Source organism: Peromyscus leucopus, chromosome 3, assembly GCF_004664715.2.
Source record: "Peromyscus leucopus breed LL Stock chromosome 3, UCI_PerLeu_2.1, whole genome shotgun sequence".
Classification (NCBI taxonomy): domain Eukaryota; kingdom Metazoa; phylum Chordata; class Mammalia; order Rodentia; family Cricetidae; genus Peromyscus; species Peromyscus leucopus.
Window position 1 is genome coordinate 10328877 of NC_051065.1, and position 132482 is coordinate 10461358.

Consider the following 132482-nt stretch of genomic DNA (forward strand, 5'->3'; position numbering starts at 1 on the left):
ACCTCAGATTCTTTCCCCACCTTCCTAACTCTGCGTGGAAATCCCACCTACCCTCTCCTGCCTAGCTCTTGGCCATTCAGCTCCTTATTAAACCAACAGAAGGTATCTTAGGAGGGCGAGGTAAAACAGTGACACCTCATTACACAGCACACACAAAGATTATCCCAACATCCTTCCCCAACACCTCTCCCATTGCCCAGTACTGGCTTCACCCTCTCCATCTCCATTGGGTCCAGTTTCTTTGCCAGCTAGTCTTGGAAGTGGGGCCCTGGCATGTGGTAGACCTACCAGGGGTCAGATCATTGAAGAAAATGGACTTTTCTTCTCCCAGAAGCTGTCAAATACCAATAGTTCCTCAGCTAGTGGTGGAATGTCCCTCCTTACTGTCCTGTGCTGGGGTTTTATTTAGCTGGAGCTTATGTTGTAATTAAACCCTTTTTGATTGCAAATACAGAAACCCAGGTAAGCTAGTTTGATAACTTAAAATCAAGATGGCATTGAATTATCAGGAGACAGGCTTCTTACGAAACTCAACGGCTACATGTATCTGGGAGTAGGTGCAGGCACTGTATGACCTCAGGAATCAAAAGCACCTCTCTTCTCAGGGGACATATGGACTCTCATCTCGCTGCTTTTCCTACATCAGCTTTGGGTCTTTTTCTTCTAACACTGTCTTCTGTACATCCCAGCATCTAAACAGGCAGCCTCAGCTCTCAGATTGATATCTTCTCAGTTTAAGCAGAAGACCCAGAACGGGGTTCCAAACCAGGCAATAGAAAGACTCTTGTTATCCTGACTTGGGGGACTTTGGACGTCTGATCCAATCAGCTTGGGCTGATGCCAGGGTAGAGGCCTCCGCTGGACACACAAACTGAAGCCCCAAAGAAAGATCTCACAAAAAGGAAGGGTGGGGAATTTCCCAAATACCTCCAAAGACAAACCGATCGAAGGGGAGGTTGATTTAAGTCGTCCTTGCTGAATTAGACGTGATCTAGGATCAGGGCCAAATCAGGCAGTGATGGCACTGGAGAGTTGGAAAGACTTGCCGATGATGCTTAGGAGGACAAGAAATCCGTGAGGACTCCTCACGTCTAAGGACTGTGCTGTGTTGCCAGTGTGGAGATCTAACACCTTCCTTCTGTGTGAAACAGAAGCGGACAAGGAAGCACGCTTGAGGAGGGCATTGTGTTACCCTTCTCAAGATAGGTACCAAATTTGCAAAGCCAGTGGAATCTAGTTCTAGGAACCCAAAAAAAAGGTGTGGGGCTAATACAGATGATGCATACACAGGCCTACATGAACAAAAAATACATCCATATGGGGCTGGAGCAATGGAACAGTGACTGAGAGAACTTGCTGTTCTTCAGAGGACCCAACTTTGGTTCCAACACCTGCTCACAACTACTCCACCCACATGTACATATAATAATGTACATATTAAACACACTGTAAATATACAAAAGAATTCTTGGAAAGTTGTCTGAATTAAACGAGGTGAGATTTCAAGATAATGATGACTACATCTTTCTCCTCAATTATTAGCATGGACTCTGTAAGCCTCTAGAGAGAAGTTAATCATTGCTTAACACTTGTCACAAGAATGCTTCTGTGAGCCTGGTGTGGCTATTATGACTCATTAGCAGCTTGGATAACACTACAGGCTGTCCTGTAGGAGAAATACTTCAATAGAAAACAGGTACCAATATATCTCAGAACAAACCATCATGTGGAATGCTTTTTAAACTGCCCAAACACTGGAGCTTGCCTCGCGAGTGATGGATGGACCACATCGTAGATTTAGCACAACTAGGAAACTATATGGTACTCAGGAATTCGGGAAACACTTAATCATAGGAACAAAGGGAACATGGAATTGTATATCCAATATTCTCACAAACATGAAAAAAAATACCATGCACAGAGAAGGGTCATGAAAGAACCATAGAAAATGTCAGCAGTGATTTGTCTTTGGTGAGTCAACGGCCATTCTTTCTTCCTTTAAAAACATATTCCATGACATATATGATATATTCCTTAATGGAAAAACCTTATCTCAATAATATATGTTCTGAAGAATCTGAGGAAGACAGGCCAGCAGCAGTGTAATTTTTAGTCTATTCGAAAACATATATTAGCAAAACCAGTGCAAAAAATAGATCAACTACTTAGCAAAAGTCCAGGGGCAATCTATAGTAAAAGCAGGTAAGAAATGATTTCATAAACAGCAAAACTCAAGAGATGAGGCCAAAGCATCCGGAGTCATGGGACGCAGATAAGCAGTTCTGTGGTGGGGGAGGGGAGGAAATAATAGAGCAGTGGCCGGTGGACAGGGTAACTGGAATGTTCTCTGGTCTGTTACTATGAAGAATTTCAGGCCATTTTTTTTCCAGGCAGCTGAAATTTCAAGGGGTTGAAGGCATCTTGCCCTTGTACTATCTCAAAAGTAATGGCTAGGGCTCAGGTCTGACTGACTGACTGACTGACTGACTGACTGACTCTCTGTCACTCCTTAATAAAAATCCGTAATAGGAAACTACTTCCTGAGTGGTCAACAGTGAGCACCAGACAAGAGACAATGAAGAAAATATTACCAGATTGGTAGGCACTAATTGCATGTGGCTATTTAAATTCTATTTAAAGAGTGTTTATAAATTTACATTTACCCTCTTAGTAACACTAGCCATATTTCATGTGCTCAGCTAGCAGGAACCCCCCCTCCCAACACAGCTGTATTTCTCAACACTTCATAAAAACTAAGACTAGGGTTCTGTGAAGTCAGCAAAAATTTTCTAAACCTTGTCTGATTGCAAACAAAAAAAATGAGTAATGTGTGAAAATGAGCTTCAGTAAATTCTGAAGGCAAAATCCAAAGAAATTCATCCAAAGAAAACAGATCAGAAAAGTATTCCTACAGATGAGGAATGCACAACAAAACAATGAGCTGTTATTTTAATTTAAAATGGTTTTTACATTTACTTAGCTTGTGGGGATGGAGTGGGCATGAGTGCATAGGTAAGTGTAAGTGTGGACCAAAGTCATAGGACTACTTGTTGGAGTCAGTGCTCTCCTTCTATCTCAGAGGTGCCTCAGATTGAGCTCTGGTCTTAGGACTTGGCAGTGAGTGTCTTTTCCTGATGAGCCATTTTCCCAGCCAGTAATCCATTACTGTAAACAAGACCAAAGAAATGGAAAGCTTGATATATATAAAGAATTATTGAATTGTAACTATAAAACCTCAGGCATTATGTGACAGAATATTATTTTAACTAGGCAAAGATTTGTTACATTTGTTTATGCTGCAGAATATTGCTTTAACTGTGTAAAGGTGTATTACATTTGTTTCTGCTGCCTTTGCTAATGATGTAAACACATGTTACATTTGTTTATGCTGCATTTATTTAATTATGTAAAGATGTGTGAATGGTTCACCTTACCTGCCTAAGGCACCTGATTGGTCTAATAAAAAGTTGAACTGCCAATAGCTACACAGGAGACTGATGGGTGGGGCTGGTGGGAAGAGAGAATAAGTAGGAGGAGAAATCTAGACTTGAGATAAAAAGGAGGAGAAAACAAGGGAGAAAGAGAGCTGCCATCCAGCCAGGGAGAGTCAGCAAAAGTAAGATATACAAAAGGAAAGAAAGGTAAAAAGCCCCAAGGCAAAATATAGATAAAGAGAAATAGGTTAAGTTATAAGAGCTAGCAAAAAATGAGCATGAGGTAACTCTGAGCATTCATAATGAGTAAGAAATCTCTGTGTCTTGATTTGGGAGCTGGGTGGCCACCCCAAAAGAAAAAGCTAGGTACAGCATAAAAAAGTAAAGATAAATAATATTATGTAAATGGAGAATATTGTGAAAAGTTTACAAGAATAAAAAATTATATTCTATTTTCCTGCTTCTCCCTTCCAAGAGGCTGGAGTTACTGGAGTTACAGAACTGTACTACCACACCCAGGCCAAAAAAAGTGTATATACAAATGAATTTGTATAAGGCTGGAGTATTCTAGAGAATGTAACAGATACTGAAAAAAAGATGATGAGATAAAAATGAATGGTGTTGGACATGATCAGAATTGCAGGAGAAGAAAACCAAACCAAAAGAACAAATACCCCAAACATAAATCAAGAAAACTTCACTAAATAATAAAAATAAGATTATTTAAAACTAGATGCTGTTGGACTAGTACAATAAATAACCAAAAGTATTAACTCAGAAAAACCAGCACAAAGAAACATCCAAGGGGGATGTATCTTTGAACAGTGGGTAAAATAAATTATTTGAATGTCTGGATAGTTTGGGAAAAAAAAAGCATTTGAGTTATAGTAGAATGGAAACTATCATCAGTCTATTCTACAGCAACCCCCAACGCCAGAAGAAAAATAAGATATTCAAGTAAAATACTGTGAAGTCAGCATGGTTATGAACTTTGGAGCATAAAGGACACAGACCTGGGTGGTGGCTCAGCAGGTGGAGGTGTGTGCCACATAAGCCTAGTGACCTGAGTTCAATCCCCAGAACCCAGGTAAAGGTGAAAGGAGATCAACTCTACAAAGCTGTACACACACACACACACACACACACACACACACACACACACACACACACACACACACACACCAGGGGCAAGAGAGAAAAAAGATAATAAAACCTTTACTATCATTTAAAACTTGGGAAAATTTTTACAAGCATTGCAGGGCAATCTGTACAGAATGAACTTCTAACAATCAAGTTCTTGGGGAGCTTCTGACAGAAAGAGAAAAACCTAAAACACTGATTTCCGAGACAAGCTGACAGGAAGTGAAGAGTACGCTAATCCCTTATGTCCTGACAATATAGATGGCCAACACAACAAGTGGGAATACAGTACATAGAATTTTAACTGAGTTTTTAGTATCATGTTGTTGATAGCATAGATCAGTTCTTATATGTGCAATATAAAATAAAACGTAGATATGGAGTCATGCAATTTTATCATTTACTGCAATATCATTAGGAAGCATTTCATTGACTTTTTTTTTTTTTTAAAGAAAATGGGAACCTGCAGGTGATGTTGGTGCATACCTTTAATTCCAGGATTCAGGAGCCAGAAGCAGAGGCAGGTGGATCTATGTGAGTCGGAGGCCAGCCTGGTCTAAAAGTGAGTTCCAAGACAGCCAGGGCTTCACAGAGAAACCCTGTCTTGAAAAAGCAAACAAACAAAAACAAAAGAAAGAAAGAGAGAGAGAGAGAGAGAGAGAAAAAATAAAAGAAAAAATAGGATTCTACATGCTTCAATCCACAGACCTAGGGAGGCTAAGTAACAAGGAAAGCCCAAGAGCAGGCTTATGGATCTCTCTGAGAAGGAGAAACAGAATAGATTTCTCTGGTGGACTGTGGGAGAGTACTGGAAGAGATGACTGGAATTGAGGGGCATTTTGCGGGTGTTGTAGAAACCAAGTGTAATGGAAACTCCCTGGAATCTATGAGAGTGATCTCATTGAAGACTCGTAGTAACAGGGGATATGAAGCCTGAACCAGCCATCTCCTATAACCAGGCCAAACTTCCAGTGAAGGGGACACCGAGTCAGCCACAAAATCTTCAACCTACAATTTGTCCTGCCTGCAGGTGTGCTGGGATAATGGTGGCACAGAATTTGTGGGAGTGGCCAACCAATGACTGGTCCAACTTGAGGCCCACCCCAGGAGAGAGAGCCTGCACCTGACACTGCCTGGATGGCCAGAAACCAGAGGCTGGACAGCCCAGCGACCTAGGATAGAACCAAACATGACTGGTTTAAAAAAAAAAAAAAGTCAATGAAATGGGTTCCTTATGATATTTTGCTACACTCAAAGATCAGAACCCAGCATGATTGTCATCAGAGAGGTTTCATCCAGCAACTGATTGGAGCAGATGCAGAGGTCCGAAGGCAAACATTAGGTGCAGCTTGGGGAATCCTACAGAGAAGGGCAAGGAAGGATTGTAGGCACCACAGTGGTCAAAGATACCATAAGGAAACACAGAATCAACTAACCAGGTTTCATGGGGGCTCAGAGAAACTGAACCTACAATTGGGAAATCTGCATGGGTCTAATCTGGGTCCTCTGCATATATGTTGTGGTTGTGTAGCTTGCTCCTCTGGTGGGACTCTTCACAGTGGGAGCAGGGCCTATCTCTGACTCTTTTGCTTGATTTTGGGACACTTTTCCTCCAACTGGGTTGCCTTGTCCAGCAGGATACGCCTAGTCTTATTATAATTTGATATAGGGTGTTTGGTTGATATCCCTGGGAGGCCCTGCCATTTTCTGAAGGGAAGTGGGGAGAGTAGATCTGGGGAAGAGGGGAGGGACTGGGAGGAGGCAAAGGAGGGAAACCGCAGTTGTGATATTATATATGATAGAAGAATACATGAAAAAGAAAAAGAAAGAAACGGGATTCTATGTATGGATTTAAAAGGAAAAGGCAAATCAACATCCTAAGACTAAAATAGTTTAGCTTTTTACTATTATTAACTAACTTATCTGATGTATAATAGTTGTATTCCCACAAAAGTCTTACAAACAATAACCTACTAGTAATAAATATCCCTAGTGCACATATTATGAATTTGAGATAAAATGTTTCAGTAAATGAAACCTAGAAATTCTTGGAAAAGTGACTGGCCCCAGCAGAAAGCATCCAGGATAAGCTGATGATATTTCATAGAAGAGAGACTGTAAAAACTTTCTGGGGTCATTTCAAAAGAAGTCAGAAGTGAGAGGCTGGAGAGATGGCTCAGCAGTTAAGAATGCTTGTTCAACAATCATAAGGAGCAGAGTTCAGATCATAGCCCTCAGCTAATAAGTCCAGGGTCGCCATAACTGCTTACATAGCTCCAGGTCTGAGAAGAGTGGAGACAGGAGGATTCCAGGGGCCTGTGGCTTCTAGCCAAACTGAAAATGGGAGCCCAGGAGCCCAGGAACCCTGTGTGTGAAACCCTGCTTCAAAGAAGTAGGCAGAGGGATAGGGGATAACACAAGACACTCTCTTACAGCTTTTGTATGCGGACATAGTGCACCTATGTACATGTGAAAGTATATTCATGCAAACATACACACAGAATATAAATACACTAAAAGTAAAGCCAGAAGCCAGCTAGTAGTGTCTTCTACAGGCCAAAAAGGATCAGTTTGACCTTTAATAATCATTATGATTTTAATAATAATAATAATAATTATTATTATTAATTATAGCAGATTGAAATTCATCAAATATTTTTCAATCCATAATATATATAGATTATATATTATATTATAATATAAATATATATATTAATAATATATAAAATATATATATCTTGATGCACCACCTTTAGAGAATGCTAGGGAACCCAATAATCATTTAAAGAAACAAGTAAAGGCCATTAATTCAGTACTTATCCAGCCTTTCTGAAATTTTCAATAATCTATAAAACTAAAGATTAAAAAGTGTGTCAGGAGATTCTGAACTAATACTGAAGGGATAGAATATCATCATCCCATAACATACAGTGAGTAAGATGCATCATCATTGACTGCTACTATCACAAAAGAGATAAACATGTTATGTGCCTAACACCTTCCCTAAGGGCTCCCAGAAGGATACCATCTAAATCTGTTCTAGTCTTCTTTTCCAGCTTCTACTTAGTAGTAAATAACTTGGATACAAAAATATATTGTCCTGAATAATGAATGTCAAACCAGCAAAATCTTGACTGGGGGAAATACTGACAAACAGATGAAACAGAGCTTCAATGGAAATATTACAAGGGGAAAAAGAGATGGAGGGAGAACCTATAGATTAAAAGACGTAAGACAGGGTTGCATGGAGGCCGGCTTGGTCACTATGGAGGAGATAGGCATTTTGGTGGCGAAGGTTCAGGATGAGATCCCAGCACTGTCTGTGTCTTGGCCCCAGACTGGCCTGTCCTTACTGGGGCCTGAACCCGAGGACTTGGAGGACCTGTACAGCCGCTACAAGAAGCTGCAGCAGGAGCTGGAGTTCCTGGAGGTCCAGGAGGAGTATATCAAAGATGAGCAGAAGAATCTGAAGAAAGAATTCCTCCACGCCCAGGAGGAAGTGAAGCGAATCCAGAGCATCCCATTGGTCATTGGTCAGTTTCTGGAGGCTGTGAATCAGAACACAGTCATCGTGGGCTCTACCACAGGCACCAACTATTATGTGCACATCCTCAGTACCATTGATCGGGAACTGCTCAAGCCCAATGTCTCAGTGGCCCTGCACAAACACAGCAACGCGCTGATGTATGTGCTGCTTCCTGAAGCCGACAGCAGCATCATGATGCTCACCTTAGACCAGAAGCCAGATGTGATGTATGCAGATATCGGAGGCATTGACATCCAGAAACAGGAGGCACGGGAGGCCGTGGAGCTCCCACTCACACACTTGGAGCTCTACAAGCAGATAGGCATCCGTCCTCCCTGGGGTGTCCTCATGTATGGCCCACCTGGCTGCGGAAAGACAATGTTGGCAAAGGCTGTGGCACATCATATGACAGCGGCATTTATCCGTGTGGTGGGCTCAGAGTTTGTATAGAAGTACTTGGGTGAGGGCCCCCGAATGGTCCGGGACATGTTCCGCCTGGTCAAGGAGAATGCACCTGCCATCATCTTCATAGATGAAATTGATGCCATTGCCACCAAGAGATTTGATGCTCAGACAGGAGCTGACAGGGAGGTTCAGAGAATCCTGCTGGAGCTGCTAAATCAAATGGATGGATTTGACCAAAACGTCAGCGTGAAGGTAAACATGGCCACAAACAGAGCAGACACCTTGGATCCAGCTCTACTTTGGCCAGGACACCTGGATCGCAAAATTGAATTCCCACTTCCTGACCGTCGCCAGAAGAGATTGATTTTCTCCACCATCACCAGCAAGATGAACCTCTCTGAGGAGGTAGACCTGAAAGACTATGTGGCCCAGCCAGATAAGATTTCAGGAGCCGATATCAACTCCATCTGTCAGGAGACTGGAATGTTGGTTGTCCATGAGAACTGCTATATTGTCCTGGCCAAGGGCTTCAAGAAAGCATACAAGACCGCGATCAAGATAGATGAGCAGGAACATGAGTTTTACAAGTGACCCCCTCCCCACACTTCCCCAGAAGCTAGTTTTCCCTTTACTCAGGATTGGTTTAGTTAATAAATGGATGTGATTGGATCTATTTAAAAAAAAAAAGTTAGGGTTTCTATTGCTGTGAGGCAACACCATGACCAAAGCAACTTTTTTTTTTTTTTTTTTTTTAATTGGTTTTTCGAGACAGGGTTTCTCTGTGTAGTTTTGTGCCTTTCCTGAAACTCACTTTGGAGACCAGGCTGGCCTTGATCTCACAGAGATCCGCCTGCCTCTGCCTCCCAAGTGCTGGGATTAAAGGCGTGCACCACCACTGCCCAGCCCAAAGCAACTTTTATAAAGGAAAAATATTTAATTGGGGTGGCTTACATTTTCAGAGGTTCAGCCCATTATCATCAAGGTGGACATGGTAGCATGTAGGCAGACATGGTATTGGTTACATCTTGATATGCAGGCAATAGGAAGTGGTCTGACTCATTGGGCATGGCTTGAGCATATATGAGACCTCAAGCTCACCTCCACAGTGACACACTTCCTCCAACAGAACCACACCTACTCCAACAAGACCACAACTCCTAATAGTGCCACTCTCTTTGGGGGCCATTTTCCTTCAAGCCACCACATTCCACTCCCAATCCCACAAAGGCTTATCATAATGCAAAAAGTACCTTCAGTCTGACTACAAAAGTATCCATAGTCTATAACAGTCTCAAACTTATTTAAAAGTCTAAATAAAGTTCAAAGTCTCTGAGATTCATATAATCTTGTTAACTGGAATCTCCTGTAAAATCAAAACCAAAAAAACAGATCACATTCTTCCAACACATAATGGCATATGATATATATTACCATTCCAAAACATAGGAAAGGAAGCATTGTGAGGAAATACTGAAACAAAACAAGACCAAAAACCAGCTGGGCAAACTCCAAAATGTATCTCCATGTCTGATGTCAAAATTCTCTTCAGATCTCCAACTCTTTTTAGCTCTGTTGACCGAAACACATTTTTTTTTTTCTCTTGGATTGGTTCCACTGCCTATTGACAAGTCTCCTTGGCAAGAATCCCATGCCTCTGGCATCTCCAACATCTTAGGGTCTCCAAGCAATTCAGGCTTCAACTTCACGACTTCACACAATGGCCTCTGTAGGCCCCATTCAGCAACACCCCTGACACATGCCTGGCCTCGGCAGCTTTCCTTAGTCATAGAGGAAGATTCCATAATGCCTTTCTTCTATATTTGACTTTAAAGCCAGAACCATGTGGCTGAAGCTGCCAAGTTCTGCTGCTTACTGGGGCTGGAACATGGCTACTTTGTTCAATTACATCTTCACCAGTCATCTGTCCTTTACTGCCTAAGCTTGGCTGTCCTGGAACTGGACCTGTAGACCAGGCTGGCCTCAAACTCAGAGATCAGCCTGCCTCTGCCTTCTAAATTCTTGGATTAAAGGAATGTACCACCAAGCTCTATTTTTCTTTAATTCCTTTCACAAATTGGAAATTTAGCTGGGTGGGATTTTACCATGAGGTCACCACTCCCTTTATTCCATTTCTCAATCTGTTTATCTCCTTGAATACAGGACTTAGCTCCATTCCACTTCCCAGTGCTCCTTTTCTCCTCAAATATTTTTCTGTGCTCAGCTTGCTCCTTTTCATTATATGTCTTCACCACAAAACAGTCTATACTAGGCCGTTTTGAGATTTCCTCTGCCAAGGGAATTAATTCAAACTCTTCACTTTAGCTTCAGGCAAACTTTTCTCACAAGGTAAAAAAAAAAAAGCAGCCACATTCTTCACCAAAATATCAGAAGAATGATTTCTAGGCAACATACTAAAATTCTTCTCCTTTGAAACCTCTTGAGCTAGCTCCCAATCAGTTCAAATCATTATCAGTACCATTGTCTTTCATGCTCCCACTAGTATGGCTCATTAAGTTTAAAGCATTCCACTACTTTCCTAACCCAAAGTACCAAAGTCCAATTCATCAAAGCCATGGCCAAGCCTATCACAGCAATAATCTAGTCCCTGGTATCAACTTCTGTCCTAGTTAGGGTTTCTGTTGCTGTGAAGAGACACTATGACCACAGCAACTCTTACTAAAGAAAAACATTTAATTGAGGTGGCTTACATTTTCAGAGTTTCAGTCCATTATTATCATGGTGGAACATGGCAGTGTGCAGGTAAATATGGTGCTGGCTACATCTTGATAAGCAGGCAACAGGAAGTAAACAGTCTCACTGGGTATGGCTTGAGCATATATGAGCCTGCAAATCTCGCCTCCACAGTGACACACTTCCTCCAACAAGACCACACTTCCTAATAGTGCCTCTCCCTTTGGGGGTCATTTTCTTTCAAACAACTACATAGCATTTCACTTGTTTGTGATGGACAACACTAAGAATAGGTCATACTGCATAGGAATATTCATCTGAGCTGTGAAACTAAAAGAAAACGCGTGTTAACCATTACCACAAAAATGAGGGTGACAATTTTTTATGGAGGCAAGAGTTGGAAATGAATGGGGTGGAATACAATAATAGGATTCCTTTGGTACCTGCCAAACTCCTCAGAATGAGAGGTCCAGAGTGGTTAGTGGGAAACTGAAGCAGATAATAACTAGGCCAATTATGTCTATTCCCTGATGTATACTTTATTCCATGAATACACTTCCAAGATTTCTCTCCTCTACCTTTTCAAAATGTATCAGTCTTATGATTAAATAAAACTCCTCCACCCTGCTCCAAATCCAAGCTATCTGGATGACAAAAATTCATTTGATTCATGTTTGACTCAATTCTTTTCTATGTAATGTCATATATCTTTAATCCTAGCACTTGGGAGGCAGAGACATGGAGCCATATTGGTCAACACAGACTGTTCCAAGACAGCCCAGTTACACAGAGAAACACTATTGCTAAAAACCAAAACCAAAACCAAAATAAACAACAAAAGCAAACTAACAAACAAAAAACAAAACTAACCAAACAAAAACATTACATTCATTTTTATTGTATGTGTGATTTGGGGGAAGGGGTATTGGTGTGTGCGCCACTTTGTGCTTGTGGGAGGTCAAAGGTCAATTTACAGGAGTCTTCTCTCTCTGAGGTTGAACTTAGGTCACCAGGTTTGGTGGCAAGCCGCTTTACCCAGTGAACCATCTCTCTGTCCCCTAATAATTGGCTAAATGGTTAAATATTATAACCAATACTCAATTTAGAATGGATTGTGATGGTTTATATTAGGAAAGCCAGAATAAATGACTACAAATTGGGTAGCTTAAAACAACAGAAATGCATTTTCTCCCAGTTCTGGAAACTGGAAACACAAACATCAAAGGGTTAAAAGAACCATGCTTTCTCTGAAGATTCCAGGAAGGAATTATCCCTTAGTGTTCCTGGGTTTGGGTATCTGTTGGCAATCCCTGCTATTCTCTGGCATCCCTCCAATTTGTCCCTCCCCCATTACATGGTCATCTTCTTTGTGTATGCTTATGGTCAAATCTCTTTCCTCTCTTTATAAAGTCACGAGTCATTGTCCTCAGGGCCCACCCACATCTCTATGACTTCATCCTAACTAAGTATATCTGAGAAAACTACTTCCAGATAAGGTCACATTCTGAAGTTCTGGGTTGTTATGAACTTTGGAGGTTACTGTTTTACCTACTGCAAGTGAGCTAGCTGCTGTTGGGTAGAACAATAAGGAGGCCAGACAAAAGAAAGCTCAATATAAAAAACCAGAAATGGTAGGTTCTGTTTTACATTGTCCTACAGCAAAATAACTACCCTGGAAGAATGGGAACAGCAGAACTAGCTTAAGCTTAGTGGAACTGATTCCTTGATCTTCTGTTCTAGATACAATGACTTTTTACTCAGAAGTTTTGTGGGGGCTGATGGGTTTGTTTGTCCTTATGTGTTGTCCTCTATGATAATCTTCCACAGAGGAATCATTTGAGATTTTCTTCATGGAAAGCAGTTCATTTGGAGGATAAAATATTTGGGATGCTATAGGGAAATGATCTATTTTCTTCTTTGTCTGGACTTAAAACCTACAATAACTATCTGTCATTTTCTATTTCAGGGAAAACTTTAATCAGTATGCTTGGAAACACTTGACATTTATTGTAGAAGACTATCCTGTGTATAGTGGAATGTGTAACATCTCAGAAGTCAACTTACCAGACCCCAGTAACATCATACCCTAGTTATGACAACTAAAATTGTCTTCAGATACTGCCAAATGCCTTCTGGGAAGCAAAATCTTTTCCAGTTGCAAATCTTTGTTGTACAGGATACCATAAACTTCTGTCTGTTTTCGAATTATCAGTTGCCTTCAAACAGTAGGTTAAAACAACCAAAAACCATCTGTCTTGTTCACAAATCTCCAGTGAAAAGGGAAAGGGAAGGATGCCTTGTCTGTTCACGCACTGGCTGATGGATGGCTCTACTGAGATGCTGTACTAGGGCACTGCTTGGCTGGCATGTGATGCAGGAGTCACAGTGGCTCTTTCTTCTGTGAGGTTCCTAAGGGTTGCTGGGCTCTTTTCACAGCATGGTGACTGGGTTTCAAAAGAAAACATCCCAAGTAAGTCAAGTGGAATTCATGATACACTAGTGGTCTGCCCCCCCCCCATATTGCCTCATCTATCCTGTTTATTGTTTGAGATAATCATAATGATCTGACCGTGTTCAAGGGGAGAAGACAAAGTCTCCCACCTCAGTTTGATGAATGTCGAAGAGAAAAGAGTGTGAGGAATGGGAGAAATGTGACCTTTTGCCTCCTCAAGTGTAAACACAGATGCTCACATTCTTTCTGAATGTCAAATACAGTAACATTTCTGTCCTATGTTCCATAAGTTTCCGCATCCCAAATTCTAATATGTAACATCTAAGTCAAGCCTATGTGTAGATAATCCTCAGGTGTGGTTAATTAGCTGAGGCCCTCAGAATATGATTCTTGACTGGAAAGGCTCTGTATTAAAAGGGAAAGTCATCCACCCTTTACACACACACACACACACACACACACACACACACACACACACACACACACACACACTCCAGTGAGACAGTTCTAGAATCTGCTTGCAAAAGTGGGTCCAGCAGTCACTGCCCTGTTGCAGTTCTGAAATCCAGCAAACGATGTGCTGCTTTCTTAACTAGCACCTTTTCCTGCTCCTTGGATAGTGTCAACCTCCTGGCCTGTTTTTTTTTTTATTAAAAAAAAATGTTTCTTCATACAATATATTCTGATCATGGTTTCTCCTCCTTCAACTTCCCTCAGGTCCTCCCCATTCCCCCCACCCTCCCAACTCCAGGTCTTTTCTCTCTCTCCTTAAAAAAACAAACAGGCAAAAAATGAAGTAGAATAAAATAATAAATAAACAGGAGAAAAAGAAAAAAGGATAAGTAAACCACAAGCACACACACACACATATGCACACCAAACAAAACCCGTACAAACACAAAATCAGAAACCATAATATATAAGCAAAAGACCAGTAAAAAAATCCCAGATAAAGGAATATGAGACAAAAAATCTACAAAAATATCACTGAGTTCATTTTGTGTTGACCATCTACTACTGGGTATGGGCCCCCCCTTGAGTATAGTTAATATGCCCATTGAGATTCCATTGGAGAAAACTAATTCCTTTGCAAGCAGTTGTCCGTTGGAGATATCTTCTTGGTTTGGGATGGGAAGTCTTGTCTACCTCCCCCTCTCAGCATTGGGACCAGTCTGGCTTTAACCTGGGCAGGTCTCTTGTGTGCTGCCACGGTTTCTGTGAGGCCATGGGTGCATCAGTCCTGTTGTATTTGGAAAGAACAGTCCCCTTGGTGGCATCCATCCCTCTGGCTCTTGCAATCTTTCTGCCTCCTCTTCTGCATAGTTCTTGCTTCTGCTCTCTGAATCATTCTTTTTCTATCAAAAGTACTCCATTTTTCATTCCCTTAACTCCTGACTTCAGAGGTCAGGGGTTCAAAGTCCTCTTCGTTTCATATTGACTTAGCCCCTTTCATCCTTTGCTGGTATAATTACTTCAGAAACCTTGGGGGTCTCTTGTGTATTTGTGTATAGATAATTCTACTGGGTCCAAATCACACCTGCAAGTCTCTCTCAAATTATCTTTTTCTAGCTTCTGTTTCCAGTGTGACACTTTCACAGATTAGCACATTTAATATGCTTGGAAATCCTTGTTCTTTCAGATCATCTATGAAGCACACTCTTAGGGTTCTTGGAATGCCTTCTCTCTCAGTTACATTGTGTTAATACTGGGTTAGATATTGCTTGATTCTTACTGAAGGCATTTAGCTAACATCTTGGATTGATTTCATTCTGAAGTCATTTTTTAATTCCTAACTTAAAAGGCATTTGCCATATGGAAATTCTGAGTATAAGAAACAGAAAATTCAAAACTCCAAACACCAAACAACCCAACATGTACATTAAAGATGTAGTGGAGTACATCTTTAATCCCAGCACTCCGGAGGCAGAGGCAGGTGGATCTCTGTGTGTTTAAGGCCAACCTGAGAGTGAGTTCCAGAACAACCAGGGCTACACAGAGAAACCTTGTCTTGAAAAACAAAACAGAAACAAAAAAAAAAAAGAAAGAAAAAGAAACAGAAAGTATTCTATTTTAAGCAGTTCATTCTTTAATTTTTCTCTCTTTTCACATTTTATCTCAGGTGGTGAGAATCAGCCAGTTAACACACTGTGTGTAATAGTCAAATTCTGGGCTTTTTTTAAAATCATGTGTATCACTGTGGACAACAATCACTGCACACTGATTGTGGCTGTCTAACATTTCTTTCCTTTCCCAGCTCCTTGTGATGTTTCCGAGACTCTAAGCTCCCACTGACAGTCTCCTTGAGATTTTACCTGCAGACATCTCTTTCTTAAACTTGTTGAGACTTCCATATAGAATTCTCAAGGCCCTTTGGGACTCTTCTCAGTCCTGCCCATTGCCACTCTGTTTATTGGGCAGCACCTTATTTCTAGTACCTCAAATGTAGTTGACCTTTTAAAGCAGTGGTTCTCAACCTTCCTAATGCTGCGACACTTTAGAACAGTTCTTCATGTTGTGGTGACCCCCAACTACAAAAGTATTTCATTGATACTTCATAAATATATTTCTGCTACTGTTATGAATCATAATATAAATATCTGATATGCAGGATATCTGATATGTGATCCCCCAAAGGAGTCATGACCCACAGGTTGAGAAACACTGCTCTAATGCTTATGCCAAATCACCCTAAAGCCAGTGGCATAAAACAGCCACATGAGAAAGCTTAAAAATTATGTGGGCCAGGAATTAGGACAGAGCATAGTAGAAAGTAATGTTTCCTGATACATGGAGCTTCAGCCGTAAGTCTTAAAGGCTGGGAATGTCTCAGGCATCTGGCTGGGTCCCCAAATCAACTAGTGGTGGCTTTACATATCTGCTTGATATTGGCTGTTGATCAGGACCATTGACAAGAATCTCTGTAAATGTTCTTTTTTCATGAACCAATTTTTGAACCTACTCACAGTATGGTATCTGGGTTATAAGAGTACATATTCTAGAGAGCAAGGTGGAAGTTTTTGTCATTTTTATGAACTAGATTTGTGTGCTGTATGGATATTTAGACCCTGTAATATCCCAAATCAAAGATAACTTTTTGACTGCTTCTAGAAGACAACCTGTAAACCCTCAGAATACCCTCCCTGACAAGAGCCTATGCCATACCACATAATATATACTAACAATGAGAAAACAGGGTATCAGTTTGACATCTTGAGTGATGAAGGGCTGAATGAGTTTGGTGATATAGGTATGATTATATGAATGAAAATCTTGGCCAGCAAAGCTCAAGTGAGCTTCCTGGTTAGCAGTGTATTGTCAGAATAGTGACATACCATAGCTGAGAGAACTGAATGCTGTGTACATAGCTTTACCAGGACAGATAGATGGTGGGCTGCTTATGCCTGGTCTCTCTCTGATCCCAACATGGACCTTTGCTAATTTTAATCTATGTCCTTCACGATAAAAGCCATAACATGACTGTAAAACCATTTCTGAATGTTGTTGGTCCAGCTACTGAATTATTTTTTGGATCTCACAGACTTCTTGGGAACCTCAGACAAAAGAAAAATCTGCTTTTGTTCTAGGGTTTTAGAAGAATGACTTGAAGCCTAGTTGAGAAAGTCCATTCCCTCACTGGTTGGGCAAGAATTATCGGGAGGTGCATTCACAAATCTAGTTGGTGATGGTTATTGTGTGTTCTTTCTACCTGAGATGGTTTAAACATTAGGATACCATGGTAACTGGGTTCTAAGCTATGCCTAGAAAGCAAGGTGAAAGTGCAGAGCATCTTTTGAACTGGCTTCATCACACTCCACTTAGAATCAAAGAGACCACAGACCACACTGTGCAGTAGGTGAAGCATCAATATCAAAACGCAAAAATGCATGACAGGAGATATTTTGATAACTATTTTATTCTATGTGTGTGAAGTAGAATTTTTGTATTACTAGACTCAATCTCATAAGAGTAAGCTTGTGTCTTTATCCATCTTCATTTTAAGTACTTTGAAAACTGAAGTCACTGTCACAGACTGAGGTAATGAAGACTTCACCATGTCCCTTGGCTGACTCATTCCTTTTTTTTTTTTTTTAATTGAGGACTTTTTGAAAAGGAACTAGGCAGAATTTGATGACTCATACACCTCCGATTCTTGAAGAGCCACATACTACATTAGTACAGGACAGTATTCAGCCTTTATAATTTAACAGGATGCATGACTTTCAACCCTCCATTAACTTGAATTTCTGGCCATAGGTGGAAAGGGCTTCTTCTAATGAAACTGTTTATCACCTGAATGGCTTTTCTTTTTAACGAGTATGCTTGTAATCATAGCTCTTCTTGATCTTGTAACCTGTGGATGGCTGTAAGAAGTCACCAGTACATTCTACACCCTGGCACTAGGTATAGAGTGCTCCAGAGTCACAGCTTTGGTACACAGCCTGTGTCCTAAAGGAAGACCAGAGTGAGATTTAACTCAGTCTTTCAACGGGTTATTATCTCCTGGAAGTGGCCTGCCCCGTCCACATGTTAAGGTCTCTACTTTGCAAAACTCTGATTTCTGATGTCTCATTGCCTGTGTCTGGGGCACAATTTGAACTGACTTAAGCCAGCTGAGTGAGGTTTGACCAACTGCATGTACCAATGAAAGCAGCCGCAGACACCAGAGGAGACTTGAGCAACAATACAACTCACAGATTTGTTTTCCTGTCCCTACCACCTATTTGCTTCAACCTTGAGCTCTTCTCCTAGAACAGAGGCCCCGAGTCACAGGAGAAAGGGTTACTGACAGTTCTAGGCCACCTCTTCCCTAAGCAGACAGAAGCTCTGTCCCACATTCAAGTCTGAAACATCTTGGTAATGACCTGAGATCCACCAGTTTCTCAGCAAGCGGAGAGGCCACTGGTACTGTGAGTTACTCCTGTCCTTTATAACCTTAAGGCAAATGGTAGCTCAAAATCCTCATTTTCTACTCTAAGAACAAAATCCTTTCGTTTGTTTTGGTTGAGAAGACTCCACACTACTGCACCAAAAATATGCTAAGGTTTATTTGTAATATGAACCTAGAGCAAGAAATAATTCTTTTTAAATTGCTGGGTTAGATTAGAAGCAATGTTTTAAAAAAGCAAAAAGGAATAATGTCTATTTCTCTTAAAAGTTAACATTAAATATTAATAATAATAATAAATATTAATAACAATGGTCTTCTTAGTAAACAATGTGAAAAATAGAATTATAAAATAAAACTATGAGACATACTTTGGGGATTACTGAGGCAATTGGCTAGGAATTCCTGTGTGTCCTGGAAGTACTCATTATTTTTAAAACAAATATTTTCTTGTGGGCAAGTGGGGTGAGTGCTTAGTAATATTTGTGGAATTATTGTCTACAACCCCGTGCTCCCTGGGTAGAATAATATCTATTATAAATAAGTAATGAGGGGTTTTGAAAGTTTTATTCAGTAATCAAAGTGGCTATGGAAATATGAATAAACAAAACATGCAAATTTAAACAAATGTCACCAAGTCTTACATTATCTTAACTATTGTAGAAATTTATTTTCTGAATAATGTAATTGTAGTTCTTCCTGTATGAAAACAGTAAGTACAGTGAAATAGCATACAGAAATAAAATCTGGCTTGAATGTACATACATGATGGATGATGTTGCTTCAAGACTCAAAACTGATGAATATTTCAGTTCTATATTAATTGTAACACAAACCCTTGCCTTAAGTGTCTATGGCACTTATAGAAAAATAGTAATTTTACTTTGCAACAGAAAATTCTTCTATCTATGAAATTATCATATAATAAATTTTCTTACTTTAAAAAGATGTCATTTTAAACACTGCCTTTCCTGAGAGCACAGTATGTTATTGTTAATAGAAAATACTTTCAAGATTGCCTCTTAACTATATATAAATTTGAGTCTCTGGAAAGCTTCAAAGTGAACAAAAGTTGCTAATTTATTTATCATAAGTTTCATTAGTTCTAAAAGGGGACAGCTCCAGCCTATTGGTGACTATTTTACTGTAACTCTTAATATAATAGTTGGGCAAGAAAGGAAATCAATTATAGTTCAGAAGGAGATGTGGATTCCATCCACTTAAAACTCAGACTTTTAATCCCTGAAACCTTTCTGGAAATGCACTTTGAAAGGCATAACATTTGCCTCTACCATACAAGAATGTAAAAACTTGTATGGCCCTGTCATTTGAATATCTGAATTTGTCAATATAATAATGTGAAAGATATGCCAAATAAGGCCAATATGTTCTTTTGGGATCACTGAAAAGTAAATTGCATGACAAATTTCTCATCATATTGCATGTTTTGATTTATTACAGAAGTTGTATCAAAGTAACAAAGTAACAGTAACAAAGAGCAAACTAGGACACACATATACTGTAGGGCACCCAAATAGTTCTATCTATAAAATGATGCAATTTGATCCTTTCTTTATTCCATACACCAATATAAACTCATCAATTTAAATGAAATCCTTTAAGTACTAGATTAAGCAAAAATTAAAAAAACATTTCTTTTTAAAATTAGATCTGAAAAGTTCTAAATTTCTTTGAAAAATGCAGGAGCTATTTTCAAGTTAACAAAATTGATTACATTTTAAAAAACTTATGCAAAACTACCATTAGCAATGTCAAAAGACAAGCAAATCAGAAAGGAGGTAATTCTTCAGAACTAAGCAGCTAGAAATTAATCTTTAAAGGTATCATTAATCCAAGAGAAAAATGGTGCAAAGACATGGAAAGCTAGTTTGTAATAAGGCCATGACTTCTTTTACAACAAAAGAATTACATATTAAACTATAGTGATTTTCACATTTCTCAACTATGAGGTTAGTAACACTCAGTTTAGTGACACTCAGGAGAAAGAGCCACTCATTTATCCATCATCAGAGTACGAGATAGCAGATTCTTGATGAACACCAATTTGTGACTATGGAAATTACAAGTAGATTTCCCTTTTGATTCAGTGATCCTATACAAAGATTTTATCCTACAGAAATCCATACCCATATAAATAATGGCATCTATCATCCTTGCAATCTTCTATTCATTACCGGGATCCACCCCCAGCAGTGGATGGGTCCTGCAGAGGGTACAAGGAGTCAGTGCAGGAAGGAAGTGAGCCAGGCCTTGGTGGTTGGGAGAACCTTGCAGCCTGACTGACTAGCAAACAGAGTGTTTATTTATACAGAATTTAGTAAGCAGGGATACATCCATAACGTTCTAAAACACAGATCATATCATTTTTGGTTTTGGACTTCCCTTTGCTCATCTTTTAGTCATTGTTAATAAACTATGACAGAACAGAGTTATCATTTCCAACCATTTTCCAAGTTTTGACATCATTGATAAACAGAGTTTTCATTCTTATTCATTAACCCCAGAACCCAATTTTGGAGAATCTAGAGGCATATGACAGCCTGTTTTCAGGCTGATAGCTTTTGTTGCTTCAAGGACACTAGACCAAAACAAAATCTTGAACCACCCTGGCATTTTGCCATGTCCCAAGAAATGTATTATTAACTCTTAGTGGTCAGAGTGGCCAGGAAAAATCCTCAGGCCAAAGCTGCGGCAGTTATTATTCAAATTCTGGCATAATACAATCGATGTTCACATTTATATCTTTATAGAATTTGTCTATATGTCTAATCCTGGCATTCTGTTGTTCCTTGGTCATATGAATTATAGTGGCTCTGCATGAGCTAACTTCTAAGAGAGGGAGGTCCTAACATCTTGTACTTTTATCATCTTTCCACTCCATACTTTGTTCATCATTATGTCTCTGTGTAGGGCAGAATTGTATGCCTTGTAATTGTCTGAGTTTAAGTGGGAAGAGTCTTGCAATCTGAACTGTGGCCAACTCCTCTAGTCCACTGAATCTTGTTGACCTTTTTGAGTTTACATTGTTTTGAAGATCTTGTTCCCATGTAAGTACAAGGACAGATGTTTCAAGAATGCCTCATAGCCTCATGAAGAGACCTCTGGCTTATTTATGTGTCACAACCTCCAAGGCATAAGAGAGACCTTCAAGTAGATAAGGATATCTCCCTAAAAGCAAGGGAAATAGTATGTTCAGGAAGCTTAGAAGCAATATTTCTGAGAGAAGGTGTAAATGATTCATAAGGAATTTTCCATCAATCTAATATCCCCACATTGTATAATATTAAAAGTGTCCCAAGTATGCAACAGGTGGAGATGAAAATCAAAGGTGGCTTGGTGGCCATCACGTGGCTCAGTTTTGCTGAATCTTTATCAAGCAGCTATGCTGGCTTTATGATTTCTGCCATTTCATTCAGATATGGCTATGCCAATTCATAATAGGGAACAGCCAATTGTCTCTTAGTAAAGGACTTGTCATAGATTTGATTTATATCATAGGATATTATGCAGTTATAAAAAGAAAAAGGGCCTGGGAAATGGCTCAGTTGATCTCTACTGCTCCTGGAAAAGCAGATAGGTGTGATGGCCTACCTGCAGTCCTAACACTTGGGAGGTGAAAACAGGAGATCCCTGGAACAAGCTGACTAGCAAAACTATCTGAAACAGCTAGCTTTGTGTTTAGCAAGAGATCTTTCCTCAACATACAAGGCAGAGAGCAATTGAGGAGGATACTCAATGTCAACCTTGGACAGCCACAAGCATGTGCACAAATGAGCATGTGAACTTTCACATACATGTGCACTTACATGCATGTAAATATACATACATATGAGCACTCCACACATGCAAAAAGTAGGAAAATGCTAAGTATAAGGAATTGGGTAGGATGAAATCAGACAATATTATTTATTTATTTATTTATTTATTTATTTATTTATTTATTTATTTTTGGTTTTTTCGAGACAGGGTTTCTCTGTGTAGCTTTGTTCCTTTCCTAGAACTCACTTGGTAGCCCAGGCTGGCCTCGAACTCACAGAGATCCGCCTGGCTCTGCCTCCCAAGTGCTGGGATTAAAGGCGTGCGCCACCACAGCCCGGCTGTATTATTTATTTTTTGAAGGAGAAAAATAACATAGATAATATGTGAAAGTACATTCTGTGAGAAGACTGAAGGATATTCCTGGATGATCAGTTGGATAGATAAGGTAGTCATGTGTAATAGACAAACAGATTAATAAAGTTTGATTATAGAGGGAATTGGAGTTTATCTGAAAAGTCAATAAATGTATCTTAGGGTTTCTGTTACTTTGAGGAGACACCATGACTGTTGCAACTCTTATTAGAGAAAACATTTAATTGGGGCTGGCTTACAGTTTCAGATTTTTAGTCTGTTGTAGAATATTTGTTTAACTAGGCAAAGATATGTTACATTGTTTATGTTGCATTTGTTAGACTATGTAAAGATGTGTTGCATTTGGGTTAACTAAATAAAATTAACCTGGGCTCAGAGAGGCAGGATTAGCAAGTAGTTACCAGGAAGCAGCAGGATGGAGGTTAATATTTTTTTTTAGTTGGGGCAGTAAAGAAGGCAGTGGCTTCCCAGGGATGCCAGCAAGAGAGAAATTTAGTTAGTTGCTATTCTAACTCTCTGAGCTCGCAGGTTTTTGCTCTAGCCTAAGAACCTTGAGTTTTATTAGAAAGATAAAGATTTAGTTAAAGCTATCTTTAGTGGCAGCAACAGAACCATTGTCTGGGAGAACAGAATTTCCCCCAGGCTACAGCCTGAGAAGCCAGTCTGAGAAGCCCAGCTGATGGTAGTTTAAAGCACTGTGATGAAGGTAAAACATCATTTTGGCATTATGACCACACTGACTGAGTGTTCACATCAGCTGGCCTGGGCCTCTGCGCTAGAGCATTCACAGCAGGTGGCTGCCACTTTCTGGGACTCTGAAAATCAGGATTGTGTTTGGAAAGTGGGGGAGGGGTTTGACTTTGCTGCTACAATATGGACAAACAGAAAAGTCAGCAGATTTGGTGAGATACCTGGGAAATCCTTTAAGAGAGATCTTTCCAGTGTTAAGAATGGAGAACATTTCAATGCAGGGTGCTAATAGTGCTACTGTGGATAGTTTGATGGAAAATGTAAATGAGGGGATAAATGACCTAGCTGGGATTGACATAATGTTGATTGTAATTACTATCAGTTTGGTAATTAATATTTTCTCCCTTTTTTTTTTTTTTTGAGACAGGGTTTCCCTGTGTAGTTTTAGTGCCTGTCCTGGATCTTCCTCTGTAGACCAGGCTGGCCTTGAACTCACAGAGATCTACCTGGCTCTGCCTCCTGAGTTCTGGGATTAAAGGTGTGTGCCACCACCGCCTGGCCTAATATTTTCTCCTTAAAAGAGTTGTTTGATAACTGTACCAAATAAGATAATTTGATTGATAAGATACAAGCTTTAGAGAGACTTACTAGTGATAATATACCAGCCTTAGAGAAACCTACTAATGAAAATGAGAAAAATATTTACACACAGACAGAGGAATTTAGAGTAGAACACACTGCATTATGAAACTGAAGAGGAACAGCCTGAAGTTATTAGAACACCAACCTTAATATATCTAGTTACCCTACAAGAATCACCACAAGATGATAGGAACCCCCAAAGTTATGCAGAAGTTAATTGGAATCCTGTAGAAATGTTAGATTTGAGAAGATCTGAGGATGCAGTCATTTCATATGGTATGCATTCCCCATTTGTAAAACAAATGTTAAATTCATGGGCGATTAGAAACAGAATTATTCCACAAGACTTGAAGGATTTAGTTACAGTAATATTGGAAGCTGGTCCTCAGGTACAATGGAGAACATGGTAGAGATAGGAAGCTAGGACCATGGAACAATGAGTTAGGACTAGAGCTCATGAGATTTCCCAAGACCAAATTCTCAATGAGGGTCACTATGCTGATTTGCAAAGACAGGCTATATTTGAAGATCATAATCTGGTGCTATGCCATGTAGCAGCTTTGAATGCTTGGGGCAGCATTGAAGAATCAGGAAAAAGGACTGAGCCATTTACTAAAATTATACAAGGCCCAAAAGAAGCCTTCACTGATTTTTTTTTTACAAAGATTGACATCAGCTGTAAATAGAATGATATCAAATCCAAATTTTAGACAAAAATTAATTGAATATTTGGCTTTTGAAATGCTAGTTCAGAATGCAAAAGAGTGATTAGAATTTTAAAGGTGGCATCAGCACACATAGATGAATGAATCCAAAATACAGTTGATATTGGATCCCATATTTCTAATGATACTTGGAAAAGAGCACTGCTTTCACAAAATATCAAAAATCAAAATGTTGGATGTTTTAATTGTGGTAAACAAGGTCATCTGAAAAGGGATTGTAGGCAAGATGATCTTAGAAACAATATTTATTCTAGAAATAATCTAAAACAGAAGGCCTGGAAAAGGCCGGCATTGGACTAATTAATTCAGATCAACATGGGACAGGCAAGGTAACTTTGCCATTTGGAAACACCATGAAAGTCCCCCTGCAGGATCCAATATCAAATTTGGTTCAATAATTCCCTTCCAGTATTGGAGAAACCCCTCCACAGAGCAATTAAAAGATTTAATGCTTGTTGTTAAAACCCACACTGCTCTGGGTACCAGAAAAGCATCAGTAGATAAAACAAGATTTTCAGGAGAAACAATAAGGCTAGTATTTTGGCAAACTTCTATAAATGATCAAAGACCAAAGCTAAAAGTATGAATAAATGGCACACAAATTGAGGGTTTAGTAGACACAGGTGTAGATGTAACAATAATTTCACAAAAATTTTGGCATTCAGGTTGGCCACTTCAGTAGGTATATGTTCAGCTTCTAAATATTGGAACTTTATCTCAGGTGAAACATAGTGCAGAATGGGTCAAGTGTACAGGCCAGAAGGACAGATAGGAAAATTAAAATCATGTGTGGCTAGCACAGCAATGAATTTATGGAGATGTGATTTGTTGCAGCAATGGGAAACACAGATTAATATTCCTGTAATCTTAGAAACAAACTGTAAAATAGGGAATGCTTCTGAGATAAACATTAAAAGGCATTATCATATATGGTCACAAACTGTTCAGGTTGTATATAAGAAGGGCACAACAGCTGTTGGTCTTTGAAAGATACCAAGAGCCATACCTTTAAAATGGTTAACTGACAAACCTATGTGGGTGAAACAATGGCCTTTGACAACAGAAAAATTTCAGGTACTAAAACAGCTGGTACAGGAGCAATTAAATACTCAACATATTGAAGAATCAACCAGTACTTGGAATTATCCTATATTTGTTATTAAAAAGAAATCTGGAAAATTGGAGAATGTTAACAGATTTAAGAGCCATAAATAAGGTGATTCAGCCAATGCGACCTTTACCTGGAGCTCCCTTGCATCTTAAGGGATGGTCTGTTACAGTGATTGATTAGGAAAAATTTGCCTTCACAGTGCCTACTTATTGTAATACCCAGCTTGTTAAAAGAGGACGTTGGAAAATTCTTCCAAAAGGAATGTTAAACAACCCTACCTTATGAAAATATTTTGTACAACAGCCATTAGAACTAATTCATAGACAGTTTCCTCAATCTATAATTTACCATTGTATGAATTATATTCTTTGACTAATTCAGACATAGATATGTTAGTTAGAAAAAAGTGTTTGATGAAGTAAAGAGAATTTTGCATTGTTGGGGATTACAAATTGCTCCTGAAAAAACACAATGAGGAGATTCTATTTATTATTTAGGATATAAAATAGGTTTACAGAAAATTCAACCACAGAAATTACAAATCAGGGGAAATCAATTATGAACTCTTAATGATTTTCAAAAATTGCTGGGAGATATAACTGACTACAGCCCACAAGTAGATTAACAACTCAAGAACTAAGTAATTCATTTCAAACCTTACAAAGTGATAAGGACTTAAATAGTCCAAGAAAATTATCAACTGCAGCTGAGAGAGAATTAGCTCTGGTAGAAAATAAATTATAGGATGCATATGTGGATCACTTGGATTCCAAGCTTGATTGTATTTTTGTTATTTTTGCCTTCTCATTCTCCCACAGGAAATCTTATGAAGAGAGATGATAATATCTTAGAATGGATATTTTGTTTTATCACACAGAGTAAAAAAATAAAGACCTATGTGTAAAAGTTTTCTGAAATCATTCTGAAAGGAAAATTGGGACTTGGTCAATTAACAGGAATAAATCCAGCAGAAATTGTGGTACATTTTGCTAATGCTTAAATTGCCTCATTATAGGCAGAAAATAAAATGGCAAAGAGCTTGTATTAATTTTTGGGAGAGATTAGTACCAAATATCCAAAAAGCAAGAGACTTCTGTAAGAAAGAATAGAATTTCCCCTCATACAATAAAAGTTACCCCAATCTCTAGAGATCATACAATCTATACTGAAGCAAATAAATCAGGAAAGAAAGGTTATAAGTCAGGAAAAATAAGTGGCTCAAAGCCCTTATGATTTAGTTCAGAAATCAGAATTATATGCTATTCTCATGGTATTATTAGATTCTTCAGAACCTCTTAATATTGTTACTGATTCTCAATATGCAGAAAGAGTTGTTTCACATATTGAAACTGCTGAACTTATTCCAGATGATTCAGAATTAACTTTGTATTTATACAGCTACAACAAATAATCAAAAATAGAAATCATCCCTTGTTTGTGACACATATCAGATCATATATGGATCTGGCAGGCCCTCTGGTACAAGGTAATAATTAAACTGATCAGCTATTTGTAGGAAATGTGGTAGAAGCCTCAGAATTTCATAAGAAACACCATGTTAACATCAAAGGTTTAAAGAAAGATTTTTTGATCATTTGGTATCAAGCCAAGGAAATTATAAAGTAATGTTGTACTTTATTTTTGAATAACCAAGCTTCATTACCTGCAAGAAATAACTGGAAAAGCACTCAAAGAAGTAAAATTTGAAAAATAGATGTGTTTCATTTCGAAGAGTTTAGAAAATTAAAATATATGCACCATATCATAAATACATATTCAGGATTTCAATGGGCCACTGCTTTAAGTTCTAAAAAGGCTGATTATGTAATTACACACTTATTAGAAGTCATGGTCATTGTGGGGATACCCGTACAAAGTAAGACTGATAGTGCTCCATTATGTGTCTCTACTCAAATGAAACAGTTTTTCACATATTACAACATAAAGCATATTGCAGGCATTCCACACAATCCTACGAGACAAGCAGTTATAGAAAGATCTAATTGAACTCTAAAAGCTTTGCCTAACAAACAGAAATGTTTAATTTAAAAAAAACCCAGAGATAGATTACAAAGTGCTTTATTGACTTAAATTTTTTTTAATGGTAATGAAAAAGGAACAACAGCTGTGGAAAGTCATTGTGTAATAGAAAAGACTGCTGAATTAAATCAGCCTATATATTTTAAAAATGTATTGACCTAGCCGGGCGGTGGTGGCACACGCCTTTAATCCCAGCACTCGGGAGGCAGAGCCAGGTGGATCTCTGTGAGTTCGAGGCCAGCCTGGGCTACCAAGTGAGCTCCAGGAAAGGCGCAAAGCTACGCAGAGAAACCCTGTCTCGAAAATCCAAAAAAAAAAAAAATGTATTGACCTTAGAATGGAAACCAGGATATGTGTTACTTTGGGGAAGAGGTTTTGCTTTTGTTTCCACAGGCAAAGAAAAGCTATGGATACCATGAAGATTAATAAAGATTAGATTCAAATAGAGTCTTACTGATGAGGAGATGCAATACTTCATCAAACAGCTTGGTCATTCAATCTAAACTAACTTATTAGACTAACAAATGCCTTTCATTTGATAAGGTTGAAATAAAATAATTTTCATTAGTAAAGATAATACTTTTTTTCTGTTGCCACGGAGTATTTTATCTCAACAAAAATATAATCTGATGGAAAAAAGAATTACCCAAAGTTAGGGTTGGGTCAGGAGAAAGAAAACATCCAATTAAGGAATCTGAAGACCACTAGACAAATGAGACATCTGAAGAAGGACCTGAGAAAAATGACACCCCCCCCCAAAAAAAAGGAGTACAATTGGCCTAATGGTATAGCACATTTCCAACAGGATAAAATTTCATAAATCGTCCCAAATAGTTGTTACTGTTGCTCTTTACAAATATATAAGGCAAATGATCTATTTGTGGTCCCAGTTCAATTAAAAATCAAAGCTGGCTTTGGAGTTGGAGCATTGTGCTCTCTTTCTCTAAACCCAAGCATGCTTGTTAAAGGAAAATTCAAAATCTCTGTCTCATGTCAGAAGAACCACCCTGATAATGGACAGAAGAAAATAAAAATTAAGGCACTATACTATTGTCACTAATGTATAAATATTATTTCTAAAATTATAAGATTAATACATATATATTTAAGCTTTCCACCATGATATTAATGGTCATATAGAATATTAACTAATTCTAGAAATAGGTTTCATCTAAACTCTTGTACATGATTTTGGACTTGAGTCTGAATCACGTAACTAGGAATTAAGTTTGTGAACCCTGTATATACTTAATAGACTATGGTCCTTTAACATCTCTGAGATCTATAGCATATGACATTTAAAGTGTTTAAATTTTCTCCAATGAACTGTGGCCATTTCTAACAGTGACCTTCAAAGTCTCCAAAAAGATGAAGGGGCCCCACAACAATTACACCTGTATTGTGGTAATGCCATTAAGTGGACAAACACCACCCAAAGATCAGCTTTGAACTACAAACTGCTCAGGACAATTTCAGGCAGTTAACTGAGATTGTCCAGCCTCACAGACTATCCAGTTAAGACGTCATATAAGCTCTACATTCTTCCATTACCCAGAGACTAAGGAAAAAACAACTAGTTCTCCCAGGATTTGACCATTATCTCAATTTTCTCAGGGTCTCCTAAATATACTGTCACCCCCAGACAACAGGAAGTAATTTTACGAATATGACACCCACATTCTTAAGAGGTGGGGTGGGTGGTTTTTTTGGTTGTTTGTTGGGTTATGAATGTTTATCGTCATTTAGGGGGGTTGGTTGCAAATTGTTACTGTTTATGGAAAAGGAGGAAACTAAGCAAGAGATGTTAGATTCAAACATCTTCTGAGGAAAAAAGGGGGGTATATAGAAAGGATAGAGAAAAAAGTAGATTAATCTCAAAAATTTTCATTGGTGTGGATATTTGTAATTGATGTAAATTTAAGTTTATTTTGTGATAACTGTATATATATTTATACTCTTGTTTAAGGGATTCTTGTATTTTGATGCAAATTTAAGGTGCATTTTGTTACAATATACTGTGTATGTTTCTATTCTTTTTTAAGGTATTGTACCTATGCAGTTCTTAAAAATGTAAGACAATGTTCTAGCCCTTGAAAGCTATTATTACAAACCATTTAGGATAATTAAGAAATGCAGGTTAATAGTCATCTATAACAGCCAAATTTGTAGTTATGTTAGGTATGTTTTCAAGATCATACAGAGATATATTTTAGAGATAGGCAGTCTTCAAACACTTCAAAGACCTACACAATAAGATTTTTAAAATGTTTTGTTAACATAGGACTTTTCATGACAGTGAGATATGTCTTCTCCTGGCAGTACCAATCTACTTCAAAAAAAGCCTTGGGCATCAAAGAGCCTCCATATGCAGTTGGCTTTCATTGTGGCAAAGCTAGACATTTGGGCAGAAAACTGCTAAGAGTAAATGGACAAACAGGACACAAAGGAAAGTGATGGCTGAACTTTGCCAAGACAAGGTGGGACAGTCCTTCAAAATTCCTGCTTCATAGAAAAGTCTGCTAGATATTTTAGGTCTGTAGGCTGTAGATGTATGTCCCAATGTTGCTGAGGAAACTTGGGTGACTGTTCAGGCAGCCAGATGTATTTTTGGAAGTTGCTTACCCTGCACTTTCTGTTTACTCAGGTAATATATCCTTCTGGGGTCTTTGATGGAGTTGAAGACTAGATAGTTACAGTTTTCCTTAGTTATGATAGAAGGTAAATTAGGTAAAGAGCTTTGGACTCATCAAGATATGATAGGTAAAAAAGTAATTTCTCAATTTGTAAATGCAAAGGAACTGGATATTGTAAGTATAAGTCTTACTTGATAACTGTCCTTTACTATGTTAAAATTAAAACTTTTCTATTTAGACAAAAAGGGGAAATGTTGTGGAATATTTGTTTAAATAGGCCAAGGCCAAGATGTGTTACATTTGTTTATGCTGCGTTTAACTATGTAAGGATGTGATGCATTTGTGTTAATTAAAGAAATTTAACCTGGGCTCAGAGAGGCGGGGTTAGCAACTAGATGACAGGAAGTAGCAGGGAGGAGCATAGCTTGGGTTTTTGGGTTAGGATGGTGAGGAAGGAGAGAAGCTTCTGGGGACACCAGCAAAGAGGGAAAGTTAACCAGTTGCTATTCTAACTCTCTGAACTCACAGATTTTCACCATGACCTTTGACTCTTGAGTTTTCTTAGAATGATTAAGATTTAGTTAAAGCTACCTTTTGTGACAACAACAGAACCATTGTCTGGAAGAACAGAATTACCCCAAGACTATGGCCTGAGAAGCTGAGTCCCTAGTAGTTTAAAGCAGAGCCACTGTGATGAAGGTAAAAGACCATTAGTACATTATCATCATGGGAGGACATGGTGGTATGCAGGCATACATGGTGCTGGAGAAGGAGCCAAGAGTTCTACATCTTGATCAGCAGGCAACAGGAAGTGAACTGTGTCCCACACTGGGCATAGCTTGAGCATATAAGACCTCAAAGCCTGCCTCCACAGTCTCACACTTACTCCCACAAGGCCACTCCCTATAGGCCAAGCATTCAAACACATTGGTCTATGGGGGTCATACCTATTCAAACCAACACCAAATGTTGGTTAGCAAAGCATGATAGTTTTCTTAGTATTGCTATCATAAAACACAGTCTAAAAACCTTAGAGAGGAAAGGGTTTATTTCATCTCACAGCTTGTGATAATAGTTTGCCATTGAGAAAAGCTAAGGTAGGAACTCAGGCACTTCAAATAGACAGCCTTGTGAATGGATCTTCCAGGTGGTTCAAATAGTTACAGTTCTTTTGAAATGGAGAAACTTAGATGAGTGTCTAATTTTATTTCTTCCTCCAACTGTTTCTAGACTACAGATTTTCCTTGTAATTATGGGTTATTGGTTTTCAGGGTTAAATATAAACATTTCTCAAAGCTTATCACTCACATCAAGAGCCAATGGCATTTTCATGATATTTTCTTATGGAGTGCTACAAATGTTTTGGGTAATTTTTAGTTCTAAAATTTTGGTTGTGATAATTTTTGCCAAATTTATTTATTTTTTTGTTTTTAAGGAAAAAATCAACATCTATCATTTACTGATTAAACATTATACTACTTTGGTAGTCTATCATTTATTGATTAAACATTATACTATTTTGGTAATATAAAGAGAGAAGGCAGAAAGACTACTAAAAAGCAATGATGTTCAATTTTTAAACAAATCTGTACATATTATATTTTAAAGGTGTGAAGAGGAAATTATAGGAAACTATATGTAAAAAAAGGAGCAGGAGAAAAAATAGAAACAATGTCTTACCAAGTAGAGAATGTGAAAAGCATCAACATTTAAAAGAAGAGAAATCCTGGAGTTGATGGTCTCAACTAAAGTGAAAACTACACTAGAGTTATTGAAGAAGAGTTCTGGGAAGACAGAAGACAGAGTCAGAGAAGTGAGGCATAACTAAACTGAGATTATTCAGTCTGTGAAAGAATACTCACAAACAAGATGGCAAAAGTGTGGGGGAAGGAAGGCCAATAAATTAGAGCTGGGATATTAATTACCAAGCAAGTACCACATTTCTACATTGTATAGACTTATGTAGTTTTAGTAGAACAATCATGAAATCCTTGAAGAGGAAACTAGCCATGCACTTGTATGCAATAGATTTTAACTATAATTTGCCAACACCTTGTTTCCTGGAACAAAGTAGGGGGTGGGAAGAAAGATGCTGCTGCTGGTGATACCATCTCCATTATGTGTAGCATTTTATGAACAGGTGATGTTTGTTTAGAATGGTAATACTTTTAGGGAGCAATGCATTCTGTGATTCCTTTCTTTTCTTCTAGGCCTAAGCTTAATAGAGAAGACAGAGTGCATGAAAACCCGGAGAAATCACATTCTATGATGTCAACATTGCAAAAAATAATTCTATAATATAACTTAGTTATTAATGTCATATACTATATTTTAAAAATTTCATCATAAGAGAACTATTCTTTTTAAATTTAAACAATATTATATAGGGAACACTTGGTTTGGAATATGAGGGATATAATACATATTTATACCACATACACATACATACACATACACAAGTACAAACTTTCCTTGATAAATAATTCATTCACGTTTAGGAACATAAGTTTTCTGTTGCTGGTAGAGTGGATCGCTCTATATCTGACGGCTTAAATACGTACAAGTGTACTATGTTACAGTCTGTAGGTCAGAAGTCCTACAGGGTTTCACTGGGGTAAGAATCTATGTGCTTAGCCGGGCGGTGGTGGCGCACGCCTTTAATCCCAGCACTCGGGAGGCAGAGCCAGGCGGATCTCTGTGAGTTCGAGGCCAGCCTGGGCTACCAAGTGAGTCCCAGGAAAGGCGCAAAGCTACACAGAGAAACCCTGTGTCAAAAAATCAAAAAAAAAAAAAAAAAAAAAAAAAAAAAAAAAAAAAAAAAAAAGAATCTATGTGCCAGTGGGCTGCATTCCTTTCTGGAGGATAAAGGAGAGAATCTCTTTGCTTCCTTGACTTCTATAAATGCTTGCATTCTTTGGCTTGTATATGCCTAACTCCACTCTCAAAGTCAGCAATGTAAAATCTCTCTGACTCAGCGACCACCAAAACAGCCCTTTTGATAATCACATCGGGGAAGAATTTTTTTGCTTCTCTGGGAAAAGTGCTGATCTTGGACCAACCTGGATTGTTGAGGATAACTTTCTCATTTCAAAGTCATTAACCTTGATCACATCTGAAAGTTCCCTGTTTTCTATATGGAGTATATAGACTTAGAGGTTGGAGACTGGGACCTGAGTACCTTGATGGGCATTATTTTATCTGTCACAGTAGAGTGAATTTTAAAACCATTGAGTTGTAGTACCCCCTAAACATACAACCCGTCCAAATTCCTGAGACCAATGCTTGCCTTTCATTGCTGCGTTATGGATGGGAGGTGAGGATCAGTGTTAGAGGGCTCACTTAACATGCAAAGACCCTACTAAGGTGATATTTTATTTGTACTGAAATGTCATTTTATTTGTATGTTAATAAATGCAGTTGCCTGGGGGTCAGAGCTATTAGCAAGCCATCGCAGAAGCTGGGCGGTGGTGGTGCACACCTTTAATCCCAGTTCTTGGGAGGCAGAGCTAGGCGGATCTCTGTGTGTTCAAGGATACAGCCAGCATGAAGACAACGCGCCTTTAATCTCAACACCAACCATGGAAGACCTGGAGGTCTGTACAGACAGGCAGTGATGAGGCGGTAATGTGGTTGAGTTTACAACCACTGAGAAGGCAGAACAGAAACACTATAAAAAGACAGACACACAGGAAGTAGCTTTCTTTCAGAGAGGTAGTGCAACAGCGGCAGTGAAGGGTAAGGTTTTTAGCTCTTAGCTATTGCTCTGATCTCTTGGCTTTCATCTCTGTATTGGCTCTGTGTTTCTTATTGAATAAGACGGTTACTTCTACACCCTAGGTTTTACGTTCAGCACTAGAGAACCAAACAAACAAATACTTCTTAAATCAAAAAAGGAGCGTTTATTCCTGTGCTAGTGTTACCAATGTAGAGTACTACCTGGAGGTCAGTAAAGGACACAAAATGAGTTACTTAAAGATAGGTCACTTGAAGTAACTCACGCAAACCTCAATTCATTCTCAAGCAGCAGACACCCAAAGCAACCGATGCTGTCACGCAGCTCAATAGGAGTCACAGCTGGAAAAGCTCTCAGGGGGCCCTGCCTGGCAGATAGTGGGTGAAGACTCCTGGTGGCGATGTGAAGTAAAGACAGACTGCCACACAGTTGAAGATAGAGTCCTGATGCCAGTGAAAGGCATTCTCTCCTTCCTCCCCTTCCTCCTCCGCTCACATTTCTGACCTTTCCATCCTGTTCTTTTTTTCTGTCTTTGGGAGCATTGTCTTTCTGATGAGGACAGGAGACAGAAACTGTAGAGGCAGCTACTGTAGGGACCCCAAGCTCAACAGTTCCAAGAATGTTCTTAGTTCTCCGGCCAGGAGTGCCAGAAGGGAGCTCTGGTTTCTTTTAGGCTCCCAAATGAGCAGTCCTGCCTGGTGGCAGAATATGAGAGTGAACTGAAACTCCAAGCCAGTCGCTCAGCCCTTCTGGTGAACAGGTCTGGAACTGGATATCTGGGTGTTTACAATGGAAATGGATTATACTTATTCTCCATTTTCCATCCTATCTCCTAAGGGATGCTATAGCTACCCCTTCAAAAGGGGGGGGGGATGTTTTAGTATCCTGTATCCAGGCTTTGTTGAGTTCCAAAGGGCTAATTTTTCCTTGTCACAAAAAAAGTGGAATCTACCACTGGCCTTCAGTGGAGACCTAGCATTCCAATCATAAGACTCCAATCCTAAGAGTTAATCCAGCTAGGCCTGTTAATCACTTCGCCAAAGGACCACCCCTCAGAAAAGCTGATTTTTCTATAGCCATGCTGAAGAAAATCATCACTTTAACAAGATAATATAAATTTCTTTCCCAGAATCCCAGCCCTCTATTAGTGTCTACAGGATTGCTACGAGACCCATGTCTGCCCACATTTCCAAATCCTGACTCAAAAACACACAGCATTTTCTTTTTGTCTGTCTCTTTCTTTCAGCTTTCTTTAATACTTTGGGCCTTTTCACTCTTTCTCTGAAGCTACATCCCTTTAGCCACGTGGCTGATTGACAAATGTCCGCAACTAACTCAAAGCCATGGGTTTTTCTCTTTCTTTTCTCCATCTTCCTCCTTTAGGCAACTGACAAGATTTACAGCTAATAAAATATTCCTCTAGTTTCCTTCTATTATGAAAATGCTGAGAGGGGACCCTAAATTCTCCAGTCACATTTCCTTAAAGGTTATTCTCTCATCTTCACAGCCAATGTTCTTCTTATAGACACGTTCTAAATGTCATATCCATTCACCAAAGCAACTTTTCATCATTGTTTCTCTCTAGTGAGCCTCATGTCTGTATTTCCAATTCCTTGCTTTAGAACTCAGCATGTTCAAATGAAAACTTAGTAGTGATGATCCTTGTTTACAGTAGGGATGAGATATTGAAAGATGGAGAAGATTGTCTGTTAGAAGTTGAGAAAACATAAAAATATTGCCCAGTTAGCTGTAAAGCTATATATAGTGTATTAAAAATATTTTAGTATTTAATTTGAGATTTTTCATATTAAAAGCAACATGAATATATGATTTGAATTTTGGAAAAACTAGAAAGCTAGAAAAACCCTCCTGTTGTAATCTTAGCACAATCACACGGTAACTGTTACTGTTATGTTGATGCCTTTGCTCCACTATGACACATGCAGGAAGTCAGCTAAGCTTGGGGAGGGCTGGAATCTATTTGGCAATCATGGGAGTTCATTGGTCCTATAAGAGGATCTCTTCCAGGTTTACCCCAGTGTGACATTCAAGGGGAGTGTCTGTGTTCTTATCCTTCCAGGGTGACCTCATAGAAGGATGCAAGGCACTTTGTTTTGCTCAACTTGGGGCTCACTTGGCTCACTTGGCTCACATGTTCGGTGTCTTGATTAGGACAGAACTTCCATAAACACATTTGCCAAAGTTCACCATACTGGAACCTTAAAATGAGAGCACTTTATTGTGTGAAATCTATGTTCCATTTAGTTTGATTAAAAAAAAAAGTAGGCACAGAATTCACCACTATGACAATGATTATCAGGAAGAATAAAGATCAGAAGGTTTAAAGCTCATGATACAGATTAGTGAACCAGGAAGAAAATACTGGGAAGGGAGACCACTGACCTTTCCTTTTGTGGGACATGTCAGTGTTTTCCTTAAAGGCTAGGAGGGACTTGGAAGGTGGGAAAGTGGGAGCATGGTGCTGAGGAGGAAGGGGTTTGGATACAAAGTTTGATGTCAGAGATTTATCCATGGCATGAGTTCTCTTGGGGTTTCATAAAGGAAAATGTTGGCGACATCTGCCATTCAGAGTGGAAGGGCATGTTGGTCTAGGACTTACCTACAGTACCTACCACAGAATGGGGAAGCACGCTGCTGTGTCCACCTTTCCTTCCAGCAGGAGTCCTTATTGTGAAGGAGGAGGTTCCCACACTGCAGTTGCTGTAGGACATCTCCCGTAGGGAAGACTCTGTCCCTATTTGGACTCCTTCCTGCCATACCTGAGGATATTGGTTAAATAGGACACAGGAATTTTAGGACCCTCTTCAAATTGGAGATGACGGGAGTTGATCTATGCACTTTAAGACAACTGGAGTGATTCGAATGATTTGGTGATTTAGAAGTTTGGATTTCTAGGTAGGGATAAATTCTGTGACCAGGAGGGTTCCTCAGATGACAAGGACTGATGAGAAAGAAGGGGAAGGTGGCGTCTTCATGTTCTTAAAACTGGGTTTAAAAATTAAAATAACACCGCTTGCTTTTTTGAAAATTGAAAGGTGGTCTCCTCTACTATCTAGCAAGCCTTTAAATTCAATGCATCACTAATCTCAGCGTTCATGGAGTCCCTTTCCCTGAGAAGGAACAATCGATCCTTCTCTGAAACATCATTTCTCTGAGAGGTGTAACCAACTTTTGAAGATGAAAGGTTTGAAACTTTACAATATGAAAGAACTTTGCTGCCACCTAATGGAGAAGAGAAGTATACTCATTCAGCAATAGGCAATATCCTCCACCATACAGGAGCATCCATATAGGATTTCATAATAACACAAATCCACTTGAATTGAAAATTAACTTTCATTTATATTCATTCTAGTTTTGTTGACATTCATGTGTCTTATATATGTGTACTGTGGTTGTGGTAATGTGATATGGCAGAATATGAAATTTGATTGTGCTTCTTATGTTTGTATTTTTAGGCAAGGTCTTACTGTACCGTCCAGATGACCTTAAACTTTCAATATTTACTCTGCTTCTAAAATCCTGTGATTACTTAGGGAAACACCCATCTCTGTTTATTTCTGTTTCAATATAACTTCTCCTACTTTACTGAAGTTGAATTTAATAAAGGCTTGGTGATCTAGTAGATGAGTCATAGGTGTTGATCTAGTTTGTTTAGAGTACTTTAGGAAATTCCAATGGATCTATGAGTGAAATGAAGACTGAACCACAATAAGAGGGGGTACTGTGCTGGGAGAAAACAGTTGGAAAATTAGAACAAAGTATGACAGATACGGAATGTCTGTGTGTGTTTGATCACTTATGTGTAGGGGTATGTTTGCCATTAAGATAATAAACTATTCAAGATTTATTTTTTTTGTTTAAAAATTATTTAAAGCACTGGTATCGACCCCCCTTTCCTCACAAGTGAAGAACTCTTGGCAGGTGTCAGGGTTAATCAATACTTTTTGATAAAAAGGATCTATGACTTCATAAATTCTAGAAGATAGAGGAAAGGGGATCAAGGGGCAATTCGGGATACCAGGGTGGTTCTGGGATACCGGAGCAGTTCTGGGATATGGGGACAGTTCTAGAATATGGGGAAGTTCTGGGATGCAGAGGCAATTCTGGGATACAGGGTCAGTTCTGGGAAATGGGGGCTGTTCTTGAAGTGAAGACAGCTCTGGTAGATGACTAGCCTTTGCACAGTCAGGCTGGTACCAGCCCTAAACCACAGAGCTATAGATGTGCCCACTCAGACACCCTCTCCTCAATTGTTGTTGTTGTTGTGATAGTGGTAGTGGTTGTGAGTGTGTGTGTGTGTGTGTGTGTGTGTGTGTGTGTCTGTCTGTCTGTCTGTCTCTCTCTGTGTGTATTCCTAAATATATAAACACACCCCACTGAGTCCATATAATATCACTTGTATGTAATTGGTTTCATAGCTGACCTTCTAGTGTTGAATAAGCACTTGGTGTGCTCTTTCTTTACAATTATTTTTCTTTTTCCTGTCTTCTGTTTAACTTCTCTATTTGTCCCCCTTCTCTGTCTCCATCATTTATGTCATTCATTTACTAATTCTGCATTTACCTTAATTAATATTTAATTTTACAGTACATACATAGCTTTGACATTTTCTTTTTTAGGGCATTTTGTGGTGTATTTAAGGAGCTTTGATGAATAATTGTTTATTAGTGTGAATTTAAGTATATTTTTACATCTTGTTTGCTTTGGTATTGCTGCTGTTAGAGCAGTTGGTTTTCTCCTCTGTAGGTATACTGAGGATTGAGTCTGAGATCAGGAGATAACCATGGAAAGCATTAAGAGATGTCCAAAGGACACACAGAAATACAACAATGATAAAAAGCCAGGCAGCATGACTCCTCCACAAGATCATTGCTCTTCAATGACCGAGTCCAAAGGTACTGGAGTGAGTAAAATGGCAGATAAAAATTCAAAAGTTCACTTGTAAAGGTGACCAGTATCTTAATAGATGATCAGAAAGAAGCAGATGGATGAAGTAAGAACCTGGAAAAGGGAAGCCACATGGATGCAAAAGCAAAGATCTGATATTTGAAAAATAATAAAATGTTGGAAATGATTCAGTAAATCAAATAAAAATGACGTGGAAAGTGACATCAATGGACTCAACAATTTACAAGAAAATCTCTCCAGGATGGAGGACAAGACAACATATTCTATATTCAGGCACCAACTAAGAACAATTAATAAATGAAGGAGTGTGGCCATATTTTATAAGAACCTTAGTATGTGAAAAAGAGATCAAACCTAGGAAATAGAATAGAACATCCAGTTATCAAAACTTAAGGTATTAAAAAACCTATCAAAATTATAGTAGAAAATTTCCCAAATCCAGGTAAGAAAATCAACATCCATACAAAAGAGGTATCTAAAACTCCAACTAGACATGGCCATAGAAGAACTTCTTCATGCTACATTATAGTTAAGATGATAGAAATATAAAACCAAGAAAAAAAATTAGAAGTGCCATTAAAAGTAAGAAGAGAAAGATATCAGGCCACCCACAAAGGCAAACACCCAGAATAAGATCAAACCTCCGAACAAATACAACAAAGGCCAGCAATACTATATTTAAGGCCCTGAAAACAGATCATTGCTAAGACTGTTAAATATAGCAAATTATCCTTGTCTTTTTAAATTGATGAGAAGTGAGCACATTCAGGACAAGCACATTTGCAGCAGCATCTTCATTCTGTGGCTTCAGGTCAGCAGAAAACCCATACTTCTATTTCCCAAGTTGGAAGCTTAGCTGGGTGGAGTTTTTTCCATTGTCCCAGTGCAGAGTAGGCCTCTATTTAGTGCTAATCTCTTTAACAGTTAAAGCTTCTCTCCCAGCCCTAGCTTCAGCTATCACAGGAGCCTTCCCAGTGCTCTTTTAAAAAAACTTTTTACTGATTCTTTGTGGCTTTCAAGCCATGCATCTCAATTCCATCTGTCTTGGGGTTTCTATTGCTATGAAGAGACACCCTGGCCATGGCAACTCTTATAAAAGAAAGTATTTAATTGGGGCTCGATTATAGTTTCAGAGGTTTAGTCCATTTTTATCATGGTGCTGGAGAAGGAACTGAGAGTGAAGGAGTTACATCTTGATCCCACAGACATAGGAAATGGTCTGAGACACTGGGCATGGCTTAAGCATATATGAGACCTCAAAGCTGACCTCCAAAGTGACACACTTCCTCCAACAAGGCTGTACCTACTCCAACAAAGCCATACCTTCTAATAGTGCCATTCCCTATGAGTTTATGGGGGCCAATTACATTCAAACTACCATGCCATTCATCTCCCCATCCCCTAGCATCTGCCCTCTACCCCTGTAACCTCCTACCTTCCAAAAATGAAGTAAAATTTAAGAGAAAAGGAGAACAAAAAGAAAAAAGAAAAAGCTTGTCATGGAAGCTGTAGTGAGACACAGTAAGTGACACGGTGTACTCTTTAGTTTAAACATCTCTACTTGAAGGGTTCATTGTGACGAGTCATTGGTATGATCCAAGGCCTCTCTCGTTTCTGTTATATTATCAATTAGAGACCAGCTCTGACCTGTGGAATGTTTCTTAGTATGAGAGGAATGAGGAAGTATTAGATACAAACATAGATGGAGAAGGAGAGAAAGACAGAGAACAGGATAGCTTTGTAGGGCCCTGGGTCAATACCCAGTCGCCCAGATTTTATTTATAATGGGCCTTTTATACATCAGCAAGCAGAGGGGCAATAGACCTCCCCTTCCAAGGATGAGGTATAAAGTACCAACAAGTGTAGACCCTTAAAAATACCTCATACCCATGCCTTTGGCCAAATCATCTATTATGCAGCCCTGCTGGACAAAGCAAGCTCAGATTCTCTGGCCTTGAATAAGGCCTTACTAGGGAGCCTCTGTGGGCCACCACAAATTCCCCCTTCTTTATAACATAAAGATCTCAGTAAGGGTTCAGAGCTTAACTCTATACAGCTCAGAACCAGCTTTCCACTAAGAGCTTGCAAGTAGCTGGAATAATCATAGCTATACACTTACTCACTATGGCTGCTGTACCTCCTAGTAAAGGAGTAGAGGTTGATCAAGATTGAAAGGCCCAGCCGGGCGGTGGTGGCGCACGCCTTTAATCCCAGCACTCGGGAGGCAGAGCCAGGCGGATCTCTGTGAGTTCGAGGCCAGCCTGGTCTCCAAAGCGAGTTCCAGGAAAGGCGCAAAGCTACACAGAGAAACCCTGTCTCGAAAAACCAAAAAAAAAAAAAAAAAAAAAAAAGATTGAAAGGCCCTTTTAAATGGGTCTAAGGTGACTACAGTCATTTTAGCTGTCTCATCTTGTATAATATTAGAGGAACCAGCCTTAATATTATACATCCCAGGGGCTCAGGAGAGAGAACTACTAACTGCGAGGACTATTTTCAGGAAATAGAATCTCAGCACACTGAGCTCTGCAGTCCACTTGCTTTAATTCCTCTGGCATAACATCCTTTATACACAGCTTCAGTTCTGTTCTCATGTCTAGCTCCTTTCTAGCCTGATTTCTCTCTATATTTATCTACTGTCCCCTCTGGGTTCTATCTTAATTCCTTCATCTAGTTCTGTCCCTTCTAGGTTCTCATCTATCTAGTTTTTTCCCCTATCAGCTCCTTTCTCGTCTCCTTCTCTCTCATCTGGCTCTTCCTCATCTTGTTCTTCCCCATCTGGCTCTTCCTCATCTTCCATCTCATTCTTCTAGTCCTCTCTTTTAGCCCTACAACCTAGTTATTCCCCATCTCAGTTTGTTCCTCTCAAGTTCTTACCCATCTAGTTCTTCCATTCTCTTTTCTCTTCTCCTCCCTATGCCCTGGAAGTCCCGGTATATAAAGGGAGGGTCCGAGCTAAATTGTGTAAAGCTATTACTTAACGTCCACCTCTCCTAGGCGGTGTCCCCTTGTGGAATTTACCATTGTGAGACCAAAATGAGCCATCTTAGAAATAAGACCAAAATGCTTTCACCCCAAAACTAAAGGCCTAAGACTGTAAAAGCCTAAGACTGCTCCTTTTAGCTACAGGCCATAAGTTACTGGAACAGGCCAGAAGTTACTGAGACCAGTCAGTTCAGATTCCAGAAACCAGGAAGTGTAAAAGTACAGAGTCACAAGATAGTCAGGAGGTAATGCCTGCCAGACTATGGAATGTCCTCTCCCTGGTTTCCAGGGTAACTGACCACAGAAATGCCCCCACCTGAGGGCAGTCAATGAGAAATGGTGGCGGGCAATCACTCCCTTTGAAGTAATTTCTAGAAGTCCCTAGAAGCGAGCCAATCAGAATTGTACCTGTACTAGCACCCCTAAATGATGTAACCTTGTGACTTTTCCCTTTAAAAACTGAGCTTGCAGACAGGTGGGCGCTTCCTCCAGCTTCCACTGCGTTGGATGTATTGGACGAAGTCCCTGCCTAGGCTTGTATTGCTTTTGGATATCCAGAATTAAACCTTGCTTTTGCATTCCGGCATGCTCGTCTTTGGTGGTCTCTCTGGGGGTCACGATCTGGGCACAACATTTGGGGGCTCGTCCGGGATTCCCAGAGACCCCCGCCGGGACACCTAAGAGCTCCGGAGGTTCATCTGCACCGATCGGTAAGAGCGCTCAATTTTCTTTTCTTTGCTTTCCTTTTACTTTCATTTTCTTATCCGAAGCCGGCGGCTGAATCTGACAGGCTCACCTTGGCGGACGCGCCTGTAAGGTGATGCTGGAGGAGTTGGAAGACGTTCCAACCCCTCATCAGGACGCAGGGGGCCTTACAGGTCCCCCGTCATAGGACGCCCAAGAGGGGTCCGTCTGTTAGGATGCCCGTGAGGGGTCCGTCTGTTTGGATCCGTCTGGGGATCGGGAGATGCCCATGAGGGGTCCGTCTGTTTGGATCCATCTGGGGATCGGGAGACTCTGTTGAATTCTCCCTGTCCCATCCGTAGGTCTTTGGCATTATTGAGGCTCCCTCTCCGGACTCTCGTCTGTCTGCCTGGACCATCTGTAGGGCCCTTATTCTTCCTTTTTGTCTGCCTATCTTGTTCGTCAGTGTTATTTGTTATACCTTCATAAATGTATAAATGTGTGAGAACTGTGGCCACATGTGTGAGTGTTTTATGCCTGAGCTTGTGTATGCATTGGGACTTGTGGGCCGGATTGCCAGCCGAAGGGATGGAGATCCCTTTGGTGGTTGAACTGGCACAGACTAACCTAACATTGCTTCCTTGCTCTCTCTGACCAGAGCACAGGCAGCAGGCAGCAGAAAGCTTGTGGCTGCACAGCTGCTACTTTGGGGACCCAGGGTGCCGCTGAGAGGGCTAGGCGGCCCGTGAGCATCACGGGGCCTAGATGCAGCGGGTTCGGGCCCCAGCTCGCTCAAAAAGCTGTGGAGTAGAGGCTTGGCTGCATGGGAACTAGGCATGGCTTTGTGCTAGAGCGGGCTGTGAGCACTGTGGGGCCCAGATACGGCCAGTAGGTTCTGGCTGGGCTCCTGTGTGGACATGGGGCAGAGCTGGCGGGAGCCAGCAGGAGCCTCAAGGAGCTTAATGTGGGGGCTGGTGGAGAACTAACTGCCCCTCCAGGGTCACAGCTGAGGAGTGGCCTACAGGTCTGTGGGCCCAGCCAGGGCATGGAATCACTTTCAGTCTGCCATTCTCGTGTACTTGAGGGTCTGAGGTTAACAGCAATCTTTTGTCTCCATGGTGCACACTTTCCCCGTTCTCTTCCATGCTGTTGGGTGGGGCTCCCAAGACCTGCCCTGAGGCTAAAACCTGATCAAGGTCTGGCTCCAAGAATGGAATGTCACCAACAGTTTCTTGTCTGCAGTACAGTGCTGATGCAAATTGAGAGTTATTCTTGTTATGGTATATGCATGTATTTCTGTTCTTGTTTAAAATATTATAACTTTACAATATATTCTAGAGTACTGAGGGAAATCACAAGAAAGACTTTGGTAAGAGTTTCTGTTTTAAAAGAAAAGAAAAAAGTGGAATTTGTCTGGAGTAAATGTCTGAGGGATCAAAGGAACGGACTGAGGGTACATGGAAGGTCATAGAAGGTCAGAGGGGATGTGATGCAAACTGTTTGTTATGGTTTCTTATACCTGCAAATACTGAATTTGAAACTTAATTCTTATTGGTTTTCATCTTAAAAGTGGCTAATGATTCTGCAAACTGCTTATGTGTGTATGTATACAGGCATGTGACTTGAAAATGTAAGCAAGCTTTAACTGTATGTATGTATGTGTATAACTTGGATCCAACTGTGTGTATGTGTGCAAGTAATTATTGTTTAGAAAAACGAGCTTTAAACAGCAACCACGTGGCTCCCTCCATCTTGGCTGGTGACCTCATGGGCAGCCATGTGGCTGGCAGCCATCTTTTACTAAGGTTATAAAGATCTACTTGGTTAACACCTAATACTTATGTCTTTACCAAGTGTTCAACAGCAAGTTTCTAGAGAATTTAAATAGATGGCAACATATGTTTATTTGATTACTATTAAAGCTGCACATCAGTGCTTTTATTCACAGGAATAGACCTTGCTCTGGCAGTCAAACTTTGCAACATAAAGGAATCATAGGAAACAGCTGAGGTTAGCAAATGTATGGCAGGACTAGAGTTCCAAAAAGAGTCTAGTTGCAATGGTGGAAGACATTTGAGAGATCTCAGTCTTTTAAGAATAGTTTTTATAGTTAAAAACCAATGGCTTAAAAAAAATGTTTCTTCTTACCCAAGGTACGTTCAGGCTTAAGAATGTTGTATAATGATATTTTGTTTTGGTTTCCTCACTGAACCTGTATTTGATGCTAGAAGAGCTTCAACTTAAAAGCATTGTTTTTAGGCTACTTTTGTAGACTGTTAGAGAACATAAATAGTCAGTCATAAGTAATCAAGTTTTTTAATTGTAGTCAGGGTAAGTAAGTACTGATGTAAGTTTACTCATTTACTCAGTCTCTTGCATATGTTTTTAGGGTTGAGCTTGAAACAAGTAATTAGAAACAAAGTTTGTCTATTCAGATATACCTGGACAGCCCTCATACTTCAGAGATCTGCAGAATATGGCATTTAAATGTTGATCTAAAAGCTTACTATATCAGACAGGCTTCCAGATCCTAGCAGTGACCCAAGGTCTCCAAAGAAGATTACGTATGAGGCACCACAACGTCTCTGCCTGAAATATGACAACGCTGACCACAGGGCAAGATGCCCCAGTGCAACGCCTGCCGCCAGGACCCAGCCCAGACTGTGGACAAGCAGTAGGACACTGGAATTGATTGCACCCTTTTGCGTGACCAAGGTCAGTCTTCCATGTCCCTATTCCACAGGAAAAATACTCTGCCTTATGGACCTGATGGCGGAAGAAAATTGATGCTGTTCTGACAGGTGCCTCCAACGCTGTGGAGACCTGGGTAGGGTTTGGTCCCTGTAATTCATAGGATTGGAAGCTTCTTGGTCTGCACTCAGATATAGTTTATCCTTCTCAGATCTCTGACAGTACTGATGGCCAGGCTAGCTCTAACTTTGTCAGCATGGCAGCATCAACCAGATCCTTCTGCAAGGCTATAGCTTTCTTGTTAGCTCACTTTTAGGAAAATGTTCTAAGATATAAAAGTTTAAGTAAGTCATAAAGGTTCAGATATGAGTCCAAAATGAGATAAGTTTCAGATTACTCTCCTGTTCTATGGTTCAGAGCTTAACATTTAGGAGCCCTGATGATCTGGTAGAGCAATGACTACTTACTATTCAGTCACAAGCTCAACATTTTGGATTTGTTTTAGATGTCATCTAAATATGTCTAAATGTAAACCTAAAAGTGCCTCTCACCAGGCCAAAAATCTCTGTCCAATTTATACCTGGCTTTCTGGACAGAAGGAAAATGCACAAGCTTTTAACCCAAATCTGTAGTTCTTGTTGGGACTCAAAGGTATGAGTCCACTTCTGCTGTTTTATAAGATACCCATTATCTGCTTTTGTCTACAATATGGATTTCAGTACAGATTGGTAATACTAATGTATCTAAAACTTTTATGTCATTTTGTAAGTAGGCCTCAAAGGATCAAAAGAGCCATAAAAACCTAGACCCACTTCACAGAGGTTGAAAGGACCCCAGATAAGTATTCCTAAAGATGGTATTTTTCCTCTTTCCTGGTCTTGGGACTACTGCTTTTCCCATTACTAAGGGTATGGACCTAAGGGTTCCAAATAAGTTCATAAATTTTAACTTCTGTTCCTAGTTTAAATTTGTCTCAACAGATTTCTACTCAGCTGGCAGTCACCTCCAGGTTTCAGTCGCTGACTCTACTGCTCCAGACGACTGTGTGCTCTAGACGACTGTGAGCTCCAGACGTGCTAAAAGCTGACGTGGACCAGCCCAGCTAACATGGTTCTTCCCTGTCCCTATGGGGTCAGGCAGCTACATGCTTCTGACCAATTCCCCCTTGCCCAGTCTTTGACTAGCTTTTCAGCCTTTTGGGGCCCCCTGATATCGGCGCCCCAATGCCAGCTCGAAGCAGTTCCAGAAGAGAACGTCACCCATGATCCCTGTTCAGAAAAGGCTGAAATGCTGGGTCAAAAGAAAACTCCCTGGCATAGAGACAAGATGGCTAAATATACATGGCCATTATTAGAGAGGGATACTTAGGAACTAACTGTCCAAAACCCATGATTGGGTTCCATTAGGCACATGAGAAGGGGGAAATGTGAGACCAAAATGAGCCATCTTAGAAATAAGACCAAAATGCTTTCACCCCAAAACTAAAGGCCTAAGACTGTAAAAGCCTAAGACTGCTCCTTTTAGCTACAGGCCATAAGTTACTGGAACAGGCCAGAAGTTACTGAGACCAGTCAGTTCAGATTCCAGAAACCAGGAAGTGTAAAAGTACAGAGTCACAAGATAGTCAGGAGGTAATGCCTGCCAGACTATGGAATGTCCTCTCCCTGGTTTCCAGGGTAACTGACCACAGAAATGCCCCCACCTGAGGGCAGTCAATGAGAAATGGTGGCGGGCAATCACTCCCTTTGAAGTAATTTCTAGAAGTCCCTAGAAGCGAGCCAATCAGAATTGTACCTGTACTAGCACCCCTAAATGATGTAACCTTGTGACTTTTCCCTTTAAAAACTGAGCTTGCAGACAGGTGGGCGCTTCCTCCAGCTTCCACTGCGTTGGATGTATTGGACGAAGTCCCTGCCTAGGCTTGTATTGCTTTTGGATATCCAGAATTAAACCTTGCTTTTGCATTCCGGCATGCTCGTCTTTGGTGGTCTCTCTGAGGGTCACGATCTGGGCACAACACCATAAGTCTGGAGACTTGCATGTGGGCTGTTATCATTGTTAGTCCTCGGAAGTTGGGTGCCCCCCTGGGCGATGTCTCCTTGTGGAATTTAAGTCAGGAGACTTGCAGGTGGGCTGTTATCATTGTTAGTCCTCGGAAGTTGGGCGCCCACCTGGGTGGTGTTTCCTGTAGTCCTTGAAAGTGGCTAAGGGAGATAATCTGATTCCAGAGAAAGCCTTTCCTGAGGCTGTTCTCCAAATACCTGGAATGTGTATGTCCAGAGAGTGATCAGTCCACACTGTTAGCCCTTCTTAGGGAAAAGTCAATTGGGAAAACTATGAAGGCACACGTGATTTTCATAACAGAATACAGCTGATATATAACAAGCCAAATAACATAAAAAACTCCTTGGGATTTGGCTTCCTCTGGAGGAATTCCCTGATCCCTCCAGGTAGTGACCTTGCCATAACCAGCTGAGTTCTTATGATATATTCCTGCTACCCACAGCAGCCTCAAACCTTTTTTAAATCAATAAACTCCCGATGCAACCACATAAAATAAATCAGTAAACTCCTGACTCCTTAGCATCAACATACAATGGCTCATTAACATTAACAGGTTAACATCATAGTTATAGTATGAATATTATTATACACAATTACAATTCTCACAAACTTACATCCAAAAGCAAATTCTTAATAGAACTATTTACATTTCCTAAACTTTAGACACATTCAAAAGCCATTTCTCCCCCCCCCTCCTCCTCCTCCTCCTTCTTTTGAGACAGGGTCTCTCTGTGTAGTTTTGGTGGCAGTCCTGGATCTTGCTCTGTAGACCAGGCTGGCTTCAAACTCACAGAGGCTTGACTCTGCCTCCTGAGTGCTGGGATTAAAGGCGTGAGCCACCACTGCCAAGCCCAAAAGCAATTTTTTAATAGAACTTTTTTTTTATTTCTTGCTAACAATACATAGAGTACATTAATACAGGCTAACATTATCCATACAAAGAACAAGAAAATGCCTTTGCATTTGAGCTGCTCCAGTCCAGCAGTAAAAACTTTATCATATCTCTGACTCATCAGTGCATTCCTGCAGAAAACGGTTTGTGAATCACCACAGTTGATGAAAGTATATATGCATAAGTGAATTCAAAACTGTCCCATTTCTGCAGTCTGAAAAGTTCAAAAAGCAAGTTCTAATACCAGTCTTTACGTTTTCTACTGAAAATTCAAGATCAGGGCCTGGTTCTCCAGCTGCCCTGAAATCTTTGTGTAGCTGTCCAAGTCATAATGAGTTTGAAGTGTAAAGCTCAGATTCTCAAATATGAAGAAACCCACAACCAAAAATTTGTTGCACTTCCCTTGAATGCAACAACCCGGTTCAAACAAGAGTCTCTGAAACTCCACTCTCAGCTACAGAGGCACTTTGTGGCCAGTGGCCTTCCTCTAGGAAATCTGCTCCAGGGTGAAGGTGGCATCACCCTAGATGAGCCACTGCAGACCTCTTTGACAAAGCTTTCAATACAGTCAGCATGAACCAGGAAGCTGTCTCTTAAAGGAGCCATGCATTTGTTTGCCGTCAGCAAACAGAAGCTTCACAGCTTTGGCTGCTGGCTCCATGAGTTTAGATTTTTGCAGTTCCAGTCTGTCAGGGCCTCCCATCTCTGGCTCACCTGCCTAGAGACTCCAGTGTCCTGAGGCCCAAGGTCCCTCATTTGCCTCATACCACAGGGGCTCAAGGTACCTTCCTGCTGCTATGAACTGTGGCTCTCATTCAGCACCCTGGGTCTTGGAGGAAACCCAGCCATGACCAGTAGTGGCCCCTGCACCTGGCTACCTGATCTACCAGTGGACTTGCATCCTCTGTGTGCTGCCTTACAGTAGCCCTTAGGTAAGGCCCACAGCTCTGCTTCACTCTGTTGCTGGGAGCCTGGGCTGGCCTGGCTTTCAGCCAGTCTCTGCCATTCAGTCTGGAAACCCAACACTCTACTGTGTTGCCCAAGTGAGGTGTAGGGACCAATCTCCTGAGTGTTGCAGCTGTTGAGGGACAGGAACAGCTCTCCCGCTCTCATGACCTCAGCACCAGTTCTCTCACCTGCCACAGGAAGTGTGGGGGAGGATCTCTCCTTCCCCGACACCAACATATGCTATATGAGGGGTGAGACCCGATCTCCCATGCTCACATTCTCAGGGCCAGCTCACTTATGCTCCTGTCAATAGGGTCAGCTGTATTCTGCTGCGCTGGTGAGGGACAAGATCAGTCCTCTTGCCTGCCACAGGTGATGGGAGGCAAGGAGCAGAAGGCATTTTTTCCTTACCCACATCGCCACATGGCACGTGAGGAGGTGGGACCAGGTATCCCACTCTCACACCCTCAGGGCCAGCTTGCTCATGCCCCACAAACAGGGTCAGCTCTTTTGTGCGGCCCAGGCAAGGCACAGGACCCACTCTCTCAAGTACTACAATGGATGAGGGGCAGGGCCAGTTCTCCCTAGTGTTGCAACCAGTGAGGGGTGGGGCCCATATTGTACAGCCCTATCCTCTTTGTCTTTGGTGGTAAGAGGAGCCATGGACATCAACACAGACCACTGCTGCTGCAGGGCCACAAATCCACACATGGCCCTTGGCAGCAGTTCAGGCCTAGACATCACCATGGTCCCAGGTGGCAAGCAGGCCACCTACCTCAGCTCACTCCTCACTGCCTTCACCTCTAGATCTGCCTCTCTCTACAGGATATGAACCATTCGCTCTGTCTCTCTCTCTCTCCTTATACCTTATCATGTATTTGCTCACCATAATGGTACCTGACCACCCAGTGCTACAAGGTGCTGGGGAGGCCCACGTTTTCTTCTAAACACCCAGGGGAGGCCCGTGGGTCTTCTTTTCCTGTTCAATAATAGTGGCCCTCAGTGTCCCTTTTCTCGCCAAACTGAATTTGTATTTCTTCCCTCCCAATGTGATCATTTTCATTGTAGGGCTACAGAAAAACTATCAGTAATAAGGATTCCACAGACTCAATATTATACTGCCTTAAAGTGTCCTCCACATAAGAAATTACTCTATTACTTTTTAATTAAGCCTCATGTAACTGATCAGAAAATGGTCAGAAAACAGCCAGATTCTGTGCTAAAACACCACACAGGAGTGGCGTCTAGCCCAGTTGCTGGTATTATTTGCATCTCAAACCTCATGGACCAAGTCTCCACCATCCCTGTTACTCTCAGCACTTATGCAAAGCTCCTACTAGAATGGTCCTTTATGCTCTGCTTACAGTGCTCAAATACTTTCCTAGTTCAAAGTTCTAAAGTCTTTCACATTCAAAAAAAAAAAAAAAGATTATGTTCTTCATAGCAACATTCCACTCTGGTACCAATTTCTATATTGACTGCTTTTGTTGCTGTGATAAAACACCATGACCAAGGCATCCTGGAAAAGGAAACATTTATTTGGGCTTACAGTTCCTGAGATAGGATCCATAATGGTAGGGGAGGCATAGCAGACTCTGAAACAGGAAGCTGGGAGATTTGATTTCAGCTGTGCAGAGGAAGCAGAGACAGAAAGCCAGAAGTGGGGCAAGACTATGAACTTTGAAAGGCCTCCTGCATAGATGTATTTCTTCCAGCATAGCTCCACATTCTAACAGTTCCACAATGTCTCAAAACAGAACCTCCAAATATGGACCAAGTATTTAATCTGTGAGGAACATTTCTCATTCAAACAGCTACACACATACACGAAAAGTTAGGAGAACTTTATCAATAATAACTTTAAATGTAATTAGTCTTAACTGCCCAATTAGATGGTGCAGCTTAACTGCATGCATTAAAAAGCAAGATACAATTATCTATTGTGTCTGAAAATACACTTCAGTGAAAAACACACTTTCAGACTAATCAGAGTATTGAAGTCAATTTGGCAAATAAACAGACACCTCAAACAAGCTAGCATAGACATTTTAATATCTGAAAAAATACACTGTGATGGTATGAATAATGATGGCCCACATAGGTTCATGTACTTGAATATTTTGCTCCTGGTTGGTAGACTAGGAAGGGCTGGCAAGTATGACTTTGTAGGAGGTGTATCACTGGGAGTGGGTTTGAGGTTTCAAAAGCCCAGGCCAGGCCCAGTCTCTGTCTCTCTCTGCCTGCTGCTTGGTAACCAGGATGTAAAGCTCTCAGCTACTGCTCTAGCACCATGCCTGCCTGCCTGTTATCACACACTCCCCACTGGGATGATCATGGGCCAACCCTTTGAGGCATAAGCAAGCCACCAATTAAATACCTCCTTTTATAAATTGCCTTGGTCATAGTATCTCTTCACAATAGAACAGTAACTAAGACAAATAGTTCAAACCAAAAGGTGAAAGAACCAAAGAAAGTGACAGTCTCTTAGTAAACTTAACATTCCATCAAGAAGATAGAACAATTGTAAATAATGGTTGTAAATATTGGGCCTTTCAAGTTCATAAACAAAGAAACAATCAAGCAAGTAAGCAGACAAGCAAATACTAATGGACAAAAAAGGACAGGTTAGTCCTGATATAATAATGTAGCTTCACTTTAATTCCCCACTCTTATTTTTGTAATGAAGTGCCTGATACAAGTGGGGTGATGGTTCAGTTGTTAAAGCACTGTCTCGTGTCTTAGGGTTTCTATCGCTGTGAAGAGACACCATGACCATGGCAACTCTTATAAAGGAAAACATTTAATTGGGGGCTCACTTACAGTTTCAGAGTTTCAGTTCATTATTATCATGGCGGGACATGGTGGCATGCATGCAGATGTGCTGGGGAAGGAGCTGAGAGTTTCACATCTGGATCAGCAGGAAGCAACAGGAGAGACTATGACACTGAGCATGGCTTGAGCAGAGGAGACCTCAAAGGCCATCCCCAGTGACACACTACCTTCAACAAGGCCACACCTACTCCATCAAGGTCATACTTCCTAATAGTGACAATCCCTATGGGCCAAGCATTCAAACACATGATTCTATGGGGCCACCACATTCCACTCCCTGGTCCCCAAAGGCTCGTAGCCCTAACATAATGCAAAATATATTTAGTCCAACTTCATAAGTCCCCATAGTCTATCACGGTCTCAATAACCTTTAAAAGTCTAAAATTCAAAGTCTCTTCTGAGAGTCATGTAATCTCTTAACTGTAATCCCCTTTAAAATCAAAACAAAAAAGCAGCTTACATATTCCCAACATATAATGCTACCGGATATACATTACCCATCCACAATGGAGGAAAGGGAGCATAGTAAGGAAATATTGGACAAAAGCAAAACCAAAAGTCACTGGGCAAACTCCAAACTCTGTGTTTCCATGTCTGATGTCAATGTGCACTTTAGATCTCCAACTCCTTTGAGCTTTGTTGACTGCAACACTCTTCTTTTTGCTGTGCTGGTTCCACTCCCTTTTAGCAGCTCTCCTTGGCAGGTATCTCATGACTCTGCCATCTTTAACATTTTAAGATCTTCAAGGCAATCCAGGCTTCACCTTCACGGTTTCACACAATGGCTTCTCTGGGCCTCCATGCAGGGATATCCCTGCCACACACCTGTCCTCAGTGGCTTTCCTTAGTCATGGAGGGAGATTCCATAATTCCTTTCCTCTGGTCTTGACTCTAAAGCTAGAACCATGTGTGTGGTGATATTTTATTTGTGTACCCCAATAAAGCTTTTCTGAAGATCAGAGGAAAAAGCCAGCCATTATATTAAACATAGAAGTCAGGCAATGGTAGCACATGCCTTTAATCCTAGCATTTGAGAGGCAGAGATCCATCCAGATTTCTGTGAGTTCAAGGCCACACTGTGAACAGAGCCAGGAGTGGTGGCACATGCCTTTAACCCCAGTACTAACCATGGAGGTCTGGAGGTCTGTACAGACAGACAGGAAGTGATATAGCTGGGTGGAGAGAGGAAGTAAGAGGCCAGGGACAGAAAAGCACATAGTCGTGGGTATACAGGAAGTAGGTCTCGTATTTGGCTGAGGATTTCTAGTGGCTTCTTACTGTTTCCCTGATTTCTCAGTTTTTACCCCAATATTTGGTTTTGGGTTTTTTATTAATAAGAACATTTAGCAATTCATCTTATACATGTGTCTGAAGCTGCCAAGTTCTGCTGCTTTCTGTGGCTGGAACATGTTTACCTTATTCAGTTATATCTTCATCAACTTTCTGTTTTCCATGGTTTCCTTCATTGCTTAAGCTTGGCTATCCTGGAACTTGCTCTGTAGACCAGGCTGGTCTTAAACTCAGAGATCTGCATGCCTCTGTCTCCTGAACCTGGACATAAGCTGTTCTTTAATTCCTTTTCACAAATTGTAAGCTTAGCTGAGTGGATCTTGTTCCAAGGTCTCCACTCCCTTTATTCCATTTAACATCAGGCTTTCCTTTAATCTGTTTATCTCCTTAAATACAGGATTTAGCTCTATTCCACTTCCTTATGCCCCTTTCCTCCTCAAATTGTACATTTTTCCTAGCTCAGTTTGCTCCTTTTCATTATAGATCTTTATTAGAGTAAATGCTAATAACCATATGGCAGAGTTACAACTAGGCTATTTTGAGATTTCCTCTGTCAATGGAATTGATCCAAAACTCTTCACTAGCCTTATGAAGCCTTTTTGGACAAGGGCAAAAAGCAGCTATATTCTTTACCAAAATATCACAAGACTGGTCTCTATGCCACATACTAATATTTTTCTCTGCTAAAACCTCTTCAGCCAGGCCCATACAGTTCTAATCACCCTCAGCACCACTGTCTTCCATGCTCCTACTAGTATGGCCCATTATGCAGCCCTTAAAGAATTCTGCTGGTTTCCTAGCTCAAAGTACCAAAGTCCAAATCCCTTCAAATAAAAACATAGCCCTTTCACAGCAATAGCCCAATCCCTGGTACCAACTTCTATTTTCAGGTTTCTATTACTGTGAAGAGACACCGTGACCATAGCAACTCTTATAAAGGAAAACATTTAATTGGGGCTGCCTTACAATTTCAGAGGTTTAATCCATTGTCATTGTGGTGGGACATGGTGGCATGAAGGCAGACATGGTACTGGATAAGGAGCTGAGAGTTCTACATCTGGATCCTATGGACAAAAGGAAGTAGTCTGAGATACTGGGTGAGGCTTGATCATTTATGAGACCTCAAACCATGTCCCCACAGTGACACACTTCCTCCAGCAAGGCCACACCTCCTATTACTGCCATTCCCTATGGGCCAAGCATTCAAACACATGAGTCTATTGGGGGGGGGGTCCATATCTATTTAAACCACCATATCTTGTAAATGCAAGGAGGACCCATGTTTGGTAACTAGAACTCACTTAAAAATACTAGGTATGATAGTTTGTACTTGTAATCCTAAAATTTGGGATGCAGAAATAGGAATGTTTCTGGGGCTCACTGGCCAGTCAACTTATCCTAATTAATGATTTCCAGGCCAACAAGAAACCCTCCCTCAAAAAAGAAGGTGGACAACATTGATAAAGATGACACCCAAGATTGTCCTCTGGTCTGCATGTGTATGCACAGGTATACTCACCAAGTGATGAATACATAGACACACACGTGCATGAATATAGCCGCATGTATCATCAAAGCAAAACAACAATAAAACAAAGCAAGAATGCATGTAAAAAGGAAGGCAGTGTGTATTTTGGCTCACAGTTTGAGGTTAGAGTTCATCATGTTTAGGAAGGTATGGCAGCGGGAAGCTGAAACAGCTGGTCACATTACATCCAGAGTCAGGATGAAGAGAGCAATACATACTGATGCTCATCTCTCTTTCTTTTCCTTTTTATTCTGTCAGGGACCTCAGCCTATGGAATGATTCCTGTAATTTGGGTGGATCTTCTCACCTCAGTTAACCTAATCTAGAAAATCTCCCTTAGAGGTGTGTTTCCATCGTGGTTCTAAATCCTGCCAAATTGACAATAAAGATTAGCCATCAAGAACTACAGCCTTAGATGTGGCCGCCAGCTGGACAAGGATGACTTGTACCATGCTGTCACCATGTAGCCTTCACACAGTGTTTCCTCTTCCTGCATTTAGACAAATGTCTAGTGATGATATTGGGGTTGGCACATTCCTGCTCAGTACTAGTACTTAGCATTTTAAGACACAGTGGGGCATTCATAGCTCACTCTGTTTTCTCACGTGGATTATAACAAGGTATCCACTCACTAATCCAGAGAAGATACAACTGAGACCTACATGTGACAATTAGAGATTCAAGTGCACTGTATAGGCTGTGGAAAGTCCATCTAGCCACAGTCCGTTTGGTTCTACATCTGCTGCTTCCTGGTGTCTGTGTCACATGATGTAGTTTCTTCTAAGACCCTCCAAGTTTTAAGACTCCACACGGCAGTCATATGAAAGTAAGTCAGCTGTTTACTTCTATTACTCCCTGTCACCAGGGGCTTTCTAACAAGAACTAAGGCTGGTATTCATTTTAATATTACTCAAGGCTAATAAAGAGGAACTGCATTAACAAGAATAGAGACATGGAAAATACCAATTGTCCTTAATGGCTGTGTGTGTGTGTGTGTGTGTGTGTGTGTGTGTGTGTGTGTGTGTATTGGGGTGCTAAACTCCTCAGTGAATTTAATGTAATTAATGCAGAGCTATGTCCTTAGGAAAGTTTTGCTTTCAGGATATTTTCTTAATTTATTCTGTCTCTATATGTTAGATCAAATTCCTTATGCAGTAACAGAGCCAATTTTCCAAGTAGAAATTATCAATTGTGGTGATAGATGGAGAGATTAGCCCTGTAATCAAAAGTGGATATTTTGGCCAATGCTATTTTCTTTTCCAAACCAACCCAGTGAAGGAACAACTCAAAAATAACCATAACCAAGTTAGATGAGGACCATTTCTAAATTCACCATTTTTATAATCCATTGGTCAAAGTCCTCATTCAGTGGTAACATCTTCAAAAAGAAAGGTCTAATTCTATAATGAATGTAGCTTCACCCCCCCTTTCTCTTCACAGCAGCTTAAAATATGAAAAGAAAATGATTAGTAATGGATTGGAGGCTAAGGATCACTCAGGAGAAGAGAATGTGAAATGGAAGTTGTCGTAGTTCAAATGCAGCCACTTTGCAGCAGCCCATGCTCTCCCTTAGTCCCTAGGGTACAACGGGAACTAGAACTGAACAGCACTGCCTGTACAAGGAGCTCACTTTCATGCAGCCCCTGCGAGTGTCAGCAGGGAAAGCTCTTTATCGCGTTTCCTGCTCTCTAACCTATTAGCTGGGTGACTTGGGGCAAGGCACTCAGAGTCTTTAAGCTTCTCTCTTCCAAGTTTGAAAACAGGCACCGTGTTGTTGGACACAGAGGTAATATGTATAGAATGTCTCTATGGTGGGTGTGGTGGTGTATACCTGTGTTAACATCACTCCATAGGCAGCTATAGGAGGATCTTGAGCTCAAAGCCAGACTTGGCCACATGGCAAGATCTTGTTCTTTAAAACTAAGAACCACTTTAGGCAATTATAAATATGGTGTTGTAGCTCTAACATTCTAATATTTATCATGTTAGGTAAGAAATACTTATGCTTTGTTCTTAAAAATACATAAGCTTTTACATGGAACTCAAGGGTTAAGAACAACCGTTAGTTCAGGAATTATTTGCATTCATTTGTTAAAGGGAATGATGCCTTCGGTGAAACTGACAGTGAACATATTTCACAATCTTTCGCAAAGGGATTTTCCTTTGAGGATATGATCTGCAAATGTTTGTTACGATATGACTCTTCATTAATAATAGAAATGGAGGATCCAGGAGGGGCTAAGTCTGACAGTCTGTTTTTACAGATTTTAGTCTTTGAACTCTAGACCACTGATATATTTTTATAGTAATATGTGGATGAATAAAGTTATAACTAGCAATATTTTAATAGATTCAAACAATATAAATGGATGTGGGAAAGACGGTAACTTGACCTTTGGATCTTTATAGCGAATGATAGCTAAGAAATTTACTCATTTTTTTCAAATGTTCTGAGTTAGTTAATAAATATTATAAAAATATATTTTACTTTTTCCACAAAGTGTCTGCATAGTGTGATTACTCATCATTTTATTCCTCTGAATTCCTTTAGATGTCCACAAATTCCTTTCTAGAATATATTTTCATTACAGCAGTGAGTGCTTTTGAATTGTCCTTTGGGACAGTGACGTTTTTTCAGGATTCTGGGCACAGCCTGTTCTCAGTGATAATAGATATTATATTTTAAAGAGGTCATTTTTCTATTGGGTCAATTTTAACTGAAATTTGGGGAAATGACTTTATAACTTATGTGATTTGTAAACACAGATGTTCTTAACTTTGCTGATCTTATGTAACAAAGGGAAATTTTGTTGCAACACTAAACACCAACTATTCATGAGTGTTTTGCAAAGTAATATGCTCCAAATTGCATGTCTTATGGATGAGCTGATCAATGTATTTGTAGGCTAATGTTGTATGTACTTCATAAGCTTGAACCAACACCTGCCAGCTGGCTCCTTCTCTGCACATAACACTTCTAAAGTCTCCAAGATTTTCATAAATAAGTCAGGTTTGGCAGTGTGCATCTGCATCATCAACTCTGGGACCATGAAGGGAGTTGGATTCCTGAACCTATTCCAGTGAGCCTAATACAAATCAATCAGCTCCAGGTTCAGTAAGAGACCCTGTCTCCAAAAGTAAAGGTGGAGATTGATCAACCAAAGAAGCAGACATCTACCTTTGGCCTCCACTATGTTCTTGCACATATGTGCACTGACAATCACATACATATGTGAATAAACCCACATGAACAAACAGTAATACACCATACAATACACACACACACACACACACACACACACACACACACACACACACACAGAGAATAGAACTTATAATTTAAATCATGTTTGTCCATTGTTTAAAACCTTCTGTTGCTTTCTACCTTATAATACAGTTCATGGTCTATGTAGGACTGGCTCATCCTCTGTTTATGCATCCTCATCCCTGACAGCCTCATGCTGTCTCAGTCTAAATGGCTTTAATATTATTCTTTAAACATAAGAACATTTTTGCCTCATGGCCTTTGCCCATGCTGTGCCCATTCAAGTTTGGAAAGTTATCCCGAGTATCTACATGGTTTTCACCTCTCGATTTAATTTTCAAATTCATCCCATCCCCTTCCACATAACACTTTGCTGACTACTGCTTCTGTCCATCACAGCAGAGAATGTATGTATTCTGTTCATTGACTGCCTCTCCAGTGCTTAGAAGATAAAAGGGGATTAAGTACATGACAAAGAACTTAGCACTTTATGAGCAATGTACTTCATAATGGACATACTCTCAGTTGTTCTGTGAAGCAGAGCTATAGGTGGAGAACTCAAAGAGTCATTGGTACGGGCTTTGGCATTGTAAATCACCTGTTACTAAATAGATGGTTGTTCTCATTGTAATATAAGATCGTTTACTAAGCGATCAGGAATTTAGAGAAGAATAGAATACATTTCTATCCTTGAATAATGGTGACACACTCAACTTTGTTATAGAGTTCATAGAAACTGCTTTTTCATTTTGCACATGGGGAAGTAAGTTTTGAGTGCTTCAGTGTCTTGTAGACTGTGATTCCAGAGAGTCAAAGGCAGGTCTTATTTCTGCTGATAACTAGTTGGCATTTCTTTGGATAAGCAAATGCCCAGCTGTGTCTGTTTTGAATTCTGTTAGGCTGCTGTTTCCCACTGCAGAGAGAAGACAGCCATGCGTCAAGGAGAACAAGTGAACAGCGAGTACTTTTATCAAATGTCACACTGCTTTTGAGAAGGTAACAATTACAATCCTATCCCTTGAGCCTGTCAGAATTGGCACTGGCTCTAGATCTCAATAAATGTTTTATTTTTTCATTGATGCTGTAAGCCCAACACAGCTTGTGGGGCATGGGTTTTTCATCAGAGTCACCTGGTGCCTTGGTTAATGAAACCTTCTTTTGGGTGTCTGCACTGGTGATCACCAAGGGTTCAGCACAGTAGGTCTATGAAGCCAGACACTGTCAAGGAAATGGCTCAAACCCTCTACTGTATTGACCAGAACTAGTCTCATGATTACTCGGACATCAGGTGAATTAGAAATGTAGTATAAGTGAATATCAGTGAAAACTGTAGTATTTGAACGATCAGTATATCCATTCCTTGACAGACATAAAAACAATCAATGACAGGTCTATTAACTAGTTAGTCCTTCCTTCCTTCCTTCCTTCCTTCCTTCCTTCCTTCCTTCCTTCCTTCCTTCCTTCCTTCCTTCCTTCCTTTCTTCCTTCCTTCCCTCCTTCTGTCTTTCCTTCCTTTCTCCCTCACCCCATCTCCTTTCTTTTCCTTCTCTCCTCTTCCACCCACTCTTCTTCATTTTATTCTTATTATTCCCTACCTTTGCCTCCTCCTCATTTGGAGAGAGAATTCACCTCTCTTGCATGACCTTTTGTGGGGAAACCTGTGTTCTTCATTTGGTTTCCCTGGTTGACTTCTGCGTAAGGGGTCAGTCAAATCTAGGGGCCTCAGATCCAAGCTATGATGACTTCTAGCTTTCACCTCATAGTGGCGATGTTGCATTCTCACTGCACATTGAAATATGTGCTTGTCACTCAGTTTTGATGTTTATTACCTCTAACTTCTGTTTATATATCTGTGATGTTAATAAAATAATAGTTTATAAAAGAAGAAAGAAGTGGGCTGTTTTTTTTCAGTTACCATCTATTTAAAACATGGTTTGTTAAATGTTCTCATTCTTTTTAATGTAGTTGTGGATATGAGAAATGAATGTAATACTGAAAGAAGGAACTAAATTGTGGTTTATAAAGCTTGGCTTTATTTAGAAGTGCAACTAAACAGAAGGAGTGTGCAAAGAGCAGATGGAGAGCTTGACTCTCACAGATAATAGTCCTGAGTCACCATCAAAGGTAATTTTTCTTTTGAATCATTAGGATTATAAAGTATAAAATTATTCATAATTATAAGACTATATGTTTACCTTACATTTAAAAATTAGGTGCTAGTAACTTGTAACTTACACTGGTTCCATAAGTTAATGATTTACTGATGATGTTTTTAATGTTCTTGTTTGTTCATTACTGGTGTGTTTTGCTGTAATACTGCAGCGACGTCTTTGATAGATGAAAAGGGAAATGGTAACGTGAGCAACTGAAATTTCTAAGCATTTTTTGCATATGCAGAGAAGGTAGCAAATTTTGTAGAGAATTGGAATGAATTTATCTAACTTTTTATGTAGAATTTATATCATTATTATAGTTGTATTACCATCCAGCAGTTTTAACTAGTTTTGTTTTCTTTGCCAGTTAAAAGGTAAAAGGCAGGAAAAATCTTGACTGTGGCAGGTAGTGGTGAAGAAGTCCTGAAGACAGCAAGAAGAGCAGACAGAATCAGTGTTTGCAGAAAGGTTTTTATTATGAGTGAGGCAAACACACACATACAGTAGGCACACAGAAAGAGAGACCCTCAGCAAAGCACAGGGGGACTGGGGATCCAACTTCTCCTCGAGGACTGAGGTTCTGCAATGTCTTTAGAGAGTCTCTCTCCCCTAATCTAGACACTGATTGACTCATAACCGTTGGATAACAAGTCCTGATTCAGTCTTACACTTGTTAAGCCAGTCCATCAGCAGGGCTCTACTGGCAAGAGAAAATGGCCACAAGGCCTTTGCTTTAAGTTCCCAGGCTTTTGTCCCAGGTCAGGAGGCAAGGAAGCAGGCAATCGTAGTTCCCCATCTTCCTTATCTAGTTATGGTCTCTCTCCCTGTCTGCTTATCAGGGAACCTACCCAACTCCTAGTCCCTCAGTTGTATCTAGTATTATGTTTTATACTATTCTGGTACTATACAATCAAAAGAAAGGGGAAAATAACCTAACCTCTTAACATTTATTAGTCCTTTAAATGTGGGAAGGACAGCAAAAGTTAAGAGTAGTTTTGTATCTCAGAACTTAAACTTCCCTCATTGGCAGATCACTAAGATTTCTGTCAGCACACTTTTCAGCTTTTTAGAAGCTATGTCAAACTTTTTTTTTAGAAAGTAGAAAATTTATTGTTTTATGAGCATAGTTAGAATGTGAGCTTATTAAAATTATTAAGAGATAGATTTAGTTGCTTCAGTTATGTGAAGCCAATAGGAAAAGGAATGTATACGTGTTTTTTGACAACTAAGTAATTTGGCTCATTTACTTTATCTATTTCTTATGCATAGAGCTCATTTGAAGTACAGAGTTTCAGTTGGTATTTCTTGTTAAAAGTGAGTAAAGGTAAAGAAATAATCATAAAAATACTTCATAGTTTATAAAATTGGACAGAAATGTTTTTGTAGTAATATACCAACGATATGCATGTAATGTAAGATCGGACTTTAGGATTTTTTTTTTTTAATTTTCGAGACAGGGTTTCTCTGTGTAGTTTTGGTGCCTGTCCTGGATCTCACTATGTAGACCAGGCTGGCCTCGAACTTGCAGAGATCCGCCTGGCTCTGCTTCCTGAGTACAGGGATTAAAGGTGTGTGCCACTGCCGCTGGGTGGATTTTAGAATTTTTTGTATTGATTTCCTTATAACCTTCACCACTTCATAGGTTTTATTTTATATTTGTAGTAATATTTGTGCATTTTAAGTGCTATCCCATCAACCAATGTTATTTCTTAGAAGATTGTTAGGGGACATACATAGAAAAATTAGTAGTGAATATCAGCGACATGATGTATTAGACAAGCTCAAATGTGGAAAAGAGAGAAGTGTCCATGTGAAAACAGGGTCCTGGGAGACTACTATCATTTAAAGGTGAATAATGGATTTTAAATCTACTCTGAGTCTCCTAACTTTCAAAAAATATGCTTTAAACACCTTTGGAAATATCTCCAAGATGTGAGCTTACTGTTGACGAAAGTCCTCCCTAGACTGTCTTCTAGTGAGACAAGCATATTGTTTCCCAGTTTAGAATAGACATTACCGTTATTTATTTAGTTTTTAAAATAGAACTAGCTGCTCTTCTGGAAAATACCTCATGATTACTTCTCCCAAGTGACCAATGACCCTTGTAACACCAAACGGCACGCTGACCCGTATCCACAGTTAAGAGTCTCTCAATGAGACTTAATGCTGCACAGGCAAACTGTCATGTTTTTCTCTGAATGTTGTGTGGCAAAACTTTTCCTGGGGAGATGAACACACTCGTCTACTCACCCCAGATAGGGAACCCGTGACAGACCAAAAGTATGGATACGACCAAAGTCCAACTTAGTGAAGTAATGAGTTTTATTGGGATTTCTTACAAGAATATGGATGAGGGGTTACTTACAGGAGGAGAAGTGACTCAAAAGTCAGCCACGTCACCAAAGCTCACCCCAGCGTGAGTGACAGCTCACAAAGCTGGGGAACCTGGAGCACTCTGCACAGCCTGCATGTAGCTCAACAGGTTGGAGAGTGTCCTTTCGGCATGCCCTGGTTGGTCCAAACCTCTTTCTAGCAGCTCAGCTGGTTCCTGCTTCTTCCATTCACCTCTTCTGATCACAGAGTCTTTGCACCTTTCTTCTCTCAGACTTCCTTGCACCTGGGTTCTGCTTACTCGGCAGGGAGGGCCTTAGTGAATCTGCTCAGTTTCAAGGAGTTCTTGAAGGTTTTTTGTTTTTGTTGTTTCTTTTTTTAAATTAAGGTATTTTCTATTCATTTTATGTACCAACCACAGATTCCCCCTCCTCCCTCTTTCTGCCCCCCAGAACTCCCCCTCAACCCACCCCCATTCTCACCTCCTCCAAGTCAAGGTCTCTCATGGGGAGTCAGCAGAGCCCAGTATCCAGTTGAGGCAGGACCAAGCCCCTCACCCCTGCACCAAGGCTGTGCAAGGTGTCACACCTTAGGCACTAGGCTCCAAAATGCCTGCTCATGCACCAGGGGAGGGTCCAATACCACCTTCCTTGGGGGTCCCCCAAACAGTTCAAGTTAAACAACTGTCTCATATATCCAGAGGGCCTAGACCAGTCCCATGGGGGCTCCAGAGCTATTGGTCCAGAGTTCATGGGTTTCCACTAGTTTGGCTGGTCATTTCTGTACATTTTCCCATCATGATCTCAAAGTTCCTTGCTCATAGAATCCCTCCTCTCTCTCATCGATTGGATGCCTAGAGCTCGGCCTGGTGCCAAGCTGTGGATCTCTGCATCTGCTCCCATCAGATGAAGGCTCTATGATGACAGTTAGGGTATTCACTAATCTGGTTACCAGAGTAGACCAGTTCAGGCACCCACTGGACTATTGCTAGTAGTCTAAGGTGGCGTCATCCTTGTGGATTCCTGGGAACTTCCCTAGCACACCTGTTTCTTCTTATTCCCATGATGTCTTCACTTATCATGATATCTCTTTCTTTTCCCTCCCACTCTGTCCCTGTTCCAGCTTGAACCTCCCATTTCTTTATGTTCAAATCCCCATTTTTTGCCTTCCATTACCCCCCTCACTCCCAGTTTGCTCATGCAGATCTCATCTATTTCTCCTTCGCTGAGCTATATATGTGTCGCTCTTAGGGCCCTACTTGTTAGCTAGCTTCTCTGGAGCTGTGTGCTGTAGCCTGGTTATCCTTTGTTTTACATCTAATATCCACTTATGAGTGAGTACATACCATGTTTGTCCTCCTCAGTCTGTGTTACCTCACTTAGGAGGATATCTTCTAGTTCCATCCATTTGCCTGCAAATTTCATGATATCATTGCTTTTCTCTGCTGAGTAGTACTCCATTGTGTATATGAGCCACATTTTCATTATCCATTTTTCATTTGAGGGGCATCTAGGCTGTTTCCAGGTTCTAATGATTACAAATAACACTGCTATGAACATAGTTGAGCATGTGTCCTTGTGGTAGGATTGAGCATTCCTTGGGTATATGCCCAAGAGTGGTATAGCTGGGTCTTGAGGGAGATTGATTCCCAATTTTCTGAGAAACCACCATACTGATTTCTAAAGTGGCTGTACAAGTTTGCATTCCCACCAACAGTGGAGGAGTGTTCCCCTTGCTCTGCATCCTCTCCAGCATAAGCTGTCTTCAGTGTTTTTGATTATAGCCATTTTGACATGTGTAAGATGGTATCTCAGAGTCATTTTAATTTGCATTTCTCTGATGACTAAGGATGTTGAGCAATTCCTTAAATGTCTTTCAGCCATTTGAGCTTCTTCTGTTGAGAATTTTCTGTTTAGCTCTGTAGTGCACTGTTTAATTGGATTGTTCAGTATTTTGATGTCTAGTTTTTTTAATTCTTTATATATTTTGGAGATCAGTCCTCTGTCAGATATGGGGTTGATGAAGATCTTTTCCCATCCTGTAGGCTGTAGTTTTTTCTTATTGACCATGTCCTTTGTCCTACAAAAGCTTCTCCGTTTCAGGAGGTCCCATTTATTAATTGTTGCTCTCAATGTCTTTGCTACTGGAAGTGGTCTCCTGTGCCAATGTGTTCAAGACTACTTCCTACTTCCTCTTCTATTAAGTTCAGTGTAACTGGACTTACGTTGAGGTCTTTGATCCACTTGGACTTGAATTTTGTGCATGGTGACAGATATGGATCTATTTTCAGTCTTCTTCGAATTGACATCCAGTTATGCCAGCACCATTTGTTGAAGATGCTTTCTTTTTTCCATGGTGCAGTTTTGGCTTCTTTGTAAAAAACCAGGTGTTCATAGGTGTATGGATTAATGTTGGGGTCTTCAATTCAATTCCATTGGTCCACGTGTCATTATTTTATGCCAATACCAAGCTGTTTTTAATACTATAGCTCCATAGTAGAGCTTGAGGTCAGGGATTGTGATGCCTCCAGAGATGGCTTTATTATACAAAACTCTTTTAGCTATCCTGGGTTTTTCATTTTTCCATACGAAGTTAAGTATTGTTCTTTACAAGTCTGTGAAGAATTGTGTTGGAATTTTGATGGGGATTACATTGAATCTGTAGATTGTTTTTTGGTAAGATCACCATTTTTACTATGTTATTCCTGCCTATTTATGAGCATGGGGGATCTTTCATTTTCTGATATCTTCAATTTCTTTATTTAGAGACTTAAAGTTCTTATCATACAGGTCCTTCAATTGCTTAGTTAGAGTTACCCCAAGGTATTTTATATTATCTGTGGCTATTGTAAATGGTGATGTTTCTCTGATTGCTTTCTCAGCCCATTTATCATTGTATATAGGAGGGCTACTGATTTTTTTGAGTTAATCTTGTATCCAGCCACCTTACTGAAGGAGTCTATCAGCTGTAGGAGTTCCCTGGCAGAATTTCTGGGGTCACTTATGTATAATATTATATTGTCTGCAAATAGTGAAAGTTTGACTTCTTCCTTTCCAATTTGTATCCCCTTGATCTCCTTTTGTTGTCTTATTGCTCTAGCTAGAACTTCAAGTACTATATTGAATAAATATGGGAGAACAGACAGCCTTGTCTTGTTCTTGATTTTAGTGGAATTTCTTTGAGTTTCTCTCCATTTAATTTGATGTTGGCTGTCAGTTTGCTGCAAATTACCTTTATTATTTTTAGGTGTGTTCCTTGTAAAATTTCTGATCTCTCTAGAACCTTTATTATGAAGGGGTGTTGGATTTTGTCAAAGACTTTTTCAACATCTAATGAGATGATCATATGCTTTTTTTCTTTAGTTTGTTTATATGGTGTATTACATTGACAGATTTTCATATGTCGAATCATCCTTGCATCCCTGGGATGAAGCCTACTTAGTCATGGTAGATAATTTTTTGATGTGTTCTTGGATTTGGTTTGTCAGTATTTTATTGAGTATTTTTGCATCAATGTTGATGAGGGAGATTGGTCTGTAATTCTCTTTCTTTGTTGTATCTTTGTGTGGTTTGGGTATCAGGGTAACTGTAGCCTCATAAAAAGAGTTTGGTAATGTTCCTTCTGTTTCTATTATATGGAACAATTTGAAGAGTATTGGAATTAGCTCTTCTTTGAAAATCTGGTAGAATTCTATGCTGAAACCATCTGGTCCTGGCCTTTTTTTGGTTGGGAGATGTTTAATGACTGTTTCTATTTCCTTAGGGGTTATTGGTCTACTTAAATAGTTTATCTGGCTCTGATTTAACTTTGGTATGTAGTATCTATCCAGAAAATTGTCCATTTCTTTCAGATTTTCCAATTTTGTGGAGTATAGGTTTTTGAAGTATGACCTGATGATTCTCTGCATTTCCTCATTGTCTGTTATGTCTCCCTTTTCATTTCTGATTTTGTTAATTTAGAAGCTCTCTCTCTGCATCTCTCTGCATTCTTTTTGGTTAGTTTGGATAAGGGCTTGTCTAGCTTGTTGATTTTCTCAAAGAACCAACTCTTTGTTTCATTGATTCTTTGTATTGTTTTCTTTGTTTCTATTTTATTGACTTCAGCTCTCAGTTTATTTCCTGGTGTCTGTTCCTCCTGGGTGACTTTGCTTCTTCTTGTTCTAGAGCTTTCAGGTGTGCTGTTAAGTCACTAATGTGAGATTTTTCCAATTTCTTTATGTGTGCATTTAGTGCTATGAATTTTCCTCTTAGCACTGCCTTCATAGTGTCCCATAAGTTTGGGTATATAGTAAATTCTTTTTCATTGATCTCTAGGAAGTCTTTAATTTCCTTCTTTATTTCTTCCTTGACCCATTGGTGATTCAGTTGAGATTATTCAGTTTCCATAAGATTGTAGGCTTTCTGTAATTTTTGTTGTTGTTGAAATCTAACTTTAAAACATAGTGGTCTGATAGAATACAGGAGATTATTCCAAATGTTTTGTGTCTGATGAGATTTGCTTTGTGTCCAAGTATGTGGTTGATTTTAGAGAAGGTTCCATGAGGTGCTGAGAAGAAGGTATATTCTTTTTTGTTAGGGTGGAATGTTCTTAAATTTCAATTAAGTCTATTTGAGTTGTAACATCAATTAAGTCCCTTATTTGTCTGTTAAGTTTTTATCTGGCAGATCTGTTCAGTGGTGAGAGTGGGGTGTTCAAGTCTCCCACTATTAATGTGTGAGTTTTTATGTGTGATTTAAGTTTTAGTAGTGTTTCTTTTACATATGTGGGTGCCCTTGTGTTTGGGGCATAAATGTTCAGAATTGAAACATCATCTTTGTGGATCTTTCCTGTGATGAATGTGTAATATCCTTCTTGATATCTTTTGACTGATTTTTAGCTTGAAGTCTGTTTTGTTGGATATTAGGATAGCTACATCAGCTTGCTTCTTAAGACCATTTGATTGGAAAGACTTTTCCCAGCCTTTTATTCTTAGGTAGTGTCTATCTTTGAATTTGAGGTGTGTTTCTTGTATGCAGCAGAAAGATGGGTCCTGCTTTTGTATCCATTCTGTTAGCCTGTGTCTTTTTATAGGTGAATTAAGTCCATTGATATTAAGGGATATTAATCACCAGTGATTGTTAGTTCCTGTTATCTTTTGGTGGTAGGGTTTGTGTATTTCTTTCTTTGGGATTTCTGCTGTGAGATTATCTATTGCCTGCATTTTCATGGGTGTATCTGACTTCCTTAGTTTGGAATTTTCCTTCTAGTGCTTTCTATAGGACTGGATTTGTGGATAGGTATTGTTTAAATCTGGTTTTGTCTTGTAATGTCTTGTTCACTCTGTCTATGGTGATTGAAGGTTTTGCTGGGTATATTAGTCTGGGCTGGCATCCATGGTCTCTTAGTGTCTGTATTATATCTGTCCAGGTCCTTCTGGCTTTCCAAGTCTCCATTGAGAAATCAGGTGTTATTCTGATGGGTTTGCCTTTATAAGTCACTTGGCCTTTTCCTTTTGCTGCTCTTAATATTCTTTCTTTATTCTGTAGGTTTAGTTGTTTAATTATTATATGGCGAGGGGACTTTTTTGGGGGGTCTAGTCTGTTTGGTGTTCTATAGGCTTCTTGTATCTTCATAAGCATTTCCTTCTTTAGGTTGGGAACATTTTCTTCTATGATTTTGTTGAATCTATTTTCTGTGCCTTTGAGTTAGTGTTCTTCTCCTTCTTCTATCCCTAATTTTCTTAGGTTTGGTCTTTTCATGGTGACCCAAATTTCCTGGACATTTTGTGTTATGACTTTATTGGTTTTAGTGTTTTCTTTGACTAAGGAATCTATTTCCTCTATCGTATCTTCAGAGATTCTCTCTTCCATCTCTTGCATTCTGTTGGTTATGCTTGCAACTGTAGTTACTGTTCATTTACTCAGATTTTCCATTTCCAGCATTCCCTCAGTTTGTGTCTTCTTTATTTCTCAATTTCAGTTTTCAAATCTTGAACTGTTTCCTTCACCTGTTTAATTGCTTTTTCTTGGTTTTCTTTAAGGGATTTACTGATTTTTTTTCAATTTTTGTTTGTCTTTTCCTGGATTTCTTTAAGGGAATTTTTCACTTCCTCTTTAAAGGCCTCTATCATCTTCTTAAAGTCATTTTTAAGGTCAATTTCTTCTCTTTCTTCTGCATTAAGATGTTCGGGTCTTGCCGATGTAGAACCACTAGGTTCTGGTGGAGCCATATTGGTCTTTATGTTGTTGACTGTATTTTCACACTGGTGTCCACCCATCTATTTCTCCACTCTGTGCGAGTGGTGTCTGTGTCTGAGGGAGCCTCTCTTGGTCTGATTGATACTCTTGGTCTGATGGGAGCTCTTAGTCTAATCTGGGCTCTTGATCTAATTGGTGCTGATGGTTTTCTGTAAACCTTGTCTCAGGGGGCAACTCTTAGTCCAACTGACACTAGTGGGCTCTGTCTCAGGGAGCAGCTGCAGTCTTGGAGGGTGGGTAGGTTTGGGAGGGGTGAGGTTTGTGGTTACATGGTCTGGTTGGGGATGGTGGTCGTCTGATCTGTCTGCAGGAGACCTGCCTATAGCATGAATCTTAAAAGTTCTTATTAATAAAAACAAACCTGAAGCCAGGTGTTGGGGTGAATGCTGGAAGATCAGAGAAGCAGAGCAAGCCACAGCCTCCTTACCTCTCCAATTCCTCAGCTGATCCTGTTTCCTCAGGCTGGAAGCCTTTGAGTCTTCATCCAAACGGATCTCAGCTGAACTGCTTCTTGAAAGCCTAAAAGCTTAACCAGCTAAAAACTTCTAGTTTTTTGGTTTTTACACCTTATATACCTTTCTGCTTTCTGCCATCACTCCCTGGGATTAAAGGCTCACTTTCTGGGACTAAAGGCGTGAGTTACCATGCTTGGCTGTATCCTTGAACACACAGAGATCCAGGTAGATCTCTGTCTCTGGAATGCTAGGATTAAAGGCATATGCTACCACTGCCTATCCTCTATGTTTAATATTGTGGCTGTTCTGTTCTCTGACCCCAAATAAGTTTATTAGCATGCACAATATTTCGGGGAACACAATACTACCACATTACCACACCTGCCTATGGGCCTGAAACGGGGACTGCAATGGGTGGTGGTGTGGGGTAACAGGGTTGTGTCTTTATGTGTGTGTGTGTTTTATTTTCTAAATTTATTTATTTATTTTTATTTATTCATTCATTCATTTGTTCATTTTGGTTCTTTACCTCCCTACTTAAAGAGTTCCCCAGTAGTTTGGAATGTTGTAATCTCAGGGAAGACTGTTACACAATACTGAGGGAAATAAGATACGAAATTTATTTGTTCATCACTGGACCATCATCAGTTATGTGGTGCATATACAACCCTTGGGATGTTCTTAGATGGGAATCTGCACATTCAGGGAAACACCAGGGGATGTTGTTGGAGTTGTGTAGTTCATTCTACAAAGCTGCCTCTCAAGAGTCTGCTGTTCCAGGTGCCTATCACTTCAGATACCCAGCATTAGAAACACATGTCACTTTCTTTTCCCAACCAATCACAAATGGGATGGCTTGAAGGAGAAATGTCCTCCACAGGCTCCAGTGCTGGAACAGTTGGTTACCAGCTGGCAATACTGTTTGGGGGCATTTAGAAAGTGCCTCCTCGCTGGGGGAAGTGCTTAACGGGGGTGGGCTTGGAGGTTATCTAGGCCCCACTTGCAGTTCACCATGTCTGCTTCATGCTTATGTCGAGGATGAGAACTCTCAGCTGCTTTGCCTGCCACTTGCTGGATGCTTCTCTATCATGACAGAGTGGGGTCCTCCAGAACCATAAACCAAATAAACTCTTGCTTTCAGAAATCACTTTTGGTCATGGTATTTTATCACATCAACAGAAACATAACACAGAAAGATTAGGATTTTTTTTTTTTTTTTTTTTTTTTTTTACTGACCTGCATAGGCCTTTTTTTCTTTCACAATCAAATTCACACCCTCTAAAATGTTACACATTCTAAACAAAAGTTAGATTAGTTCTCTGGTGCTAAAATCTAGCAGTTTCGTTTTAATCCTGTGGTAGTATTTTCCTAATTTTGCAAGTAAGGACATTTTGGCTCAGGAAAAAAAAACACCCCGAATTATGTACATCGACATGAATAGTAAATAAAGAACCTAGACATTAAAACCAGTAGCTGATATGAAACAGACAAGATTAAAAGCCCTAAAGAACACTGCTGTGCTGGCATCTGTAGCACCACATCCCTGCAGGTGAGTCAGTACCTTCAGTGTCATTTCTGTATCAGAACGTAGTGAAATGTCACATGAGGGCATGGATACTTCAACTTGAACATGCTCAAGGTACATTTTTAAATGGAAGTATAGTGGAGAATATGGCAGGAGCCCACATTTCCATAAGAGAGGTAGAGATAAACAAGCTGAACTTAATTTCAGTCATAACATAATATTACAAAACAATCTCCTTTAGTTGTGGAATGCCCTTTCCCACTTTGTTATTCCATGTGCTTTGAGTAAATACACATACTTTAATTGTTGAATAAAATGCAATTTGTATTATTTGTGTTTGCTTACTTACTTATTCCAAACATCTAGGATAGTGCCAACTGTCATATGGGAAATAAAGAGAGGACAGGAAAAGGAGTGAAAGGAAGTCAAAAAAAGACACAGTCATGGAAGGTCAATAGCAAAGCATAGTTGGTCGAGGAGGAGGAAAGAAAAATAGACATTTGTTGGTTATTCACTGTAAGCATCACAGTGCTTTCTCATACCTGTGAATCTCCTACAAGTGAAAGGAAAGCATTTCAGCAGAGAAGTTTTAGGGAACATGAGAAAAGAAAGATAATCTAAAATTGAACATAAGAAAGTATAGGCTAGCTCATCTGAGACATGTTGGAGTGCTACTGTGAGTTCTTGGGACTTGAGGTCATCAGGCATGGCAACAGGCGCCTTTATCCACAAAACCATAATTCTCATCATGAAATATTTTTTAAAAGTCAAACTTCATGCAAAATCAGCAACAGCAATAATAAGAACATAACAACAACAAAACCCTCAAAATTCAGTATTGATATTGTGAGAAGCTGTATTAGAACTTTGGATAAAAGGAGCAAAAGCCAAAACAAACAAATGCTCCAGCAATATTTCTTTCTTTTTTTTTGAAAATGGGAAATAATGGAGAGTTTATTTTACCACTAGTGTAGATTTTAATAGTAAGGAAGCATATGTCCTCAAAAGGTAAAGAGATGGAATAAGTTACTCCATCAGTGGACCTAAACTTTTGGACGTTTTCACAGCCTTTCTTGAGTGTGTGGCCCTAGGTCCAGCAGATGGGACAGTGCTTTGGAGTATGGCTTAAGGTAGGAGCACATGAGCTCTAGATATTGGTATCTTTTCTGGGATTGAAATGGCATAAGAATTGGCAATGAGCAATAGAATCATAGAAGCAAGGATGGAATCATCTCCGACTTAGTCCTGAAAGGAAACTTTCTTTGGCAGATTTGTGCTTGCACACTGTTATCTAAGAAGCGCAGTGTGGGACTAAGTCAGTGGCGGAGTAGTTACGAACTGTCTTCCCTCAAATAGCCCTTCTTTGATAGCTTCCACAAATGTGGTGTACCATGTGCATGGAGTTCTCCTTCCTCCTCCTCTTCCTCTTCTCTTTTTTTGCATAATTTTTGAAGGATTGTTTGTAGATCTTTGGAAGTCTAGCAGAATTCTGCTGTGGATCCATCTGGCCCTGGACTTTGTTTTTCCTTTTTCTTGTCTAGAAGACTTTTAATTATTATTTCAGTCTCCTCATTTCTTATGCTGAGAGGGCTGTTCAGGCTGTTGTGGAGTCCAGTCCCAACATAAACATCTACAAAACAACTCCCTTACCTAAGGCTCAGGGAACATTGTAGAAGAGAGAGTAGAAAGGCTCTAAGAGCTGGAAGATCAGGTGGTGTGCTGTGAAATTGGGTCAGAAGCTACACCCATAAGTTCTCACAGACATGACTGCCCAGACAGAAGCTGAACAAGGACATCACCAATAGACATGGTAAAATGGAAAGAGGAAAACCCTCTACAGGACCTAAGGAATGCTGAGCGCAGGAGAACTAGTCTTTCCCAGGGATGAACATGCCAGTTGGTTAGTCAATACCAATGGTCAGTCCTGAACACATGCATACAAATGTCACCATACAGATTTGGGCAGGCTGTATTTACATATATATACATATATATGTAGCAACAACTAACTAAAAAAGAGATCATGAATTTGAAAGAAAGCAAGAAGGGTAACATGGAAGAGTTTATAGGAAGGGAGAGGAAGTGAGAAATAATGTAATTATGTTATAATTTCAAAAAATGAAAGAAAAAAAGAAATCATCCAGCAGTCAAATTATTTCTTGTAGCTAATTTTCCTATGTTTTAAGAATTTACTATTGTTTTCCACAATGAAGTTTCACTAAGGTATGTTTCGGTCTCAACTTCTTTTTATTGATTCACATTGGAGTTTGTTGAGTGTTCAAAAGCTGAGGGTTTCTGTCTTTGTCATATCAGGAAATAGCTCATCCACATATTTGTAAACATTTCTTATAAGTCTTTCTCCCATTCGTTTCTGGAACTATGGTTACGTTGGAGTCTTTCTATCTATTTTATTGTCTGCTAATTTCCAAAGTTTCCATTCTCTTGACTCCCTGTGTTCTATTTTGTGTATTTTATTTGTTAATGTCTCATAACTTACAGATTTCTCTTGAGTTTTGCCTTATATATTTTATCATTAAACTTTGAGTTCCTTACTGTCTGGATTACATTTTTAGTTGCTAATAATTTAATTTTGTTCTTTTTCAAATATCTGGGCCAGCTTTCATAACACGTATTCCTTCACTGTGCTTTCACTAGCCCCCTTCTGTTTACATAAGCTTATGAAATAGATTCATTTCTGATTATTAAAAGAGCAGCCATCTTTGGAACTTGTTCTAACAGGATTGTGATATAGATCTTAACTCTAAAAGTTGTTTATTTCTTCAGAGTTTGCTGCGCTTTCACTGTGAGACAACCTTGTATTCACTGTGAGAAACATACCCTCTTTGAGGTGTGTGTATTACAGTGGGTCTTGTGTTTGCTGTCAGAAACGTCTGTTTGAGGTATGTATTAAAGTGGGTCACTGAAGAAGACTGACATTTGATTTTGGAAAGAACCTGCAGGTATCATCAACTCTGGATGCGTTCATGACCATTTTCCAGTTTTGTTATTTTGCCACATACAGGGGTTAAAAATTCCTGAGTCTGGTAACTTCTCCAGCTTCTTTCTGTGCCTTTCTTAGCCACAAGTCTGCATGGTCACCTCTCTGTAAGTTGTAAGCAGAGTGATTCTTCAGGAACTTTTGATGCTGCTTGCACTGTTTTGTGTTTCCTTGTCAATTTGACACAAGCTAGAGTCATCTTGGAAGAGGGACACAAGAAAGTGTCTCCATCAGATTGGCCCGTAGGCAAGCCTATGGGGCATTTTCTTGATTAATAATTGAGGTAGGAGGGCATTGCTACCCCAGTTATGTTGCCCTGGGGTGTATAAGAGACCAGGCTGAACACGTAATGGGGAGCAAGCCAGGAGACAACATTCCACCATGCTTTCTCCTTCAGTCCCTGCCTCTAGTTCCTGCTTGAATTCTTGCCCAGGCTTCCTGCTTCCATAAAGTATAAAATAAGATAAACCCTTCTCCCAAGTCGCTTTTGGTCATGGTGTTTATCACAGCAATTAAAAGCAAACCAGGACACTGCTTTCGTCAGGAGTCCTGGTTTGTGGATTGAGGGGATGTGCTTACATCCCACACTTGGTTTCTTAAAAACCAACCGCAAGCCTGTTAAACCTCCATCTCTACTTTGTCAGGAATGGGATGGAGTTTCAGGCCAACTCTATTTTGGGACTTATTTGGTTCTTGTAGATTTACAATTTTTCATGTTTTTGTGGTTAAAGAATTCCTTCATTGCATCCCCTCATCAAGAAAGGTACTGAAACCACTCTTTTAAATACCATTCAGTTGTGTTAGGTATATCATACTGGTGGGCTCTCACTTAAGTTTTTTCATAATTACTGAGACAGAAAGGAAACCTTTTCATTTCTTGTCTGTGTTTGTTTCCATTTGTCACTGACTTTCTTAGCTTTATTTTGTGCTTGGAAACGTGAAATGGTGATGGCTAGATTCTCTCCTTCATCCCTTTTAGAGATTTAAACAAAATTTAGTTATTTGACTATTTCATTTGTATATAATGCATTCTGATTTTAGCCCCTCATTTTCTTATTACTCTGTAACCCCTATTAATCTCCACTTTCCCCTACATGGTCCTTTCTCAGCTTCATGGTTTTGATTTTGTTTTGTGACTCATTTGGATTAATCAGGGTGATGTGTGGGAGCTTTGGTTTAGAACTGTGAATTGGAGCCTTGAGGGGTAATCAGTGGGAACACAACTGAAGGCAATGACACCCCCTTTCCCCAAATCTGTTCAGAGAAAAAAGTTCATCAGCCAGGAGGAGGCCTCCTTAAGCCCCTCCTCCGTCCTTGCCTGGCTGTTGATGGGCCCATCCTTGTGCATCCCAGTGCAATCATTCAAGTTTAGAGTTTGGGATAGAAAATGCCTCTGTATTGCCCAGAAGGTGACAATTTGCAGGAAGCCCTTATTTCTTCCCCCTACTTCTGCAATAGTCTATGAGCCATGGAGATAATACAAATGCCATGTTTAAGGCTGAGCATTCAACCATCACTTCTTCTCAATACTTTATGCAGTCATAATGTCTCATTACAGTTCACTGGAGAGACTTCTCTGATTAAAGCTGAAGGTAACTGTTCATGATTATAGACATACATATTTACAAGGTGTTTGAACTCTGTGTAAATTTAGCTAAACAATAGAATTAAGTTCTCTCTAAAGTGCTATGACCTTCTTTGTCATAGGGTTTTGAGTGGGTTTACAGTAACATGTATGGGATTCCCTCCTGTGGAATGTGCCCTAAGAGAAACAAAATGCCATTTGTTGTTATCTCCACAACAGCCAGGCCATTATTGCGCAGGTGTACATATATTCCCTGGTGGCTGGTATTTTGGTTGATAGCTTTACATCTAGGTAAGATCATTGGTATCTTTTTCTCCCCAGCCAGTCTTCCTTCCATGTAGTACTTTGAAACTGCCCAGTAGGGAAGAAGTTTCCAGTTCGCTTCCAGCTGGGCTTCTGTATATCATACAACCAAGGTGCATAGTGCCTTCAAAGAAAAGAGTCATAACATCCAGCTCTGGTGGGCAAACAAGAGCAAGGAAAAAAGCATGGGCTGTTTTGGTGGCCTCCGGGCCCTGGAGTATGGGGCCTCCTTGACCAACAACTTGCAAGAAGCTATCTCAAATCTACCATTGGGGTTTTCTTTTTTGTTTGTTTGTTCAGTAAACCGTAGCTTGAGGTGAAGGTTGTTTGTTTGCTTGTTTACCATTCAGGATATCTCCTTTCCAGTTAATTTTTTTAGTTTGATTATAAGATTGTAGATTTCCATATGGCTTATGTTAGTAAGCTTTCCCCATTCCTTTGTCTCCTTAGCTGTCCATTCCCTCCCCACTTAAGCTATTCGATACTCTGTATTCCTCTTCTCTATTTTCATGTCACCTACAATGCACTACCTGCCCTCTCTGATAATGCACCTCGCTCCCAGTGCCATATTTCTCTATTGCTGGTCTCCACAGGATCTCTACGTTGAACATACAAAGTCAGAGATTTGAACTAGGATCCACATTCAAGAGAAAGCATCCAGCCTTTGTTTCTCTGTGCTTGGGCTACCTTAGTCAGTAGGTGTTTTTCTAGTTTTATCCATATGAGAGTCTCGAAGTCTTATATTACTTGTCATAGAGGTTATGGCAGTTTAAGTTTTTAAGTAACCTGAGAAGTTTTGCCGCTATACAATTACTTTGTATTAGTTTTGGGCCAGCGCTGGGAATTCCACTTTATTAAGGTGTGGATTCAATTCATTCTTGCATCTGGATTTATATAAATCCCAACCCCCCCCACCTTTTTTCCCTGGGAGTATTTCTGCAACTGAAACTATCTGGGACTTGACTGGATCTCCTGGGTGCCCTAACAAATAAAATATTTCTTTTAGGCTGTAGGATTTTAGTTTGTGGATTGAAATACTCTGACTCCCTGAGTTCAATGTGTTTGCTGCAAGTGTGTCTGTCTAACAGTTATGACCTTGCATATGTATGCAGAAAGGGAGGCGCTCCTGTGCTGTGAGCTGGAGGCTCCCCTAGGATATGCTCCAGAGTGGACTGTGTTAACTACTTCCTGTAGGAGAACAGAGGCAAGGGCATTGTTTTCAGATAGCTTTCTGGAGAGGTGGAATTTACGTATTTCAGCCTGTTTTCTTGGTAGCACGGATTTTAATGTGACACAGTGACCATCATTTGGGAAGGGAAGAAAAAGAGGGCAGGGTTCCTAGACTTTCAGGAAGAAAGAGGAACTAGTGTGAAACTATTTGGAAAATCATTTATTTATTTATTTATTCATATTACTATTTGTGGCTATTAATGTGAAAACAATTTGCATTCTTCTACAGGTTGAGGAAAACAAGTAACTGATTATTATTCAAGATGAAGCCATGTTTAAACTTTCCTTGGTGATATATATGTGTATGTAGATAGAGACATGTGATAAAATATGCATTGAGATATCTAAAGATAGAGAAATACACACACACACACACACACACACACACACGCACACGTACACGCACATGCACACACACACAGAGTAAGGGCAAGAGAGAGATTTTAAGGAACTGACTGGTTTGACAGTGGTAGGCTCTCAGGGTAGGGATTGGGTAGGAGACAGTCTTGCAGTCTCGAATATCAAATCTGCTTTCTAGGCAATGCAAGCCTATGGAAGCAGGTTTTCTGTGCTGCAGTTCTGAGGCAGAATTGCTTCTCCTTTGGCTTACCTTAGCACTTTTTCTCTTAAGGTTCGATTGGTTGAATGTGGTCCAGCCTTATCTACAGTCAATTTTTTTTTTAAATTTTAATCACACCTAAAACATTTCATTGTAAGGCCTAAGTTAGTCGTTGATCAAATAAACTGGGCACCACATCTAGCCAAATAGATTAATATAATAACCTAACTCCCACAAACCTCCAGCAGCAACAAACCCTCTATCCCTGTAGCCCAATGTTATAGAACCAAAATGAATTTCTGTCAATTTTACTTATAATTTAATTTACATTAGCAAAACATACAGCTTGTGGTAAACGTATGCTGTTGTGTATCCTTTCCTTATGCACACCTAAGGCTAATCATCCATATATTTAGATGAATGATATCTATAGAGACTTTGTACCGAGTCTCTTCTTTTGCCCCAGAGCAGTGGTGAACCCATAAATACTTATAAAGTACCAGACGAAGGAGGCACATCTGAAGATCCCTCACTTCTTGTCTCCTCTGGCACTTCTTCCCTTCCTACCCAGTCCTGTGTTTAACTTATTTGGGCCATCCTGCTCTGTGTGCAGAACTAGAGGCAGCACTAGCTGGCGGAACCGAAGGTGGTTTCCCTACTTCCCTGACTCCTCCCACTCCCATTCCAAGTGCCAGGATCCTGCGGCTGCCTAATAGAAGCATCAATCATGTACACAGCAAGTGGTGATGTACAGAATTGAATTTGGCAAGACATCTATTCAATTTCTTGATTTAGACTTCAGAAATTTCAGCTCACTAAACATGTTTTCTCTATCTGCTTCCAGCTGGGAAACCCAGGATGAATGCTTGTCTCTTTCATGTTGCACTTCATTCAGCTTTTCATCCCGGAATGGGAATTACTGCTCTCATATTCTCTGCTCGGCTAGCTCTGCATGTACTCTGAAGGTCTGTTATGACAACCTCTCGGTGTCGATTAGGAAGAGTCTCATGCTTAATTGTATAAAAAACAACCCCATGCAAACCTCAGAAATGACCAGAATATCACCCTCTCTCGGTTAGCATAAGTGACAGACGCTTGTTATAAATTGTAGCTTGGGACTCATTCATATTTGTGTTGTGGCTCATATAGAACTTTATTCTGCTTTTATGTTGCTAATGTAAAGTCAGGCAAGTGGTCCTAGGATAATGATAGACTCTTCTACGTAAGGCCACCATGATGCTTGTCGATGGATTGGTTCTGTCCAGCCACCTTTTCAGCTATTCCAATTATTGCCATTTTCCAGTGTAGGAGTGATTGAAAAATGGAAACTAAGAGCTGGGTGCCTATCTACAGGAGATAATCTTAAAGTTGCATGAATTGTTTTCTCTCACATACTACTAGACTGAACCTACTCATGTGGTCATACATAGCTGCAAAGGAGGCTGGGTGTAGAGCAACCAGCTAGAAGGAAGAGAATTCTACAAAAGGAAAAAACAAGGATGGGGAGGACTTAACACTGAACCATAGTTAGGAGGTCTGTGCTACATTTGTTTCAGATGTTAAACTATTTTTGAGAATAAAGTATTTCTTTTTGTAAATTCCAGAACTAGTCTAGAGCTAGTTTGAGCAAAAGTAGAAAGTATGTCATGGAGACAAAGAACTCAGGGTGAGAACACAGCTGGTACTCAGAAAGAGATTAGAAACAGGAACTGAAAATTTTCACAGCTGTCCAGTGACTGCATCTCTGCTTCTCTCTGTGTTTCTCAATTATTGACTGTCTGTAATGTAGTATTCAATAACCCTCAGAGATACTCCAAAAAATCACATCTTATAAATCCCTAAATTCACCTTTGGCAAACCGAGCTCTGTGCAGGGTTCATTTGGGTTCCAGTAATTTCGCTTTCCAGTTTCTGAGTAGTGTTGCTGGACAGATTCAGCTATGGCCTTGTCTCAAGGGCCATAGTGTGAAATTATTATTGCTAGGGGCCCAAAGATGTGTTGGAGAATATCCTAGAAAAAAGAGCTCTTTCTTAAAGTGAATCTGCCTCCTCCAATTTAGTTAATAGTCTCAGAAATCCATCGCTTCAGTGTGACCCTTGTCTGCTTCTTGAGCTCTCTCAGTCAATCATTAGTCTATGTCTTCATAAACACTAGGGGAACTCATGGCAAAGCCTCACTGGCTGCAGTTCGGAAAGAAAATGAAGAATAACTTGGTCTTCTGAAAAGTCAGTTTCACTTAACCTAACTGGCACCAACACCCAACAAAGTCACTCTGTGACTACAGTAAGATGAGATAAACCGAAATAATGTCCTGATCATGTCTGAAAAATGCTCACAAACCTCAGACCTGACCACATAATCTTAGCACCAGGCTATTGTCATGTATCAGTTACATCTTTAGACTCACATTTGGTACTTCTGAAGGTGTTATTGATACTTAAACTTTGAATTCCAACACTTTTTATTGCTTACAATTTTCATACATGCATACAATGTATTTTAGTCAAATCCATCCCGCATTTTCTCCCCTTCAGCCTCCTCTCCATTATTCTCTTTCATTTCCAAGGTCTCTCTCTCTCTCTCTCTCTCTCTCTCTCTCTCTCTCTCTCTCCTCCCTCCCTCCCTCCCTCCCTCCCTCCCTCCCCCTCCCTCCCTCCCTCCCTCCCTCCCTCTCTCTCTCTCTCTCTCTCTCTCTCTCTCTCTCTCTCTTCCCCCCCCCCCCGCCCCAGTCCAGGTAGTGTTGTCTGTGTATGCATGGGTAAGGAATTATCTATTTGGACCATGGGTAGCTTCTTAGGGGCCGAGTCCCTGAAGGACATTGACTCTCTCAGCAGCCAGTTGTTAATCCCACCTTTGCTAGGGGGTGGGACTTTGTGACTCCCTCCTCCTCCCTCCCCTAGCCTCACGCACACTGGGGTTTTTTCTGGCTTGATTGTGTGCTGGTCTTACACATGTTGTGGACCTTGTGCATATCGTCACAACCCCTGTGAGTTCATGTGTGCTACTGCCCATCGTGTCCGGAAAACACTGCTAAGCTGTAGCTGTCAATTCCCTCTGACTCTTAGAATCTTTCTGCTCCCTTTCTATTGATGATCACAAAGCCTTGGGGAGGGGCAGTGTTGATATAGATGCCCCATTTAGGGCTGAGCACTCACAGTCACTTATGCTCACCACTTTGAGCAGTTATAAGTCTCCACATTAAGGAATGCCCACTGCACAAGGAAGCTTCTCTGCCTCAGTGGTACTAAGGATGGGCTAGGCTAGTGATCTGATTTGTATAAATGGTAATTAAACAAGCCTATCATAATTTGAAGGCCTTCACAGTTCATTGCAAAAGAATGTTTACAGATATCATCATAAAAAACTTAGTTTTAAAAAATTATTTAGAATTTTGAAAATGATTCTTATAGAAAATTCTTTATATTCATTGTATTAACATAATAATGAGAATATAGTAGTTTAAGCAGTTACAAGTCTTTTAATCATTTTGGATATTTAAATCAATTGATCAGGCAATTTAAATTGGGAAATGGTATTTTAATTTTTGCTTTCATTGGCTATATCCCACCTTGCTGATATATTCCTCCTGTGAACTCCTGGGTCAGCTCCTACAGCACTAACTTCTGGGCATTATTCATTAGCTCGATGCATCTGTTTGTAGTCCTCTGTAATTTACAGCAATTGTAAATGACTAGAGGGTGTGAATCATGTCAGAGAACTTTTTCCCTGGTCTCCTACAGGGGTTGATACTCTACACAACATAATTGTTTTTTAAATGAATGGCTGACTTCTGGATGGGGGGATTTGGGTGACAGCCCAGAAAGGACCCTAGACTGCTGGTTTACATCTCCAGTGGATGTGGCAGCACACTGGAGGCACCCTATTTCTTGAACAATGAAAAGGGGACAGTACCAGGGGCTCCAGAATGCAGAGTGCCTACAGAAGACCCCGAATAGGAACAGAATGGAAGATAGGTCTCATCTGCCTTATCGTTTTGGCTCTAAGTTCTGTCCATGGACTGTTATATTCATTTAGGAAGTATATTTAAGATAGTCACTGGTAGGCTTGTGTGGTCCCAGCCTGCTGGATTGTTGCTTTACTTCATACAGCATGTATCTTGTTTCATTTTATTAATTTTAAGGATGTAGTGGCTTAAAATTACCTAGACTTTGTTCTTAGCAGGAATTTGAGATTTGACAAAGAATCTTCTACTTATGTGAGTTTATCCTCTACTTCTCAAAGATGTAGTCTTCTGGGATGGAGTTACTATAGAGGCAAAGTGATCAAAATGGGATATTAGTTCTGTAGAATGCTAACAGAACATATACATAAATTGGCCCTCCTCTCTGGCAGAGAATGTTCTATTATAGGATTTAAGAAAGACGTAGTGAGTGCTTTTCCATGCCTAAACCATGCCTTGCACCTATTTTTTTTTTTTTTTTGCACTATGCTTTATTTAATACATTTGCTTCTTTTTCTGTGGTTTCTGGTTCTTTTTCTTGATCCCTCTTATCAGATTATTTAAATAGATATGTTTTTTTGATATTCCTTTACCTTCCATGGCAGGATTAGCACTTCCTTTCCCATGTTATCTACCGCATCTAACTTGCTGTGGTAATATTTCTAGAATATTCCTTCCGTATTTCTAGAATATTCTGACTTAAAATACTCTTAAGGATTCTGTTTGGGTCTCTTACGCTTGGATTTGTGCTACCCAGCCTACTGAATGCCATGGCCATTTTGTCCAGGTGCTTCTGGGTGCTTTTCCCACATACAGCTGACTTCTACCTTCCTATTAGGCTTGCTCATTTGCATATCTTCATCTTCTCACCGGGAGAATTCCCAGTGGCTTCTCATTGGCCTCCCGTTACCTGTCCAGGTCTTCAGCGTTTTGCTGTTTTGTTTTAGTCTACTGCTAGCTTCATATCCTGTATAAATCTTTCTTGATAGAGTGTAAGTAACTACAATGCATGAATCAATTGTTACCAGGATTTCATAATTTATCATTAAATTGTTCTCTAGGGTTCCTTTAGATAGTATTGACTTCTCTAACCTTGATTATAAACTAAAGACATTCAAGATTCAGTGATTTAAACTTTCTTTTAACGTTAGCTTTATTCTTGACATAATAAATAATAAAAATAAGACACTAGAGGGATGAAAGGTGTGCTTTAATCAAAGGACACTGGAAGGGAAGAGGCTCTGAACGGAGGAGGAGGCTTGTTGAAAGGCCAGGACTGGTTGGGAAGCGACGAGAATGGGCCATTGTTCCTGCTCTGGGCGTGGAGTGCAGGGCAGTGAATGGAGGCTTCAACTCTGGTTAGAGGGGGCCATTGTTCCTGGATGCCCGCATTAACTCTGAGTAAGAGAGAATTCATCAGAAGGCTCTTGTGTTTTATTTCCTCTCTTGCTCTGGGGCAGAGATTGTTCTACTTCACAGGCTGAACTTGTTACCTCTTGCCCCAAGAGGCAGAGATGCACTGCCAGAGCGTTTCCGTTTTGATACACCTTGTAGGGATTCTTCAATTTCTTTAGAGAAGGAAGCTCTCGGCAGTGTGGCACACCACTGCCACAGAAGCCAGAGGATGCTATTTTTCAGGCAGAGGTGGAAGTCTCCTGTAGCATGGGCCCAATAGGACTTTTGGGGGGTGATGGGAAAAGACAGCATTTTGCAAGCATAGCTCTCATTGAATATCCCGTGTAGCAATTATTATTGTATTTCAGTCTGGCAGCCTTTGCTTTTTGTGTGAATTAGGAAGAGAAACGTTAGGTGACCGTTTAAGCCTTGGCTTTAAAAAAAAATCCTTTAATTTATTAAAGTTCAAATTAAACAAATCTCCTGCTGTTAGTAAAGTTTTCTGAACTATTTTGTGTAAATGTTATTCATCCTTTGAAATCAGTACAATTAAAAGTTGTGTTAAGAATCCCCCCTTTCAAGGCTGTGAACTTTTTCTCTAAGGATTTTTACCTCATTCCAGCTCTTTGATTTCTTAAACATGCCTCAGAAAGAAGATATACATATTCTTTAATTGCTTCTTAAACCTGCAAAGTTACATTCTGTCTCCCAGTCACCCCCCCCCCGCCCATCTTTAAATGATTGCACTTCTCCCTAGATTAGTAGCTTGCTAATTTGGAAGTTAAAATGAACTCAGGAATAAAAATCATTTGACAAGGTATCCCAGGATTCACTTCAAAAAGATGCAGCGGCTCCTTAACAAGGCTGTCTGAGAAGAGCGCCTCTTTATGACATAGTGGGGACATCTAGTGGAGAGAAGTCAGAATGCACCAGAGAAGGGGACAGACAAAAATTGTGCTTAAAATATTATTATTATTATTATTATTATTATTATTATTATTATTATTATTATTATTATTATTTTACACCCCGACCACAGTTTCCCCTCCCTCCTCTCCTCCCAGTCCCTCCTCACCCACCTCCCTCTATTTCCCATCCACTTCTCCATTTCTATTCAGAAAGGGGCAGGCCTTCCATGGATATCAGCCAAACATGGCATATCAAGGTGCAATAAAACTAGGCGCCTCCCTCATTAAGGCAACCCCCAAAGCTTAAGAGAGTCAGAGGCAGCCCCTGCTCCCACTGTTAGGAGTCCCACAAGAGGAGCAAGCTACATAGCTGTTAACATATACGCAGAGGGCCTAGGTCAGTCCCGAGCACGCTCCCTGGTTGTCGATTCAGTCTCTGTGTGGCCCTACGAGCAGGTTAGATGATTCTGTGGACTTCAGGACACCCAGAGACCCTGTCTTGAAAAACCAAAAACCCAAACCCAAACCAAAACAAATCACAGTGCCCTTACTGAAAAGGCCATGTACAGTTTAGATTTGATTCTCTTTTTCCCCCAATTTGTTATTTCGAACTAGTTGCGAATGCAGTAATTGATTGTGTTTTATTAAATAAATAAACTTGTCATAGTTTACGGTAGTGTAGCTTTTAATTTAAGATGTCCTCTACAGAGTAGGTGGTATCTCCTTATCAAGCGTGTTGAGGCAGATTTACATATCATGAAGGAAGGATGAAATATTTAGCTAGTTATTTGAACCTGAGGAATATATTTCTGAATCTTCCTTTTTTTAGCACAAAAAAGTTCAGGGTTATAAAAACAGCAATTCTCTGGGTTTGGAAGTCTCAAATCTTATTTGTATGATATTATAATAATTTTCTATAGTATTTATACTATTTAAGAGTTTTTCACAACTACCATATCAAGTCATTCTCAACAAAGTAGGACTTAGAATTTAGCTCACACATGAATTGATAGGAAGGTAAAATAACTTGTGCACTGAAGAAGCAGCTCAGGCTTCTTGAAGTTTGACAGAATGCCATCCACCATCTACCATCATCTTCTTCTTTACCGATAGCCTTTCCAATCATTTACAAACCTCACAAGATTGATCACTAAACCCGCTTTGTAACTGGGAAAGTTAAGACTCCATTTATGAATTGACTTGATCAGACTTACAGAGGCTCAGAGGCAGGGCCTATGTTCACATCCAGCGCAATCTGAATTTATTTCACAAAGTGGAAAAACACCAGGTGAGTAAGCCAGGAACCCCAGGAAGATGATGCTGTGTGTTGATTTTCTCTGAGGCCAGAGAAGCCCACTGGTAAGGGTTTGCTGACTGTAAGTCAAAACAAAATACAAAACAATAAATGTAACTTAGAGTTGAATATGTCAAAAATTAAAAAAATATTTAAATAGATATATTAGAATAACTGGGCAAATTCTTTAAGTTGGAGGAAAAGATTATCAAGAAATTTTCTGATAATTGCTGGTCACTATATATGTTTATGAAAAACAATGTTTAAGCGACAATAGAGGCACAATAGGACACACAGTTAAATTTAATTTTTTAAAGATTAAATTAGCTAAAGACAATTTATGGAAGAAACAATTCTAAGCAGCAAAACTAGTTACATTTTGAAGACTATTACATGAAATTAACAATGTTTACAAATTCTAATTTGCCACTGGAGTGGATGAGCCAATGAAAAAGATTAATCATGAAGTGATCTAAAGTCAAGAGATAGATCAATTAACTATATGCAATAATTTGAAAATTTCCAGATAACGTATTTTGGCAATATTGATTGATTTTACTTGGAAAATTTTAAATTGAATTCCTTAAAATTGAATATTCATGATATCATTTTATATGCACTACCTTTAGTTATTTGATTTAAACAACAGTTTAGTTTCACAAATAAATTGAAAAAGCTACTTGAGTGAACTGCATGTTTATGTAAAACAAAACACTCGAGAATCAATTGATTCCAAATAAATTGAAAGCTAGTAAGTAAACATCTTAAACAACTTTATATGATACTGAAATTTTTATTGAGATTGAACACATCTTTAATGGTTTAACAAGATTATTTAAAGGTAAATTATTTCTATTAGTAGGTTCAATATGTTTAAAAGAAATCCAAGGTGTAAGTATATCTATCTCATAAGAATAAATCATGTGAAGTAGGAATCTATTTATAAGTAGATGGCTGCAGATTCCTCCTCTAGGAGACATTAGATCTTAGCTGCTATTCTATTTATAACTGTCCATTGGCTTCATGGAATAACCATATTTTATTCAGTTGTTGGTATATTCTCATGTTAACGCACATTTAAGACAATGCTTTTGAATCCTCAAATTACCTTTATTTGCTTTTATCATTGAGGCTCACAACATCACTGTCTAAAAAGTTATGTACATTACCAGTGACATTTGATTATAGTTTTCTTCCTCTTTTCTTACTAAATTAAATACATGTCTCTCAATAAGGACAAATTCCTGCATATTGCCTGAAATATTCTCCACACACCTCAGTGATAAAGAGACACCTTTACGAAGGCCTGATATTGCCGTCCCAAAGAGAACGTAACAGTACAGAAAATAAGCAAGTGAATCTGAGAGTTACAAATAAGCTTCAAGCAGAATCTTCTAAACTTCACTGCAGGAAACTTTAAAAAAGTAATTTTCCTAAGCAATATGTATTTTTCCATGCTAGTTTTAGTGGTTATGCCTATTACAGATAGGTAGTAACTAAATAACTATTATTTTAGCTCGATAGGATTAAAAATTAGAAATGTAAATTGGCCTCTGACTCTATCTATAAACCCTCATCTCTGTTTTTATGGAAATACCCCTTTTAGTGGTTTAAGCCTATGAAGAAAAAACACTGAAGATTTTTAACTAGCCGCTTTTCAGGGGATAGAAAGGAGCAAAGAAGATTTGGCCGTGAAAAGAGCAAATAAATAGGTGCTCCAAGATTAAAAAGAGGGTAGGAGTGCATGCTGAGCTGTTGAAAGGCCTCTCTGTGTTTAAAGGAAAATATTGTTTGGTGCTTCCGCCAGCGCATGATCAAAATAAGAGGTACAAATTAGTTCATGGCTGCCGAAGCCACAAAACATCATGCAGAGCGCTATCTTTGGGAACGTTTTAATGAGGAGAAGAGGTCATCAGAGTGTGACATTGCTTTTCAGAATTCTTCAAGAACAACACAGACTTCCTGTTCCAAATGTGGGAGAGAATAAAACAACCTTAGTAGTAATCGTACAACTTTTGAACCGTGTTCCTTGGAAATGTTGGAGCGCGCTCATTTTGTAGCTTTAGTTAGCTATCTCAAAGGAAACGCTTCCATATTTTTCCATGTGCCCTTATTTCAAACGTGCAGCGAAACGGCAGAGCTTTAACATGGATTATATTTATAAAATAAAGTTTTATTCAGGCTTCTAAAGAGATTTTAATGTTTTCATTGCTCCAGGTGAAACGGTACACCGTGACTCTGCTCATTAACATTTCATATCAGTGTAGAAAAAAATCCAGGATCACCACAGACCGCATAAAAGGAGGGAGAGTCTGCCTTTGAAATTAAATTCACTACGATCTTAGTTTTGGCGCATTTCAAAACGTGATTTTAAAATGTATAAGTTGTTAATGACATCCCAGGTCAAATAGTCACAGTCCAGTATTAAGTCCTACAGAGAATGCCATTATTTAAATGTGTAACGTTGTCTGAGCTGGAGTTGAAGAGGTTTTCCTGACATGTAATAAATAGGACGGTTGTTTTTGTTTCAGATGTCAATATTACAGCATATTTAGGAGTGTAAGGACAGATTGGTGCATTTTATTGCTACTCTAGTGCAGACCAGTTGTCTGCCTTCTGCTTTTCATCACTATGACTGCATTTAGAGAAAATAATCATGTTCATATATTTACTGCAAGTATTTTTAAAAAAAACAGACTTCTGATTTCTCACAGATCAATACTTTACAATCTTAAAGCTTACTTGTGATTTTTTTCCCCTCTCAAATAAAGTATTCACAAATAACACACTACCTCTTGATGTGTGAATTTAATTGTCAAAGGCATGAAAATAATTTCAAAGAGGTACAGATAGAATTTGGGCTGGTATTGAGATGGAAGACATCATTTTGGTGCTATACTTATAATGATTCTGATTAATATGTAAGGAAAAGGTGATTTATGTATACTTAATTAACATAGAGGCAGGCATACCTAGTGGGTTTCTTTTCCTTCCCTCTTTTTTTTTTTTTTTTTTAATCTTACCTTATTTTTTATTTCTGGTGTGAGGAATGTCAAGCCAGACTCCCTGCCTTACGGACGACAAAGGATAAAAGCTTGCCACTTCAGATTTTGAGCTTTTCAACTGTTTAATAAAAAAGTTCTGAACTTATCATCGACCATTTACTTAACTCAGACCTTTCTATTAATTTTATTTCTTTTTAACATATGCAGGCTTTGTTCTTAAATATTCCTATTCATAAATCAGACACATGTAAGTTGCTGGCCCTAAGAGGTAGAATTTTTCTACAGAGACCTAGCAAGTTTTTATGTTTAGCTTAGCCTTTAGTGTGGTTTGGCTTTGCTACCTTTTGGGTTGGGTTGTGGTCTTTTCCTGTGAATGATCATATATTAGTATGTTGTGTCAGTTTGCTTTACTGTTGTTTTCTACATGATTGCTCTTTATGACTGGTCTTCTTGCTCAGCCATTCTGTGAATCTAATGTATTCTAGTTCATAAATATCACCCTGCAATCCCTCTGATGTCTTAGGCATCCTAAAGCCACATGCGGTCCTAAAATTTATCATAACACCAAAAGTTAAGTCCCAGAAACTAACATAAGAACAAAAAAAGGGTAACATATCTATTTTTTCTTTCTATTATTTCAAAATACACCCCAGTTGAGAAAAAAAAAGGAGTACATTGTGTGGGGAGCATCAACAAAAACATCATGACAAGTTCTCATTTAAGTATGAAAACAGTATTTTTTCAGCAAAGATTTATTTCCAAGTAAAGTTTTTTAATTAAAGAATTATTTTTTGTTTGATCATTAACTAATGCCTGTAGTTTTTGTTGTCAGGAGTCGAAAAGCAAATCATGTGACTCAGTCAAAAATTAAATCCCTCTTTATATTATATAACTTTCAACACTTGTTAAAACTTCAAAAATATAATCATCTAAAAATTTTGCAGAGATTTTGTTTTACAAATCAATTTTGCTTTAATTACTACAATAATGGATTTCATTGTCTCCCAGTGTAAGTTGAAAATGTTTTGAAGAAAAATTTGAAAATAAATCTTGTAAACAAATAATATTAATTAATACTGTACCATAAACATACAAAATGAGATGAAAGACAAAAATAAAATGTACATATTTGATTAACTTCATCTGAACATCTATTAAATCTCTACTGTAGATACATTAAAATTTAATGCTGTTTATCATTGTTAGGAAGAATTTTCATTTTTTTTCAGCTACTAATATTCTATATCATATTTAATTGTTGACTTGATGCGATGGTCTATAGTATCTCCAGTACAGAGATCTACATTTCAAGTTATTGTCACGTTAGTTAAAAAGATTTTTAGTCATCTTCAGTTTTAATGTTTGCACTGACTGTACTAAAATAAGAATGAGTAAATTGCTAATGCTATTCATGCACCAAGACAGTGACTTCAGACTGAGAGTAGCCATTGTATTCCTCCCTGCTCTGTACACTCAAGATGTAGAATGTGCCCAGAGGGCAGGAAGACTTAACTGTATTCAGTCTTGTCCCTGGAGCTCATTCAGGTTTTTGGGCACTCTTGCGAGCTGGAGAGGCAGCTTTGATCTTTTCTACACTGTACTTTTCATTCATTAAAGATCAGAATGACCAACTACTTCATCTGAAGCCCACATCGAAGCATCAGAAATATGTTTACATCCTCAAAAACCGCTGATATATAGTAATTGTGGATGGTGTTTTATAAACAACACTAACGAATGTGGCTTGTGGATGATTTAAGTACTGATTAATTTTGATTTCGTGTAATTTTTTGACTGGTGCACAGATTTTATATATTAACTTAAAAATGATAACTTTGGCCTCTATACAATGCATCATTATCACTTGCTTGGCATATTTTCCTGATCTCTAGTGAATGAGGCCATGTTTTTAAAGATTGTTTTCGTTTTGGTTCTGTGTGTGTGTGTGTGTGCGTGTGTGTGTCTGCACACATGTACATGTGGATACTCATGGAGGTCAGAAGAGGGTGTTGGATTCCCCTAGAGCTCTAGTTATAAGCAGCTGTGAGCTGTCCTGTCATAGGTGATGGGAACTGAACTTGGGTCCAAGGTAAGAGCAGTATACGCTCTTAACTGCTGACCCATCTCTATGGCCTCCAACAATATTAATTTTTTATTCAAAATTTTACTATAATCTCAAAACAAAAGAAAATAATAAAAAATTAAAAAAATAAAGATCAACCATTTTGATGTACCCATCAAGTTTTCCCTGTGGACTTTTGCAGCATAAATGAAGCATAATGACCATGTGTGATTATAGGCAAGAGAAAGACTGAAAAGCAGAATTCTTAGGAGAGCAGACACTGAGAATGGGTAAATACCAGGATCCCATCTCTTACTGTATCCACGATAGAGAGAATCTTTCTAGCTGTTTAACATGTTCAGGGTATTAGACACTCTAAATTATCAATAACACTATGCATCTCTTAGGGTAGGATCTAGTCGGGAAATGGAGACAAAGATAATGATAGAGGAAGCAATGTATTTGGATAAATTTTTTCAACTGTTATCACGTTTGCTAGAAAAATGTATCTTTAAATGTAATCTTAATTGCTAATTAAAACCATTCCTTTTTCCTACTTTTTTTGGGGGACTCTTCCTATTATAGATTATTTTGTGTGCAATTATTAAAAATGATGTTAAATACACTTACTGTTGTGATATATTTATGAATGCATTATATGTACATATTCATACACATACACATATACGAATGATACATATATGTATTAGCCCGTGGAAGGGAAAACCTATTGTAGAGTTTCTTTTCATGATATGTTTGTGACCAAGGTAATGATTTGATTTTAGGATGGTGGGGTTTTCAGTGAATACTAACTGGTTAACAGGAAAATCCGAAGCAATGGGTCCAGATGACTGATTCCCGACTGAAGTCTGTAGTAGATGCCACCTTGTTATTTCTTCTACTCTGTCTGTTTGCATGAGAATATGAAAAAGGCTGATAACATGTTGACTCAACTTGCAAACACAGCCACATAGGCTTGGCATCTAAAGTGTATATTTAAGATTTTTTAAAAAATAAATCAACTTGTTATAAAACCTTCCTCAGATCTTGGCCATTAATATGTTATGTACAATTTTGTGTTGGTGTTAATTCATGAAAATTGTAAAAATAGATGAAGCAAAAGAAAAATTCATTTCTATAGTAGTATACAAATACATTTGTGAGAAGCACTACCCAGTTTACAAATATAAACTCTGAGAAAGCTTCAAAAGCAAAACTTTTTTGAGCACTGATATGAAGTGGAAAATTCCATATCTGACTTCATGTAGTGGATCACAGTCAAATGCAGGCACTTAGGAAACACCAACTTTGTATTTAAACTTTTGTTTTATCTCTGAGATATATTTGCATGTATGTGTGAATATCCCCAAATTTAATACATTAAAATCCCCAACACTGTTGAGTTGTTGTTGTTGTTATGTTTTAAGACAGTCTCTTAAAGCACTTCACAGCTGGACACCCAACCTGCACTGTAGTTTGAGAAGCTGTGATCTAGGCAAAGGGTTTGCAATAGGAATGAAGGTGAAGGAGCATCTTTAGACGTAATATGCTGAGTAAGAACAGCAGGATTGAAGACACATAGTAACCCAGATGTGCAGTTGCTAGAATGTTAAGCCTACTACTCAAATTATACAGGTGGAGCTAGCCACCATTTAATTGGAAATATGGCTTCCAGGAGTACATTACAACTAGACTGCAAATTATTTTGCCTTGTCTCCCATATATCGTTATGTGATAGTAGCCCTTTGGTTAAGTTCTCATTCTTATGTTTGTTTATTCATTAATATAACAAGTGTTTATTAAATGTCCATCTATGAAAAATCAGTAGTACGGTGTTTTAGGGGAAGGTGGGGAGGAAAAATGGAGAAAGAGGAACAAGAAGAGATGGAAAGAGAAAGGTAGAGAGGAAAGGATAGGGAACAGAAAAGAGAGAGGGGCTTAGTGAGAGAGAGGAAGGTAGAGGGGAGGAATGAAGATGAGGATGAAGGAAAGGGAAAAATATGGAAACATTAACAATTTCCATATTAGATATGTGGATAGAATTAGAGACATCTAGGAATGACAATGCACACTCAATATCAGCACTTGTGAGGCACAGGCAGGGAGGTCTCTGCGACTTCAAAGCCATCTTGGTCTACATAGCAAATGAATTTCAGTCTAACCAGAGCTACATAGTGACTGTCTTAAAACAAACAACAGCAGCAGCAACAACAACAGCCACAACAGCAGCAGAGAGTTGCATGCCTATCACAATATAAACAGGTTGCCTTATGTTGAAGGAATGATATTAAATTTTAAGCAGTACAACAATTCTTTTTTTTTTTTTTTTTTTTTTTTGGTTTTTTTGAGACAACAATTCTTATGAAGTGGAATTTCTAGAAAAGATACTACAAGAAATACAAAGACCTAAAGCCATATGAAGAATGAGTTGAACTTTACACAGAAAACATAAACTGAAGGAAGCATTGGTGGCTGATTTTGTGTAGATTTACGAAGGATCATGAAACATGAGACTTGATTGATCTGGGAGCAGTCTGAATGTAGATATAGGTTCCACATCAAGACAGTCCCCAAATTCTTTGTGAACATATTGCTTTATTGTATAAGTTTCACCTGGGCTTCTAAGACTCATCCTCATGTATGAAATCTTCAGTGACACAAGAACTCAAAATATGTTTGCTTCTGCATGACTTTTCCTTGAGTTATATCATAAGTTGAAATTGTCTACATAGATTTTAGATCACAAAGACTTATAAGCCCTCTCTTGTTTCTGCCTTCTGTAAGTGTCAGCTTAGATTTCCTGCACTGGTACTCTCTCAAGAGGCTTATGGCTCATTAATTTAAACTGATAAAAATTTCAGATCTTCATATCGTACAATAAATGTTCATACACACACATATGACTAAATACAGCCATTATCATATCCAATGCCTTACATACTCTTTTTTCACTGTGAACACATTACAATCTATTCTCTCAGAAGTTTTCGAATACACGTTGTCATTAGCTACTGAGCTGTACAATAGATCTCTTGAACTTATTCTCTTTACCTAATTGCATTATTTCTGCTTTGTCCATCATCTCCTCCCTGCTTCTACGAATTAGACTCTTTTGGATTTCACACGAGTTATATGGTGTCTTTCTTTCAATATTTTTATTAACTACTATAATTGTGTGTATGTGCGTGTGTGCGTGTGTGCATGTGTGCATGTGTGCGTGTGCGTGTGTGTGTGTGTGTTTGTGTGTGTGCGCGTGTGATGTGTACAAATCAAGGTACTCATGTAGAGGTCAGAGGACCACTTTGTGGAGTCATTTCTCTCCTTCCACGTTTACATGGGTTCCAGGGATCAAAGTCGGGCTGCCAAGCGTGAGTGGAACTTGTCTTTACTCAACTACTCAACTATCTGACAGTTCTGGGGTTTTGTTTTGTTTTCTAGTTTATCATCATGTGCACGCCCATGTATGTTTGGGTGCGGGTGTATGTGTTCATGTTTGCTGATGTGCACAGGCATGCTCATGCGTGTGGAGGCCAGACAACGACCTCATGTGCCGTTCTCTAGGCATTATGCACCTATTTTGAGACAGTGACTTTCTCTAACCTGGAACTCATTGTGGAGGTCACACAGACTATGCCGGCAGGTCCCAGGGACTCTTGATTTGTGCCATACCTGTTTTGTTTTTAGTGTGGGTTTTTGGAGTTGAACACAGGTCCTTGTGCCTGATAATTGGGTATCTCCCTGGCCTTTATTATTGCATTCTTACTTACTTCATCATCTGGAGGAGAATATAAATAAATTAATGATCAATTTGAGATTATTTCCTGGAAAGTCAAAAGTTTTTGAGCTTGGCATTCTAACCCTCTTCCCTTATGTGCTTCTTTACCAGGCTTCCAGGAAGGCTTCCCTGTGGAGTGTGAATTTCCTAGCAGTTTGCCATTATCAGCTCCGTTTCCTGCTTTTGGCACAATCCTTTGCATTCACTTCCGAGTTTGCTTCCATGTTCCTCTGCTGCCTCAGAAAGCTGACTAGGACATCATGGAAAGACAAGAGTTCAGGTCTTCTGGAGTCCACAGACTAGCTAGTGGGTAGGTAAATAAAGAGACTGCTAGCAGCCTGTGGATCAGTGAAGTGATAGGGAATACCACACACATACACACACACACACACACACACACACACACACACGCACGCACGCATGCACGCACGCACACACGCACGCACGCATGCATGCATGCACACACACACACACACACACAATAAAATGACACAAGTGCATGTTTTGAGATGAGAGGTGTGTGTGGTAGCCACAGTGCTACAGACAGGAAGATGGGGAAAAATGAAAGGTAACTTCATGACTGTGATGCTGGCAAGGATGGCGCTGGGGGAGAAAAGGAGCCATCACTGGATGGAGGAACATACCAGCCAAGGTCAGGGTAACAGTGGGCAGTGGGCAGAGTGACATACCCTTTTCAGTTCAACCAAGAGCTTCTCTCAGAAATTATGTAGGACTATTAGGAACCACAAAATCAGCAAGCAACAAGTGATGCAAGGATATTGTCTTCAAGATCTTGTTCCTTTAGCACTTTATTGATGAGTATTGAGAATAAATTGTATTATCTTTTCTTAATCTTCGCATGTCTGCGTGCACATGTGTGTCATGAGTGTGGGCAAATACATGCTGTAACACATGTGTAGGGGGTAGAGGACAACTTTGAGTGTTGGTCCTCACCTTCCATTTTGTTTGGGATAGGGTCTCTTGGTGTTTGGCCCCATGCACACCAGGCTAGCTTGCCAGGAGCTGTTCCAACAACCTCTGTGTCTTGTCTTGATGTGGGGTGTGGGAATTTCTGGGGATCTGAACTGGGGTCTACATGATTGTGCAGTCAATGCTTTGCTCACTGAGCCATCTGCTCAGCCCAGTTTTATTTAGTTTAATACACAAATTAAATTCAGTGTTCTCTGTTTTGCTGAAAGAAGGTGATGTGCCAAGGTAAAGGCAATTGACAAAAAAGGATATAAGCTAGGCTTGTTCCACTTCTGTCTCTCAGTGGCATCTTCCACATATTACATGTCCACAGCACACTGTGGCTTGCATACATGCTACTGCTTCCACCCACCCCCCCACACACCACACATCATTCTTTGTTATTGTTTACCTACTTAAGAAGTCTTTTAACAAACTACTTTCTAATACTTTTCTGAACAGTCTTGGTGTTTATACAGCTCTTCTAAATAAGATCAATACAAGCAGAACCATGCAAAAATCGGTACATTAACCACTGACAATGAAGTAATGTAGAGGATATAATTGTTCCTAGCACAAACTACACACACTCGGATGTAATATACAAAGTCATCAATATAACTAAAGCTGATGCTGGCTCATTTGTAGTCACAGTTCACAAACCTAGGAAGTTAAACCATGTTAAACCTATACTCCACAGCACATCATAAATATGCAACAAAATATTGAAAGCTAGTAGTGGGGGAAGTAGTGATGAGATTAAAAGGGTTGAGAGTGTGAAAAGCTGGAGACATCTCATCTGTGACAAGGTATGATGAGTAGTCAAGGGGAAAGATCTCCTAGTCCCAAATTTTATACTTACCTAAACGATGACTTCAGGGCTGAGGCAAGATAAATTCATTTTAAAAGTATAAAATAACCAAAATGTTACAACTCAAAGCTAAAAACTAAAATTCCAGGTCAGTGCTGTTCAAAGCATGATCACTTGAGTAAACTGTTACTGTGTAGGCTTCTTGTCGGGGGCCGGAGGGAGAAGCTGGCAGTAACTGTGGAGACTCCTTCAGACACGGGACTTTGCCTCAGCTCTACACACTGAAGAAAACAAAGGTTTGCTAGTGCCAGTTTCTGTGTGCTAACAGAGAAGAGATGGGGGGGGGCAATGAAGCTGGATAAGTAGTTAAATAGGCTAGTGTCTTAAGTACTAGAAGGGAAGAAAAGAACCATGAGCGAGGAGAGAGAGATCTGTGAGCAATGTTACAGAGAAATACATTTGTTCAACACAGAAAACTGAAGCAGAGTAGTTAAGCTTCTCATTCAGCTGATGAGAAATGTTGGAACTTAGGGAATAACAATACCTGGCAGAATGTTGAAAAAACAGAAGCAGGGGAAGAGGTAGGTGGGGAATGCAGCAGAGAGGGTGGGAGTCAGTGCAAGACTGTGACAGAGGCTGACCCAGTGAGAGCCAATCTTTGGGGGGTCGGGGGTGTAGGAGTTCTCTTTTCAGGTCTTGTTTCCCTCCTGGCCTGGCCTGTGATGACCCAGTCGGAATGCCCCTGTATAAAACCTTGGTCTTCTGCTTGTTAAACTCTCCGTTTTTATAGCTTGAATCCCATGCACTTCTTTTTCTGTTTGTTTGTTTATGCCCATAGTTGACTAAGTACATTATGAAACAGTAGATCAGAGAGCTATCCCAGGGAAATAAAAATTCTAACTGCTTTCCCCTTCTAATACTTTTTTTTGTCTCATAATTAATCTGATAAGAATCCTAGGTCAAAGTGGTGGCACACACCAATCCCAGCACTCGGGAGGCAGGAGAATCTCATGTGAATCTGAGGCCAGCCTAGTCTACAAAGTGAGTTCCAGGACAGCCAAGGCTGTTACACAGAGAAGCCCTGTCTCAAAAAACCAAAACCAACCAACAAGCCCCAAGAATTCTAAGTCAAAAATAGTGTCTCTCAGTTTTTCCATTGTGTTCCAGCATCCAGGGTTGGAATATTAATGTCACTTTTTTTTCTAGACAGGGCTTCTGTAGTTCTTATGTAGTTCAGGCTAGCCTCATTCTTAGATTTACTAGTTCTGGGTTACTGGCATGTACTATCACACTTAGCCCACCCAGAGTTCAGATCCTGGGTTCCCTTTCAATAAAGTGTTTAGTACTATGCCTTTTGATATTTCTTGGACTAGGTTCTTGAAAGGCTTTCAATTTGGAAATTAATACTTGAGTTCTAGAAAACTTCACTTATGAATCCTGTGATCATTCTCTTCATTTTCTTTCTGGAATCCTAATTTGCTTAATTGTCATCCTACAACTGAGCATCGTTTATGTTTTCCTTCTTCTAATTCTGCCACTCTGCTTTGTTTTTACTGCTGCATTTTGAAACAATCCACAGATTTTCTTCCTTGCTCTTTTTGTATTTCAGTGTATCTTGATGCTGATGTCTTCAAATGCAGTCTTTTATTCTAAAATTGCTAACTTGAAACTTGAAGCTTTATTATTATTATTTGGTTTTTCGAGACAGGGTTTCTCTGTGTAGTTTTGGTGCCTGTCCTGGCTCTTGCTCTGTAGGCCAGTCTGGCCTCGAACTCAGAGTTCTGTTTGGCTCTGCCTCCCGAGTGCTGGGATTAAAGGTGTGCACCATCACCACCCAGCTCAGCATTTTTTTTTTTTCTTAAAAGAATTCTCATTTTTCTCTAAGACTATTTTTCCTCATGCCTCTCTTATTTGGGTAGTTTCATCCTACGTGAATGCACTTCTGGAGTGTACACACCCCTCCTGTGAGGACCGGGTCTAAGTGCAGGGTGGGGACAAGGGCTGTCACTACTCCTCACAGGTTCTTCTGCCTCTGAGGCTGTGTAGCCGCTCTCTGTGTTCCACACCAGCTCGGAAGTCCATTTCCTTCAGTTCCTGATGCTCACTCCTGACTATTTCCAAAGCTACAGCTTCAGGTCTGATGGCAATTATCCTAGGTTACTAGTGTCCAACTGACTGTTTTCTCCTGCAAAGCATCAACGACGTCACCAATTCCCTAAAGACGTCTCTTCGGTCACTGGTTTCTCTAGATGGGATCATCTTTGTGTTCATCTTTTGGTTTCACTTCATATTTCATAACAACCAGCAAGTCTCAGCCTTTTTTTTTCTTTCCAGAATCTTCCCGAATTGTTTCTTCCACTGTGTTCTGCTCATGCACTCTACAAATCCCACCGATTCTTGTCAAAATCAGTGTAACATACTTTCTTAACAGACCCACACCCCCTGCATTCACTCTCAAGACCATGTCATCCTGTTCCACCTGAGGAATTGTCACAAAGCACAATTGTAATTCTACTACTTGGCCACTCAAAAAAATGTCAGCTCCTTTGTGTGCACTGAATTAAAGACAAATTCGTCAGCTTGGTATTTCATATTTTTTGCTGTCTGGTTCAAGTCTAGCTTTCTAATATCCTTTCCAATGCTTTCATATCACATTTTCTGAACATTTAATTGAAAAGAATTTTCATATTTATTTTTGCTTTAATAACTCTATATCAAAATTGCACCTCTTCCATCAAGGAGCTTTGGGTGCTATTTAATATATCTTTGATAGATTTCTTGGACTCACTGCTCTTTTTATTTTCTAAATTATGTGCATGCATCTATGTGGGCATGTGTACACATGAGTGAGAGCAGTTACCCTTGGAGGCCAATATCCAGCATTACATCCTCTGGAGCTGTAATTACAAGCGCTTGTGTGATGAATGGTGTGTGTAGTCTGAAGGACCAGTATGGACTCTTAACCACTGAGCCATTTCTCCAAACTTAAGGCTTGCTGCTTTTCAGTGACAGTTAAGTGACTTGTCTGTGTTCTCAGCATGTCTAGAATAACATCTTTGCCATTGTGGGCCTTCAATATTCATAAAAGTGTGACAATACAGATGATCCACATAATACACAGTATACATACTTAGGAGTTTCCACAGCATTATTTATTATTTGTTCTATACACTCCTATTTATAATGCCTGTCTACAACAAATAGTGGCTAAGATTTGCTATATCTATCCTTTGTTTACCTCCACAATAGGCTGTCCTATGCCTTGCATGTATCCTGCTCTTTTGTTGTGAAATAGTGATATATGTACATATAAATAATTGTTCCTCTATGATTCCTTTGAAAATTTCAGTTAGGAAAATTGGGGAAATTTTTCCATTGGTAATATATCTTTTCTCTCCTCAAGACAGAATCAGTTGTTCCCCTTAAAATAGTCTAATTATTTTACTGGAGACATACTTATAAAGTTACTTGCAGCTGCACTAGAAATAGAATTCTGGTGTCACTTAATGAGATTTTTTTTTTCCAAATTCACATTACTTATTCTGCAGACTTCTTCATTTAAGTAGATTATTTAATATTTTATTTGTTTTATTATTCACATTTGGGGGTAAAATATTTCCATTCATAGTCAAAGTTGGCTGAATTATATGCCAGAGTTGGAGTGCACAGAAGTTTCTCATAGTCCTGTTGTTTCCCAGAGTGCAGCTGCCTAATGTGTCTGTAATTCACAACTCTGCAGTAGGTTTTCTGTTGCTTCCCAGGAAGACAAGCTGACAGCTTACTCATTGTTTAGTGACAAGTCGTCCTCCGTCTCCAGCCAGCTTTCCCCTCTTTCTGTGTCGGCACCTAAAGCAAATACACACCTTGAAAGCTTATTTTTTATTTAATTTTTTTTTGCACCAGGATACATTTTGGAATTCATTTTAATGTGTCTTAGCACGTGGGGGATGCTTTTCTATTTAATCTGTCAGTAGTATTTTACATGGTACTATAGATAAAACTTTCTGTGGTTTTCTTCCGTGCTTGTCATTTATCAGTGGGTCACAACTTTCAACCAGGTCACAGGGATTCCTCTCCAGCTCGTTCTGGGTTGGCTGTTTATGTAATGGGTTCTCATGGTATGCACAACACCATGTTTGTGGGTCATGGAGACATGTAAATGGTGGAATTCCTCCCCAGTGTCATACTCACGAAAATGAGAAAGTAATTAAATGGTAAACTAAGTGTAAAGAGTTAGGGAAGAAGTGACCTTGGCAGTGGTAGAGAAAAGCACACAGGGAAGGTAGAATTTAAGTCTGAAGAGAGTATCCGAGCTGGGTAAGCAGAATGGTTATGTTCAAGAGGGGTGAGACACAAACGAAAAAACTTGTGCTGGAGCTGGTCAACATATTAGCAACCCTGAAACACCGGGTTATGTGGGTTAAGATCAGGCTTGATGTAGGTGATGGGATCCCTCCACTTAAGCCTTAAAGCTTGTAATAGGGAAGTGGTATAATGAAAATGAAATAAAATGTAATGAATATAAAAAATAAAAACCCTTATTTCAGGCAAGATACAAAGGGCTCTCACAAAAGATGAATAAGTTCAGGATGGCAGAGCAGACAGGTAATTGGGAGGATTAAAATAAAAGTAAATAAAAATAGAAAGTGCTTGTGAAAATTTGGAATTGCAGACTAGGAGACACGAAGATTAAAGGCAAGAGAAAAGAGAACTTAGATCCAAGGAATAAAAAGGAGCTTTATTGTTATCTTACGTTTTTGGAACAAGCCCCAACTCTGAATTTTAATACTTGTTCAATGCAGTTCTCCTGCTGAGGCCACTAGGTGGGGATCTTTGTCAGTCATTAATGTGGACTTTTTCAAAGAGAAATTCAGCATTAGGAAAGGGGAAAACACCTTAAGTTTTTGTTTCGTGCAACCCTGAGCATTTAACATTTGTGGCTACGGATAAATATATGTTAACGTTTCCCAACCTCTTTTATTCCTTTGGGCAGGGCTCACAGGTAGGAGAGGAGATGGAGGAGGACATCCAGATATTGAGGTCTTAGTTCTTGTGTTTGTTTGGCTCCTTGGCATTTCCAAGCCTGGTCAAGTCTGGCCTTATTAGATTTTATTGACTAGAAATTTCCTGTATGTCATCCAGCGTTGGCCATCATGAAGTGAATAGGAGAGAGGGGCCCAAGCCTCTTGGCTCAGTGGTCAGTCACATGCCACCACCTCAAATTACACATCTCATGTATCCCTTGCTTCACTTTGCCACAGAATTGCATCTTCTACTCCACAGTGTGCTGAGTACAAAACAAAACCCCCCATTACTTCCTTAACACTGGACAAACCCCGATACCTGGGTGTTGAGAAGACAGACAGCTTGCAAAAGGACCTAGGCTCTGCTAACACATATAGAAGAAATCATTGATGAATAAATGAATGAGCATCTCAATTTAGTTCAGGAAAGGGATGGCCTTTGTCTCAGAATGTTGAATGATTGATTCCATGGCAATGTTTGAAAACATATCCCTGGTTGTATCATACAACTGAGCAGGTGTGCTGGTTACATAAACCTTTGAACCCCATTGGCATAAGAACTCACCCAACATGACTAAATCTGTTCTGTAGAGAAACGTTTTCTGAGTGCCAAACATTTAACTTACCAATGAACTTTTGCTAACCTGTGATTTTAGGAAAAGTTCTTTTTAAATGAACTAGTAGTAAGTTCATAAAAGTCATCTTTGAGGTGCCTAGGCACACAACATGTAATTAACAGTAAAGGCTTACAGCACAAACAGGGGTCTGATCTATCCAAATAGTTTTTAATGCTAAGTTTCTTGATGATCTTTAATACACCCCTTTAATTTTAACAATGATTACAACTTCAGGAGCTTCAGCAAGTCTGGAGGCTCCTCCTTAATTTATTCCCAACATTTCCCTTTAGAGAAGAAATTCTGAGTACCTTGATACAGTTATACATTTGTTACCTGTTCTGAAAATTAGGTTGTCAATTCTTTCTTTAGTAGAAGAAAGGGAGGTTATTTCCTTTCCTCCCAATAGCTACATTTTAATGAATTTTTTATTTTACTGATTTATTCGTGACTGTCTTTCCTTTCCATTTGACCTTTTGGGCCAATCAGGGCTTTTAGCCCAGGATCAAAGAAATCTGAGTCCTGGCTTAGGCAAATCCCAGACTCATTTCTTTCACCTGATTTCCCTGCTTCATCTCTGCCTGACAAAGATAATCATCACATAATATTAATCATTTGGAACCCTGACCTCGGAAATAGTTTGGAAGGCTAAATTTCTTGATGACAAGTTGAGACATTTGAATGTTGAACACGGCTATGTTCTAGAATAGCAACTTGCTTTTATTTATTTTCTTAAAGTGAAATACACATAGCATGAAATTCACAATCTCCATCATTCTAAATGGTGTACTGGCAGTGCAACTCTGAAATATGGCCACATACATGTGTGTATTGATTATGGATGAGTGCTGAGAAATGGATCCTTAGGCAACTTTATTATCGTGTGAACATTACAGAATGTCCACCCCAAAGAAGGTTTCTATATAGCCTTCCCATGTAGTCATATGACAGTATGACTACTATCATTTAAGCGATCCACCACTGACTGAGACATCAGTGTGCAATGCACAACTGTCATTCCAGAACATTCCATCACCAGACAAGGAAGTTGTATGTCCATTAGCAGACATCCCTTTTTTTCCCTCCCCCTGGCTCCTAATAATTACTAACCTGCTCTTTCCCCCTGTGTTTGCCTATTCTCATTATTTCATATATATATATGAATATATATATATATATATATATATATATATATATATATATATATATAGTCACAGATGGTTTCTGTGTCTGGTTTCTTTCACTTTATATAATCTCTCCAAGCTCCATTTATGGTACACCACATGTCCTTATTTTATTCCTTGTTATAGCTAATAATAGCCATTACAAGTATACACTATATTTACTTGTCTGTCCATCAGTTGTGAGCTTCTGGGATAATTTCAACTTTTGGGCCATTATGAATATTGTTGCTATGAAAATTTGCATATGATTTCCTGTTTGAATACTTATTGCCAGTTTCATTTGGTATATTCCTAATAGGAATTTTTGAGTCTCATGGTGATTCTCTCATTTTTTGAGAAAACATATTTTTACACATGCTAATATTGAAAAAAAATGGCATTGCCATTAAGCCTATTTATTAGGTAAGAGCTTACTATATAACCATTATATTTATATGGAATACATTGGAGTGATATAGTAATCTATTATCTTATTTTCCTTTCATCAGCATTTACAGATTCTAAATAAGTTATTTAGACAGTTATGTAGATAACATCAATAGTATTTCTTTAATCAAATTTATCAAAGCATGCCTCCTTTAAAAGCATTCTTTGGGCTCCCACAGTGCATCAAGATCTATTTTGGGGTCTTGAAATATAGAGAAAAAGTCAAAGGGACTATCCCTGAGTGGAACAGCATTTAGGAAAGAAAATTAATTTACATATGGACAAAGCTGTGAAGAAAGACACAAAGAGTTACAAGATAATGCTCAAATTCTAGTGTGTGGGAGATACATCTAGAAATTATTGTTAAAATGCAGATTGGAATAAAAGTTCATGAGATCAACAAAAATGAACATTCAGGAACATGAGATTCCATCTCATTCAGGGCAACATGATGCTTGTGTTGGAGTGGGTGAGCCTTCCCAAGGGAGGCGCTCCTCAGCAGGAAGAGGAATTTGTGATGTCTATCAGAAACAAGTCAAGAAAATGTCTATGGTAAGAAAGTTTCACTGAGAGAAAACAGAGGTGGTCAGGATTTGGTGGAGACAAAGGTTTGGTGGGGAAAAGATGTTGAATAGGAACTTGTCTTCCCTGACATTCAAGGTCATACAAACACAGAGCAGGGCAGAATTCCTCTGATTCCCCACCAACACAAGTGAGTGTTCATTTCTAGATCAGGCCCTTCAGAGCAACACCTTTTCCCATAAATAAATATATGAACTCCGTTTTTCAAAGCTCCATTTTCTTTTCAACCTTTAGTTTCTTTGATTGTGAGCCTTACTGTTTTCTCTTAAGATATTGAACATTTCTCGTGGATCTAACCGTGTTGAAAGCCAGAATGACATATAAGGTGTATTTAGAAATTCCTGAATTCGTATAATTGTCTATTGTTTAAATTATTTGGAGGAAGCTATTATAAACAAACCATTCATAGAGATTATTATTTATAAACATAATGTCATATCACTAATTCTTAAAATATAATGACATGGATTCAGATGGACAAAGTTTAACTAACCTCTGGAAACATAAAATAGTGTTTTAATTTGTGTTCATACAATTAGGAAACAACCCATATTTCCATCCATTTTCCCTTTATCAACAGATAGTGCAATCATCAGTATTATTGTTTTTAAATTTTTAATGAAGTACAATTTAGATACCACATAATTCATTTGTAAAATGGACAATTCATTGTTTTAAGAATAAAACCAAAGACAATGAAGACACTTTTAAATTTGTTATGTTTAAACTTTTCCAGTTTTTGCTTACTTTTAATTCTTTCTCAGCTTTTCCTAGCTGTATAATAATGTGAATAATTTTCAGTCCATGATTATATCCCTTTTTATTTTTGCCTCCATTTTAAACTACTTTTAATTTTTCCTGATCATATTATTTTTAATACTATTTTTCCTTATCTATTGCATTGGCTAGATCCACATTTTTTTGCCAGTACCAATTTGCTATGCTAATTAGAGATTAGGAACACATGTTTTGAGGCCAAGCTGCTCTGGATTGACTATTTCAACTATCTAAACGCATACCAAGAAACAAATTAGCTATGATTATTGATTTTGAGCTTTACTTCAAAGCAATGAGAGGCATTCATAAATAAGATTTTGAAGAAGATAATAGTGATCAGCAAAGTTTTCCATGTCTTGAGAAGGTTGATTCCCTTCTTATAACTTTCTGGAGCCTCATGCTCTTCAGGAAATAAGAATGATCTTTACTAGTGGCAGTAGCCTTTAGTTCTAGCACTTGGGAGGCAGAAACTGGTGGATTTTTGTGAGTTTGAGGCCATCTTGATCTACAGAGAGAGAGTTCCAAAACAGCCAAGGCTACACAGAGAAATTCTGTCTTGAAAAACAAAACAACAACAACAAAAATATCTTTTCTTAAGGGAAAGGAGGAGGATTGGATCGGGGGAGAGGAGAGGGTGGGGGGGGAGTGAGGTGAATGTACCCAACATCCCATTTACATCAGCTGGGAAAGAGAACTGCGGCATTAAACACCTCCGGAGATTCTCCCTAGTTCCTCCTTGCCATGCCCAACAATACACCTTTTAGTACAGGGAGCCATAAATTCTGTATCTTAAGTTAAGAGCCCCTTACAGTAGTTTTGGACATGGTGCTGCTGCTGCTGCAATTTTTCACAGTATTCTGGTATTGGCTTTCTGTTTGTTGGAGAAGAATGTGAGATTTTACCTATCTTGTTAAATTCTTTAGACCTATCTAATTTATTACTGTCAAAATGGTAGGAAAGGACTGGGTAGGGGCATAGTTGTTGGAGAACCTGTTGTTAAGGTTGCAGTCCACAACGTTGTCCAGATAGCTCTCTGAGCTTGGTACAAAATGGAGGATTCCCCTTCTCAGTGGGGCTTCCTCTTCTCCACTAACCTTAATTGGAGAGTGTCCCTAAGCTCAGATGCCTGACCTTATTTGGATAACCCTGCACAGAGCTCCCTGCAAATCCTGTGTGACTCAGAAAGTAAGTCTCACCCCGCCTTTAGGTGCTGTGCTATGATCAACAAGTCCTTCCCACCCGTAACCCTAAGAACTCTTATACACCTTACCCCTGGAACAATAATATTAGCTGTCTCTCTGAAGCCAACTCCTGGAAGTTCTTCCATCACGCTTCCTGCTCACCGCTTCTGCTTCAAGGATCCTGAGGAAATGGAGACCCACATATAGTTTTAGGCCATACCTAGGGAGTAAAAGAGAAACCAGGATGGTTTAAAATAAACAAACCGTGTTTGTTTGATTTTTATGTGTGTGAAGTTTGTTTCATTTTGTTTTGTTTGACATATTTTGTCTTTTGTGTGTGTGTGTGTGTGTGTTTAGAGAAAGAAAAAGCAGGGTAGGAGGCTAGCAGGATCTAGGAAGAGTTGGGAGAGGGAGAAAACATAATCAAAACATATTGTATGAAAAACATTTAAATCAAAATTTTAAATAAACAAAATACTTCATTAGAAAAATAAGCCAGTATGAGATTGATTGATCAAAACAAACTCTTTATGATGCATAGACAATGCTATTTTTATGTGTAAAATGGATCCCAAAGGTTGAGCTGAAGACCTTAATAAAAACTGTGAGGGATTATTTTGATATTTGCAAACATTTTACAGTTCAAGCATTAGCATAAAAGGATAGAAATAGTATAGGGGAAACTTGCTTTTTTTTTTCCACACTGAAATATGGTTCATTCCCTGTTATAATGACCATCTGTAGTGAGACAAAATGACTGTGCACAGATTGGGTGAGTGAGATGTCTCTTTTTGTCCCAAGTCTTGGCATTTGTTGAAAAAAAGAAAATTGCTTGGGGCTATGACTTTGGCATGCCATGGGTTAAATAAAGGTCAGCTCCAAGAGAAAAATAGAAATCAGTTGATCTTTTAGTGTTAAAGGGGCAAAATGGTTATAATTTTAGATGCTCTTAGTGCTCTTATAACTCAAGGATTTTTTTTGGGGGGGGGGTTAGAGAATTTCCTTTTCCCTCAAGTGAGAATTTCACACCAGTGGTTTCCATAATGTATACGAGTGCCTTGGGGGCATTTTGAAGGGGAAAAGAAGAAAATTTACCATATTTTAAAAAGCATCCTTGCCTCTACTGGCGCTTTCATGGTTCTTAACAATGGAATGGTGTTAACTTTTAATTTTTCAGCAGTCACTAGGAGCAAAGTTTTCCTGCGAAGTAGGCCCTGATTCCATTGTTGGCTCACTCTTTCCTTATGTCTGTAAAACACATCCAAACATGGACTTATGATTATTTTACAGGATTTTTCTAGCATTTTTGTCTTTCCTGGGGAAGGATGAAAGGCTACCAAGACAGTTTATCAGTCAACGTGAGTTCAGGAGCTCCACATCTCTTTGGGTCTTAGTCTTGGTTCCAACACATTCTTTTTTTTTTTTGAAAGAGTTTATTTGGCTTACACTTCCAGCACATTCTTTAGGTGGCCTCAAGGGGTATTACCTGGGAGGTTAGCCTGTGGTGGTTTGGTCAGGTGGGGGAGCACATGCAGCTCAATTCATATTTGAGTTGTTGCTATCCGTGTGTATGTCTTCTGAATAAAAAGTATCAGAAGCATCTGGTTACCCAGGTAACTCTAACAAATCTTACAGCAGGGTGACAACTGTCACTGCTGGTTGTGTGATGAGGTGCCATCACACCTGTGGGTGGCAGAAATACTGGCTACATTCTGTTCAGGATGGAGACTTTTTGGATTATCTGTGTAATTCAGGTAATTCTCCCAAAACAATCTCCTTTAGTTAAGAAGATTAGGTAAGGGGTAGGTAGACAACCTCTTAATAATTCCCAGGACAAATTCTATCCAACAGATTTCTTTGACATATAATTTATTTATGGGTTTGAAAAAAGGTAATTATCTGCATATGTTTTGTCTTAGTTACTATTCTATTGCTGTGAAGAGAAACTATGACCAAGCCCACTCTTAGAAAAGGAAGCATTTAGTTGGGGATTTGCTTACAGTTTTAGAGGGTTAGTCCATTTTATCATGGCAGGAAGAAAACAGGCAGGGTGCTGGAGCAGAAGCTAAGAGGTTTACATCTTGATCCATAGGCAGAAGGAGACAGGCACTACATCTGGCTTGGGATTTTGAAACCTCAAAGCCCACCCCCAGTAGCAAATCTCGTCCAACAAGACCACACCTCCTAATCCTTCCCACACAATTCCATTACTCAAGGACCAAGCTTTCAAACAGATGAGTTGTGGGGATCAATCCCATTTAAACTAACACATCTTTGCTAGAGACAAGAAAAGGCATAGACACCTCATGAGGTGTCATGAACTCCAGATTATGAGAAAGGTCCTAGTCTCCCTCACTTTCGCAAGATAAGATGCCAATTGTATTTATTCACACAGACCAGAAGGAAAGGAAAAATCTCACCATTGTGGTATATAATTCTCTCTTTTCAAGCAAATACTTTCCTACCAGAATATATTAGTGGATGATTTTCCCATGAGATACAGAATGTTACTGGGAGAAAAGTCTTTCTGTGACTAATGATACATGTTAGTAAAAATAAAAGCTCATTGCCATCCACATTGGCCAAGCCAGAGATCCTGGGGTTGATGAGTCAGTAGACCCTTCTAGGGAGAATCATCATGAAATTCTATACATTTGGAGATATGTTCTTATTTGCTCATCCATAGAAGAGTAGATTCTATTACCTTACAGTTATAAGGAGTCTTGTTGACTACACAGGAAACGTGAGTGTTTACTGAAGAAATGCATGGATGGACTCCAATGCTCCTCTCACTGTTGAAATCCCGTCTGTCCTTTATGTGTTCAGAGTCACCGGGTCTGTGTTTGAACACTCCAACTTTCTGAAAGTGTACAGTCTGCATCAACCGCTTCCATTGGCGAGACCTAATTGTTAGGGTTTTCTCCCTTTTCTCCAGTCAGAATTTTATCATCATGTAATTTCCACTCTCGGATTTTAGTTGGGTTTTAAGGGGGGAACATTAAATAAATCTACTTCCTCTTTACACAAAGGCTTATTACATATTTCAACACAGCTACCAGATCTTCCATACAATTCTACTGTACCATTTTCTGAGTGGTAGTGTTCTTAGCCTATCCAGCTCGTCTCCTTTCCCATTTGTGTTTGGCCACATCTCTAGGGCATTTATTTTTATAGTCTGTAAGATAGCTAGTAAATTCTGAACCAGGAACTTAGATAAACACTTTATACACATCATTTTATGTAAATCCTAATGTTGACCTTGAAACATACATTTTTTTCCCTTAATTAAAATATGGTGTCAAGATCATGTAGGTGATAGACATAATTTAGGTTCACCACAGCTCTAAATAATTGCAGACCCATGTTTGAGTCAACCATATTTCCCATGCTTACATTTTCCCAGTAAAACAGGGCCTATAATTTGCCCTACCATTTAGGACCGTTGTCAACGTTGAGTGAGTTGAATGTCAAGCCCTCTGTAAACCATCTGCCTGAGAAAGAGCATGACAAGTGTTAGGAAGGAAACAAGCCCACTTCTGCTCCCACTCTACACTGCACTCCCTCCCTGTGATGTTCTTCTTAAAATGGATGTGATAATTGGTTAGAACATTAGAGGATCATTTTATGAATAGCTTAATGTTTTTTTCCTGTGTTGCATTGATGCTTATGACAGTCGTATGAAGAGTATTTTTCTTTTCATACACATTTGTCTTCATTCCATGTCAAATATCCTTTTCTCCATTACATTTAGGTCCACCTTAGGAACATTGAAAGTGAGTGCTACAATTTCTTTAACTCTCCATTGTTTTGCCTATCTCAGAATGAGTGGGAACGGCAACTTACTGAGCATCTGATAGGTATCAAATATGAGTATGGGTTTAGAATATTTAGTTGCTATAAGAACAATGAAAGCCACATTGTGCTATTAGGATAATTCTTAGGAAGATAGTAAGAATTCCATATTTACATTGTGAATCTATTTTTCCAACTTTGTTTTCCCCTGTATTTATTGGATAGCATACTTTAGCTGTACTTTCCAGAGACTTTCAAATATGTGGAACAGCAGTATTTGAAATGTTGAAATATTTGAAATGCTGTTGCTCAACAACAGCAAATGTTGAGATTTTGTGTCTACACTTTGCAGGTGCTAACTACTTCCATTCAGTCTTCCAAGTCGGTTTGATTCAGAAAATCTTAAAAGACAGAGGTCTGAGGCCTGAGAAATTATTTTCAATATACCAGTAAGTTAAGTTTGAGAAAGGTGGTTTATGATGAACTCTTAACCCACTCTTACTGGAACCAGTTTTAGCAATTTTGAATCTAGTAGTTAATTTCACAAAGTTTGTATCAGTGGAACCATTACAAGAATCTTTGAGAACAGCTTTTCAGTTCAGTCTTTCTGAAGATCATGTGAGGAAAATACTTAACATATTCCATTTTATAAAATGATCCTCTAATGTTCTAACTAATTACCACAAACTGAGTGGTTATAAAGCAATAAAAATGCAATCTTTATAGTTCTTGAGTCCAGACATAAAAATATTGGGGGTTTAGAGAAGAACTGCAGAGTTCCTGTCCTTCTGTGTCTGTGTTCTCTGTCTCCTCTCTTCTAGCAACAGAGGTGAAGGACTCTACAATACCCCAATACAATGCCATCTGAATCCATGTAAACAGTACATCAAATGGCTCTAGTTCAAAGAAGGTAACACTCACTGGTACCAAGACATAGGACTTCAACATTTTACTGGGGGAAGAACTATAATTTAATACACAAAAATAAAGAGAAAAACACTAAAATGAGTGGAAATACACATTCAGAATGTAAACTCAGGACTTCCCACTTCTACACACTGTTCACTTCATTCACTCTTCTCTAGTGAACTCTAGTTTGCTTTTCCGGATTCTTCTTCGTTTTTTTCCCACACATGGTCTCACTATATAGCTCTGGCTAGCCTGGACCACTGTGTAGACCAGGTTAGGCTGAAACTTACAGAGATATGCTGTAATTAAAGGAATGAAGCACTATTGCCTGGCTCAAATTCATTTTTTACAGTTATTTATTTATTTATGTGTGCGCGCATGTCATATACATGTATGCAGGTTTGAGGACAACTTGTGGGAGTAAGTTCTCTTCCTCCATCCTGGGGTCTGGGAGATTGAGTGCAGCATGACAAGTACAGGCCCACACATACAAACGCACACATACACAAAAATAAATGCAATCAAAAAGAAATCTGTTTTATTATTGCATTCCACTCAAGGGGGCACAAAAGAGAGTAAACAGATCAGTGAATACTGTGTGCTTATTGCTATGAAAATAAGCGAGCAAAGATGTTGCTAGTGTCCAGTCTTGAAATATTCATTAGCACCACACTGCTAATTAGGTGTATTTTCTGATTGTTGTTCTCTTACTATCTTACTCCCAGTTGTTTATTCTTTGAAGGCACATGTTCATTGTATAGACTGTGCTGAGTTTAGATATGATCCCTGTCACACTGAGCATCTAATACGCATTCTAGCTTTATAATGATGCATCATGAGCATCAAGTAAGAGTAGCATTATTCGAGTTGAGCAACAATAACCTTTTCTTTTTGTCTTTGAAGGGTCCTGACAATGAAGTAGATTTCTAGAGAAAAATCAGCCAAGGTGGGTAGGACATATTATGACTGCTTCAGCCAGAGTTTAAATGAGAAGGGTTAGTTAAAGATAGAACTCACAGAATTAATTCTAAATTCCCCAGGGTGTTGGATTAATCTGGTCACTTCACACTGTTAACGATGTCTTACACGGTGCAAGTTTATAAAGACCAGAAGGAAAAAGATGCTTTTCCAGATGTGCAGAACAGGGTTTGAAGGGCCGCTCACTAGACACAGCCCTCCAGCAGATTCTCATTTCACTTTCATTGCCATTTAAGAGGTTACCCTGAGGACAGCACTCCTCAGTCTGGTGGAGATGTGGTGTCCATTGTGGGCAGTTGTTCCTATTTTGTGTTTGTTTCTCCTTTAATGAGGACACAACTTTCATCCAGGGAGCTGTGCGGGTCACTTGTTAGTGTGCTGAAATGCACTGAGACGCTCCACCAGCTGGAGACTGTGACTGGTAGTTGAATTATTTTTGCACAGCGAATGGTTTTCCTTTTGACATATTTTAATATACTTGCACACAGAGAGCAAGGGTGGGTGAACAGAAAACAGACTGCTTTATTAACCCAGCAGTCACCTTTGAGGCTTGTGCATGTCCACTTTTTTCCTCGCCTTTGTACATAATCCCAAGAGCCTGGTACCTGGCTTTGCTCAGAATAACAAAGTCAGGCACAAATCTCCAAACACAATTGTTAGCTGAATGCCAACTGTTTCTTCTCATCTTTTTTTTTTTAAACTTGAACATTAAGAATTGTGTCTTCATGAGCAAACTATAACCACTAACGGATGAGTTTGTTTTTCTATTTCGGATGCCTTCTTATTATTTATGGCATTTTTTCCATCATATAGTCTGAGGTGCTAAAAGATGATAATTTATTTGCATGTGTTTTGCAGAGAACTCCCTGTACCCTAAATCTACTAACACTGAGAAGAAAAGAAGAAAAATATGCTAGAAGCTTTAAATGGACTGTAATTTCAGCTGAAAACACAATTAAGAGAAAGTGAGCTGAGGCTTCAGCTTCGTTGGGAATCCAGGACCCAGCAGACTAAATTTCACATGGTGTTTTCACAGAAATCCATGTTTCACAGACTTTTCCCTGAAAGATCTGAAATTTCTCCAGTTCAATTACCTTCATTTTCCAAGGTATATATCTACTTACTTCTAGAGGTATACTTTCTGAACAAGTATTGCAGGTAAGCACCTCTGGAACTCCTTGTATTTTAACTGTATTCAAAAGTTGAATCATAACAGGAATAAAAATCCAGGGCCTTCTTTTGGTTTCTTGTAGCTGACTGCAATCCACAATAAGTAGCTCATTGAGTAGCATGGAGCTATGAGGGTGAGGACACATCCATACATGATAATTTCTCTTTCCTGTTCTCATCATCGTCTACATTCTCAGCACAATAATACTACTGCCTGCTACTATCTGATGTTTTGAAGCTTTTTATATTTTACTAATGAGTTCCATAATCTCGTTTGATTCTCCAAACCAATTAATGGTGTATTGTATGGATTGGAAGATTATTGACCACAGGAACTTTTAAAAACCCCTCTACAATGAAATAAGAGATGTGGTATTTAGAAGGCATTTGTTTAGACTTGTGGGTCTAAGTATACTGGGCCATATCAAACACTTTTTGTTGAGTTACTTAATGTGAAAGATTATGCCAAAAACAGTCAATTTTTATGGTCTCTGTCTTTGCAGGCAGCAAGCATATTGAAAGCAGAATATTTTGTACTAGGATGGGAGTTCAGAGTGGTTAGCTTGGGGACGATCATAGGCTTAGTGACATGGGGCGATCACCTCCCAGACAGCAGAAGCTAGTTTGCAGCTCGTGATGTCTTCTGCTCTTGGTAGGACCTCTAGAATTCAGGATAATTTACTTACCACATTTTAAGCATAAGCTTTTGACCAAGTTCTCGACCTGTAATTCTAAGGTAAAAGTGTGAAAAGAGACCTTGCAATGTACAAGGAAATAAATAATTAGACGAAAAGGATAATGGCGTGTGATGGTTATACTGCTGAGTCTGCACGTGGATTGGGTTGATTTGACAGATCCACTTTCAGGAAGTATCCTCTTCAATTATCTTTGAGTTAGTTTTCATGTTACTTTCTATCTATTCTTAAAATTACTCTTAAATTATTCTTAAAAATACTATTAATTTTTTACTATGTTTTGAATGAAATTTATTTACTTTAATCAAACATTCAGAAGTCATTGCTTCTGGGAACAATTGTACAATTGTTTACAATTGTTTTGACTTTCTTCAGTTTTCCGCTTAGTCCTTGTGATTTTCTTTCCAAAGATGTATTTGAAATAGGCACAATTCTAATGGAAAAAGCACATACAGTCCTTAAGTCTATAATACCATTTTTCTTAGGAATTCATTATTATCCCCACATCCTTATTATGAAAAGAATCTTTCTTTTTAAAGACTGATTAAATAAGTACTATGAAATGACATTATGCTAAGCACTTTACATCCATTATTCAAATTGTCCAATATGCGTGTAAAGTAACAAGTCCCATTTTATAGATAATGAACTGAGGCTCAGAGATATTAATAACTGAATGACTAGCAAAAAGTGTCACTATTTCACACCCATGGCGATGGTGACTCACCATAATTACTCCATCTTGTTTGGCCTTACTTCTTCTTCACTGGCTTTATTAGTGAAGTCTACAATGATTTATAAAATGACTAGACTAATCTGAATTAGATTAAGCCAAAGATATAATTTATTGGCTCCTATAACCAGGAAGGAAAGCTGATATCAGGCCAGGAGTGGAACCAGAATTTCAAGTATCTTGAACGTCACCTCTTTCTCATCTGTGCTTCTTTCTGTATACTACCTTTGTTCTTAGACTGGTTCTCTCTGTGGTCTTCAGTTCCTCAAGTTTCTCTTTCCCACAGCTTGCAGCAAAAGGAATGGAGAATGTAGTTAGTTCAGCTCTACTGTGGAAAGTTCTAACCAGAACTTTCTGGGATGACATGTCTAGTCCTTAACCTGGTTATTGTGACCAATATGGTAAGTGCTACTCTCAGTTCTTCCTGGCCGCATTCACTCTATAAGCAGAGTCACTGGGAAGGGTTGACTTATCAGAAGTGGAGGGAAGGTGGGCATCTTGTTTGTAGCTGTCAAGAGGAACTCACTAAGGTACCTGTTTTTGTTGCTTTAGTTACTGTTCCATCAGGTCACAGTGGGGAGATGAGAGCTGCCTCTGCAGGATGGAGGGATTTAGGCTGCCTACTTCTGTCTATTAAGTTTAGCCCTGTCAAGTTTGCTGTGAACAGCTGAAATTGATTTGATCCAGATAGAGTCTCCATTTGTGACATTTTTGTTATTTATCTAAAATGGCAAATTCTGATTGAGGTACAGCAGGATCAGTTTTTTAAAACAGATAGAATTAAAGTTAGCACTGAGCCTACAGGTTGCTCAATGGAGACCTGAGATGTGGACAGACATGTTATGTGCATTTGGTTAACTCTCTTTTATTAGCACATGCCAGTATCTCGAGAGGCCTGTGACATGATGAGAACTGGATTTCTGTATTGAAAAAGGTGTGGCCAGATCTTCATCTAGGGTGACTGTAGGAGGATGTTTCTCACTATGAAGCTGCGTTTGAAGTCATAAACCAGCTTATCCTTTTGACTTTTAAACCTTCAGTCACATTGGTGCAAAATAGTCTGAGCCTTAGAGACTTGTTCTGTTATCGCTCATTACAGTAAAATCATGAAAATTTCAGGTAAATGAATAGACCTGAAAAAGTTGTACTGAATAAGAGAAAAAAACCAGCCCCCCAAAGAAGAGTAGGTATTCTTTAGCCAACAAAATAATATTTCTTTCTAAGTCAATATTATAATCTAGCCCAGTGCCGAATGTGAATAAAGGTACCCAAGCTGGTAAACTCTTGTTACAGAACCTGGTTTAATTTTGTTGATTATGTGTAGAAAGGCAAAACTTAGAAGAAAAAATGCAGTGGTTTTCTTTTCTACAATAATTCCAGTTTTCATGAATTTCCCACCATCCTCCCAGCGCTCATAAATCTTCCTGGGAGTGGCAAGCAGTAAGAGTTCTGGAGGAGGCGGGTACTTGGAGAGGAAAATGAAGTAAACCTTCAACTCTTCAGTTAAAAGTGACGTAGTTTGGGGGGCTGTCCCTGAAACGTTCCCTTCTCTGCTTGGCTCTCCTGCTTCCTACCTGACCTCTGGATAATACGCTCATCGCTTCTTAATCTTTAAAAAAAAGTTTTATTAGCATATGAGTACTTGTCATTTTTGAAGCAAAATTTATTTTTTGTTGCTTTTCTCCCAGCTGTTCACTCAAATTCCCTTTCCTCTTTTGAGCCCGCCCTCATTCCTCCCTGGTTCTTCTTGTATCCAGCTTCATCGGCAGGCGATACACTGAACACCCCTCATTGACATACATGGACCACAGGGGCGTTTCGACTTCCCTGTCATGACCTGTTTTAACAGCAGCTGCAGCAACAGTGTTTAGGGCCGAGGGACTCGGGATTTTAACTACAGAGGCCAGATGAGAGTCTCCTCGCCCACAGAGGACTGAAGGACCATTTGTAAACCACTGCTTCTCAAAGTCGGATGTACTCAGGGCTGGCAGAATGCTAGAGGGGAAGGAGACAGAGAGCCCTTCGGCTTATGTCCTTTCTATTGGCATTTCCAGGCTTTTGCAAATTGTCCACTACATTCAGATTTACGTAGATGCTGACTTTGTCTCAGAATAGAGAACAGGACCTGCTTGTTCTTTTCTTTTTCTTTTCTCCTGCCTATCTGTGTGTTTTTCTGTCTATTATCTATCTATGTGTGATTTTTTCTTTTTGAGAAAACATTTATCTCTGCTTGGCCTGCTAGGTACTTCTTCACTTTCTTTATTTTCAGTGTTGGTGCTCATCTTACTTTTCTTGGTGCCCTGGGTTAAGAGAGCCTCTGGGAATGGAGTTGGACGCAAAAAAGAAAAATATTGGAGGTTGTTTATTAAAGATGTTAATCCTGATACACAGGTAAAACTTAAAAACAAGAACAGACAATGAAAAGCTTGAATCACAGAATTAGCTGTTAAGTCTCCCATGCTTAGATCCCATTTTTTTCATTTGTCCTTTGAATGTTCTAAAGTTGTTAAGCAGCCTGTAAGATCTAGACATCTCCTTAGATATGAATCTCATTTAAATTTATGTTGGACACTCTTTAGAAGTTATGTATTTCAAAGAATTCTTCAAGCCACACTTTTAAAATAAAGCCCAGACTGAGAGAGAGAGACACAGAGAGAGACAGAGAGACACAGAGAGATTATGTCAAGTTGGCCTATATATTATACACTAAACTTTACATACTTTAAAAGTCCTTCTGCCTTTAGTGTTGATAAAAGAGAGAAATTACAGAAGGTAGAATATGGAACACAGAATGACAAGCATACATTGTCTGTAGTTTTTGATCACAATAGACATTTTTTTCCTGCAGGTGCTTTGGCCGGGAGGATGGGGAATACATGATACATAGGGACGCACATGTAGCTACTGATGTCTGATAATAAGACATGAATTGAGGGGGCAGCTGTGTTGTTACATTCAATCTAAGGTCCACACCACATTCAAGAAGTCTGGAGAACTCTTTGATTTTCTTGATATGTAAATAAAATGTATTATATACCCAGGACCTTGTGAAAAAAAAAATTATAGCCCAAATGCGGGGAGCAGAGAAAACTCTACGTGAATGAAGTCCTGAGTGAATGTGGGTGGTTGATATGGGGATGGCCATGTCTCAGCACCAAGGTGACTGCCACAGGTGGCTGATATGGACTGAGGGAAGAAAGTAGCCTGTGGACTGAGGAGGTACATAGCCAAAAGGAAAAATCAGTGCTTTAAATGCTGGAGGGTTTGTGTCTGGTAACTGTATCCATTTGTATTCATGCAGGTGAGACTGGTGAGGGGAGTCTACAGGGCTTGTGTTTTTTCATCCAGTGGCTTGGTCCCATCCTCTGGTACCTGTTTACACTTATGAGTCCCTCCTTTTGGGGGGTTACTGCTCTAACCATCTGTTTTCACTGACTTCCGTTCAGCTATTTGAGATGGGTTACAGCTCTGCGATTTAGACAGGATAGTTGGGACTTAATAGGGACCCACCTCCAGGGTGTGTGGACCCACAATAATGATAGTGTGGATGTGGTACAATTATGTCAGCACATTCTAGAAAAGAGAGGATTGGCTTCTCCTGCTAATATTAACGAGCTCCAAGACTTCAAACCCTTTAACTTGTTAAAGTCTTCCTTCTGCTTCTGTTGGGCAAGCAACTGTATTGCTCATCCTTTTTCTCATCTTTACAGTTGGGGATTGCTGTGAACTGCCCCTGGACTAAGCCTGATAACTCATTCTGAATACCTAAGAAATAAGGATGGTGGAGATCAGGGAGCTGAGGAAGCCCTAAGTGAATGAATATTGTTGACATAGGCATGGCACGTCAAGAACTCCAATGCCTCATCCCCATGGGCCTGCAGAGCTTTCCTCAGATCCACATGCAGATTTTGATATTCCGGGCAGAAACTGTCCACCCTAGCTTTCTCCCCCTTGAATATTTATGGCCTGAACACTGTTCCCCTACAGAGACTGCTCTTATCTGGATTAGCAGAACCTGCCTCCTTGATCCAGCCATGTGCCATAAACCCTGGCTTCTTACCTATCTGTCTCCTTGTCTAGCTATAAGCAATAATTCTGCCCCTGTATTCAGCTATATGCAATAACTGTGTCTCTATGTTTGACTGTGTATAATAAGCACACTATGCTTCCTGAGTGCTGTGCTTTCTCCATCAGAAAGAGTAGTCCACTGATGCCAGCTTTTCTGTGTGCACGTGTATTTGTCTCTTCTTCATTCCCTCGCCACCTCAGTCAGATCTGTCCTTGGAGCTTCACTGAACACAGCACCCAAGAGCTTACTAAGGGAGCAAATGGTTCGCCAAAGCTGTGACTCATTAGTGTGGGAGTCACCCATTCTCTTAGAGTCCTCAAGTGCAGACAGACTATTGTGATTCCTACTGAACAATACCAACATCTAGGGTTTTAGCTAATTTTAGCCAGTGGAGCAGAGAGAATTACACAGCCCTCCAAGCCATGTGCTGCAGCATCCAGATGACTTAGAATATAGAGCTTCCCTTTCCTATCATTGCCCTGCAATTTTAGCCTAACTTCCTTTCACTCACTTTGAACTATGGTAGATTCTTCACCTTTGACTTTATTTTATTTTATTGGTTTTTTCAAGACAGGGTTTCTCTGTGTAGTTGGTGTCTGTCCTGGATCTTGCTCTGTAGCCCAGGCTGGCCTCAAACTCACAGAGATCCACCTGGCTCTGCCTCCTGAGTGCTGGGATTAAAGGCGTGCACCACCACTGCCCAGCTCACCTTTGACTTTATAATCACCTCTATAAAAGTAATGATTGACGACAATTTTCAACTTTTCCTTGGCCAACTCCTGGTTTAGCTGTTAATTTATTAAGACGAGCCCTCACCCATTTAATCGGCTCTAGAAAATGCATCTGGGGTCCAACAAAATAAGTTTTTGTTAGACTAAGATAATACACAAAGAACATACAATGGATTTGTTCATTTTCACTTGTGAAGTATCTCTCTTCATTTCTAATTATTTTATTCATTTGTATTACTTATATTTATTTTCTAGTCAGTGTGTGTGGATATCTATTACATTTCGATTGACATGTGTGTTACTGACTCCATTGATCCAGTGACAAAACTTCAAGGAATATCCGAATATTAATTATTTCCATTTTATGATAATCAATCAAAGTTTGTAATAATCCCTATTAAAAATCCTTAACCCACAGAGTCAAATTTCAAGCAAAGATAAATGAGAAAAGAGGAATGGTATTTTCTTTCCAAATTACATTCTTACTATTAACATACAATCACATGTAATAAACTGGGGGTGGTGGTGAGGGTGGTGCAAGATTTAAGAAACTATCACACGGGGGCTGTTTGTTAATTGTCTTTAATTACCAAATTTCAAGAGTTCTCACTTCTTCAGTTCCCCTTTGAACTTTCTAGAGTTTAGGTCTGAGGCATTTATGTTCTTTAAGTTTTTTGAGATGCCCATTCTGACCATCTGCTCTCTGGGTCAGCAGCAGCTCTGGCAGAATCCTTTTTCACTTTCTTGATATCTCAGTAAGAAAACACATCGTAGTTTAGTCGGGTGACGGTACCACACTCAGGTAGCAGAGGCAAGGGGATGTCTGTGAGTTCAAGGACAGCCTGGTGTACAAAGTGAGTTCTGTAATAGTCAGGTCTGTTATACGGAGAAACCCTGTCTTGAAAAAAACAAAAACAAAAACTAACCCCCAAACCAGCGCCCCCATTCTTCCATTTTCTGTTTTTTCATTGGCTCCAAGTTACAGTAGCCCTCTTTGTGGCTGAGGGGGACCTTCCCATTGCCTGCTTTGCTGCCGGTGAGATCTTTCTGTTTCCTCCCACTTTCCACACCTATTGAACTTCTGGTGTTTTCCAGGAATTCATTCTCAGGTCATCCTGTCTTATTTTCCATGTAGTTTTTTAAAGTATAGGAAAATATCTAATCTGTTATACTGTGGATTCTGCTGTTGGTGGTGGTTTCCTCGCTAAAACAAATAAATCCACTTGACAAACCCACTGAAAATGGAAGTTGCATGGGAAAAAAAGACCTTGTCTGCCCTATATATAGGTGTGGTCCTTGTGAATTGAACCCAGTGGATGTCTATGCACTACTAAATTAACAAATGTTTTCCCCAGCCTTTCTGTTCTTCAGACTCTGTTTTTGGTTTTTAACACTATTCCAGACAAATCTATACGTTATCGTTATCGTGGCTTAAATGAAAATGCTCCCAGCATGCACATAACTTCCATTTAGGTGGAAGCTCAGTGGAGCCCGAAGGAGCAAAAGGGTCTGTACCCAGTAATTCGCTTTCCTGTAGTTACACCTACTGTTCCTCTCTGTGTAGTACTTCAGAGCTGCATTCTTATTCATGCATTTGACCAAACCTTGTCATGGGCATCGTTCTGTCTTCTTTTCTTCCCTCCATCCCTGTTGGTGTAATATAATGTTCCATATCCTTTACAAATTGTTTTCCATTCTGTCTGGCTTTCTCCAGGGGTGCTGCCATCTGCCCAGTCTAGGTCGTCATCATTTCTCGTATGTACTACCATAGTGCTTCATATTAGTGTCCTTCTTTCCAGTATTGTTCCTATTCAGTCTGTCTCCACTGCACATGCCCAGAGACAAATCACCTTGTAAATGTGACATGACTGGGGTGCCCTTCTTGCCAATGACCAAACACAGCACCAGTTCTCCAAAGTCCTTTCATTTCCATGTCCTTACACTGATTAGATCAGGGTGGTGAATCCCTAATCTCTTGATCCTACGTTTCTTGATAAGAGTTTTGGAAACATGTCTGCTCTTTAAGCAATTTCTTCTACATTATATTTTTCTCAGCTGGATAATAGCTGAGATCCAGATAGGAAAATTTGAGGTAGTCTCCACGTGTACCCTGTATACTATTTTTCCGTATTAAAGATTAAGCATGGATTCTGAACATTTTCTTAAACAGAGGAACATATGGTAGGATTTATATGATAAAAGTAGGAGAAGTAGCGCTTTGAGTGTCCCTTAGGATTAAAAGCCCACACCAATGGGGAGCAGGCAGCCAAGCCTGGTGCATCCCTTAAGAGCCATCTCTGGCTGTGCAGTGGAGTCACAGTTCTCAGACATTACCAAATGCTACAACTATTTTTGTTTAGAAAACTTTCAAAGCACTTATCACATACATCTTCTTATAGTCAAAGATGTGCATCAATAATATCCGTGAGCTTTTTTTTCTGATTCTGATACAGGGCTTAACTCTTTTCAAAATGTGATTTAAAATATATTCATTGTTATCTTCCCCCACTCTCCTGCAATCACAATGATTTCTGGAAAGAACTCTCCTTTGCTGATTGTTGTGATAAAAAACATTTTCCCTCTTATCCCAACTAACTACTTATTAGTTACATAAAGGGATATTTAGTGATAAAGAGCCTGTAAAGGAGCAAACAGTTTAAACATTAAAAAAATTAATCTAGGAAATGGATAAAAAGTAACAGTAAAATAGATGTTAAACTTATTAAAAATTGTTACTTTCCGATACCACCTTCATCTTCTTTTCTTCCCTTGCAGGGGGAGCAGATTGCCTTCTCTTTCTTCACTGTTATTAACTTTTCCCCTTTTATCAGAAAAAGGATCTTGCCTTCTTTGATTCTCTTATTGATATTTTAAAAGGACATTTTCTCCTCTCTTGCTGTCTATCTCAGGCAAGTCTCCTCTCAATTGTCCTTTGTCATTCATTGTCAGTCTTTGTGCCCATCCTCTTATCCCAACCTAGGGTTTTTTTTTCCTCTTTCATTTTTCATTTTTTTTCCCCCAGAGTGGTGATGGTGGTTGTGGTTTGTGGGGAGGAGAGGCATTGGTGTCGAGAGAGTCTCTGGTCAGTTTTAGTCATTAAGTAAAATTCAATCATGTTCAGGGAGGAATTTCTGCAAATGAGGGGGAGGGGGAGACAGAGAGAGACAGAGACACAGAGAGAGACAGAGACAGAGGCACACACACACACACACACACAGAGAAACAGAGAGAGACAGAGACAGAGACACACAGAGAAAAGGTTTCTTTGTTTCAATAAATTGACCCCTAAGACTCATTTAAATAAAATTTAACACATGACTTCTAAGTAGCTGATAACTGGAGCATCCTGACTCCGGGCTTTCCTCACCGAGGACAGACATCTGCTTCAGTACTCCCACCTGGCTCTCGCTCACGTGCTGCAGGCTCCATGTGCTTGTATTCTCTTTTTTTCTGTGCCCATCTGCTTGTATGGTGTGCTCTCACCATAACACATTTTCAGACCCTTGCCATAGGGCAGAAGTGCCAAGCAATTATTTGTCGAGATAGATAGCCCACATAATACTGTAAGTGACATCTGTTCCTAGGAAATCCCTCCCTGGTGGCGGGAGTGTCATCCTGGCAGCTCATAGGAATATGAAAATTGACACACAAGGACAATTGCCTGTTTCATCTTACTCTGAATTCTCACTCCAAAAGCATCCAATACCAGATGCTTCAGAGGGCCTTGTAACCCCCTGACTCGCTCTCCTGCTCTCTCTATACCTATAGTAATTGGCAATACTGCACTAGAGGGAAAATTTCTCCCTGACCCCAGCTGGTAACCAAATTACGCCCTAAAGCACGAACATTGACATACTTTATATTAAATTATAGCTAAGATGGTAAAAAGAAAATGTTTTTCATGATAGTGTGCTTACTAGATTGTTTGACCTAAATAATAGCTCAGATAGTAAATTTCACAAATTATGTTTAGTAACTCACTGTTTGGTGAAATTAGTATAGTCACAGATCTTACTCCTTTTAGAGTTACAATCCTTGTGTTTGGCAATTTGTTTTCTTTTAAAGTATTATAAATAGATGAGAAGACAAATAGTCCATGATCTAAGGATTGAAGTTTTACATTAAGGCATATTTAGTAAAATATATTAAATGGTTCTGAGAAAAATGAATTTGTTGATTCTAGCAATTTGATGTTAAGAAGGTGTGAAGAATTTGTAGCCATAATCTTTATTGGTGAATGAAAATTCCAATATGTAATTACACCTTGTATAAGTTTACAATTAAGTCAATTTTTCATATTGTCTACAAAGACATTGGTAATCTCTCCAGTGATTCTATCACTGTATGAAACTAAGATTTCAAAAGAAATTAGAACGGTAAAATTATAAGAGTTAAGAAGTTAGGGACCAAGGGATCAAGTATAAGTAAGATATATAACTTGCATGATAGTATGACTGTCTAGAATATGTAAAGCCCTGGATTTGAGCCCCAGACCACATAAACCAGGCAGAGTAGCCTATGCTTCCAGTTCCAGCACAGGCAAATTAAAGATGAGAGGATCAAAGGTGCAAGATCATTTTTAGCTACCTAGAAAGTTTCAGACTAGCGTGCAATGAAGAAGACCCAGTCTCAAATAAATGAATCAATCAATAAATGAATAAACAAATAAAGTGAAGGATTAAGATGAAATTAATCAGCTATCTAATCAGATCCACCTGTTTAGTTTGCATTTGGGTGAACTTTGAACACCTGATAATCTCAATGAAAATCGGTGATCCTGCCAGAGAACTCTTTTTGCTCTTATGATTCTGTGGTTTCTGGGTCTCTGTGAGTTCGAGGTCAGCCTGGTTTACAGAGATAGCTACTGGACAGCCAAGGCTACACAGGTTTTTCCTGTCTGGAAAAACCAAACCAAATCAAATCAAAACAAAATAATAATAATAATAATAATAATAATAATAATAATAATAATAATTCTGTGGGTTCACACTATGGGTCTCTTACTGTCCATTCTGTATTCTGTTGGACAATTGTGTTTGGGACTGCTAGTTTCAACCTCATTTGGAATTTGGTGTTAGTGTTGTCCAGTTTAGGCTTGTCTTTCTCATATGTAGCATGTATCTGAAAATAAGAAATAAAGTGGTCAGTTCTAATATAGACATTACTATAAACATTTTTTTTCAGTTTTCTTTTACCTTCTGTGAAATACTAGGGTTTCATCTTGATTTTTTTATAGTATTTTCTGGATATATATCAGAGTATTTTTTTGTTTTTGTTTTTTTAACCTGTTTAAATACATATACATCTATTGTTATGAACTATGTAGTTTTTAATTAAAGAATAGAAAATTAACTTCTATTTAGATTCCCTTATCTTTTCCATTTTTTTTTTTTGGTTTTTTGAGACAGGGTTTCTCTGTGTAGCTTTGCGCCTTTTCCTGGAGCTCACTTGGTAGCCCAGGCTGGCCTCGAACTCACAGAGATCCGCCTGCCTCTGCCTCCCGAGTGCTGGGATTAAAGGCGTGCGCCACCACCGCCCGGCCCTTTTCCATTTTCTAAATAGATTTTTTCTCCACACATCAGAAAGCATAATTTTTGCAAAACATCACTTTTTAAAAATGTTGTAATAAATAACAATTAAAACTCAATGATAAGAAATAAATGACTCAATTTTAAAAATGAGCATGTTTGTCAAAGTACATGTTGAAATGGAAAATTAGCATGTTATTAGAAATTTTCCAAAATAAAATATCCCTATGTATATATTAGAATAACTAAAATCTAAAGTGTTGAAAATACCTACCACTAGAAAGAATGCAGAGCAAGAGGTGTTCTCATTAATTGTTGGTGAACAAGCAAGATGAGACAATGGCTTTGGAAGAAAGTCTGGTGATTTTTTACAAGGGAAAATATAGTAATATCAAATAACTAAATAGCCATTTTTTTGAATTTATATAAATGAGCTGAAAACAATACCTACTTTGAAAGAGCTATGTCATCTCAATGTAGAGTTGCCCCAAATTAGGAGCATCAAGAGATTAGGTAAATTTTCAAATTGTACTATACCCACATAAGAAAATTATATATATTTATCATAAAATAAAGTGATCTGTCAAATCACATAAGGATATAAAAACCCACAAGTCTGAAAGACCAAATACTTTATGATTCTAACTATAGGACATACTTGAAAGTTATTACTATGAAGAGAGCGAGTGGTTGTTATAGAGAATCCAAGAATCCATGTGAGGGACCAAAGGAATTTGTTGGGTCCAAGAGTATTACTGAAACATTGAAATCAATATATATCTTGGCAAATAACTGAAATTTTGCATTGTTTAAATCCATACATACTGTGGAATAATCCTTCTGTACACTGTGAAAATGTGTTGCTTTCAATATTAATAAAAAAACGAGCTGGGCAGTGGTGGCACATGCCTTTAATCCCAGCACTCAGGAGGCAGAGGCAAGCTCTGTGAGTTCGGGGCCAACCTGGGCTACAGAATGTGTTCCAGGAAAGGCACAAAGCTATACAGAGAAACCCTGTCTTGAACAAACAACCAAACAACAACAACAAAACTAATTGACCAATAGCTACTCAGGATTTTTGAGGCAGAGAGAATGCTGGGAAGAAGAAGGGTGGAGTCAGAGGAGTCCAGAGATGGACATGGAAGAAGCAACATGGGAAGTTTGCAGATGAGGTAAATGAGCCTTGGGGCAGCACATAGATGAATAGAAATGGGTTAATTTAAGTTGTAAAAGCTGGCTGGAGACAAGCCTAAGCTATTAGGTGAGCATTTATAATTAATAATAGGTCATGGTGTTGGGGAGTGGCTGGCAGGGCAGAACTGATAGGTGGTATGGAAAACTCTGCCTATACATACAATTGTATGCCACTAAGAGTTAAACCTAATGTAAAATATGAACCTCACTTAACAGTGCCACAGAAACATTGTTTTATTAGTTATAAAAAGTGAACCACACAGTTGTGTGATATCGATACAAGGAAACTGTGAGAGCATGGGAAAGAATAAGTGTGTGAGAACCCTAAATTTTCTTGGTAATTTTTTGGTAATCCTAACTATTTTTAAAATTATTAATCACTTTTTAAACATTGAAGAGTAGCCTAGCTATTTACTGCTCTTTATATACTTTCTGTTTTTTGAAATTGAATTTGTTATTTCACCTCTTCTCTTTATTCTCTTTAACTCCTCTCATTCACCTCCTTGTGATCTCTCAAATTCATGACCTCTTTTTATTTAATCATCGTAACACACACACACACGCACGCACGCACGCACGCACGCACATGCACGTTCCTAAACATACAAATACAACTTGCTCAGTTTGTCTAATGTTGCTTATGTGTATATAACCCAGGGCTGACCACTTGGTATTGGGTAATTAACTATGGGGCTCTTTCCCAGGATGACATTTCTTCCACTCTCAGCATTCCCTTGCTGACCCGTGAGCTTTCTCCCTTCCTTGGTAGCTCATCTATTGGTGTCATCATTGTTCAGATATTTTTAAAATTAATTCATCAATTTTCTACATCCTGACCTCTTTCCTCTCCTCCCAGCACATCCCTTACACTCTCCTCCTCAGCCCCCTCTTCATATCCACTTCTCCTCAGCATGGATATCAACAAAACATGACACATCAAGTTGCAGTAAAACTAAGCACCTCCCTCCTATTAAGGCTGGACGAGGTGAACCAGTATGAGGAGTAGGGTCCCAAAATCCAGCAAAAGGGTCAGAGACAACCCTGCTCCCACTGCTAGGAGTCCTACAAGCAGACCAAGCTACACAGCTGTAACAGATATGCAGAGGGCCTAGGTCAGTCCCATGCAGGCTCCCTGGTTGTCGGTTCAGTCTCTGTGAGCCCTTGTGAACCCAGATTAGTTGATTCCATGGATTTTCTTGTAGTGTCCTTGTCCCCGCTGGCTCCAATAATGCTTCCTCCTCCTCCTCTTCTGCAGGATTCTCTGAACTCCACCTAAATGTTTGGCTGTGGATCCTTGCATCTGTTTCCATCAATTGCTGGAGGAAGCCTCTCTGATGACATTTGTGGAGGCACCAAGCTATGAGTATATCAGAATATCATTAGGCATCATTACATTGACCTTCCCCCCCACCAAGTTGTGTTTGGTTCTATCCAGAGTCTATGGGCCACCCAGCCTCTGACTCATGGCTTTCCAGGCAGTGTCAAAGGTGGGCTCACTCTTATAGCATGGGTCTCAGGCTGGACCAGTCATTTGGTTCACGCCTACAATCTGCAGCACTCTAACATAGGCAAGACAGACCATAGGTTGAAGGTTATGTGCCTGAGTTGGTGTCCCAATCTCTCCACTGGAAGTCTTGCCTGGTCACAGGAGATGGCCAGCTCAGGCTACATATCCTCTATTGCTAGCAGTCTTAGCTATGGTCATCCTTTTAGATTCTTGGGGTTTCCCTTGTACTATTTCTACCTGACCTTGAAATAACCTCCTACCTGATCCCTCATGTTCCCATCCCCACTCGCCCCTAGTCTACCCACAAAATCTATTCTATTTTCTGTTTATAGAAAGATTTAAGAGTCCTTCCTTGAGCCCTCCTTGTTACCTAGCCTCTCTGGATCTGTGGACTGTAGCATGGTTATCCTTTACTTTACAGCTAATATCCACTTATAAGTGTGTACATACTATGTTTGTCTTTCAGGGCCTGGGTTACCTCATTCAGGATGATTTTTTTCTACTTCCATTTATTTCCCTACAAAGTTTATGCTATCATTGTTTTTATCAGCTGAGTTATACTCCATTGTGTATGTAATGCATTTTCTTCATTCATTCTTCTGTTAAGGGTCATCTAGATTGTTTCCAGATTCTGGCTATTATAAATAAAGCTGCTATGAATGTAGTTGAGCAAGTGTCCTTGTGGTAGGATTGAACATCCTTTGGGTATGTCCCAAGAGTGATATAGCTGGGTCTTTCTTGAGGTAGATTGATTTCGAATTCCACTCTCTCCATATCTATATCAATATAGTACTTGAAATTCTAGCTAGAGCAATATGACAGCTAAAGGAGATCAAGGAGATACAAGTTGGGAAGATGGAAGACAAAGTATTGATATTTGCAAATGATATGATAGCATATATAAGCGACCCCAAAGATTCTACCAGGGAACTCCTACAGCTGATAAACACCTTCATGGAAATGGCTGGATACAAGATTAACTAAAAAGCAAAGCAAAACAAAACAAAACAAAAAAACAAAAGTAGCTCTCCTATATACAAATGATAAATGAGCAGAGAAAGAAATCAGTAAATAACACCCTTCACAATAGCCACCTTTTATATAAAATATCTTGGTGTCATTTGAACCAAGCAAGTGAAAGACCTATATGACAAAAATTTCAAGTCTTCAAAGAAAGAAATTGGAGAAGACATTAGAAGATGAAAAGATTTCTGATGCCTGTGGATCAATAGGATTAACATAGTAAAAATGGCCATCTTACCAAAAGCAATCTAAAGATTTAATGCAATCCCCATCAAAATTCCAACACAATTCTTTACAGACCTTGAAAGAACATTCATGTTCATATGGAAAAACAAAAAACCCAAGATAGCTAAAACAATCCTATGCCATTAAAGAACTTCTGGAGATACTGATACCAGCATTCCTGATTTCAATCTCTATTACAGAGCTATACAGCATGATATTGGCATAAAACACAGATGTCCCAGCACTCGGGAGGCAGAGCCAGGTAGATCTCTGTGAGTTCGAGGCCAGCCTGGGCTACCAAGTGTGTTCCAGGAAAGGCTCAATGCTACACAGAGAAAAACCAAAACCAACCAACCAAACAAACAAACAAAACACAGATGTAAATTCACACACCTATGGACACCTGATTTTTGACAAAGAAACCAAAATTATACAATGGAAAAAAGAAAGGGTCTTCAACAAATGGTGCTGGAATAACTGGATGTTGGCATGCAGAAGAATGCAAATAGATCTGTATTTACCATTCTGCACAAAACTCAATTCCATGTGGATCAAAGATGTGAACATAAATCCAGATACACTGAAACTGATAGAAGAGAAAGTAGGAAGTAGCCTTGAACGCATTGGCACAGGAGATAACTTCCTAAATAGAACACCAACAATGCAGACATTAAGATCAACAATTAATAAATGAGACCCCATGAAACAGAAAAGCTTCTGTAAGGCAAAGGACACTGTCAATAGGACAAAATGGCAGCCCGTAGAATGGGAAAATATTTTCACCAATCCCACACCTGACAGAAGGATAGTTTCCAAAATACTTAAAGAACTCAAAATATTAGACATAAAACATTAAATAATCCAATTAAAAATGTGTTACAAATCTCAACAGAGAATTCTCAACAAAAGAATTTCAAATGGCTGAGAAACACCTAAAGAAATGTTCAGCATCCTTAACCCTCAAGGAAATACAAATCAAAAAAAACTCTGAGATTTCACCTTATTCCTGTCTAAGGTAAAAAACACAAGTGACCTCATGTTGCAGAGGATGTGGAGCAAAGGAGACACTCCTCTATTGCTGGTGGCAGTTTAAGCTTGTACAGTCACTTTGGAAATCAAAATAGCAGTTTCGTAGATATTGTTTTAGGGAGCCATGTTGAAGAGTGTCTTAGTCAATGTTCTGTTGCTGTGAAGAGACACCATGACCCCAGCAACCCTAATGAAGGAAAACATTTAATTGGTGCTGGCTTACATTTTCAGAGGTTTATTCCATTATCATCATGAAAAGAGGCATGGTGTCATGCATACAGACATAGTGCTGGAGAGGTAGCTCAGAGTTCTACATCCTGATTGGCAGGCAGCAGGAAGAGAGAGACACTGGCACTGACTTGGGCCTTTGAAACCTCAAAACCTACCCCCAGTGACACACTTTCTCCAACAAGGCCACACCTGTTCCAGCAAGGCCACATCTTCTAATCCCTCAAGTAGCCCCTATTCCTAATGGCCAAGGTTTCAAATATATGAGTCTGTGGGGGACCTTTCCCAGTCAAACCACCACAATGAGACTTCATGGTTATACCCTTTCTGACATTTCTAGAAAACACTACCTCATAGTAGTGTCTTTCTGTTCCTCTGGCTTTTACAATCTTTCTGCTTTATCTTCTGCTATGATGCCTGAACTTTAGGTTCATGAATTGTGTTATAGGTATATCAGTTGAGAGAGAGTACCACATGATCTCTTGTTCTATGTATTTTGATCAGTTGTGGTTTTCTATAATTGTCTCCATCTGTTGCAGAGAGCAGTTTCTTTGATGAAGAGCAAGAACTACCTTTATCTGTATATATTAGGATAAATATTTAGAGTGTACTTAAGGATCATGTTGGCTTGGTAAAGAAATGGTTATAGGTTCTTCTCCAAGATCCATGACATCACTAGCCCCAAGTAGTTGTCCCTGTTTTCAGTATGAGGCATGGTTTCCTTCTTGTTGAGTGGACCTTAAGTCAAATAAGAGAGATGTTGATTATTGCCAAGGTATGCATGTCACTTTGGTATTCTTAACAGTAATTATGCCATGATGGTCATTATTATGGCTCTTAGGTATAATAGCTAGATAGGGCTATTGGTTGTTCCCTTCCTTGGAAACTTGAATAACAGCACCTGGTATCCTGATAGTCCTCAGAGAGAACATTTTCAGATAGGATCTATCTCAGGTCCTGTGAGTCCCATGCTGAAGTACATGGTATCTTTAGGAATAGAGACTTAACTTCCAACTCTGGGTGGCAACCAAGAGCAACAACAATGTTCTATATTTTTTCATGTCTGGTGTTAGGGATTTTGTTAGCTAGTCTATGGCTTTTGGAGGAACATTGTCAGACCAGATGGGGAAACGTTACTTAAATTATATGTGTGTTCACATACTTATATGTAGTATAGGTATTTTTAGGTGGATAGATAATAATAAGCCTTATATCCTTTTTAGACATCCTTACTGTTAGTTCAGAACAGCTATTGGTTTATTCAGATTGATTCTGTATCTGTCATTTTTAGTTTTCTGTTAGAATTTTAGTATCTCTTATGTATAATACTATGTCATATGCAAATAGCAATAATTTGACTTATTTTTCCTATTTATATTCCTTTAATTTTGTTTTCTTGCCTTGTTGCTCCAACTAGTGCTTTGAGCACAACAGAGAAAAGACGCTGATCTATGAGTATAACATAATATTATAAGGTGTCATTTTATTATTACTTTTTTTTTTAGACAAGTAGTATTTGGTTTTACTCAAGGTCCCTGGGCTATTGAGTCTCTGTTTCTTGGTCATCCAAGCAGTGTTGAGTATGGTTTATGTGGTAGTCTGAATGTAATTGGTCCCCAGAAGCTTATGGGGAGTGGCACTATTAGGAGGTGTGGCCCTGTTGAAGTAGGTTTGACCTTGTTGAAGGAAGTGTGTCACTGTGGGGCAGACTTTGAGGACTCCTCTGCTCAAGCTACACCTACTTCAGACCACTTACTGTTGTCTGTGAGTCAAGATGTAAGAACGCTTAGCTCCTTCTCTAACACCATGTCTGCCTGCATGCTGCTTGGCTTCCCACCACGATGATAATGGACTGAAGCTCTGAACTGTAGGTGAGCCACCCCAATTAAATCAGAGTTGCTGTGGTCATGATGTCTCTTCACAGCAAACCTAACTAAGACAGGTTCTATCTCATGGAGTGGCCCTTAAGTCAAACCAGTCAGTTTTTGGTTACTCGCACAGGCTTTGTATCACCAACAGATTATTTCATTGAGGCATCCTCTGAGACTACTTCATATTTTACTTTGTATTTGAAAGTTATTATTAGAAAGAACTTCAAGTTGCCAATTCCTTCCTTTCAGAATTTGAAACAGTTACTTGCTTTTTGTTTTTATGGTATATGGTAACAATTCCTTGCTGTTTGAGTAGGTGGTTACTGGGTTGGCTCTGTAGTTTTGCTTTCTGAGCGTTTCTATTTACTACTGTTGTTTTAAAGTTGAATTACAGCATTTATTTGGACATGTTTCTCAGGCCTTTTTCTAATATCTAAGATTCTTGAACATGTGCATATATGCCTTTAAACAGTTTGGGAAAATTTTAGCCATAATTTACTTGATTTTTTTAACGTAGTTCCACATATTTTATTCTGAAATTCTGACACACAAGTCAGATGTGTTGTTATTATTCTACTAGCCTTTGAAGTTCAATTAGTTTACAAATTGATTTCACTTTGTTGTTCAGAACAGATTAATTCTATTAATTTGTCCTTCGGTTTATTCATTGTTATTTTATGTTATCTCTTCATCTCTAATTCACTACTGTGATTATCCAGTACATTAAAATTAATGTATGCAATTGTTAATTGTATAATTTCCACTTGGCCCCTTTTTAACATCTATTTTCCAATTTTTCCTTTAGTTTTAAATGAAGTTGGTACTGCTAATTAAATATTTCCTATGGTTCTGCTTTATATTTTTGTTAAGTCACATCAGTGATGGAATTTATTGACTGTCTTTTCTCACTAAATTAGTGCCTTTCTTGATTCAACATACGATGAGTAATTTTCAATTGTTTTCCCAGCATTTTGGATTTTAAAGTAGGAAACTCTAGATCTTATTTAAATATCTTATTTTAACACAGTTTTAGTATTTAGGCATAGTATAACATAATAGCAATGTAAGTAAATGAAGGAACACTGAGGGA

At 39.2% G+C, this 132482-nt stretch overlaps 1 protein-coding gene and 1 long non-coding RNA gene across 2 annotated transcripts; both read left to right on the forward strand.

The window, feature by feature from the left end:
* The first annotated feature begins 7814 nt into the window (after nt 1-7814).
* LOC114694740 (26S proteasome regulatory subunit 6B-like) lies at nt 7815-9116 on the forward strand. The gene is given in 1 exon segment (XM_037203420.1): nt 7815-9116. A coding segment is annotated over 1 exon segment (1278 nt). The 5' UTR covers nt 7815-7818; the 3' UTR covers nt 9097-9116.
* A 51309-nt stretch (nt 9117-60425) lies between these two features.
* On the forward strand, nt 60426-112543 carry LOC119087514. The gene is made up of 4 exons (XR_005090980.1): nt 60426-60491; nt 94254-94452; nt 111315-111357; nt 112248-112543. It is a non-coding gene; the product is annotated as an uncharacterized LOC119087514 (long non-coding RNA).
* Nucleotides 112544-132482: the final 19939 nt, after the last annotated feature.